Source organism: Dysidea avara, chromosome 13 (genome assembly GCF_963678975.1).
Source record: "Dysidea avara chromosome 13, odDysAvar1.4, whole genome shotgun sequence".
In the NCBI taxonomy this organism is placed as follows: domain Eukaryota; kingdom Metazoa; phylum Porifera; class Demospongiae; order Dictyoceratida; family Dysideidae; genus Dysidea; species Dysidea avara.
Window position 1 is genome coordinate 16,398,209 of NC_089284.1, and position 144,179 is coordinate 16,542,387.

A 144,179-nucleotide genomic window follows, 5' to 3' on the forward strand; every position below is an offset into this window, starting at 1 on the left:
CTATGAATATCAATACAAAAATATAATTCTGCATGGTTTTAATTTCTTGAGATGAAAATAAAAACAATTGATTATTAAAGGAAACTAGCTACAAGGCACAGAGTTGGAACCCTTAAAAGTGTTATTCAGGAAGTGGTATGCTGAGTCATTTGGTCTCTAACCTTTTGACTGTGGTCAAGCAGCAAGCAGACCAAAATTTCCTTATCAATTATTTTATTCAATTTCAGGGAAATTTTTCTTATTTTATAACATCTGGTACATTAATTAAGACTACGAAGGAATTTTTCTTTACCAACATAAAATCAGTGTGCAAAATATCTTTTCAGACATGAAAATTGAGTGGACATCAAGCAACTTGTCTGTGACAATTTAATTTCTTTTGTTTTCTCTTACCTTTCTGCCATGTCAGATTCTCATCTGTTTTGTTTCAAGTATCAAGACACACGGTAGTGTGTCGTGCGGCCAAGAAAGCCGGCGACCACACTGTGAGTATATTTACAGGAAGAAAGAAAACAGCTTTTTCATGCGTGCATAGCTCCATGGCCCCTTCTCCAAAGCACACCAGTTTTGCATTATAGCTGTCCCCCAAGTAGGGTATGCCACACAGCTAATTTGATTAAATTCGTAATAGCCATTTGCAAGATATGGGTGTTCAAACTTTCGTTTTAATTTCTTCGTTTTTTTCTTCTTATGCCGTACGGGGGCTTCGATTTATTTTCACACACTTTGCAAAAATTGCTATAAAATGCAAACGTATAATTTGATTGCCTCAATCTTTGGCACAAATGAAGAGCGTGTAACGGTGGATTCACATACCAAGCTTGTTGTGAATCTGAGTAATATTCAAGGAGTTATCAGCGTTTATTCATGTAAAAAAGATCAAACTTCTGTCACAGCTACAGGGTAAACTAAGTGTAGAAATAACTTGAAAATTGGTGTGTAGATAGGTTGATCATCATAGCAGTGCCGTTTGATAGTTTCAATAGCAATAGAGTTACAGTGATAAAGTTATAAAGCAAAATCTAACAAGTATAAAATTGTGGGATCAACATACTCTAATAGAGCAGTCACCGTGGGGTAAAAAATGTGTGCAAAAATGTTGACAAAAAAAACCTACCAGCGTTCGAACCAGGAACCTCCATACCTAACAACTGCATCCTTAACCACTGGACCACTGCTACCTTGGCTGATCACCTCACTTAATTTCTGCTTTATAAATGAAATTTCTAGTTGAAATTTGCTTATAATCAAACATTTGTAATTTCATAGATCTACCAATAGAAGTACCAGATTGTTCTAGAACATTCTATGTATGTTCTATTAGAAGTCCTCAAAATGTGCACTCTATTAGAGTATTACAATAATATTATCAAATATTGAATTATATCATGCAATGAAATACATTTATAAGTCTGTCTTCAATAATCATCATTGTATCTACATCAGGCTTGTTGTAATTGTAATCGTAATTGTAATTAATTACTAATCATTAGCAATTTTCAAGTAATTGTTATTGTAATTGTAATTGCTCACTGAACATAAAAGTAATGGTAATTGTAATTAGCTGTTCAGTCAATAATCATTATGTAATTAAATGTAAGGAATCAAAGTTATGCTATATAAAAGTACTACTCCATAACTTGACTAGTGACTATGTACACAATCCCATGTGTATAATGTGTGGCCCATGTAGCTGCAGTAAATTATTGAAATTATAGGCATAATTATATTTGTTGACCACATAGTTTAAATTTTATATACAGTATGGGATACCCATGGGGTACATAATGTTCAATAGCAGAGAAAGAATTTAAACGTATCTAGATGACACAAAGTTTACAAAGGATGAAAGCCCTTTAAATTTTTGGAAGATAAAAGCAAATAAATATCCCATTTTAAGTACAATAGCAAAGAATAGCTGGGAGTTCCAGCAACATTAATTTTGTACCATTTGAATATGTATTCAGCCATAGTGGCAATGTTCTCAGACCAAATAGATGTAGACCATTACCAAAAAAGTTTGAACAGTTAACATACCTTAAGATTAATGCTAGAGAATTGTAAGTTATTGTTGTACCCCGATGTACAGCAGTAATTGAAAAGTAATTGTAATTATTAATCATTATTTTACAAACTGAAGTAATTGTAATTGTAACCATTAGATTGGCTTCAAAAAGTAATTGTAATTGTACTGATTACTTTCGGTGGGTAATTACAACAAGCCTGATCTACATAGAAAAGAAGAAATGTGAGTAAAAAACTAACCTCAAAGTTAGCCATAGGCTGGTTTTGGGGCCTTATAAAATACCACAAAAACAGCCAAGCTGTGAAAAAATGGTGCGGCCTTAAAAATTAAGCCTGGGTGAAAAAAGTGAAATCAAAGGTGGCGGCCAAGAAATGGCTGCAATGATGTTAATGGTAAAAAATTTTAAATAATGGCTGTGTGCATTGTTAAAATTTATTAGCATTAACATCATTGCAGCCATTTCTTGGCCACCGCCTTTGATTTCACAACTTTTTTCACCCAGGATTTTTAAGGCTGCACCATTTTTTCATCGCTTGGCTGTTTTTGTGTGGATTTCACATCTTTTTGTACTTTATAAGGCCCCAAAACCAGCCTATGGCTGACTTTGAGGTTTGTTTTTTACTCACATTTCTTCTTTTCTATGTAGATATAATGATGATTATTGAAGACAGACTTATAAATGTATTTCATTGCATGATTTAATTCAATATTTGATAATATTATTGTAATACTCTAATAGAGTGCACATTTTTTGAGGACTTCTAATAGAACATACATACAATGTTCTAGAACAATCTAGTACTTCTATTGGTAGATCTATGAAATTACAAACGTTTGGGGTTACTAATGTACACTGCAGAACTAAATATTACTCAACCACAAACCAGCAGTCACAGAACTACAGCATTTAAGTACATCATTTCTACAGATACAAAAGTAACTCAGTCTGGTCACATGTGAGGGATTGTTGAATCCGGTTAATGAGATTTTGCAGAAAGGGCTGGAGTCATAAGGGCTTGGATACTGTAACTGTTCCAATGTCCAAGTGTTATTTTGCATACTGTAAAATATATGGTGATGTATGATTGTAGCATTATGGGTGGGGCATTAGTTTAAGTGCTGTTATCCTTGATAGATAATCAAAACAGTAAAATGATGCACGCTGCCTAAAATGCCACTTTTAAAAAATCAACCTAGAAACATCTTAAAATCACCTTTACAAAGTAATATTAGTCCACCTATCATTAAATACAGCATTAAAAACAAGAAAACACAGGTGGCCGGATACAGGATTTTAAAATATCAAATTTTTATCTACCTGCCTACCTGCCTGACCATGGTCACAAGGCTGGAGGCCAAACGAAGCAGCGTAACGGCCACCATTTTATGTCACAATAACAAACTTACCAGTGGGATGTGCCTTTTGGGGTTCCAATGACTCTGCACCCTTTATTTCCTTTTATCCAGGTTGTCATCTTCTTCATGCAACGAAACCATATCAAGGTGTTAATTTTATGTATGAGCACTTTCCTTGAACAGCATATTTAGACACCACAAAACTATTTAAAGTGCTTACACTACTGTAAAAGATACTGGACAACCAGTAGATGCCTGTCAGTAACTTCAGGATAGGTTCAAAACCACGCCCATTAATGATCAATAACAAATGAGCATGGAGACCACACCCCTTATTGGTTTCACTGTTTTTATAATAATAATCCAACAACTGAATGTGTTACTGTATAATACTCTCAATAGCAGCTTGATGTATTATATTGATATACGTCAAGCGATTAGCCAATAGAATTAGTATTACACTTGTTTGTCAAGGTCCCTTGACAAAAATCTATAATACTAATTTGATTGGCTAGAATAGTGTGGTGTGTTTCTATTAGAAGTAAATGTCCGACTTGACAACTATTGTTACCATAGTGATAGATGCCCCAAGGTATAACACAATATGATTGCTTAGCAATGGTTGCTAGGTAACCGTTGCTAAGGCAAAACTCATTTTGAGACCATAGCAATGGTTGCTAAGTGTGATTGGTCTTTTGCAGTGGTTATTTTTGAATTTCTGTTGCCTAGTAACAGTTGCTATGGTTATCGGATTAATTTGCAATAGGACAGATGGCTGTGGTATTCGGGATTAATAGTTCTCGCATTGTAAACAGGAAGGAAATAGTGCTCGGCTTCGCCTCGCACTATTTTACTCCTTCCTGTTTACAATGCTCGCACTATTAATCCCAAATACCACAGCCATCCGTCCTATTACATATACTAATACAGTGAAAATAAGAATAGTGACCATGTTGGTAGGCTAAAGGGTGACTTGAGATACTCTTTTCTTGATATTTAAAATGCCTTCATACTTCAGTACGTACAAGTACAAGAGCCCTCAAGGATGGAATTACACAAGTTCTTGAAATTTGGCTCATTTGCGGTACTGCTTGACCTGATAAAATATTTCAAACAAATGTCTGACACAATACTTATGACCAATCAAAATTTTCAAATACATTTTCTAAGGGAAGGGAAGCCATAAAAGTGCACTGTCTGTTACATCCCTTTCCCAAACTTGCAATGGGGTCAAACCACATGTCTGCTCTTGACATCTTTATTGTCACCAATAATCATATGGTTGGCTGAAATGTTATTTCTATTGAGAAAAAAATCCACTTTTCTTGTTTAGCTGTTTTCTCAAATCAGCTCAACTTGTACTTACTATTGTAATGTAAGCACAAGTGAATACAGGGTAAAGCTGTCAATTTTCTAATTCATGGTGAACATTTATGCCAAATATACACCAACTCTGTAGTCCAACACAAACAAAGTTATAGCTGTGAATGTAGTGCCTGTAGTTTATTTTCAGTATAATCACTGTACAAATTAGTATCTTTATTCTTCCTACTGTCGAGAGTTATAATTCCAAAACTACTTACCACTATAGGCTAAAACTTTGGTAACCCATTCTTTGGACACTGCATGTAGATAATGCTGAGAAAATGAAAATAAGTTCAGAAATTGTGCAAACTAGGTGGGTTTTTGCTGAGATGGTCACCTCTTGGAAAAGTACATCAGAGTGCAGCGATCCAGGAAATCCACCACCATTGCCTAATAGTTTCATTGCAAAGCCAAGTTGTTTCCTGTAGCATAGCTAGTTGATACATGAAGACAAACTTACCGCTACTATGAAGACTTCTTTAGCTGATGCAAGTGCATTGGTATAAGCACTAGCAGACTGTGCTCCACTCCCAACATGGAAACTAAACATAGGAGAAGTAGGCCTAATAACTACTAAAAAGACAATGCTTGTGTATGCACATGCCAACATAAATCAGATGGCTGCAGGATCGAGGTTTCCCAGGTCAAGTCATGGATTTTTTTTTCTCACTTTTCATACTTTATACAACATCTTGAAACAGGCTGTAAGACCAGGTATCCTACAGGCCTTCAGCACTTGTGCTGTAAAGCCTTTATAAATAAGTTTTATATTAAATTTGAAATGCTATCAGTAACCTTACTCCAACAACATCCATCCCAATTTTCTGTGCAACGGACAACAAACGAGGAGCTATCCCAACTTCAACACCAAATTTATCACCAAGCTATTGAATAACATATCAATAATTCTGCTAATCTCTCATTGCAAATAGCTGTGGGGTCATCAGCTAAGATCCTTAGTACCAGTTTAGCTAAGGATCATAAGATTTGATCTTGTACAATTCATCTTCATTATCAAATGTCATCAGGTGGACACCTGCATGAACTTGCTGCAAATCTACAATGAAGAATTATAACTGATATCAAGACACATGGCAATACCACATGTAGCTGTTTGACTCACTTGATAATAATTATGGGAAGCTTGTTTGCATAGATTAGCATAAATGATCTGAGGGGGGTCTACACCAAGTTTTGATATGGAATGAATTTCACTTCTGCTGACACAGTCATAACCTGTACCCATCACAGCAAGTGTTTGGAGCAGCATCGGATCATCGTTACATTTTACAGCTACACAATGAACAAACAAAATTGCTTGTAAAGTTAGTATACACCTGCAATATTAAAATGAATTATCTATATCTAACAGTGTGCCAGTTGTTGTTAAAGCCAATAATCTATTGACACCAGCTGATTAGAACATATCAAACACATATATATGAAGGTAAGTTTTTGGTGAGTTCGAGGAGTGAGCTAGAATTGGCCCATTCATTGCACCCTCCAATCTTAGCTTGCCAAAAGCTTATCTTCATACAGAATCATGTACTTATACTGGCCAAACCTCAGTTAATATTAAGATTCTTCTTTCCCTCTTTACTGCATATAAATTTCATCAGAATGGCAGAATCCAAAGGAAGTTGGTTAGGATGGTAGGTAGGTACCTGAACTAGAGGTGTGGATATCGATGTCCCAGATTCAAACCTGTTCATTTGTTTTCTGTTTTGGTTAGTGTCAATAGTCATTTGGTGGCTTCTTGTTGTTACTGATCACCAGCTAAGTGCCACTGACCCAAAGGTGGATATAATGCCAGCCAAGTTAAATTTCTCACTATAAAATGGTTTCACAGATGGAAGTAGGTCACACCACTACATAAAAGAAATAAAAAGAAAAAAATACAATGTTAATAAACCAAGTTAATAGGCCATTGGCCTTCATGCCACTACACTGATGCCCTTGACAAACCACTGGGAATCATATAACTACTGTCATTATACCTGCAGATACCAGTGGACATTTAATTCCTAATTCAGTCATGGTTATAGACTGAAGTATAGAGATTAAATGCCCACTAGAATATCTGCAGGTATAGGCATCCTCTCTTGTTTCACTACTTTTTAGCTATTCTTTTGCTCCACTACTTTTTTTCTTTGATCCCTAATCCAAATTCCTAATTTTTCCTTCTATTTTACTTTTATATAACATAATTATGACTAATGAACCAGTGCATACCACATCAAAAAAGAGAAATGCCATAAAAATTAATTTGCATTTGAAGTTTGAACATGCATCCTGCAATTACTGAGAAGGCAAAGTGGCATTGTTTTCAGCAATGTTCTGCCCATTACACAGTATTGAACAGCATGAAAAGTGTTTCTGCAATCAATCCAGTTGCTCTGGAAATATGGGTGATAGGCAGCCACAGGAAAGCCATGTTGCACTACCATGTATTGATATTTTTTGCATTGTCAGCACAAAGAACTGGGGATAGGGACCCGCCGATTATGCTCATAATTTTACCTATTATGCTATGCTGCACTGCTCAAAAATTTACCTATTATGCTTAAATTTATGCTCAAAACTTACCTATTATGCTCAAATTATGCCCAATTATTTATGCCTCAGTTTCCATGCACTGCTAATAATTTCCAGTTTATGGATAAATAATAAGTGGCTGAAGCACAAACCTATACTTGTCAAAATGCATATCACAGAAAAGATCGATATACTCTAATAGAACAGTCAGTTATGTGATTGTTCTATTAAAGTTACTGACTGTTCTATTAGAGTATATCGATCTTTCTGTGATAGCTATGTTTATAAGCAAGAATTCATACTGTTACAAAATATTCTACCTATTATGCTAGCATTATGCTCAATGCTTTCAGGCACATATCATGCTCATAATAATGCCAGCATAATCGGCGGGTCCCTAACTGGGGACAAAGGTAAGTACATGATGCATGCATTGTAGCTGCTGCAGTTGAAAAGGCTTGTCTCAGGCTAAAGCAAAGTCAAATAAAATAAAGCCCACGACCTTTTCCAAAGTTGAGTTATGATCCCTAATGTACAGTACGGTAATATCGTACAGTATGGTAGTATTGTATATCAGGGATCATGGAGGTTTGGGCTTTTTAGCACTACAATATCACCAGCCTCACTCTTCCTTCTTGACAGCTTGGCAGCATTGGTTAGGTATAACAAGCCCAAAAATGTCTTCAGACCAATGCCTGCCTGACTGATGCCTCCAGCCAAGCATTACCCGACAATGGATAAAGCTATGGGCTTGATTTCTTCACTGCTTCATCCCAACACATGCTTTTTTGCCAACCACAGCATGTACAATACACTCACCATGGACTTCCCTTTGTCTCCTTTGTGTCCCAGTTCTCTGCTGACAATGCAAGATGTTGATTTGCGATAGCACAATATGGCTTCCCTGTGGCTGTGTTAAATAGCTGCATTTAGATTTGGGGTTTATAAATCTATGGATTGCAGAGACACTTCTTGTACTATTCTTCATTGCTGAGCTGCATTTTTAAGTTGATTCACTGACCCTCTGATCCATTATATTATACATTCAACAATCATTATTATAGCTATGGGTATTGTCAAGAGTCCATAATAAGAGGTCATTTGCAATAAATATAAGTAGCTATAATACAGAGTTTCTTAATTGAGTGCTAAGTCTGGTAGCTAGGTGTAAGCCATAAAGTATAAATTATACCCGGCACTCATATCTCAAATTGTCTGCATATGAGCTATACATGCACAGGTTAGAGTAATAAGTATCTTTATTTGCTCACACATTCATTAAGAATGCAATAGCTAATTTAATTGTCTTACAATGACTCAATTGTGCCCAGCTGCTCTTTAGACTTATTAGAGCATCTCGAATTCTCGATTCTACAAAAAAGAGAATTAGCTGAGATTGAAACTTTTGTTTGCCATTTTAATAACAAGTTTAGCAAGTGTATATATGCAGTGCAGTTATCACTCATAATTTTAGGGGGTCTGAGATTTTAGGGAGGCCAGAAGTCCCATCCCCCCAACAGCTAGATTACTAATCCTATGAAATTCAGTTTTAGATAGCAAAGAAAACAACTACTCAAGTGACTATATATTTGCAAAAAGGTACTTTTCCACACATTTTACAGCAAACAAAAAAATTAATTTTGTAACAGTTGACTCCGTGTACTGATTAAGTTTCTCACTTTCTCTTCATATCAAAATGTAGCCAGCTTGACTGACAATTACCAATAATAAAAAGTTTTATGAAGTTTCAAAGTTGAACAGGCTGTAGGACCAGGTGTCCTACAGACCTTCAGCACTTGTGCTGTAAAGCCTTAATAAATAAAAAAATAAATAAAAGCTGAGAAAGAAACAGGTAGAATTTTGTGTGTGAGAAAAGGTACCTTTTTGCAAATCCACTCACGTATTATTTATTTAAATGAGTGATCTTAATTATTTTTACCATTTTACATGCAATAATGCATATACAAGCAAATTTAATTTAGCTACTATCACATTCTTGTCATATGCAACAATGGCGGATCCAGGATGGGGCATTTGGGGAAAATGCCCCCCCCCCCTTCAAGAAATTGCATACAAGATCGAGATACTCTAATAGAGCAGTCAATTACTCTAATAAAGCAGCCACAATGTTCATGAGGCAGTGTAGCTTACCTATGAAGCTATAAATAGGATTTTATTTTACATAACAGACGTAATATAGTCGGTAAGGATAACTAGCTATTATTGTTGAGACCTTTTTTTTTTTTTTTTTTTTTGGTCTTCAACTGGTTTTCAGCAAGTTTTTTTTGGTCTTCAACTGTTTTTCAGAAAGGTGCCCCCCCTCTTTCCAAACTCTGGATCCGCCCCTGTGCAATATGTATACCACATACATGATCAAGTTCCAGGGATTTATAGCTAACATTATTCTTTGATGCAGGACCGCCCACAGGGGGGGGGCAACTGGGGCATTTTTACATGGGCCCCAGCCTGAAAGGGGCCCCTTGAATACCTGTTTAAAAATCGATATACTCTAATAGAGCAGTCAAGATCTAGATACTCTAATACAGTAGTCATAGTATTCTTCAGAGGAGCAGTGTAGCAAGCTATGTGCACTGTAGTTATAAATAAGGAGATATAGTTGGTGAGGGGCAGCTTTTGTCATTGTTGGCACATTATGACCTTTTTTTGTCTTTGACTTACAGCTAGGCTGAAGTTGTGATTCAGAGTGGAGCCTGGGGCCCTGCTTTAACTCTTTGCTCTAGGCCCCTTAATTTCGCTGGGCGGCCCTGCTTTGACATCCACCGAATAAAGTGACTCCTATGGCAACTGAGTATGACACTCAAGTTGCCACAGGAGTCATTCCTTTGGTATGAAGTTCATATTTCTGAATTTGGCATCAATTAATAATCTACCATAGAAATAAAGATCCTACTCTAAAGATTTTACAGATCTTAAAGGTGGGTGGGTAGATTATAACTTTATGGTATGTAAAAACATGTACAGCTGTAACTTAGCTATTAACTTCAAATTAAAACCAAGTTGCTTCTTAGAGTGAGATCTTTAATTCTATGATGTTGACAGTTTAATTGAAGTCTAAGGAGATAAAGATAAACCAATTTTCAGTAGAAAAGTGGCCATAAAGGTCAAATCTGGGATAGCCCTATATCCAAAAGATTTTTGATGGCCTATCCTAAAACTGTGCTGAACTTGCATATATATATACAACATCCCCCTTCTACTTTTTGCCTTACCACCACCAATTTCAGAGACTCCAACTTGAGACTTGCTTCAATGTGATGTCCTTTAGCTGCAAGCATGTAATTCACTAATGAAATTAGTACTTCAGTATTATTATTATTATATATAGTACAGCAGATTTTTTTGCATGGCAATTCTTGTCAAAATTGTGCTTTTGATGAAGCATGCAAAAGACGTGGGTGTCATTCTCAGCCATGGAGAATTCCTCCAACAAAATTTCAGATTTTGTACAAAAAGCATATCATGTGACTATTTCCATTGTGTGACTGAGTAGCTATAGCAACTTACAAAAGCATGTCAATAGTCTATTAGAGTACACGACTGCTCTATTAGAGTATCTCTTGTTACAAGCATTGACTAATAAAACACTACCCCTTGTCTGTTACATAGGTGACAGTTCTAAAGTAAACTAATGCACAAATTTTATATCAATGTATCACAGCTCAAAGCACTTCAACCTAACACTTGTGTGGCTTTCCCAGTACTAAGCATGAAATTTCTATTACGTATACTTCTTGTGAACGTGACGAAAGGGCACCACACTTATCACACATGGCAATATGTCATAAAGGTATGACACTTTAAGTCTACTTGACACAGGTTCCATTGTTAGCAAGGTCAGTTCATATAAAAACAAAAACAACAGGGTATGCAACAGAAAAAAATAATGTACATTTTCCACATCAGTTACATGTGTCTGAGGATGTATGTTTTTGAACATGATGGTCTCAACTTCCTCACTTAGTATGGATACAGGAATTGATTGCCAAGTTGCATGTCTATAATCCGAGCTATAATATGAGGTGTTAACATGCAATAGTAAAAATCACTTATATAATTATGATGCAAGTCAATCAGTGAACTACACACTATATACAAAAGTTTTTACATGTTTAGATATAACTTCCCTTGTATGGTAGTATACACCCTATACCTAATTATAGTAAAAACGATTATACTTGTCATGCTACCAAGAAAGCATGTCAGTGGGCCACCACTGTTATTTGCTTGTAGTAATGGTTTCACAATCTCCTACAATGACTGTTCTATTAGAATGTGTATTTATTAATTGGTTTTTGTATATTAGCTCTGTGGCTGAGGAAGATAGAGACATGTATCCTGTCCACACTCTAAACTAGTCTATAGCTACATGAGATATAAATTACATACGGGATAACAAATTATTATGTAACGTGATCCTTACGAAATATCCGAGAGATGCTATACAATTCAACTTCACTGATGAGGTATAAAAATATACAAATTACATAGTGTGTCATGCGGCCAAGAAACCTATCGTGCCACACCATGGGTATATTGACATGAAGAACTGAAACATAATTTTCGCACATACACATAGCTCCATATTCCCTTCCCCAATTTAAACTGCAAATGCCCTCCACCTTCAGCACCCCACATACCAAATTTAAGCAAGATTGTTCTGTCTCTCAAAGTTTGGCTTAATTGCTTTCTTTGTACACTTCACAACAGCCATTTTAAAATACAAGAGAACAACTTTATAATTATATCACCTTCAAATTTGGGACATACTAAAGAATTCAAATACTAAATTCAGTGCTAATCTGATTAATATTCACAGAGTTATATTATGGAGAATTATTATTTGCATAACTATATTATAGGATGCTCTCTTTTGATGGTCTATTGCAGTGGAATAAGGTAATATGCAGTATTGCGATATACATGAATATTATGGGCATCTCAGGACCAACCAATAGTGTGAGAGGGATTCTTTAAGGACCATTACCAAGTGTCCAGTTAAATTTTCATTGATGACAAGAGGAAAATGGTTTTCGTTTTTTAAGATAACTTTTAGTACACAATACGTTATGAGACTAGAGTGTATAAAAATTGCCCTGACACCACTGCCTCATCTCATGTACTACAAACAGCATATCAGTGTATACTGACTACCACAATAATATACAGTTTGTGTTTAGTGCACTAGACAATTATCAATGTACAACTAATATTCAAATTTAAAGTCAAAATATGATTGGTCAAAGTTGTGCACTCGCACGTATCCATCCTCTCCTCCACTGCTGTAACTATAAGACACACAATGTGATAATCCACACCACAAAGAGTGACTTGGGTTACCTCTTCCCATCAGGGTGGAAGGCCAGACTATTGATGGGACCAAAGTGACCCTTCACTCTACCTATCTCTTCCTCAAAGATCATGTGATAGAAACGGGCATCAAATTTTCCTGCCCTAGAGGTTGTCGTGGTTACTTCCATGGCTTCCTGTCCACCTCCCAACACAACCTAACACAACAGTATACACCTTGTGTGTAGTGTAGCAATAAACAGAGCATTTGATATCCTTTTTGAGATGTTTTAACTTTTCTTTTGTCTTGTTCTCTGGTATTGAGTAGTGTTTGTGCTGCTGTTCGCATAATACCATGGTGATAATGTAACATGCTTGTTAGACAATCAGTATGAATTGTTAAATTAAAGTTCATTTGCAAAAAAATATTATCTTTTTTAGAATGATAGTTTTTGGTTTATGACGAAAACGGTAAGTTGGTAACACGCACAAACAGTATATATAATCACCACATTCATCGAGAGGATATATTTGCCATGTATACCTCTTTGTAGGGAGACAACTAAATGTACATTGAGATGTATCCCAGGAAAGAGGTTGCACTTTAAAAGAGCAGCCACTTTCACCAAAGCAAGCATAGCCGTTAATTGGACGAGGTACGCCATAGTCGGAAAGTTTGGTGGGAGGATACTTTGGTGATTTGCCATTATGGTGAGGAAAAAGCTTGGCAAATTTAGTAGAGTTAATACAGATTTGTATTGGACAAATATTTTGGTGGATTTGAAACACTGCTCATTCACCAAATTTGCCAAATTTTCCGGCTATACAGTATAGTGATACTGCCCTGTTTGTTTTATAAAGGCTCAGACTGAAATCGATTATGGAAATAAATTAATGCTCATGTGACTATTATCATGGATTGGTGTCTTGCCACAAGAAGCACTCATTTCAGTATCCTTGCCATTCTACGAGTTGGGAAATGCTAGTTAAAGGTGAGATTCGCCCAACTCAACTTTTCCATGATATCTGCAGGACTCGTCCGTTCATTATAACAAACGTAGCTACAATGTTACATGCTGTCTAGCCATAATCAAATCTTCAGGCATGCATGTAAAACAAATCCACTCCTATTGGCATAGAAACGTTATTATCATAGTTTGGTGCTGCATAGCTGCACATTACAGAATACTCGTAACAGTTGCAACATGGGCATGAGGGATTTGCCTAATATGTATGCCCAAAGCCCAAGGGCTGTGGGTATACATATTAGGAAAATCCCTCATGCCCATGTTACAGCTAATATGTGATCGAATTTGACAAAACCAGGCTTCCACGCACACATCCAATTCCTGACTTTTACCAACTGTAACATGACCTACCAGCATTCCATTAACCTGAAATTTTCACACAATGCTTCTACAACATTACACAACTACAGGTGAAAATGTTAAGCTGATGGCATATTCCTACATTGAATTATGATCTCTCAAAGTCATAAAACTGGATGTGTGTGGGAGCCTGGTTTTGTCAAATTCGGTCACATATGTATACATGTTGCACTAGCTATCAATACAAAAGTATTGCATGTTGTCAACTTAGTTCTCATTTCCTCTCACAAAGAAACACCGGCTCACACAAAATGTAACTGATCATTAACACTGGATGCCATTTGCCCACAACAATGTGACCAGATCCGCAAAAATTTGACATAATAGTGCATTTTTCGGATTCCCGTTCATTAAATATTTATAATCTACTTAGCCAAGTATACCCTCTGGCAAAGTTTCAACCTCATATGCCAATAACTTTCGGAGTTACAGCCCTACAAAGTAGCAACAACAGAAAAACTGATTTGTACAGCAAGTATAGGGAAAATAAATTACAGGTGCTACTAAAACAGTTGTACAGTGAAACTTACAAACGGATTGACGTACTGGGCTGAAATTTTCACCATCATGTTCGCCACAGATAAGGGAATCATTTACTGGGTAAGTTTGTCCTTTTATCGCCTTTCTTCACTGCATACAAAGGCAAAATTTGTGAAGAAAAATCGATCGCTTCAATGTGACGTAAACAAATGCACATAACTTGCGTATCCTTGGGTCTACTGCAACAGGATTTTCCGACTCCTCTTGAGTAGGCAAATAAGATGATATCCAGGTTTTTATTGCTAGTCCCTCCCTTCACTAAGAAAGAGTCGTTCAAAAAAATTTCGGAATTTTTTAAATATTCACCCATTGTATTCAATGCTGTATACTGTAAATTTTGGCTTGCACTATTGTGTCGGGTTTTCGCAGATCCGGTCACATATTCTCTTGTCTAAGAGACTGTATGATGTGACATCTATTTACACATCATTTCATTGACACTCACATGATCCAGCAGAGGTGAGATGGCAGCTGAGTTGACAGGTCGTTCAGTCTTGTAAGTCTTCAATAGATCCAAATTGTCCGCATCAAACAACTGTTACAATCAACAACCACAATCATCATTAGTTGTCAATTCATTTTAAGTCAACACCAACAGCAAATAAAATATGAGGTCATGGTGTTTAGCATTGGTTCAAAATTTCTCTATCAGTACCTCAAGTAAACTTCACTTAAGTACAATATAAACAAATCTATATTAGAGATCATGGAGGTTTGGGTTTTTCTGGCCCAAAAAATCAGCTTCACAGTACCATCCCGGTGCCTTGACAGTATTGGTCAGGTATAACCAAGCCCAAAAGTGCCTTCAGTACGACCCTAAATACTTCCAATAGGTAGCTACAAATTTGTAAAAAATTTATTCAATGGGATTTTCTACTGACTGACTGACTGACTAACTGTCTGCCTGCCAGATGCCTTCAGACAAGCATGACTTGATAATGGCTAAGGCTACGGGGTTGATTTTTTTCACGGTTTGACATCACTTTGTCCCAAGATGTACCTTCTGGCATACCACAGTACTTAAAATCCATGCATCATGGACTTACCTTTGCAAAAAAGTAAATAAACAAGTGTAAGGAATTTTTAGGGATCATAGAAAAAAGTAGGAAACAAGGGAGGTCGCCTATAGTGTTGCCACAATATATCGATACATCGATAGTATCGATATAACAAGGTGGTGATATGATGATATATAGCCAATCAAGTTATATTGATGGTTGCGCAATAGTGGTGCCGCTTAGTATAATGATGTGGAGGAGGCCAGACATATGGTAATTGGTATTTAATTAAGTTATGTGTTGATGGTGTAGTGTGGTAAACAAGCCAACCCCAAAGTAAACTGGAGGTTTTAAGGTTTCTATGTAGTGCCAGCCACTGTTAAGCTTTTGCTTGAGGTACAACACAGAATGTATTAGCTTTTGCAAGAGTAGCTGTGATATACATCCAACTTAAATTTAAACTTACAATGAAGAGTATGTATATGTTTGACTTGCAAATGTTACAGTTAGTTCTATATCATGATATATGTTCATATCGTGACATAAACCTTGGTGATATATGATATAGAGCTTTTCTATATCGTGGCAGCACTAGTCGCCTACACCTGCAGATATACTAGAGAACATTTAATCCTTATTCCTTATACTTGTATTATATACATTTTACAGGCTCATCATACTTTAAGTACATACAAAAAATAATTGTAAATTAAATTAATACAAGATGCTTCATGTCATCACTCATACCACATACCTTAGCACTGGTGTCCTTACTGGAGGTGATAAACATGGTAGAATCCTTGGACAATTGTAAGTCAGTGATCTGAGTTTGGTGAGGCTTGATTGATTTGACACACTTTCCATTCTGATTAAACAGAGATACAAAGTCAAACATCAAGGGTTCAAACAGTTTGTTTCTAACACTCATATGTGACCATCTCAGTGAAAACCTGTCTAGTTCGCACAACTTCCGAATTTATTTTTATTTTCTCAGCATTATCTGCATTGTTCAAGGAATAAAGTTTCAGTCGATTATGGTGAGTAGTTTTGGAATTGATAGTAGGAAGAGCAAGGAAATCGATTTATACAGTGACCATACTAAAAATAAACTACAGGTGCTTACATTCGCAGCCATAACCTCCGTTTGGATTCGTTTACAGAGTTGGGATTTGGCTTACAATGTTCACCATGAGTTAGCAGATCAACCAAGGTTTAGTTTTCGCCCAGCAGTTACTTACGCATAGGCGTGTAAAGGCAGTTTTATTGAATAAACGGCAACAATTTTGTTTACACTTACTGCACTGTAAACAAACACATGTGACATGCAAACCATTGGGGCTACAGAAATTAAACAAATATTTTTGAACTCCCCATGAGTAGGCAAATAAGATGGTGTATAGGTTTAATTGATTTGAGTCTTCCTTCTCTGAGTAATGGCTCGATTAAAACTTGCATAAAATTTTCTCTATAACATGCGTAATTTCACCATTTTTTTAAAATTTCGTTTTTCTCAAAATGCATGCTTGTGCGGACTAGATGGGTTTTCACTGACTTGGTCACAATATATGCATCTATACATTCTGCAGAAAAAGTACTGTCTATACTCTACAATGTAGGTAGGCTAAAAATCAAATAAATCCATTCTCTGAGTTTGTGATTAACAAAATCTATAGTAACCATGGTTATGAATGTTTGCTGAAAGACATTTGTCAAAAAGTGTAGTTAACTGCTGACAAATGTTCAAACCTTTGTCCCATCACTGTAAGTTAAACCATACATAGAGGTACTATATAGTACAAAATTGTCTATTATAACCACTAGTAACTCACTCTGAGATCATACTGTCCAACCATTCCATTCTCATGACCCGTCAACAAATAATTATCAAAAGGTCCCCAACTGGCAGCAGTCACTTTTGACTTCTCCGCCATTACTACACTGATCATTTCAAGTGACACAACATCATACAAGTATATCGAACACTTCATCCCCATTTGTTCATCTGTGCTATAGTAGAACACCTTCCTTGGACTGGAGAAGCCGCACGTACGCACAGCAGTCTCTGTTTTTAAATGGTGCAGCTCAGAACCTGTCTCACACTCCCACAACTTGACTGAGTTATCTGCACTACCTGTGAGCACTGTTGTGGAGTCATCTGTATCACAATGAATTAAGAACAGACAACCTTAAGGTGTTTACTATGTAGACATGCTCTTGAAAACTATACAGGCATTATGCACTGCCCCACCCACCTCCAGGGGTCCCCATACACCAAATAGAGATTTGGCCTACTATATCCCTGAGGCTTTTGACAATGGATAGCTTGGTAAGGCAAAAAAAAAAAAAAATCTATAGAAACTCTTATTAGGAAGGTAGGGATATAGTGGGGATTTGACAAGCTTCTTAGTCCCAGTACAGTACTGGGAAAATTGGCATTAGAATTTCTCAAGTTTACCTGTATTCCCCTTACCCCCAGGGGTGGGAGATAACAATGATAGGAGTGTTATAATGGCTACATAGAATAGCAGTTGGGAATAGCTCTAACTCATGCTATATGGTAGTCTGGGGCTACCTGCTTCTTTGCAAAAGTAAGGGTCTCGTTCATTTAGACGGCGTATGCAACTGCTGGGTTACGTCAGATAATTTCCCTTCAAGTCAAACAAAAGCATTGTGTTGCTAAGTAGCAATTTGTGTGTGAACGTTATAGTTGGCTACTGCAGAATTTCTGTGCTAGAATAGACCCTTACATTTTGCACAAGGCGTGCAGCACCACACTAGCTAAACAGATGAGCAATCTTCATAGGATACGGTTAACATCAATACACCAGACGGCACCGTTGTGCCCATTGTACGTTCCCAGTCGTTCACCGTTCACACTGTACCACACGGTCGGCTTTGTATCTTTCGATACGGAAAATAACAAGTCTCCATCCTTGTTGTATTTAATCTGAGTAATAGCTCTCTCATGACCATGAAGCATTAAAGGCCGCTACAGAGACGTAAGGGATACAACACTACTTTACAAAAACACGTGTAACGTACCATGCTGAGTGATTCTTATTAATGCGCTTCTCTGGTATCATGCGGTGCTCTTTAAATAAGATTTGTTCTATGTAAAGAGCACTGTAGTGTCACGTGATACTTGGCAACTGTGTGTTACGTTACGATTGTGAAATCCGTCTGGCGTGTGGCCAATCGAGTGTTTTTCTTTACAAGACTGAGATTTTCTACTCAGATAGTGAAGTATTTACTGTTCGTGAACTTTAGAGTAGACAGGAGAATCTCATTACCCTTGTGAAGTTTTCTTGAAACAAACCGCCAAAATTTCCCGTAAAGTACACAAGCCGTCTCGAATAGGCCTTTCCTTTTTGGTAAGGATTTGTAATAGCGATGTTAAGCAGTTTGACACGTGTGTTTTGACAGGTTGGTCATTCCTCGGCTGCCAAGACTCCACGAACTCACTCTCTGTACCGTCAGCACTTAGAAGTGAACTTTGAGCCGTCACTGGAAATAAGCTAGCGTTTGCTAAGGGATTTAAGCAGCGTTGTAAGGTATGTGAGTAGCTCTTTTACTTAAAAACGTTAGAGGTGGAATAATTAGCCATTATGCATGTGATCAACTATGTTCCAAATCTTGCCATGTTTGCTCATCTATAAGTTTCTACCTCGAACTGTACGTTGTGGTATATTGCTGTATTCTTTTTACTGTTAATTTGTTAACCACTAGGAAGATGGAGCAGTTCACGGCAGAGAATGGCACAGTTGTAGAAGTGTTCCCGTGTCATCTTACAGTCAAGGATATCCTTCAGAGGAAGACTAATGTAACAAGCAGTAAAGATGATAGAGAGGACCCATTCTACATAGTGGATCTTGGCAAGCTAGTTCACCTGTACAAACATGTATGTTCAGTAGTGTACATTTTTTAGCCAATGACTGTATTTGTTTTTATCTAGTGGTATGACCTACTTCCATCTGTGAAACCATTTTATGGTGAGAAATTCACTTATGTACACTAAACGAACAAGTAGCAATGTTCATTGTGTAGCTGTAAAATGTAACGATGATCTGATGATACTCCAAACACTTGCTGTGATGGGTACAGGTTTTGACTGTGCCAGCAAAAGTGAAATCCGTGCCGTATTAAAACTTGGTGTGGACCCCTCTCGGATCATTTATGCTAATCCATGCAAACAAGCTTCTCACATTAAGTGAGTGAAACAGCTACATGTAGTACTGCCATTTGTCTTGATATCAGTTATAATCTTCATTGTTCTACACGTAGATTTGCAGCAAGTTCAGGTGTCCACCTGATGACATTTGATAATGAGGATGAATTGTATAAGACCAAATCTTATGATCCTTCTGCCAAAATGGTACTAAGGATCTTAGCTGATGATCCCATGGCTATTTGCAATGTGAGGTTTAAAAAATAGTTAGTGTGTTATTTTTATTTTTCTCTTTAATAGCTTGGTGTTAAATTTGGAGCTGAAGTTGAGGCAGCTCCTCGTTTGCTGTCAGTTGCAAAGAGGATTGGAATGGATGTAGTAGGAGTGAGGTTAGTGGTAGTGTTTTCAATGTTTGGCTGTGATGAATAGTAACTTGCCCTCTCTGAGACAAGCTGGTGCTGAGCATTGTTTACTTTGCTGTTCACATTCTGAGCCAAATTGTTGCTGGACAAACACAAACATGCCTACTCTAATGCAAAACATGTGGGATGTGTGGTTTTTGTTTTATAGTTTTCATGTTGGGAGTGGAGCACAGTCTGCTAGTGCTTATGCCAACGCACTTGCATCAGCTAAAGAAGTCTTCTTAGTAGCGGTAAGTTTGTTTAGTAGTCAATTAACTATGGTACATTCTTTCACCAGGAACAACTTGGCTATACATTGAAGCTATTAGACATTGGTGGTGGATTTCCTGGATCACTGCACTCTGATGCACTTTTCCAGGAGGTGAATATATTCCATTTGTTATAGTCACACTATACAATGATGTTAGGTCACTTCTACTATAAACTCATCACTGGCTAGTCTGTTTAGCCAGTACAAAGATCTCAAGATTATCGGAGAACCTGGACGTTACTTTGCCTGTTCCACACATGTGTTAGCTGTGAATATCACCAGTAAGAGATGTAAAGTGGACAATTATGAGAAGGTAATGTGATTACTGTGAATGATATGGTCAACTATGTTGTTGTTATTACAGCACTTCATGTATTACATCAATGATGGTATATATGGGTCATTCAATTGTATCTTCTATGACCACACCATACCAACTCCTCAAGTATTGAAGGTATGCATGTCAAAGGGTTTTCACATAGCAATTTAACATTTTGGTTGAGCAAAAGGGAGGCAGCGAAACCCGGAATAATCGAAAATTAGATTCTAACTTATTTGTGCTCTCTAGTGTTTTTGCATTCTTCACTTTATGGCAACTCTGTCAACAACACATTGCGATAGCAGAATAATGCTAGATGGCGATCGTTAAATAGAATACATTTAAATACACAATCGCAGAAAGTTCTTACTGCTATACCAGCTGTCACACAAGTAACTGTCCAAATTTATTAGTGACAAAACACTCCATCCCATCCTTGAGTATCTACTTTAGTTAACCTCTCTTAACTCTGCTAGTCAAATGTGTTCTAAAGTAAACACTATAAACTCTCATTGCTTTGTACAGCATTACTCTAATATAAATTCAGGTAGTCACTGGTGTGAACAGCTGGTATAAGCAAGTATAGCAGAAAGAACTTGTAGTTTTGTGGCAATTGTGTATTGAAGCATCTCAGAAAGTAGTTTAGTTTGTTCTAAAGTGAATAGTTTTGTTTTGCATTCTATTTAATGAATTCCCTGAGGATCTTCTATCGCAATAAGTGTATGTGATGGCAAATTCACTCCTCAACTTTGACAAATGAATCTTGTACTATTTAAGCCCTTTCAGACAGACAGACTTGGGGCCTCAACCAAGCAGTACAAGAGTTGAAGATTTTAGTAGCAAAAGTAGATTGGTTTGAGTAGTAAAAGGTCACTTGAATTTATGCAGTATGTATTCTATTTAGTTGTTTAATGATAAACTAAAGTTTCAAATGCTTCAGCCAAAAGTACTTTCCCAAAAAGGTGGTTACCCTATGGATCCATCCCTGGTGATGGTTTAAGTGTCTCATGTTTGTGAGTAATTGTTTTACAGAACAATAGGAATTTTGTTCACACAAATTTGATATTATGTTTAATTCTAATACTTTAGGGCAGTTCTGATGTAGTCAGTGATAGCAGTATTTGGGGTCCAACATGTGATGGGTTGGATAAAATCAACGACAGTTGTCTTCTACCAGAGCTCAATATCGGTGACTGGTTATATTACGAAGACATGGGTGCCTACACCATATCAGCACACTCAGCATTTAATGGATTCTCAAAACCTGTTGTTTGTTACTACTGCACTGATAGAGAATAGTAAGTATATAGTTAAGTGTTGTCCACTGTAATATTTACTTGTGTTTCAGTGTTGAGCTGGAAAGCTTGTTAGTGGGTACACAGCCTAAGGAGCCACTTTCCTGTCAGCTCATGAACAATCAGTTTGATAGCACAAGTGTAGCACAAGAAATAGACTGTTGTTGAACATGTTTGTTTGTGTAATTGGTTTTTTTAACAGTGTATTTACTATCAGTGTTTGTCTCAAACCAAAATATCTTGATGCAACGTAACCAGTTGTCTGTGATGTACTAGCTCTACCAGTTGCAGTACAGTTTTGCATGCTGGTTGGGTGTATGTCGGTAACCACAAATACGGACAAGTACAAAATCTACTTTTGCCGTAGTGAGAACTGTTTGACTAGGTGGTGAATTTGACTTCAAGAGCATCTCTTCAACAAGCGTGTTGTGGAGCCAGGCTTTGCTATGACTACCCATCACAACAGCATCAGAATGGATAGGAAGATGCCTTCTACATTGCCAACCTCGGGGTACGTAGCTATGAGTGATGAACTAGCTGTATTATGGCTGCTGACTGTAACTTGACTTTTCAATAAGCTATTGACCTAACAATCCTTCCATACATAACTCAGTGCCAGGTCAAAATTTGAAACTAATGGCATGCTCCTACATTGAGTGGTGGTGCTTCAAAGTCATAAAAAGTGGATGTGTGTGGAAGCCTTAAGTTTGTTTTATCAAATTTAGTCGTATTTATTCATAATGCAGTGCCTGTAGGCAAGGTTCATATTCTTGCTGTGGCATTTTGTTTAATAATGATTATACTTTCAACCATGGGTATATACAAACACCAACTAAGATTATCAGCTAGTTAGAGCAGCTAAACAAATTCAAGTTTTGTGAGTAACAAGTTAAGCTAGGCCATGCACACCAATGGGGCTACTAGCATATCATAGCTAGGTGCATGCAGCAACTTATAGTTTGTGTTGTTTTATTTGCAGTCATTGGAAAGGATTTCAGTACTCATAATATAGTTGTTTATAGACATAATGCCTATATACAGTACAATAGGGACCACAAAGGTTTGGGCGTGGCCCATGAAAAATCACCACCCAAAAACTCAGTTTTCCCTGACAGCCAGCTATGAGGCAGTATTGGTTAAGTAAAACAAACCTTCAGATCGACCCAAAATGCTTTCAACAAGTTGCTATGGAATTTTAAAAGAAAAATGATTAAGTAGAATTTTCTAGTGACTGAGTAAAGCCTTCAGACAACCATAACTCGATAACAGCTAAGACTACGGGCTTACTGTTCGACGTCGCTTCAGTCGGACACATGCCTTTTGGCATACCACAGCATTCTTCATGGACTTACCAGTGTCCTCCTTTGTGTCCCATTCATCTTTGCTGACGGTGAAAGGTGCCAATTTGGTGGTAGTGTGTAATGGTTTCCCTTTGTAACAGAAATCGTCTGTATTTTTCATAGTGGCTACTTTTTCATTTGATTGCAGAAGTGCTTTTTGAACAGTTCTTGATTCGTAATGTACAAATGAGCCAAATTTCAAGATTTTGCACATTTCCATCCACAAGTTCAGGAATCACCAGCTCAACATGAACATACTATACATGTTTAATGCAATACACTTTGTAAGCTGGTTACATCATAAGTTATCTTATTTATATCATATCATGGTGTGTATAGGCTGACAGATGGTTTATCATGACAAATCTATCATAAATGACAAAAGTTTGGCGCAACTTAAGTTTGGCGAAACAGCATGTAAAGTAGTTTGATGGATAAAGGGGAGGAATTCAGCAAATTTACTATGCAGCAAATATAAAATACCTAATTGGGGGCAAATTCTCCAAACTTTAGTCTCACAGAACTGTTATTTATGGTATCGGTATTTCCCAACTCTAATCTCACACTTACTACATTAACAAACACTTCCTTGGCAAGAGCTAATGCATTAGCATAAGCAGCAGATGATTGTTCTCCACTACCCATGTGAAAACTGCAACACACATACAAACTTGAAGCATGACACTATATGGAGAGCATCACAGAGAAGCAGTTGCCTGCACTAAGTCTTATAAACTCAGCATATTCAACAAATAGCACCTATGAAATTGTTACAGGGATACGGGAATTATGCCTGAATAATTTTGGGAATAATGACAGCATTTTGATGCAGTTTTAGAGCATAATTGGCATAAAAATAAACAAGATTGTGACACTCTAATAGAGCAGTCACTTACTCTAATAGAACGATCGGCGCGAAATAGTTCATTACTCATTGTACTAGTCACTAAACATCTTGTTAGCCAGTGTTGGGGCAATTACTTTTTAAAAGTAACTTGTTACATATTACACTTATTACTTGCAACTGAACTATTTAGTTACGGTTACATAATTATTACCCATAATTATAATAAAGTAACTTGTGTCCACAGCCTTAAACTGTCACATGTGAAACTACCACCTTATCACGAGACATGATTGTGTTGTTGGACAATGAGCAAATCTTGGTTATAAGTAAGAAGCTGGTGAATAAGCTTCATTCAGTAGGCTCTCGTTACAGTAACTTTATTCTTAGGTAACACATTACATTTGTAAGTAAAGCGACTTGAGTTATAATACCAGTTTTTAGAGTGTATTTTGTTACATTACTTTGTTTCCACAAGAGTAATAATTACATAGTAACACATTACCCCCTACACTAAAAATGAGAATAATTTTGTATCATGCAATTGATACAAAATTATTCTCATTTTGTATAAATTTTTCTTCACCTGTGTAATTAAATTATACAGCAAGATTATGAAGCAGTAAAAACTACTAAATCTGGCTGTGAGAATAATGAGTACATTTGGGGAATAATAAGAATAATGTTAACTTTTTAGAAGAAATTCGGAATAGAATAATGATGAAATTTTTTTGAACATAATTCCCACAAGCCTAGCAATGATTGAATGTGTTGTCTGTAACACATACAAGTCAGTTTGAGAACAATAACCTAGCAGTTAATTTGACCTCAGTTATTAGATAGTTTCTCAGTCATTTAGGGTAAAAAATGCACAAGAAAACACTATTTACTATCTCAGATGAAGTGTCAAATATCTCATGATATCAAAGTAAAACTCATGACACCTTGGTATTGATATAAAGTATTCCAATGCACAAAAAAGTCAATTGTGGTTCCCAGAAGCCTTCTTTCAGCCCCCCATTACCCCACTCTTTCAGCCACCACATTACTTTATGTGGATTTCCTAGCTAAGAAACAAACACTGACAAAAGGACATCACATTTCAAGCGACTTGCTTGGTTATACAATTACAAGTATAGTATACATCATAGTCGGTGCTATGATGTGTAACCACCCTCCTCTGATTTCACATATAATTTAGTTTCCTCATGCAGCTAGCACCGTATACCTAATAATGGTAAAGTATATTACTATCTTATGTGACTTAATCAACTGGATTCGGTTGCTGAAAATAAGGCCAAGTAATTAATTGGTCCCAAAGGCGGTCTTATAAATGAGGTTTCACTGTAACAGGGCAAATACAGTCGATTTCAGGTTACCTGCAAAATGTAAATGTACATTTCGCACACGTGAGTTGTGAAAATGATCATGATAATGTCACTCGCAATGTTTAAATGTGCTAAATAACTAGCTCAGTACACCACTGATATTGTCTAACAACCTAAGGTGGTGTGGTTGTGTTATTACAAGGAGCTTGGTTGTAAAGAAATAGCTGACGTGTGAAATCAACGTGTCCAAATTGCATCTGTAAGCAGTCTGAAATTGATTGTACTACTGAGTGGACTACTCTTGACTGGTCATGTAGACGACAAAATCATTTTGGCTGATAAAACTATTACTTATTCCACCTGCTTTTACTACAAACAATTGACAATAACTAAACACTCTAGAATTGTATAATATATATAGCCAGTAACCACATAGTCTGACTAACTTGATCTTATATTTTATAATAGACAAAGTTGGTCACTGCATATAGATCAATGTTCTCCATTTTTATGTCTTCTAAGAATACCTACAAGTACAATGTCGAATTATATCCTCTTTTACCTTACTCCCATTTCGTCCAAACAAAGTTCTTTAGCCACTGATAGCAATTGAAGAGCATGATCTGATTTCACAGTAACAGTAGGATCATTTGCCATAATCCTAGGCTAATCACCAACTTGGCTGTAGGGAAACAATTCTTTATCTTGTACAATTCAACTTCATCAACACCAACTTTAGCTGCAAACCTACACAGGAATAATTATATTACTAGAAACCGGCTGATACACACAAAAATGAAATTTTCAGCAGGGACCATAGGACATCGATAAAAAGTACTGAAACAAGCTGGAGTAGTGCATGATATTAAATCACAGTAAAACAATAAGAAGTGTTATATCTCTACTGTTCTCAAGATACCAACCATAATGGAAATGCACAGTAGGGAAATAACACTTTTTATTGTTTAGTATTGTGCACTAATCCAGATTGTTTCAGTACTTTTTATTGATGTGCTATGGTCCCTATACTCTAGTTGAAGATTTGACCCACCAAAAATTTTCAAAATCTTTTTATTCCAAAGTCTGACAAGCCATCAGTTTTCACCATGCGTTTCCTGTTGGGAAGCCAATAAATATACAATCTAGTTTATACAACGTGACAAATTTGTGATCATGCCAAATCTCATGTATCTGCTCTTCACACCAGTAGTGTGAGTGAGTGTCATTGCTATTTATCTAGTTAGCTAAAAATTAATGTTGCTGAATGCACTTGTCTTTTTCTCAGGAATCAACTCAATATGAACGTACTAGTAGTGACATATCGATAACTTAGGAAATGGAATATAAATATTATATGGTTGCATATATATAAATAGTATCATGATAATGTGATAAATATGATATATCGTGGTGCAATTTTCAGTATCGCTCCCTATTCAGTGAGACTAACAGTCAGTTATTTGTAGACCCAGCAGTGAGCTGTTGGTGATGTGATTACCTAGTTGTCACTTGCTAATTATTTTCACTATGTGTCCAGCACACTTGCCTTTTGTGGTAAAAGTATCTAGCCCAGGAAAAATCATAATACATTGCACCAAAAGTTCATAGATTGTAGGGGCCCTCTACAATATTAAGAACTCTTGATAGCTCTATATGTTATAGCTTTAGTGGGCATTTTCATTTTAAACAGAACACATTTTTAGCAATTTTTGTCTTGTGTCTTGTAGCATTAGGTTTACATGCCTCAAAGCACTTGTCACTGTCAATATTTGTGTGTTAGGAACAGCTGGGCCGGGATATATTGGAGGAGGATTTCCTGACTGATAAAACTGGCACTGAAACATTTTTCCAATAGGTATTTGTGACTATTGCCGGTGAATCAGGCTAGTACTGTTATATCATCCTTGGAGGTCACATTTGGTAGCCAGTACAAAGACCTCAAGGTTATTGGAGAACCTGGACGTTACTTTGCTTGCTCCACACATGTGCTAGCTGTGAATGTCACCATTAAGTGATGTATATCATCTCATCCTAACAAGGTAAAAGTTCAGTACATGGTGTAGTGAACTTCATTGTGATATAAATGATATGGGAGTTCATGTATTATATTAATGATGGGGTGTACGGGTCATTCAATTTGTCTACTACACGGCAACGTCACACTGTATTTTACAAGTAAACATTAAATTTTCTATCACTAATCAATGTTATTCACTGTAGCATTCTACAAACTCAGTCGACCAACATGTGACTCAATAAACAAAGTGAATAATCCATTTCTACTACCTGAACTCAATGTGGGAGACTGGCTGTACTATGAAGACATGGGAGCCTATACCATATGTGCTCAGTCTCCATTTAATGGCTTCTCCAGACCTATGGTTTATTACTATTGTACAGGCAAGGAAGGTGCCGGTGCATGGTGTTGTGGATGGAGTTGCAATTCACTATACTAACATGCATATAGTGGTCTATAATGTGCACCTCTCTAATAAAATTCATTCACTAGTTGCATGTACAAAGATCATAAGCTGTTAAGTATAAATAGCTAGTTAGCTATATGTGCTATATACTGAACTTCACTGATGAGTTAATAGACCAGTTTTCTAATAGAGCATTTATTCACTCATGTGGGGCTTGTGTGCTTCACCTGTTAATTTCTCTGACTACCTTACACTTATACACACAGGTATAGTTCACACAAACATACTAGCTAACATTACTTCAGAATTGTATGTCTCTGTAATCACTATAGCCTCTACTGTATGTAATTCCAATTCTGTAAAGCAATTATTAAAATTAAAAAATTTAAAAAAATTACATAGTTGATACCTCTATAGTAGGGGTGGACAATATTAATTTTCAACAAAATCGAGAAATTCAATGTTTGATATCGATGTGCAAAAATGATGTAATGTAACAAGTACAATGTGTTAAGTATGATACAACATCTTGTACAAAAAAACTTCATGGGTATATATAGCTCAAGCATACAATATACTAGGTGGTATTGACAACCAGGAACTATGCAATAAATTTGGCATGCAGCATTCTTGGAATAAACAAAATGGACAGGAAGGTCAGTTGATATGGACTCCGTGACTAGTTATGAGTTATTCAAGAGACACATTGCAATATTAGTAGTTATTGAGATAATGCACCGATATTTGTGTTTGAAGATATTGCCCACCCCCTTGTATTATAAGTGTGTTTTGTGATCATTTAGCAAAATTATTCAGTGAAGAGCCTGTTAGGGTCATCATCAACAAAAGAACTCATCACTCAATCATCATTATCATGTCAATAACTGGTACAAGAACTAGTGAACACAAATTGTACAAAGATGGAAGTTGACTGTTGCTAACTGGGAACAATAGCTATCTCATATTTTCAATCATTTTTGCAAATGCCATGCCACACTGCAGGTGGTCTTTATTTATCTCAAATTGCCAAGATGTTTTCCTTTCACAAGTATAGATATACTATAATCAAGAGTTCATAATATAAAAAAGAGAGGAAAGTGTCCTACTACAGTATAGCCTGTACAAACGCAAATCTCAAAGTTATGATGTAATACCTATAGTCACTTTCAATGTGCTAGTTGGTCAGGGATGCACTCGGCATTAAGTTTCAATGGTTGTTGTCGCGGTTGTTGTAGTTATGGCTTCAATAAGTAGCCCACTGATGACATTGTTGACGCTCCTTAACACTTTACTATGATGTGTTGACATGATATCCTAAAGTAATCTGAGAAGATACTATCATTAATCCGCCTGGCTAAGTATTATTAAGGCCAAGAAATTATGCATGGTAGCCTACCTAGACAGGTTCCACTGGATTTCTTTAGACATTGTTGAGTGCTGCTGATGCAAAATGATTAATATGGAAAACGACAAACATTAATTGTCATGTGCATGCTGCTGGCCAAATCATTTAATTACCTCTCAATGTATGTACACATTTAACTATAGCTATCGATCCTGCTCCAGTAGCTAGCTGCTCTTATAGGTTTTGTATACAGTATACATGGCATGCATGCATAGGATTCATTGATATAAATGAGGTCTCTAATGTCACCAACACCGAAATGTCCTTGAGCTGGTTATAGAAACCTGCTGATTAATAATTCAGACTTCATGCACATTCACAATGCAAAATGTAGTTGTTTTAGAATTGTCAATCGTGGGTTTCAAAAAAAAAAACCGGCAAAAAAAACATATAGCTAAATGCAGTTAAATCAAGTCATGTTCTAAGTTGGTTTAATAGGAACCACTCACCCTTGATTCTTCATAATTTTGTACCTCAGTTTCGAAGAACCTTGGGCTGGTTCCTAACCTGTGGCTTCGGGATGATATAGTTAAACATTCCACTGGCTAGCTCTCAAGTGATGTTTAGCTCATTACAAAACTGGATGTTGTGAATCTTGTTTTGATAAGATCAGTTGTAGTTCTGTATTCACACAGGCTTTCAAGCCTTCTCACAGGGAGTTCATAACATTATGAACTCTTGTTATAAAATTATGTAACTAATTGAAATTGTACATATGTAATTGCACATCAGCATTATACCCCTGGAGGGGTCCTGCTGATTAACAATAAATAAATATATATATATAACTGATTAGCATGTAACCATGGTCACAATGACGTCACGTGCCTTGGGACTGATCACGATTTGTATCGTGTTCGGAAACCACAAAAGTAGCGGGTAGTATAAATCTCGCGCATTCATTCGTTATCTTGCAAGCAGTCTTGTAGATTATCGACAGAGTGTAGTTAAGCCTTGAGTTAAGCACAAAGCAAGGCGCCAAACAGTGGTGATCTCGGTGGTGATATAGAATGGAATCAGGGTGTGTTTTGACAGACGGTACTGCCCTACACGTCTTCCCGTCACGAAACAGCATCGAGGATATACTTCACACCAAAGTTAACGCGACAGATAGAGGAGACCAGGAAGATCCCTTCTACATTGTCAACCTCGGAAGATTGGCTCACCTATACAACCAAGTACGGGTAGCTATTAAACTACGTGGTGTAGATCTACATTCAGTATTTTGATAGCTACGTAGCTAATATTGCATCAGCCACTTTTGATGCGGGCGTGGGGTAGTTTCTCAAAGGAAGCCGGCACTCAAAATCACACCAACACAGGCTATCTAGGATTATCAAAGGCCTTCTTAAAAGCTTATGCTTGGCTTTATACCACTGGAGAACCGCTTTCCGTAGCTGAAAATGATGGCTGGTTTGTCTAAGCATCGAAATGCTGAAGCACGTGATCAGTAATGAATTTTGAGTGATTTTTTTTTACCCGGACTGCCCTTGCCAGCACTAGGTGTTAAAGTGCTGGACAGCTGGAAAGACCAGCAATCAAACAAGAACGGGTGGGTGATGAGAAACTGTAAATCACCTTTGTCTAAACAGAGCTTTAGCTATAGTCAGGTCTTTCATACTCCTGCCTTATCATATTGTGATCTCATTTCAACTCACCAGCAGCCCGCTAGCTAGCTATAGGAGTGAGAAGTTTACAAAACACAACGTATCATACCAGCCTCAACATACCATACAATCTACTTGCTTGTTTGTCAACTTTGTAGGAAGTGGTTTGACTGGAAGCTTTTGTTATACTACCTGAATGCTGCATATGGTCATGTGCGTGGCAGTCACACTCATAACAAATAAACAAACTGGCCCAAAAGGTTGTCTGATGCAATATAGACAGGGTGTGTACAATCAGAAGTCCACTGGGCAAATGGGCTTCTAGTGCAATCACATTTACTGACATTCCTGTGGTTTGTGGAAACCGGCTATATTTATTATGCATAAAGTATATTAGTGATACCAAGATATTAACTCTTGGTGACACTGATAGCTATCCCATTATTTTACAATGATGCACAGGCTGTATTTTTTATATAGTGGAGTGACTTGCTTCCTTCTGTCATCCCATTTTATGGTAAGAATTAATTTTAGTGTACATGTCATGTGCTTTCAATCCATTACTGATATAGCTGTCAAGTGTAACTATGATCCAGTGATATTACAAACACTGGCTGCACTGGGAGCTGGTTTTGACTGTGCCAGTAAGCAAGAGATTACCACTATACTAAATCTTGGAGTGGATCCATCCAGAATCATCTACGCTAATCCCTGCAAGCAGAAGTCCCATATTAGGTAAATGAATGAAACATAAAACAATTTACAGGTAATTAGACGGTGTGAAGAACAGCTGTAACTGCATGCTGGCAAAAATTTGTTATGGTTAACAGTACCACATGTGTATTGCCAGCAATCAGCCTCTAGAAAAAGTTTGAAATGTAATAGATCACTAAGTACCTAAAGATAATGGAAATTTTACATATGAATCTGTTACTCATGATAAACTTTAGAGCGACTTGAAATCATAATCAGTTGCTGTTGTTAATTCATATACTATTGGGAACAAAGTGTGTGATGAAAGTACACAGCAATCAATTAGTAGGTGTGGCTCCACATAAGTCAGTGGACAACAAAACATATCTTATAGATGCATGGATATGGCATGCCTCCTACAGACAGCAGCACACATTCTTTTACGTAGTGGTTATTCGTCTGGTTCTGGACACCAACTTATACAGGCTACTCACCCATCATAACTCAAGTATCAAGCACACTAGTTGTATGAAGTTTTTGTTGAGCTAGGGTTGAAGCAAGTGTCCTGGAAAAGCCAGGCCAATTGCTCTGAACTCACCAAAAACTTACCTTCATACAGACAGTAAAGGACATCATTATGCTTAACAGGCAAACTTATTAAGGTTAATGTTAGGATTAGGGTCAGGTTCACTTGGTTTCTTCTTCACCAGCCCGGTCTTACTATATAGCTACAGGTTACTTATTGAATCACATTAATTTTATAAGATAGAAAAGTAGGAGAGCTGAGTATCTAACAGCGGCGGTAGCACAGCCAGTACCACCTTGGCCTTTCGCACCAGTGATCCAGATTCAAACCCTGGAAATTTAGTTAATCTTTTTGTCCTAAGTTTTTTTAAAATTACATACAGAACTGGATGAATAGCCCTTTCCTTCCTTTAAACCTGTACATTGTTCATAAGTTATGTTGGATTTTGTAGATTTGCAGCTGAAGTTGGTGTTGATGTGATGACGTTTGACAATGAAGTTGAATTATACAAGATAAAGAACTGTTTCCCTACAGCCAAGTTGGTGATCAGGATTATGGCAAATGATCCTACTGCTACAGTTAAAGTAATAAGCTCACATCAACTATTAGCTGTTTATGCTGTACGTTTTGTGTTACAGCTGGGGACAAAATTTGGGGTGGAATCAGGCCATGCTCCTCATTTGCTATCAGTAGCTAAAAGCTTTGGCTTGGATGTTGTGGGAGTGAGGTAAAGGAAGAATAAATAGCACTACTTGTAATGGTATACAGTGCATATAATATGGAGAACATGTTTGCTTTGGTTTCATGTGTGTCTGTTAGTTGTGTATACACCTACACAGGTATCAGCTTGGCCTAGCAGTGGATATTGTGTTTTATACGAACAAGCTGTTAATTAGATGTTATGACTATAAGTTTACCATAAACAGTGAAAGTTTGGCTGGACTACAGTTTTATTGTATCTATTGTTCAACAATGGCTTCATGGTACATACTTTTATCTATTGAATTACTTGACATGCTCACCTGCCAAACTCCAGTCTCGTTCTCGTGAAAATCACTGCATACCCAAATAAATTTTTGACTATAAAACTCTTCTGTCACTTGTAAGACCTTGAATATACTGTAATTGAATTTTCTGTTGAAAGACTAAATGAAAAATGAAAGAACAAAGTTCATACAAAAGCTACAAGCTACAAAATCAATCCTCAGTACAAGAATGCACAATATTTTTGTATTATAACTCTTTGTAGTTTCAGGGTGTTGTGATATATTAACCACTGTGAATAGCATGCATATGGCATGGTTATGGCCTGCTGTTATAATTTGTAAGGTAAATGATTATAAAAGGCTAATAGAAATGGATTTGCACTTCAACATAAAATATAGTTGCTCATGGGAACTAAAATATCCTTTAAATACAGTCCTGGAGCAGGTGTGCAGCTGCTGGTTGTGTTATGTCCATGTGTAGATAAATCTAATGATCCACTGGATGGTTGTCCAGTGTACACAATATCCCCTTTGATTGGACAGGGAACTAGAGAGGGTGCTCTAGTAGTAATAATTGTGTGTGTAATGGATTAACTGAATAGCTAGTGTGTTCATGTTGAAATGATACCTGAGAAAGCAGTTTAACAAGTCAACCGTGTTTTGCTAAAAATAATTGTTAGATAATTATAAGTGGTGATTACTGTATTGGTGTGAAGAGCATTGTTTTGCTTTGTTTGGTTCCAAATACCAATTTGGAAAGATGGCAAAGGCTTTCCTGTGTAAAATTTAAATGTATGACAGTGCTATGTAATATTTGCAGTACATGGCATGTTCTGTTCATGAGTTTTTGAGGTATCTAGTCAACGTGAATGTACTACATAGTTTGTGTTCCAGATGTACTATTATGCAGTGTTAGAAATAAAAGTCAGCCATTGGCCGTTTCTGACTGATTTTGGCATTTAATTGACCAAGGATTAATTGACTGTACATTTTCAACCATTAATACCCATATTCAATTTTGCAAACGTAATGGCTGAACACCTCTTGTTTCTAATATTGCAGTGTATTACAGACACACATGCAACCATTGCATTTATTTTAAAAGTAGTAGCTTGTTATATTACTGACTGTGACTATAAATAAAAGTATTGTTTCTCCGGCATCATGTTCTCCATATAGTGCATGCTTCAAGTTTGTGTGTGTGTTGCAGTTTTCACGTGGGTAGTGGAGCACAATCATCTTCTGCTTATGCTAATGCATTAGCTCTTGCCAAAGAAGTGTTTGTTAATGCAGTAAGTTTAGTTTATGATGGGATCGGCTGTCACATGCTGTAACAACTGTGGTGGTTGCCATTGTCAATTGACATGTTGACATTTGCATGTACTTGTCTATAGCTAGCTGCTCATACTAAAACTGACGTTGAATTTCTGTATTGTTTCAGTCTGTTTTGTTGTTAGTTGTATATAGCTAGTCTATAGGATTTCTAGTAGTGGCAGGGCAGCTACTTGTAGTCACTTGAAGCATAGTTTGTATGGAGGAATAGTAATAGTGATGAGATGTCTTAATTGTACAATGTTTGACAATCTATATTTATCATTAGGAGAAACTGGGATTTACTATGAAGTTGTTGGATATTGGAGGAGGGTTTCCTGGTGCAACTGGAACTGAAAGTTTCTTCCAAGAGGTACTAGTATATTAATTTTAACTGTAGTTATTGCACAATTTAGATTGCTAGTACTGTTATGTCGTCCTTGGAGGCCACATTTGGTAGCCAGTACAAAGACCTCAAGGTTATTGGAGAACCTGGACGTTACTTTGCCTGCTCCACACATGTGTTGGCTGTGAGCGTGATCAGCAAACGATGTATATCATCTCATCCTAACAAGGTAACAAATTAGTACAGTAGACCCTCAGTAACCCCAATAGTCTCAGGCAATGGTAGAAGTGTCCAGATAAGTGTATTTCTGAAGTCCATTTATAAACAGAGCAATGCTCTAATAGAACATACACCTGTATGCAATGTACTATAATAGAACAATTGTTTCTTATTTCAGATAAATGCTACTGTACATGATATGCGTGTATATAATATAGTGTTATGTATACTTTAGGAATTCATGTATTACATCAATGATGGGATATATGGATCATTCAATTGCCTACTACACGGTCATGTCAAACCAACTCCGAAGATACTACAGGTGAGAAAATGGCTCCAATAACTCACTGGTCAATGTTATCCATTGTAGTGTTCTACAAACTCAGTTGCTACCTCAAGTATTGTATGGGGACCAACATGTGACTCAATAGACAAAGTGAATACTGCATTTCTACTACCTGAACTCAACGTGGGAGACTGGCTGTACTATGAAGACATGGGAGCCTATACCATATGTGCTCAGTCTCCATTTAATGGCTTCTCCAGACCAATGGCTTATTACTATTGTACAGATAAGGAAAGGTGTGTGGAATGATGGTGTAGTGGAATGATGTGATGGAGTTGTATGTCCTTTCATTCTAACTAGTTTACTTTGGACTTAGAATACACTCTCCTTTTAGCTGACCTAAGTATTGTTTGTAGGAATTTTTCTATGGCGAATTGCTGTATATGACCATTTTAAAACCAGGATCAAGATACACACCGGATACTTCAACAAAAACTATACAATACACGTCTGGGTCCTTAGGCTGTAATTCTAAAAAACACCAGAGTTGATGCTATACAAGAGTCTATCATTAAAATCACTTGCTCTACCTCAAGTGCTATAGAACTTCATGTTCATTCACACATACTGTAGTTTGCATGCCAAAGTTAAGGAAAGCAACTGTCTCCACAACCATATTATGGGAAAATTCTGCAAAACAAACCATTCAAGAATTTCGATATTTTCTGTTTATTCACAATATGCAGTGGTGGATCTAGGATTTCTAAAAGGGGGTTTCTGAAAGTTGGTATGGCTGGAAAATAATTTTCTCTGGAAATCTTTGTGATCTTAGAAGCACTGAGATCGGATTCTGGGCTATGTACCTTTAGTTATTAACAACCAAGGATTTGAATGTGTTACTATAGTATAGGGCAAAAGTTGTGACTAAGCTGTAGCTTTGATTGCTCTATTAGAGTAGTTACCTGACTGCTCTATTAGAGTATCTCGATCATTTTGAATGCAGTGGGAGGTGAAAAGTGAAGTGTTGCTGAGGGTGTTATAGCTATAAATGGTGTCAGTTAAGTACAATTGCATGCATGCCACTGAAATACAGTTGTTTGCTGTGTCAAATTGCCAAAGAACAATAATGAAGACTGCTAAATTTAAAAGGGGGTTTCTGTCGAAACCACAGAAACCCATCTAGACCTGCCACTGATATGTTTCTAGCTAAACTGCTTTTATATCTTTGTGTATGAAAATAGGACAATAGCTGCATCATTGCTCAGATACTTCACATTAACTAAACAGTTGAGTGCAGGTCCTAGTACGTTGATTAACTCTCAAGTCAACAAATTAGCACTTTCGGAGTCATTCCTGTAGCAGCTGTACATGATGACCTCATGTGAAACTTGCAATTTCTATGTGATCCCATGCCACATCAGAGCACAAGGATCGCACAATTGACTTTCTTGTGAATTAATGCTCAACTCAAGAATACATAATTATTGCAAAATTCATTGATCACAAATAGTCGTTACTGGCAAGCACTGGACGTTATTTGTACTTTTGATTGTGTAGCAATATGTTGAGGAGCCTGTTGGGGTCATCATCAACAGAAGAACTCATCACTCAATCATCATTATCATGTCAACAACTGGTACAAGAACATGTGAACACAAATTGTTTGAAGATGGAAGTTGACTGTTGTTAACAACACTGAACCAATCATTCAATGCCACTGTCATAATATTTATCATTTGCACATTTTATCAATGATGTATAGCACTTAAGCACTGAATTTTATCACATGAAAGTCTGTTATATAATTCAATCTAGCTGGCTCCATAATGTGGTTTCAAGAGAAAACATTTATATGGCTTGGGATTGTTAAATTCTTATGAAACTTTTAGTAAACATGTTCTATGATTAAAATAACATCATACACTAGTATTCATACCTGTGTTTATACACAGATGTTATTACCCTCTATTGTATTAATATAACATGTGTACAACCATCATGAAACTACTATCTAGAGATTTGTGAAAATCTCTTCCAAGGAATTGCTCACTCAGAAAATTTGCACCAAATAAGTTTGCATAGTAGGGCCAAACCTTCAACAAGATGTTACCCAGTACCAATATAGCTGTACATTAGATAGATGTGTCGAGCACATAATATGGCACCCAGTGAAAATTAAAGCAATCCACGTCATGTTCTAGTGGATGATGGTAACCATGGGAACAGTCTACAGTGTATTATGGGTTGGCAGTCATGGTATACTGAAAATGGAGTCAGGGATTTCAACTTACAACAACCCAGTAACAAAAGTACCATTTGATATTCAGTATTAGCTGTACACACAAGGAGAATAACAACTGAGACTTTCAGTTTATAAATTGTTATGGTAGGTGCACAGATTGTCTGCAACAGATGTTAAAATATAAACGCGAAATGATGTGTAGAGTAACACAACATATAGTTGAATTCATTTGAAAAAAGTAATAATGTGTGTGCTGGCATAACTACAGAATTTAGTCAGTGTTTTCGATTCACTTTAGCCTTTTTATAAGAAGAACTCCATCTCAGATACTCTGTGTCTACCATTAAGATGGGGCGACGATATTGGGCACTTCTTAAGTGTTCCTCAACTGCCTTGGGGGTGATGCAGATGACATGTTGTCCCTTCCAATACTTTACCATATTAAGTGACTGTAGTGTACCAACAATATCTTCCTCTGCTATACTACTCATCTCACTACAAAAATCAAAATAAGCGATCAATTGATTAGAATGTGTGTTCTATTGTTGTGCAAGAACAACAATATAGGTGATTGTTCTATTAGAGTATTTTGTCAAGAGGTGTACGCTGTTAGAATAATAGATTGTGGGATACATGTTACCATCCATAAATGAATGGTCTTCATTTACCAAACAAAATTTACTTATCTGAGCAAATTGAGCTGGCCACAGGTGTTTGAAAAATAGAGGTCTCACTTAACCAATTAAGCAGTACTTGAAGAGTAAGTAGTATATTAGTCCTGATTGTTTCTCTAAAAATCCCAACCCACAATAGTAGATGGTACAAGGTAAACACCAAGTTACCAAGGGTATGTATGCAACACACGTGTCCACATTATGTAATGAGCAGTGTCAATATAAGACAAAACACTATTAATTTATAATTGTAAACAGAAATAAGAAGTTTCTTTATGCCAAAGATCAAAACTGGGTGATAGGTCAACAACTAAGAAACTGCATCACTGGGCTCACTGGCCACTAGAAATCCGAGGGGGCACAAAATGTTTGAGAATGTTTCACTAACAATACAAAAAAATTAAATAAACACAAAACAGTAACTCAAGTGCAAGTCTAACTACTAAACATCTTGTCTATAACACATAGAATGACAACATATCAACTTAAGAATTTCACAAAGCAGATATGAATGAAATGACCTTATTAAAGCACACCTTAGCTGTGTTTGGGAACTAGCTGATATAGTCACTATAATGAGGTGGTGAGACCATTAAATATACCTTAGCTATATATGTTTGGAACTACTCGACATGGTCACCATAATGATGTGGTCTCATTAATGAAATCACGAAGTACATCTTGACTATGTTTGGGACCTACTTGACATGCTCACTACATAGTCGAGATAGGTGGCCATACTGCTCTGAAGCTCTCACCTCAACTCTTTGATGGAAATAGACACTCTGGAGTCTTTCAAGATATCCAGCAGTACCCAAGACCAGTAACTACGGTAGCTTAGCTTGCCCAGATCTGATAACGGCTTCTCTGGTGATCCGATTGATTTCTCTAGCTTAGAGAGTTCATAGCTGAGGGCAATCAGGAACTTTCCATAACCTTTCCTCTGATAAGGTGGTAGGATTAATATACACGCTAAGTTGTTGTTCTCTGGACTCTCCTTCTCCTAAACAATGACATGAAACTAACATGTGCTATAAAGAGACATGATGTGCAATTTAAAATTGAGATTACTATTCACATATGCACACACACAAAAGTCTTCAACTACCATTAGTATACAGTCATACCTATGCATTACTCAGGTGCTGAAAGGCAAAGCCGCCACCTGAGCCCGACTAGAAACCATGCACAAGTGTCTGCCCATAAACTCACCACACAAACTAGGTAAAACATCTACAGCCAGATTGCTTGTACGCATCTACTTCCACATATTTGAGTAATGGGAAGAAGTTGTTATACTAGGACAATAAATGGCTAGAAAAAAAATTTTTTTTTTGCAGCCTTGGCATTACAGCAGGTACAACAAATTGCTTCTGGCAATTCAGTATAGTAGTGACTGTATATGTGTGTATTTGTGAATGTGAATTAAGACTGGCACAGGAAGATGGCTTCAGCCAAGTATGTGAGGCTAAAATACAAAATTGATTGAGCAGATCAAAGCTAAGTTTATTTTTGGGAAGGTATAAAAGCCGGAACGGAATGGAACCGGAACGGAACGCACCCCCTCCTTTAATTATTTTTTTATTGTCATAATTACATTTTGTGTTCATTTTCTACATGTAGCTACATGATTTCACCTCAGCTGAATCCTATCGTTGACTTCTACACCAACTGCATCAGCGATAATTTATCATCTCCAAATAGTGCACTGTTAATAGCACGTGACCGTAGCACGTTCTGCCCTGCTCAGTTGCATTTTGGTGACGACGGATAGAGAACAGTCGTGTGCGTATGGCAAAACCAATGGTGATAGACCTGACTCTTGATGACAGTGATGATAGCCCAAACGACCAGGAAAATGATGAAGGTGACGAATTTAACGGACAAGCACGACTTCGAGGAAAACGCCTACAAGCAAGTGAGACTAAAAACGATGCCGAGGGTCATGAAATAAATATATTGGGACCGGATGATGGAAGTGAAAGATGTAAAAGAAGAAAGCTTTTGTCTAAGCAATGCAGCGACGTTAACTACGACGACGGAGCGGAAGAAAATGATGTGCATGGAGATAGCAACCTCACATCGAATGACAGCCGGTGAGTTTCTACGTTAGTTTTAGCTAGATTTAAGTTGTCCTGCGATTATTACTCGAAGGAAAGATGATCAATTCATAAAGACTTGCGGCGTGCCTTAGAATTTTTGGCGCTTAAACCTGACTATCGTGAATTCAACACAAGAAAGGCAGCTAGGATATCTGAGCTAAGGATCCTGATTTGGGTTACTGTAATCTATCGCTCTGGAGAATCTTTGGTAGCTAGCTTTCTGCTAGTGGCACTTTCTGTGCATGCTTAAAATACTTTTATTCACAGTTTTGACATCGCATATTTATTAGTTAAAGTGTTAGCGCATATTCTTTATAAGTGTGGCAACACTATACAGTGGATTGTATGCTTGGTACAATTAATGCAAAACTAAAAGCTTTATATGATGTTGTAATTTTGTTATAGGTCGTATAGCCAAAAGGAAGATGAATACCCAACTTTTATTGGACAATTTCCAGTGTTTGGCACTTATGAAGGTCCAGTTCAACCTACTGAAGCCTTCAATGCAATTCTACACACATCTGAGACATCACCACTAGTATGTAATCAACGACCAACAGGAGTGACAGAAGCTGCAGTGTTCCTAGTAAATACCAACAAACTAAGGCACAAAGATGACTTGAAAGCAGATGATGTTGGGGGCTGGTGTCACAAAGGAAAGCCCAAGCGGTTTTATAGCATTGAATGGATAGCTCCTGGTGAAGTACATGCTGAGCTTTGTGGTGAAGATACTGATGGTGCTTTCAAGTTAACTCGAATTTATTATCATCATAAGGGAACTACAGAATTTCGAAAGACCATCTTTTACATTCATAGTAAGTTTGCATTGTTTGTTTATGTCTGTCTACTTTATTGTAATAAAGCTGTCAATGCTGCGCAATACTGCTCTATAGTAGTGTTTGTGCATTAATATATTATGGTGATAAATGCTTTGTAAATTTGTATGAGCTTGTAATTGATTGTTTCAAATTTTCCATTATACAATGTTCATATAATTTACATGAATATTTATGTTATATAGATCCAAAAGGTGAACAGTTACCCTTAGCCATAGTTCAGTACAGTTTTTTTTACACGGCAAAAGACTACCTCACTTCTCATGGAAATTCCAAGAAATCTGCTCGTCCATATATACGTACTGCACAAAGTACGCTTGAAGAAATAAAGGTCAATATGAAGCAAATGACACCTAAAGAAGCAGTTAATATGGTCTACGAGAAAGTAGGTGGGGTAGTCAGTGCTAACAGTCTCAGTGAACTCCCTAGAGATCGAAGGCAGGCGTATAATCTCAAAAATCACAATCAGTGTACATCCGGAATTGGTTCTAACCACCATAAAGATTTAATTTATGATCTGCTTCAACAGAGATTTGGATCTCTAAAAGATTTTGTACGAAATGTGTCATTTGATGATGCTGTATCATGTGTCCTTTTTACTGATCAGCAGTTATACGACATTGAGAGGTTCTGTACCAATAGAGGCTCAACTACTAATAGTGTGTTTGGTGTAGACCCAACATTCAACCTTGGCAATTTTTATGTTACTGTGACGACATGAAAATCTACTCCTTGTAAACCGAAAAACCGGAAAGCATGTCTTTATTGGTCCTATGCTAGTTCACCAAAAGCGCACTTATGAAACCTACTTTTATTTTGCTTCAGAACTAATGAAACATCGAAAATCCCTTACATCATTATGTGCGGTGGGTACAGATGGGGAAGAACAATTAAGCAATGCTTTTTCTACAGTTTTTCCTGAAGCAACAAAGTTGTTGTGTTCATTCCACAAACGTGATAATATTAAAATGAAGCTAAGGGATGTGTGTGCCAGAGAGGGAATCTAAAGAAATAATGAATTCAATTTTTGGTTACCAAATTGAAGATACATTGTATCTTGGCTTGATTGACTCGTCTGATGCAAATGATTTTCAAGTAAAGCTTGAAAAATTGAAAAGTAATTGGGACAAACTGTGTTCTGGATTTTATGAATGGTTTGTTGTTAATGAAGCTGGATTGTTTTGCTCATCACTGATACGGTCTGTACGCACAACTGCTGGTCTTGGACTCCCACCTCCATGGTATACAACCAACAACAATGAGTCTATTAATCGCCTATTAAAAGAAAAAGTGCATTACAAAAAACAAGAATGGCCCTCTTTCAATAGCAAAATGCAGCAACTGGTTGCAGAACAACAGCAAGAATATTCCAAGGCTGTTTGTTGTTGTGGTGAATACGAGCTTCATAGTGATTACAAACATTTAGAAGCATCCCAAAGTGACTGGTCACGAATGACTCCGGAGCAACGAAAAGCAAAAGTAGAGAAGTTGTTGAAGCAAAGTGCAAAAGATAGCAATTCTGTAACTTGCAGCAAAGATCATTCTTTTCATTCTGTTCCCACCACCTTGAGTATTGATTGGACCAAGGCCAATATTTCATACTTACAACCGAGTCGAGTAGAAGATTTGTGGACTAAAGCAGCAAAGTTGTTGGGCACTCCTGGGTTTGTCGTAAGTGCTGCTGGAAATACTTCTGCAAGGCAAGTGGCTAGTATGAGTGCTACTGATACCTCTACACCACCTCATTTTGTGTATGCAAAGAAGTCTCGAGGATGTGGTACAGAAGTACATTGTGATTGCCCTGTCTATTCCAGCACTCCTAAGGTGTGTCAGCACTCGTTGGCAGCTGCAGATGACATGGGTATTTTAAGTGATTATCTTGCATTTCTTCGAAAGACCAAAGCTGTAGCACTAAATCTGTCTACATTAATTTCAAATGAACTCCCTAAATCAGCTGGGCAAAAGGACAGTACATCTCGGAGGAAAGGTACACCGAAGGGCAAGAAGAAACCTGTTTTAACAGAAAAGGATGTATTATCCTTACCTAGTACTAGTGGCAATGAGTCTCATTCAATAAATGCTGAAAATGTACCACCAGAGTCACGTTTTGTTCCTCCAGTGTTGCCATCTACCATGCCTCCTTTTTCACCATCTCTTCCTTATGGATATAGTGGTAGCTTTCACTTTGACCAGCCTTTTCAACCATCATGTATGAACAGTTACTTTTCAGCATCACCAATGCCATATCATTCCTCACCTGTTTTTGATCAAGTACATACACCATCACAGATGCTCAACTAGTCTTATACACCTTCACTCCACCAATATAACCAATCTGGTTTGTCTAGCCAACTTATGTTTCTTGCAAAATTTATTGAAGGAAATCGGATTCGCACTTGCTATGGATGTGGTAATCCAATTCGTAAAGACACAACTCAAGTCCCTTCCCTTCCTCATGACATGATCATCAGCTACAGAGAACGTCGTTTATACAGAGACCCTAACACACACCAGATGCGTTTGACAGCTACTGAAGAAAACACCTATTATCATGCTATGCGTAGCTGTATTATGCAAAAGCATCCAGCTTTTCAGGTGGATATGTTAAAAGTAGAGGATTCTTCCTTACTCAGATTAAGCAATGTGCATCGTATTCACTTCAAAGAACAATTCAACATTACCCTATGACTAGTCTGGTATAGCTACTTGTTAAAACAGATTATGTAGCAATTGCAATGAATTACCTTTTTATATGTATTGTTATAGGCCTGTGATTACAAAGTGTTGTATAATACAAACAAGACTGAATTAACAGTGATGACAGCTACCTTATCGACGAGTATGATGATTCATCGTATCCTCCTTTTCCCGATTGTGGCCATAGACAACATATACCATACGTACCTTTAATATGGCTAGTCTATGGCGGTAGCAATACGACATCATTTCATAGCTATGAATGTACGAGACTCGATACATCATTGTATTTCGTTATTGCACTGTTCAAGCTAAATTAAATTAGATAAACTGCACAGCACTGCATACAAGTGTGTGATTTATACAATTAATAACATTGGAGGTACAGTACTGAACTTGGGTTCGCTTGCACGAGGCTGGCGGCTACTTCTACAATCTCCACTTAAGTTGTAGCTATTCAGCAGACTTTGTTGCTTTAAGTTTGTATCTTCACTTAAGTACGTCAAAGTCTATCACCGCTGTTCTCTATCCGTCGTCACCAAAACGCAACTGAGCAGGGCAGAACGTGCTACGGTCACGTGCTATTAACAGTGCACTATTTGGAGATGATAAATTATCGCTGATGCAGTTGGTGTAGAAGCCAACGATAGGATTCAGCTGTGTAGCTACATGTAGAAAATGAACACAAAATGTAATTATGACAATAAAAAAATAATTAAAGGAGGGGGTGCGTTCCGTTCCGGTTCCATTCCGTTCCGGCTTTTATACCTTCCCTTTATTTTCCTTATATTCTTCAGTCCTGTCTATAATTTATTACCATACAAGCATAAATTTGGCAGGACAAACATTCAATAAATGTATTGGTGATATTTAATTTAGGTGAAATTCACAAATGTAACAGCAGTTGCCACAAGCGTATGCAATAAAAAAATTACGTCAAGTGCGATCATGTTAACAGAATGTTCACTGTCAAATTCAACATTCACTTATGTTTAAAAATACACAAACAGATGGAGTAAGCTTTATGACACATGGTGTACGACGTGGACTGTTCATTCTACCCCATTCATCCTGTTCATCTTATTTTCTGTAACCTAAGGCCCATGATATAAACTTCATAGCATTGCTCCATCAGACCCTACTATGACCCAGCTGGTGCAGCACACAGCCATGTGGTTAAACAATGTAGATGGTTATACAACTGGTGGTCTGTGGAGTAATTCTACGACAAAACTAAGAAGCAAATCAAATTCCTTTTAGAGTTAGGCACACCAATAACAGCACCATTTCTGAAGGAGCTGCTGAAACTTGTACTCATAACAGTGTCCAAATTCTGTGTTCCCAAACATTCACTACCTTTGGTCACACCTTACTACTGTATGTGTTATGTACCAGGAAACATGTTACAGTAAGAAATGATAATATTTGTATGAGGAGATTGTTTAGCTGGAGGGCAGTCAGCAAAACATATTATATAACACTTGAGCACTTTCTCAGAAAAAAGGTTGACTGTATCAACAGTTCTCCATCACCAGTAGAGGGCATCAAAGGTGAACTGGACAAAGTGTGTTTGTGTACAGGACATACACACAGCAGTTCAAAATTCTCCCCCATAGAGATATTACCAAGCCTTGCTATGCTATGTGGATTCCGTTACTAATTGACACATTAGTTAGGGACTGGTTGTTAATCACTTGGCAATTCCTTTGAAGTTGTTCACCCATAACTGAAGACCACGGAGTTCAGTCACCCAGTGAGCTGCCAAATGTCAATAAACATTAGTGCTTGCTAAGCCTGGATAACAACAAGGATATCTGTCAGTGGGGTGTTATAAGTTATAGTTATATCCCGGTACGAGGGTGATATCATTGTTATTACACGAGTCTGAGGCGGAGCCGAGGACGAGTGTAATAACAATGATATCATCTGAGTATACGGGATATAACTGTTTTATATCCCAGTGCGCGGGAGTGCGCAGAAGTTAACGGATAGTAAATTAAGTTCCGGTTTGAGTTCCTGTCACTGTGCTCAAGATTTCGTCCGAATTGTGTGGAGATTCTACTTCGTAGCTACAAGAGAGACCTTACATACTGCCTACAAACTGTAGCGAAGGGCGGTGTTATGAAGCAGTGGTTCCAGGTACGATTCGCCTTCGTCAGAAATTGGTATGGTGGTGTCACGTGGTGTGCAAGAGAAAAATAAAGACCAACAAGTGGCTACCATAGTCCAAGATAGAACGATGAAGCTAGAGGAAGTTAGTTCTTCACCATAGTGACCGTTGGGAGTGATTGCTGGAGCGAAAATCGTCACGGACTATTCTTGACATTTGTTAAACTAGCTATCACGGTATTGGTAACTTGTAGTGTTATTGTGTAAAGGATTAACAGTTTTCTTGTAAGATTTAGGTAGTTTTAAGTGCTGTATTGGTGTGTTTTGTATCAATATTTCCTTATTTGGCTCTTTGTTCCATTGGTAAACAATGCCATTCGCGGTTATTATGATGTCATGAAAGAGACTGAGTGGCTCCGCAACAGGGTGATAAGTTAGTTATCACTGGGTAATAACTAATATATCGTACAGTAGCAGCGCCGCTCTGTCTAGCTGTATGGTAGTTATAACCCAGCGCGGCGCTTTGATACTCCCACGCACTGGGGTTTAAATCATGATAGCAAAGTAATAGTTATCACAAACACTTTCATCCAGTATAATGTAAAGTGTATAACAAGTAAAAATGGATGTTGTAGTAGTCTAGCAATACATTCATGTGGGGAAAGAGTACTCTTTTAGTAACTCCTATTGCTACCTACTCCCTTAACACACCAACAAGAAAGGGGTAATAAGAATCAACCATGCACTTCTATGGATGTATCTGTAAAGGGCCTTGTAATTTCCCTGCATGCTTCATAGTACGCAACAGCCCACCCAGCTGTAACATCATTGGGTACCTGGTGTTTACTGGGGAAGCAAATGCCCCTTATCTCGCTTAGTAGTGTTGGGGTCGTTGTAGAACTTTTGGTTCTGTGACCTCTTTCCATGAGACCTGGACAGTCCTCCTGTGGGGCCCCAGAAGGATTTGCCTGCACAAGGTTCAAACACTTGAGTGGTGCACAGGCATCCCAGTGCTGGTTCGCTGGGCAGCAATAGCTGTGTTTTGCATGGCTGCCGTAGGCTTTGCAAGTGTGTGCGTGCATGTGTATGTGTATACACATACTTGTTGTAGTGGGATGTCTGAATGGACTTACGTAGGTACAACAATATCTGAGTATCTATGGTACACTAGTACACACTAAGAACAGATGGTACAGTATTTAATGGGATACCATCTCTTAAGTTAAGTGACATATATTATTTATAACACAAACTTTTACATTATAACATTGCTTCATCACTTTATAGGATCATTTTAATGGATCTATTATTGGTACATGCTATCGGCATATCACTCAAAATTCTAACTAAGACAACACCTTATATCAGTTCATCAACAGTAACTAAGGATATTAACTGACTCAATATCCTGTTACTATATTTAGTGTTGATGAATTACAAGAAATTGTCTTTTGATAGAAGTTTTATTATAACACTAACAAAAATCAACACACACACACATGAGAAATTTGATGGCTATTACATGAATACTACTATATGGCCAATAAGGATAACAAGTCATGAATAACATTTACAAATGTTACTAAAAAGTTTTTAATAGGTTGAAGAATCTCCCTTTCCATCCAATAACAATTAAAGCTTTCGGCCTGTGTCTTGTGTAAACCCTGTCCACACTTACTCTCAGATCAGATATGCAGAAGCCTGGCATAGTAGCGTAAACCAAATTGAATTTTACAGGTATTCAGTATTCACTACAAAGAATACTATACTGAAAACATTCCAGAAGCTTTTAAATACCTGGTTCTTGACAAAGGAGATACCAGTATTTTACAGTTTGTTGTAGTACACCAAAGAAAACATGAGATAAAAATGTTAGTTTGTCACATGGAGTGTCATCATTATATAGTCCAAGATTGGTAGAAGGAGGCACTACAGGGAAAATCTTTATTACTTAAGCAACTATAATTTGTTTTCCCATTATCACCATACAAGTTTCTATTTATGTGACTGCAAAAGTTGGTCATCACATAAGTGTAGCTCAGGGATATGGATTAAAATTATAGTAAAAAGCTTTACCTAGTTGGCTGACAGTGCTATAACTTGACCATAAATACTATTTTTAACCACTGACCACTGTTGTATAAAATTGATAGTCCTTACGATATCATTTCATTGCCAAGATATTATTATAGCAACAGACAATAATTGATATAGCTAGGGTGCATGGTGCCATTTCAGGTGTGGTATGCGTGGGTTCACCAGTCATAATAATTATTTACAAAATAAAGTTAACAAACAAGTACACAAAAATTTTGGAATTTTCAACAAGAGTAGGGACCATAGCACATCGATAAAAAGTACTGAAACAAGCTGGAGTATTGCACGATATTAAATCACAGTAAAACAATAAGAAGTGTTGTGTCCCTACTGTGCTGCATCAATGTGCTATGATCCCTACTCTATTTGAAAATTCCAATTTTTTTGTGTTAAAATTATTATGACTATAGTGAACCCACGCATACCACATCTGAAATGGCACCATATGCCCTAGCTATATCAATTATCGTCTGAAAAGTGAAATATCCATTACGCTTTGCTGTCAGCTATGTTCACCGTTACACAGCATTACGAATCAAGAACTGTTTGAAAAGCACCTCTGCAATCCATGCATACCAAAAGAAAGAAATGATGTCGTGCCCCCCAGTTATATCAATTATCGTCTGAAAAGTGAAATATCCATTACGTTTCATTGTTGGTTATGTTCAACTCATTACATAGCATTACGAATCAAGAACTGTTCAAAAAGCATCTCTGCAATCAAAATAGCCACTATGAAAAATATGTTTCATCACGTGCTTGCCAAATTGACACTTTTCGCTGTTAGCAAAGATGAATGGGACACAAAGGAGGGCACTGATAAATCCATGAAGAATGCATTGTATGTACTGTGGTGTGCCAAAAGGCACCTCTCGAGCTGAACTGTGAAAAAATCAAGCCCATAGCCTTAGCCATTATCGAGTTACGCTTGTCTGAAGGCATCAGTCAGTTACTCAGTCAGTCAGTAGAAAATTCCATTTAATAATTTTAAAATTCCATAGCAACTTGTTACCTTTGTGGTCCCTACTATACAGTACTATCATACTGTATGATAAAAATTCCATATTAAGTAGCTATCAATCTCTTTTAAGGGAACCGAGTCTCTGAGGTAATGTAATTTATTGCTGACAGCCACCTGTGATTGTGTGTTGGCATGTGATATAGCAAAGAAGAAGATACCTCAGACACACCAAGATTTTAGCCTGCTAGAATAAATTGACTAAACCAATCCTTATGTAGCATGAAACCATTGTTCTATTTAAAGCACATGAGTGGAAATTAGTTTAACAGAGATACATGGTGATTTACTGATTCCATCCAGATATACTCTTCTTACAAAATAAAGTATATACAGTGAAACAAGGAGACCAAAGAAACTATGACCCCAATAACAACATAGTCACTATAATGAGGGGCCGCATTGTACACCATCTAATGTCTGGTAATCCCAATGACACCCATTATTTGCTCAAAATTTAATGTAATTAAAATAACAGTTTGGTGGTGTCATGTACAAGGCAATACATCCTACCAGCACACAATACTCCCTACCAGCACACATTACTCCCTACCAGCACACATTACTCCCTACCAGCACACATTACTCATCACAGTGATCACAGAGCCCACAATCAAATATACTCTATTGTATGTATTATAATACTAATCCCTTGAGACAGTGAAGCCCCACACCAGAAACCCCACACCTTCAAATAATTGTGACATCTAATATATTGTAATGTTTGTCTAATTAGGCAATATATGTACCATGGACCCTGTGAGGTTTCTGTAGCAGCAATTTTTACCATATTAATATATAAGGCACATGTACCTTTGAGAAGTAGCCAACCATGTGACATCCAAACTTGTCCACCTCAGTGAGAACATAAAATATGAATGGCTCCACATCAAAGTAAAGTGTCTTGTGGTCAAGAAACAGTTTAGCTAACAGACACAAGTTCTGGCAGTGTATTTTGTGCACACTGCCGTCCACTTCAAAGACAGACATGTTTGCCTTCCGGTATATCTCCTTTCCAGGTGGCTGGTCCCACCGGCACTCATTGAGATGATGTACATATGTTGTCTCCAATCTCATGTACTTCAGACAGTACTGACAAATCCAGAGTTTGGTCTGCTTGCCGTATTCTTCAGGGTATGGAGAAAAGTACCAAGTGTCAATCTCGTATTTTCCTAGCTGCACTTTGTTAATGTATTTAACTTTTGTCAAAGCTTCGTGTTCTTTTTCTAAGGCTGCAGTCGTGGGATCCATTTCTTCGAACGTCTATCATTTATATAGTGTAACCATAGATATGAATACATAGATGGTAATTACCTTTTGTACGTGATTGATTTCGTCGTGTCTCCGCTTCATGTTCCGTGTCATCTTACGTTCTGAGCCTTCATGCACGTGATCCCCAATTACGGCGGCCGTCTCTTGAGCTGGGGACGCCTCTGGTTCTATCCAATCGGCGGGAACCCACTCATCCATTCGTCTGTTCACTAAACAAAAAGCAAACACCTAAACAAGCCAACTTGTACCATATAGCTTACAGCCGTCATAATGTACATAATATTCTGTATCGTGAGTTTCTGGGTTTTCTCTCTTCTGTATCAGCTTCGCCATGTGCCATGAGCCATCGTCACGATGCACTAACTGCTGGACTCCTAAAAGAGAAGACGACTTATCTTCCATCTTCAGAGACACCGTTATAATATTAATTTCAATGCACGCTTAGTTTTAGAAGTGTTGAAACGGACGAAAACAACATAAAATGGCCGCCGCATCTGATGGGAGAGTGGAGGAGGTTAGAGGAATTCGCCAAAGGTCGGCAAGTGACTCGCAAATATTGATCCAGGCTAATGGTAGACCTAACCAATATCAGCAACAGCAAAGCGTGGACGATATGGCCTCGACTCGAAAGAGACTAACCTTTTTCCAAAGATTACTACGTCCATGGAAGTGGCGAAGAAAGAAGAAAAGTAAAAAGTTTGTGGAGACCTCACAAAGTGAGTTAAACAACTGGGTAACTGGCTAGTTCATTGGAGTACACGGACAACTATTAAACTAGTGCATTTTTACTATAACTAGATCTCGAACGTCAGTTGTCAATAAGATCGCGTCGAGAGGACTTGATAAAGCGAGGTGTATTACAGCCATCTGCTAATGGTGAGCGTTTGTTGATTATAGTACAATGTAAAGACCCACCTAGTCCCCACAGTGGCTTCACTGTAATGAGAATTCGCTTAATTGTAATGAGAATTCGCTTAATTGTTAACAAAAACGCACCACAAATTCTCCCTACCCGCTACCATTAGTTGGTATACTAGTCCTACTACTACTGTTAGTTTACACTGTCATTGTCAGTAGCTGCTGTGTGGTGAACGGTTCTAATTTGGTAGCTACTTACATTGGTGCTAGGTGTATTTTAATGCTCACTTTATTAGCTGGTAGCATGATAATAGTTAGCCTGGTGGTTGGGTGAATATATTTGGTGTAGTTGATATCAAGGGTGTAGGTCCTGTGTATTCCATGTTTGTGTAGGATATTTTGCCCATATACTGTGTAATATAAATTACCACATGTCCATGTTTGGTATGTACAATTAAAAGTGAGAATCTCTGAAAATTTGTGTTACAGATGATGTTTTCCCTCGATCCTCCGACGCTATTCAAAATACCAACAATGTGGTTCATAATAACCTCCATGATATTCCTCCTGCAAATAGAGGTCGGTCGGCCACAACTGGAGGTCTTGTTAATTCGCCTCCTACTGCTTCTACTACTGTGGAAAATAGCGGCAGTCCACGGTTGTACAATAATTTTTCTAACCCACAACCATCCCCAAGAACTGTACAAAGTCCCAAGCTGAAAAGTCCACCAATTGTACCTGAGAAACCTCCCAATTCCCCAGCTAAACTGAAGCGGATATCAGGTAATAATACAAACTCTCCGGACAGTCCGAAGGTCATGCCTCACAGTCCGAGCACATCGTCCGGTGGAGCATCTCGAGGAGTACAGTTTGGAGCAGTAGAGACTATTCCTGATGAAGTGAGATCATTTCCTTCAGAACCACCAGCAGTACCCAAAAAGCCAGCACGTAATTCATTGTCACCTGTGACTACTGGTGGAGGTGGTACTCCTACAGCGACAAAGAATGTCACTACATCGACCAGTGACCCTGCTTATTATGTATTCTCACCAGATGATGATGAAAGTAGCTCAGAAGGTGATTATGATGAAGATGAGCCAAACTCTGCAGGTGAAACAGCCACCGTTAAAATAGCAGCATTATCACTATATGACAGCTATAGATGGTGGATTAGCAGCTAAAGTTATTAGAAGGGATAGTGTAGCCATTTTGGCAGAGAGACGGCGCAAAGAACAAATAGCAAGCAAGTTTCTCTTGTATAACTTCAACTACTATTATATGTTGGTTGTGTATAGCATTGTCTAAGGAGACCCGTTCAGTAGTTGAGGGTACTCTTAGTAGAAGATTAAGCATGAGACCAACAAAAGAAGAACTACAGCAACGAAACATTCTAAGAAGTGAGACCCCACATTGAGATGTTGTAGACATTATTAATATTGTTCTTTGTAATAGATGACAATATTAGTGAACAAGAGGCTAGAGATGAATTTGAAAGGAAAAAAGGAATCTTGACACGGAAGGTATCATAATTTGTAACTAATCTGTTATGATATAATTTGGGTGATGTGTGTAGTTAAGCAGACGACCTACAGTCAAAGAATTGAGAGAGAAAAGAATTCTAATGTGAGTTTAATTTGCAATAGAATTACTTAAATACTCAAATTAGCTTTGTATTGATTTGTTGTCACTCATTGCTTTTGTAGAAGATTCGCAGACTATGCAGAAGTGATAGATGCTCTGGAATACGACAGAAAGTAATCTTTTCCAGAGTTTTGCACAGTTTCATTATGTGTTTTCCTCTTATAGAGCTGACAAACCATGGACTAGACTAAAGCCTGAAGACAAGGTATAATATATGGATCGATGTATGGATGTGATTGTGTAATGCATTGTAATTAATATAGGCTGAAATAAGAAAGGAATTAAATGAATTTAAAAGATTCGAGATGGAGGTACATCCAGAGAGTGAATACATGACAAGGTTAGCTCATTGTGTTGCTTAAACTCGTTCTACTGCTGTCCCTTTAGATTCCACAAACCCTAATTAACATTACTATTACGACCTTGCCATTCAGACAAGCTACTAACAACTTTGCTCACCTTGTGTGTGTGGCTTGCCCATTATTTGTAGATAAACGTTTACCGTAATTATAAGTAGTTAAGATGTCTTGTATCAAATATATTTGTTATTTTACTAAATGCATAACTGTCACGTGATCCACTTCTAATACGCGGTGAACTGTTCTTTAATTCGAGACGAGAGACATGAACTTTGCTGGTAAGCCGTTGTGTTGTTTATATTATCCAAAGATATAACTTGAATTTGTGATAGGCGGCGGTTATCAGGTAAGCTAAAGGATATCGTGTTCTTGTGCGTGAGAATTTCGCGGGAAATTACGCGCGTCATATCTAGTCCTCTTATGGCGGTGGCGGCGGGATGGCGTCGTCTGGAGGTGGCTACTTACAGAACTATGGAATAACATCGCCCAATATACTATCTCCGGAGAAGAAGGTGTAAGCAGGTGGAAATTAAGCAATGACATTATTAGTGTAATGAACAGGGCCGCAGTGCTGGCCAGAGCCAGTCAATATTACCAGTAACTTCAGCTATGATCCAGGCAGCTACACCATCAGCAGAAACATTTATGTTGGATGATATTGAGATTAACCAGGTGTGTGTAGTGTACGCTGGAGCTATGTGGCTATATCATGTGATGCCAGGTGACCTTTGTTGGAGAGATAATGGAAGTGGTGGAGGCACAGACCAATGTCATATATAAGGTGAGCTGTGTGTGGTACTCTCACTTGGCCAGCCCACTGCCTTCTTTTGTGTGAAGTTTACATGAGACCACTGAGACTACAAAGTTATTATGAACAACATTCTTTAACTGCTTAGCTGTCATTGCCTGCCAGCGTGTGTAATGACTAGGGCTACTCACTACAGTCAAGAGTTCATAATATCAAACAGTACAGTAGTAGTGTTTAGTAGGGTCCCCCCTAAAGTGATGCATGCTGATAAAAATGCTGCATCTAAAGCCATCGTAGAAATACCATAGGCCTGCCATACAGGATGAAAATCACCTTTCCGGAATAGTCTTACTCTGTTCAACCTCAAATACAGCATTAAAACAAGAAAACACGTACAGGCAGCTGGATATACTATTACAAAAAAAATTGTATTTTCATCAGCCTGCCAGGCTTCACTTGACCACAGTCGCAAGGAACTAGAAGCACATGCCACCGTTTTATGCCACAGCAACAGACTCACTAGTGGGATGTACCTTTTGGGGTTCCGACAAAAGTCTGCCATCTGTACTTTTATCTTTAATTAGATGGTTGTCTTCCAGGGAACGTATTCAGATGCCATGAAACTATTTGAGGCACTTAACAGATTGTGTCCTTGGTAGTATTGGGTAGCAGCTAAACTGGGCTTATAAAACATTGCCACGCCCCCTTAAATGATCAAAACATGCTACCATACCTCTAATAATTGGTATTGAGACCATGCCCCTCAACAATCTACTTCTGTAGACAGCAAAGTATTGTACCACGCTCCCTAACTTTATACTGCATAGTACTGTAGCAAGATCAAGATACTCTAATACAGCAGTCACAACCATGCATGTTTTTTATAGCTGTGCTCTAACAATACAGTTAATAAACTAGTGTAATAAAAAAAATTAATTTTAGGGTTCCAGTGATAAATAAAGTAGTAAAACAAGAGCTATGATGAAAATTCCTACTTGGCATTGTAGCAGTGTGGGAAATCCCTACTTTGGCATTGAAAAGATGGTGAGAACATGCCAATTTGGGGATTTCCTCACATTGCCAAGTAGAATTTTTCACTCATGGCAGTTCATCATCTCTTGTTTCACTATTTTATTGCTGGAACCCTACTTCAATTATTGTATTTTTAGGGGGAGTATCCAACGCTTGTATTGCCCATTCAAACACTGCATTATAGTATAGCATCATTTTAGTATAATTTTTAGTAAACTTTAGCATGAGGCTTTGCTGCAGTGATAGTCATTGGTGAAACTTGTTGTAGCAGGAAGCCAGGCACCATCACAAAAGGTGGAAGAATCAAAGGGGGCTATTTCTCTTAACTTATCAACAAACACTACCAGTGACCCAGCTGGTGAAGAACACAGTAATGACACTAATCCTGAGAGTAATTCAGGGCCAGCCACTCATACTGAGGATTTCCAAATCTTTGCAACATCAAAGTGTAATGTGTTCATGTGCACGCCTATCACGTGAAATTTAACACGCCATGAGACCAGTGAAACACTGACCTCGACACTGACACACGAGTATAAAATCTATTAACAAACGACTCGATTGAATCATAACCGTTGGTCCAGTCTACATGATCTAAACCGTCGAATGGGTAAAAGGCAGGAAGTGACGTGGTGGATCATGTTTTTCCGCTTTGTGTTTCAGACGTGTTGCAAAGATTTGGAAATCCTCAGTATGTGGTGGGAAGCCTCCATCCAGAAGGCAATCTTTATCACATGAAATGGGCTGATTGTCTCCACTTTTAAATTCTTGTCTCTACCTCTACTGCCATTGACTTATAATAGGCACTATAAATGAGCAAATAGGGCAATACCAAACACTTGAAATGATTGAGGTCTTCTCTCTTCACACGTTATGTTATTCTTCATCAACAATAAGCTGAGAGAATAGTATCATCTTCCATTATCCTCTGCTTAGGTAAGTATAAACAGTGGAGCTGAGGACCCAGGAACAGGGGATCCTGAAATTTTATATACTTCACACTGTGTATACATTCTATACTTGTACTGCAAGTCAAAGCACTTAGTGTTGCATGGCTAATCTATTTCTCCATCATGTTGTCTTACACAATGTTTAGAGTGCCTCTGAAAAAGGGTCTGCAGCTGACTACATTGAGCTAATGATTTTATTTTACACAAAAAAAAAGTTAACAAACAAGTACACAAAAAAATTTTTTTTGGAATTTTCAACTAAAGTAGGATCCATAACACATCGATAAAAAGTACTGGATTCCTACTCTAGTTGAAAATTCCAAAAAAAAGAGTGTACTTGTTGCATCATACAACTGTACAAGCCTACAGCTGTACAAGGTACTGTGACCTTGACAGTGACGGAAAAAGTGACAAGCGATGACTATTGCGTGATATTATGTTTTGAAGGAACAAGAGAGCATCCCCAAAAAAAAAATTATTTTGAACTCTTGCTACACTTAAAATGAAATTTGTACCTGACAGCTGAAATGAGTTTCAACAAGCAGATATTTTCACCCCATCCCTGACTAGACATAGGCTAACAACAATTTTTATGTGCCAAGATTTGTCATGCAAATATCAATCTTCAGTCATGCTCATAACTTTAAAGCTTACTTTAGACACCATGTCAAGTAGTGTATTCAAGAATGAACAACCAGCTGCAGCTTCATGTGTGATTGTAACGTGTCTTGATCTTGTGGTGTGCTACTGCAGGTTGATGATCGTACAGGACCATGGATTACTGTACAGAAGTGGTTAGAGGAGCAGGTAATGGAATATCGTATGTTGACAGGCGCTGCCATAATGTAAACCAATAGGAAAATGAAGCAGAGATTGAAAGAAGGGCTGAGTGCAGGTGGCTAAGTCTTACATAGACCAGTGCATAACTAGTTGTGTATTAGGGAAGGAATATATGTTAGAGTTGCTGGTCACTTGCGTTCCTTTAAGCAGCAAAAAAGTGTCGTAGTATTCAGCATACGTCCCATCGTTCATTTCAATGAAGTAACCAGTCATTTAATGGAGACCCTGCAGAGTTACTTGTGCCTAAAGAAGGGACCCATTGTGGTAAGTATTTAAGTTATAATTTCACCATTGTAATTTTTGTGTTCATTGTAGCCAGCAGCATTTGCAGCTGGTCAGACGTCAAATAGCTGGAGTGCACCAGGTACCTCATCATCCTCAATGGCAACACCATCGTACATGGGTGCAAGGATGGAATCTGGATTAAGTGGTGTTCAACAGAAGGTGATGTATGTGTATTGTGTACACACTACACTCATCACACTCCCACAGGTATTAAACTGCATATCAGGTTCTATGGTGGCCCAAGGCATGCATATACAAGATGTTATCCAAACTGTTAGCCGACAAGGCTGCTCAGAGGCACAGATTAGGTTAGTTGTTATTGTGACATGTGCACAATTGATACAATGTACATCAGGGAAGCAGTGGAATTCTTGTGCAATGAGGGACATGTATACTCAACAATTGACTACGATCATTACAAGTCTACAGACACATGAGATAATATGGTGGTGTATTAGGTGGTACAAAAAAGTAACTGTTATTGTGTTGCGGTTAGATTTAGTTTTTTTGGTCGTGGGGGTGTTTCAAGGGCAGAAATACTGTTGACTGTTTGTAGTGTCGGGGGTTCATTTTCTGTTATACAGTTCAACTCTGGTGAAAATGACGGAGACTTGATATCACCTTGTAGCACAATTGCTTTGTGGGTGTCATGACGCTTGAAATATTCCTTAGGTAAACTGCCTCTCATGCCAACCTCCAGGTCTGGCTCTAACTGGAACTGTTCTGATGTTGGTCTGCCTGGCATTGAATCAATTTGATCCATGTTGGTATCTGTGCTCCTTCTCATTACATTGCTCATTGAGGTTGAGCTGCCAAGTGGGGCATCTTCACCAGTATTCTTCATAGACTTGCGGACTAGAACAATAAAGATTTAAATGGTTAATAAAGACACCACCAACTCACATTGATCTCGTAATCCTTTGCCGTAGTTCTTGTATACCACAAGTAAGGTTAGAAATGTTAATATGCAAAGCGTAAGATTGATGGCAGCTATAAAGTTAGTTTACAACATCGATTCATGACACTGAAACAAGCAACTCACCCAACATGATTAGGTGTTCAAAAGTCTGCTCCCTGTCTGAAAAGGGCAAGGAGGTGCGAAGCTCACACAGTGGACAACTTTTAGTAGCAAACCTGGTGTGTACAGTCAGGTATAGTAGTAGTATTAAGTAGAGTGCACACAAGCATACCTGACAATTTTGAAGATTAAGTAAGCTGCTTGGAGTATCAGGACAAACCCAAGTACCCAAGTAACGTATGTATATTCATTTCTGATCTGAGGGGTACACATGAATTTTTAATACAATACACACATGGTTTATACCAATGGCCACAATTTGTTTAGTTAGGTGCACATGGCTGTATTAGGGGAAATATAAAAAGTTGGTACCAACTGACCATGGTATACCCTCACTTATAAGCCACTTGCAGCCAGTAACTCTCAGAGGTAATATACAGCTCTAAGTAACATGACTCACAAAGTACTTGCTGAGTGGTACTAGGAAGACAATAGCTACTATCAATATAATACTGAGGTAGAACTCGTAATTGCAATAGTCCAGTAGTAGAATACACTGGCCGAGCAGGAAGATGACCTGAGGAGGATATGGTGATCACAGTGAACCATTACAGCATTTTCTTACCATGAACAGACCATCAAGTTTTGCTAAACTCATCAGTGACTCATACCAGCGATAATAAACTAGACAAAACACATGACACAGCTAAATGTACTAAATCATGTACAGTAGCAGTAAATATTGAAAAAGCTTGATACCAAACTTGAGAGTGACAAACACCTATTACCATTATACAAGACATCTTTGTCAACCCTATGTTAGGAACAATATTGTTTAACCATAAGCTTTCTTAAATTTGTCAAGCTCACAAAAACCAAAAAAAAAACTTTGTAAACACAAGTCTTTACATACTGTACTTAGGCCACTAGCACTGGTTGCTAGTGGACCCTCAGCATGGACTGATTTTTCTTGTTGCAATTGTACTACTTTTTAAATTGTATTGTACCCATGCTGTAAAGCCTAATAAATAAATGCACCTGTGTTATCCAGCCACACACGTCACCAATATAATTCCTCTATTAAATAACTGAAGCTATTTGTCAGCAACAACAACAACATGCTCTGCAGAAAAGTGTCAAAAGTACAGTGATTAGCAAGTTGGTTGTCAGTCGTACAAAAATTCTGCATGGGACTTGCATGAAAACTAGCCAATAATAGGTGGCCACACTTTTTAAAAATTCTTACGAAATATTTGATTGGCTGTTCTTCACATGATATCTACCAACAAAAGGAATTGTAACAGACAACTGTCTTGTAAAATGCTGCATTAAAACTTGTTCGGATACTGTACATGTGTCATGTTAGCAGGGGGCTGTGATATTAACAGATTGCAAACTTTGGCCCTTGATGGTCACAAAACTTTTCTGGTGTGTGTGGGCCCACTCACAAGAAAAGAAAGCATGGTTTGATTACTGGTCTCATCCCAGATAAGAATACTATCTAGAACTGTAACTTACCATACAGAGGAAAACTTTGGTGTAGGGAAAATTTGCGTATCAACCAAAATATCACAGTAGGCGAAATAAAATTGTCAGCAAAGCGCATGCCCTTGTTTAACAACTACCAATCGCTATACCTGGTGTAGAACCATGTTTCACTTTGGCATCTAATCGAGCATCTAATATAAAACTATGCAGCAATCAAATACAAGGTCAGACTTTAGTCCACCCTCTGGAATAGTGGATATGCCACGTCATGTCTGTACTCCAAGGTTCAAGGATACCACGCTTTCCTCATAAACAAAATATTCAGATGGGAAAAACTTGGCTTATTCGCTGAATTTTGCCACCATCAAAAGTTTCCCTCCACACAGCAGTAATCAAATAGTAACAGCAAGCAAATATCTAGTGGACTGCAACACTATCATAAACCAAATACTAGTAGAATCCAGAGGAGGTACAGTAGGACATGCATTACACACTTCTTGACTTAACTGATTATTACTATCATGTGAGTCTCCAGCCAACAATGAGGTTCAGTAGGGCTTAGTAATAGCACTTCACATAAACATCAAGGTTGTTTTATAATAGCCCCGAATTTCTTGGCAAAACAAGGAAAGATCACTGTTTTGCACACTTAAATCTTTCAAAACAAAATACATTTTATTGAAGCATACATGGAACACTATCTAAAAATCTGCTAGCCCCAGTGAACTTCAATGTTTGCTGGTTTAGCATTATGACCATTGAGACTCATGTGAAATTCCATCAACTAATTATGCAATTAAAGTAAGTAATATTTCCTCCACTGAAAAGAATCAATGATGAGTCAAATTAACACTACTTCTGAAGGCTTTCAAATACCATGGCTATTGGATGAATTATTAGCCTCATTGATGACTGTGCAAAATCATGTGGCTTGAAATTTTTATGGCAATGCTTAAAAAATTTGGTAAAGACACATTCTCAAGTACTGTTTCATGACTTGGTTGTCTATAAGCTACAGCTATCACAAGCTAGCTACACTCTTGACACAATGTCTAGTAGAATCACCTACATACCAACAAAGGTCCCCTCAATATATCTAGTGTACATAGAAGGTAACAAAATTAGTAAGGGGTATATACCACTCTAAACATCTTCCTTAGCCATTCCTTAGCAACAGACACGATCTCAATTTCTCGAAAAAAAACTGTTGCCTGAGGAAAACAGGTCAAGGAGGGAAACTACCTCATTATAGCACTGGACACATAACACAGTTGCTTAAAAAAAAGAAGTGGTTGAAAATGAAACCTGCCCCTTTGGTAAGGTGGGTTGTTCTTCAAAAGGGGTGTGTTACATTAGTCAAACACCATGGCCATCTCACTCACATCTCCATTCACTGCGACGAATCTTCTTGTACATTTTCCACCCAAACTCATAGTAAGTATTTTTAAACAGAATCATAAACAAAATGGTCATTACTAACAACACGACTGCCTAAAATGGTGAATATTACCATGGTAACAAAACAAGACACTCACTAACCATGGCGAGTGCAAAATATCCAACATCAGTCAGCCCTTCATCATTGCTTGTTGCATTACTTGATGTATCACTAGTTTCACGAAACTGATAAACTAAAAGGGAAGAAAAATATAACTCTTCACTATACACACACATGTATTACTAACCTTGAACAATAGCATAAATTGTCACTAAGACGTTGAGAAGGACAAAAGCGCACACCTCCAAAATACTTTGCACTTTCAACTACAAACATGAGATCTATTTATGTGTATTTAGATACACATAGTCCAACACTTACAGCATAGCAAAGTAGACCAAAGTTATATAACACAACACAGAAGAATAGAATGACATAGATCACTTTGTCTTCTCCTAACCCATCCGGTTCCTTATCCTACACATGCAACATATTTAAGTGAAATACGTCTAGTAATTCCCTCTTACGTACCTCATCCACTTCTGGTATATATCCACGGCTTAGATTATCCCTCAACTCACGTCTATCACTACAGCTTAGGTCATCATACACAGTTCCATTGTTGTCTATGATAAGGTCGCTGTTGAACTCGCCAACAATGAGACTGGGAATGATCAGGCCAGTTATCAGTACAGCTAATGGGTTACAATATTACAACCTACAACACACGTAGATAAAATACCTTGTAATAGAGCAGCACCAAGGAAAACAAGAGAGTGTCTTGAAAAGGATTCTTTGATGTAATACTTCGTCTTTCTCTTATTTCCCTGTAATTTGTTAGCTCTTCCCTTGTTTCGCGGTAAGCCAAATTGATGCCTCTTAGCCGCGGGCTGATAGTTACTACTAGGGTAGCCATTCTCGCCTGTAATCGACGCCATCTGAACGATCTAAATGATGACTCTCCGAGAAGTTCCTTGGCAGATATACTCAGAATACTCGGGAATACCCACCGTATTTTAAAGTTTTCAGTTCCGGAAATACCGGATTTTCTTTATTGAACTATTGGCCTCAGGTCACCATCAGAAGCCAAATTATTATCTGTCATTCAGATTTTCCTCGCAAACCACTAACAATTCAAAAACATATCAATATTCCAATGCTTTCATTCAAACAAGTGCGTAAACAACAAAAATATCTCATACAATTTTCAGTGTTTGTTAAAAAAGCACATCACATCCGCTTGTACACACCTAGACGACTGTTGCAAACTGGGCAAGTGTGGGATACATCTTTACATCCATCCACACAGAATGGGATCAGACAGCACCTAATAACACATAACCATATACACCAACACAATGTACTGATCACACTTACGGCCACAAGCCTAGCAAACACAACACCAGTACTAATATCCACATTAGGGTCCCAGACTCGTACTCCACCTTCGTGGAGACCTGGTTACGACAATTAGGGCACATGATATTGACTGGATACTCGCCATAACTCGTTGGTACGACTACCGTGGCAGGTTGAGTGACCACAGTGACCTGTGGAGGCTGAAGTAGACGATATAAGCAGGGCATAAGATGGCGTAGTTAGCCATTTTGCGTACCTGTTCGCTGGATGGCGGGTAGGGAGGCGCCTGTCCGCTGGATGGCGGGTAGGGAGGTGCCGTGGTTGTTTCTGGATTGTATGGAGGCGGCTGGTTACCAACAAGAGGAGTTTTCTCTGTTTCACTCATCCTAGCTCTGTCTCGCTACAAATCAAAGACTGCTTGCCTCGCTCCTTGTTCAAAGTATCACGTGCCTATACTCAGTCACGTGTTTATTGGTCTCTAATATTTTCATTCGTTTGCTGTTTATGGAATCTGAAGTGACTTACTGTTATTATTATTATTGTCAGTGTTGGGCAAGTTACTTTGTAAAAGTAACTAGTTACATATTACATATTACTTGCAACTGAACTATTTAGTTACAGTTACATATTACCCATAAAATAAAGTAACTGTAATAATATTACATATTATATTACTTTGTGTCCACAGCCTTAAGCTGTCAAGTGTGAAACTACCACCTTATCACATGACACGATTGCGTTGTTGGACAATGTGCAAATCTTGGTTATAAGTAAGAAGCTAGTGCATTCATTAGGCCTCGTTATGGTTAGGTGTTACTCAGAGGATTACTAACGAGATTAGTAACGAAAAAAAGTAATATTACGTAATATATATTTTTTATTTTTTTGTTCTTTTATAGTACAGTTACAATACAAATTACTCTACAACTAAACTACAAACACAATTAATTACAACAGGGGTTTGGGGAAAGGAAAATCAGAGTCCTCACACTGCAAAGCCCAGTACCATAAAATCATACGGGCATTGTTTGTCCATAAAGAAACTGAAAGTTGTTGTAACAAATGTTTACGAGCCTGTTTGGTTGATGCACCACTTCTGACTGTGGTGCGTTCAGCGATGGTACGAAAGGTCTGGAGTGCAAATGGTGACCAAAAACCAAAAGTTTCTACAACAAGTGGGACAAAGTCACACCCTGCCTCCTCTACAGCATCTTGATGTCTCTGGTCCTTGGCTAACTCACCTGCAGCAGCAGCTACCCCAGCACAAGAAGAAAAAGAAATGTGAGAAGGCTGGGTAGTGCTACAAACAGACACATCAAAATAAGCTGGACGACCATGCTGAAAGTCAGGGTGGTACACATCACCTGGGCGAGAATTATCTTCATAAGAAACACGTTGTTCCTTCAAAACTCCTGAGTGACTCTGGCACAAAGCATGACAAACAATGTCAACTAGAGCATCATGGCGACGAATTCTCATAGGACCATGAGAACATTCTAGAAGATGATCACCAAATTGGTCAATGGAAGTAAGACACACACATAATGGGGAAAGTGGAAATAGAGGGATTCCGAGCCACAAACGAAGGCCAACAACAAACTCAGGACCAGGAATAGCCAGAGCAAGGGAGACTTAAGGAATAGCTTTGAGCCATCCACTGCTAGTACCAGATGAGTGAGAGAGAGCAGTAAGTCGAGCACGGTTTCGGATGTTGAAAGAAGCAATTAGTTGGTCATACTGATTTTGATCTAACAGAGCCTGTAAGTCCTGCTGGGTAGCAGAGGGAATAAAGATATCAGATGTAAACCTTTCAAAGGTAGCAACAGTATGTTCTTCATTTGAAAACACTAGATCATGAAAGTCCTGGGATAGAAGATGAGAAGCCAGGAGACGAGCACTATTACATGAACCCAAAAAGGCTGCAGCAGCGGAAGAAAAGGATGAGCGCAAGCCCAGACCCCCCAAGCGAAATGGTAAAGTGGCTTGGCACCAAGAATCATTAGGAAGACTACATTGTATTATGTGACTTAGGCAAGATTTAAGATTAGAATCAAACTGTTCTAAAAAGGAGTGCAATATACAGAATGGCACTGTGCGCAAAAGATGAATGATCTTGCAGCTTCCAAGGCAGCTGCATAGTAAATGAAGCTCGACTTGAGTGTCTTCTAAAATTGCAATGCTGTCTTGAGCAGCTGTTTAGACTCGTTACAGTAATTATATTACTTAGGTAACGCGTTACATTTGTAAGTAAAGTATCTTGCGTTATATTACCTGTTGTCATAGCGTATTTCGTTATATTACTTTGTTACCACAAAAGTAATAATATTACGTAACGCGTTACATAAGTAACGCGTTACTCCCAACACTGATTATTGTTGCTGTTTGCAAGAAATTTCTCACTCAAATTGCTCCAGGTCTACTCAGCTGTGTATTGGGGACCTGGTGTCAACTGGGGAAGCAGCCCACCCAGCTGTAACATCAGTGGGTACCTGGTGTTTACTGGGGAAGTGAATGCCCAACTGTCCTTGTCTCGTTTAGCAGTGTTGGGGTCATTGTGGAACTTCAGGTTCCGTGACCTCTCTCCATGAGACCTGGACAGTCCTGCAGGTTACTACTGCCCCAGGAGGATTTTCCTGCACTGGCAAGGCTCTAGTACCTGGCTGAGTGGTGTATAAACATCCCAGTGCTGGTTTGCTGGGCAGCCATAGTAGTGTTTCCATGGCTGCTGTAGGCTTTGCTTGCTTAGGCTTTGTGTGTGTGGCCATGCTGCCAGCCCCCTTGTTGTGGACACAGTAACACATCACCTAGTAACAGTAACATAGAAGTTTACACTACAGCATGAATAGAATACAATTACAAAAGATTAACTGATTGTATATGCTGCACTGAAGGTTTGCTAGTAGCTTGTAGGTGATGTGGCTAATGGCAGCACCCCTGACTTTGCCGTGTGGTGAATGGTGAAGAGACTCCCTAGTGTTGGCCTAGCAAGCCAACAAGAGGGCTTTACATTATGCATACACCATGGTTTGTGCAAGGCAGACCAATCTATGCAATTCTATGGCCTATCCCCCTCCTTGGGGTCCTCTCCGAGGGTGGGGGGGTCAGTGCCTCCCCTCCCCTCTTCAGAAAATTTTCACAATGTTGCTCATTGCTTAGACATAATTCAAATTGCAGCTTGTGTAATATAATCAAGACACACGGTAGTGTGTCGTGCGGGCCAAGAAGCCGGCGCGTAATACCCGTGAGTATATTGACAGGAAGAAAGAAAACGCAATTTTCGCACCTCCGTAGCTCTGTGCTTCCTTGATGAAACAAGACGATTTTTGCTGTGGACATGCCCTCCAACTGCAGCACTCCACATTCCAAATTTGAGCGAAATCGCTTCGCGCGTTCCCGAGATATGCGACTTCAAAAATTGGCTCAGTTTCTTCGTTTTCTTCTTCTTCTTCTTATTTTTCTTTTTCTTGTCGCACACTTACAAAAACTGCTATAAAACTCGAACGCCATATCCGATTGCCTTGAAATTTGGCACACAGAAGGGGGATATAAAGGTGCATCTCGGTACCAACTTTGGCTGGAATACGATAAACAGGTAAAGAGTTATGAGCGATTATTCACGAAAAATAACACCAATATGTTGTCACGCCTACAGGGTAAACCGCGTATGGGAAGAAGCTGAAAATCGGTGGGTGAATAGGATAACTATTGAACCTCAAACCTTTTGTGGTTTGAAAGAAATCGAGCTACAAAACAGGAAGATACAACGAAAAAACCAACAGTATGTAACAATTACGCAATCGAGGTTAGCTAATAAAAAAAAATGACTGCTTGCCACGCCTACCAGATAAACCGCTTGGGGTAATGCTTTGAAAATCGTTGTACAGATGGAGTAATCAGCTCATCAATGGTGTAGAAGAACCAGACTTAAAGCCACGGAGTTATAACACGAAATCCAACTTGGTGCAGCAAGTGCGAGATCGAGATACTCTAATAGAGCAGTCATCCTAATAGAGCAGTCACCCTGAAGAGAATTCAAGAGATCAGCTAGAAATAAGAAAACTGTATAGAGATCAGCTAGAAACAAGTCACCCTGTAGAGAGATCAGCTAGAAGAAGTTACCTTGTAGGGAGTTCATGCAACTATGGAAAGAGATAGTTCAACTAGAAAAAATCACCTTGTAGAGTTCAGCTACAAAGAAACCACCATGTAGAGAGTTCAGCTGCAAACAAATCTCCCTGTAGAGAGTTCAGTTAGAAGAAGTTACCTTGTAGAGAGTTCAGCTACAAAGAAACCATTCTGTAAAGAGCTCAGCTGCAAACAAATCACCTGTACAGAATTCAGCTACAAATAAATCACCCTGTAGAGAGATCAGCTAGAAGAAATTACTTTGTAGAGAGTTCAGCTACAAAGAAACCACCATGTAGAGAGTTCAGCTGCAAAGAAATCACCTTGTATAGAATTCTGCCACAAACAAATTGCCCTGTAGAAAGATCAGTTAGAAGAAGTTACCTTGTAGATAGTTCAGCTACAAACAGATCTCCCTGTAGAGAGATCAGCTAGAAGAAATTACCTTGTAGAGAGTTCAGCTACAAAGAAACCACCATGTAGAGAGTTCAGCTGCAAAGAAATCACCCTGTAGAAAATACAGCCACAAACAAATTTCCCTTAGAAAGATCAGTTAGAAGAAGTTACCTTTTAGAGAGTTCAGCTACAAAGAAACCATCATGAAGAGAGTTCAGCTGCAAACAAATCTCCCTGTAGAGAGTTCAGTTAGAAGAAGTTACCTTGTAGAGAGTTCAGCTATATACAAAGAAACCATTCTGTAAAGAGCTCAGCTGCAAACAAATCACCTGTACAGAATTCAGCTGCAAACAAATCACCCTGTAGAGAGATCAGCTAGAAGAAGTTACCTTGTAGATAGTTCAGCTACAAACAAATCTCCCTGTAGAGAGATCAGCTAGAAGAAATTACCTTGTAGAGAGTTCAGCTGCAAAGAAATCACCACTGCCCAAATTTCAAGGCAATAGCTCTCTCCAATCTGAAGTTATCAATTGTCAAAGTTGGCAAATTGGATGTGTGTGGAGGGCCCCTTTTCGCAAATCCGATCACATATGTATTATATATATAATTTGTACATTTACTGATAAAATATTTAAAGTACATGTACTTCATCTATTCTTCTTCCTGTAGTAAAGAAAAAAAACATAGGTTAAAAAAGTCCCAAAGCTGGCCATAGGCCGGCTTTGGGGTATACAAATACAAAAAGAAATGAAATCTAATCCAAAACAGCCAAGCTGTAAAAAAAGTGTGCGGCCCTCAGAAAGGCTATGGTGAAAAAAGATGTGAAATCCAAGGTGGCGGCCAAGAAATGGCTGTGATGGTAGGTTAATGGTAAAAATTTTAATAACGACAATTCAGGTGAATTTTTGTGCCGCTTCACAAAATTTACCTGAATTGTCATTATTAAAATTTTTACCATTAACCTACCATCACAGCCATTTCTTGGCCGCCACCTTGGATTTCACATCTTTTTTCACCATAGCCTTTCTGAGGGCCGCACACTTTTTTTACAGCTTGGCTGTTTTGGATTAGATAAACTTGTCTATAGCAATTAAAATTAGGCATAGTATATGGAGAACTAGTCATATACTCTAATAAAACAGTCAACAGCTTAATTATAAAACACTGTTTATCAGTTCACACTACTACAATACCTGTTCTCCCTAAATATTCAATTCTATGTACATCCTAGATAATGTGACTAGAAATTCTCTGGAAATGAAAAATCATGCACAAGCCAGCAGTATCTATGCTTAAATATTCATGCAATGCTTGTGCTATTAATTCTGTTTTCTAACTCAGAACTTTCAAATAAAAATTCACAATAATTTCAGCCAGAATTATCACTATATTTATTTTCAAAAGATTAATTTGAGCTACTATATTATAGCCTATATATAGGCCATATACTATATTGTTTCAGCTCAGCAGCATTCATGTTTACTGCATTGAACTTTCAGCCACCAAATTCAATCTCTGAAAGTTGTAGACCTTATACTATACTAATTCTTTTTTCTCATGCTTTGCACAGTGTGGTTCAGCACATTGTGCAGTCACTTCTACCACTGTTCCCCTACAGGATCCACTCCTGCTCTTATCTAGCCTAAATTTCAATAGCTTGTAAGATAGGTTATTCAGCATCCTATGACTAGTTGAGTTCTCTCTCCTAGCCAATGGCTTATAAATGGCCAGCATTTTGGCTGTGTGAGTGTGTGCTTTCATGAGGGTTGGGGTGGAGATGATGATCTCAAGAGAGATGATGGTCTTTCAGATAAGCAGAAGTGTGTTTGTGTGTATCAGTCCAGTTCTCGCAGTCTGACACTCTCCTATCCAAGCTGATTCATATCCTAATTATAAACCATGTTTTGGTATTCAAACATGGCACATATGGTGCAGTGCTCACATGGTACAGTGTGCTGTAATGTGTAATCACATCTGAACACACACACACAATTTATATTCCGTATAAATGGTCCTGTTTACCCACCTGTGCACTAACTCAGGTACCACGAGTTAGTGCTGGCTAATCTTCCTGCATCTTAATTGGCCATCATTTTCAGTGAATTGTACTGCGCATCGATTTATTGAGTGGGGCCATCAGGGAACCTGTAGTCAACTACTACCAAGGACAGTCACAAACACATTGTGTAATGACTTTGTATAGGAATTTAGCTAATAAGATAGATTGTTCAAAGACGAATAGCTCATGTCTTGAGTTCTATGGCATCTGGGCCTAAAGCTTGTTCCAAGGATATCGTTGACAAGTTGATCATTGGTTAACCACCGCTATCACATTCTCTGCAACATTACTATACACAGTGTGAGTACTGTAGAGCATTATAAGTAGTAATGAAATCCCTAGAAGACACTATCCTGCATATTCCATTGCCTGTATTCAGCATTCACTAACTATAAGGTTCTTTGAAGGCCCGGCTTTATAAATAGCTAGTGAGACTTAATTATGATGCAGCCTTCATTGGTTCATAAACAGTTGCGGCACTTACGGCTCCTGGAAAAAAATTCCACAAACAAGATTGCTTGTGATTATACACAAATTCCTATTTTGACTCGTGTTCTAGTAGCAGAGTCACTTTAGGATTTGTGGATTTATTTGATAAAACTGTGTTCCTTGCCAGTGGTCCATGAATTTTTTCAGTGATCCCTTTCCCCTTATTTTGATCTCTGTTATGAAACTCTTCTGTGTTACGTTGGTACTGGGTTCTGTTGTGTTGGTTGGAGACATTGGTCAAGGGGAATAACAACCACTTGCTGTGAATACAATGATATTTGAATTTGTAGGGTTGCTTATTTATAGTTTTAGAAATACACCATTATATATTGTGTTAATTAGGTGTATTCTGACATATTAAAATCCCTCCAATTCCATAACATTCACCAAAACTAACAGTCCCACAAAATAATTTCTTATTGGAACCACCAAAATAATTCAAATCATTAGATAGCACATACATAGAATCTAATAGTTAATGTGTTGTTCAACGTTGATGTATTTTCTTGTAGTAGGGCAAAGGGAATTATCCCAAAGCCAAGTGGATATTAAGTGTCAAAAATAATGGAAAAGATATCTACCAGCTATTGGACAATTTCTGGATATACTGAGAAATTACAAATGGAATTGACTATGTTTACATGTTGAGGGATAAAACTCTGATCAATCATTAGACACCATTAATGTATTTGTAATTGATAAGACATAATTCTGCCAATAACACACCAGTCCTGTAAGGCGGCCACCTCTCTAGCAAACTAATATTAAAATCCCCAAGTAAGATGTTTATACACTGTCTGTGCCTATCAAGGGCAAAACTGAAATCTTCACTCAAAAGTGACCATGTTATGTAGGCTTCACCATTATAGGTTTAATTTGCCGAGTTGATTATATCCCAGTGTCCGATTTGACAATGTTGCTGGGTACAAAAAATTAACAGAGATGGTTATTAATGCAGCAAATGGGATATATCAATTCAACTGGCCGCCTGCCCTGGTAGAGGCAACACTTGTACACATGGATTTGGTAAAAATGTTAGTGACCGCTTTGATGGTGATTCAGTAACAATTCATTATATTGGCTGTACTGCCTACCATCACCTTGAAATATCAGGTAATGTTCTTGTAATGAAAATATTCAACTTTTACTACATCCCAAGTAATCAAGAATTGTCACCAAATTGAATGGATATGATTGTCTGTTATATGCAATGTGTTTAGAGTGCTAGTTTATAAGATAAACTGTTTGCTAGCGTTTTTCATGATGTAGCTAAAGTATTTCTACAATGCTACCAATTGATAGCTATTAAAAAAAATCAAGTCAGGATTTGCATGTGTTTAATATCGTGCAAATAAATTTAGTAATGTTTGTGATTTATTATATGCATGCATGCAATATGTAATTGATCGATTGCATAATTAGTTTACTACACTAGTCAGAAAGATTTTGGTTAACAGTTAGTTAGAACAAAAAAAAGGTCCACCATACATTGTATGTGCAGTACACAATCTCCACATGTGTGTACATAGACTGTGTAGTTAGTTAACTCATTTAAATATCTATATAGCTGTTTTAATAAGTATACGCAAATCCTTAACATTCTCAATCTTGCAACTGTTATCTGAGTCATCGATCTTCTCCAGAATAACATACATGTATATGAATTTCCAGTGCAGATTGCTTGTGTGGCAAAAACTACAAAATCATGCCATTCATATTACTAAGTTGTTACATAAGTTTGATCATGTGATTTCACACAGTATGGACTCTATGGAGTTAATCTCACTTAGACCCCCCTTTTGTCTTTGGTCACCAGCATTCATATGTTACACATTGTAGTGATCACTGTGAACACCAACAATGAGTGTGGGCATTGCTGGTACTGTAGGAGAAAAGGATAAGTTTGAGTTAACATCATTCCACCTAGAAAATCATAGGTGACAATTAGAACGGTCTTGTTAATTGTGTTAAATCTGTGTAGCTGTTCATGTATGATGAGTGCTAGTAGTAGTATGTGTGCTGAGGGAGGGCAAGAAGGTTTAAGGTAAAACAGTGTTTATTCTGCTAAGAGAAGAATGGAACTGTAGTACACAAGTTATATTCATTTGCATAACTTTGTCTGGTATATATATAGCCGAAGGGAATACACTTTCTAAGACTCTGGTTGGATATCTTTTCAGAAAATTAGACCTCCAAGTATTTGAAGTTGGGAGAATTTTTGATAACTAGCCAACAAAGTGTATGCTTTGCAAAGGATTTAATAGTAAATCCAAATTGTCATCATTTGCAAACTTTAAAACAATTGTGACTGTTCTATTAGAGTAGTGACTGCTCTATCAGAGTATCTCAATCTTTGCATAAAAATTTAAACTTATTTGCCTTACTTTCTTCAGTGTATACCAGTTTATAACTGTAAAGTAGCTACATTTATAGCTGTTGTCTTCTATTTGCCTATTGGCTTTATAGTACTGAATGCAGTGTGAATGCATGATTCCTGTTTCCTGGTGTCTATATAGTCCTGTATAGGTCCAAGGGGGCAAGGCTCCCCTTGGCCCTCCCCTCAGATCCACTTATGGTAGTGTGTAATTACAAATGAGTCATGGTATGATTTGCGTTGACTAACTTTTGTTGTTTATGGTATTAGAGTAGCTATCTGGAGACGAGGTCTTGTCATGCATTGCATGAGTTACAGCACAAGGGTAATTGATTTTAATTGATTTGATTTTTAAACTTTATTCTCAAAGTAGTTGGCAGAGCCGCTCTTCCCTACAGGAAGACACATATGTACAACAAATAACAATACAATAAATACTAATCACGCAATAACACAAAGAGGGGTAATTACAATAAGTTACATTGATTCCAAACCAGGAAGTATGATAGATGGCAGTTTATCGGGTTGGAAAAACTGTCTTTACAGCATGTGTTATAGCTGTGATGGCATGTCATGAAGGATGGATTAAAAAGCAAACAAGGTTTGCTGTTGTAATAATAGTGGCGGTACACATGGCACATGATTCAGTTGTGATTTGCCAATTTACTTGATGATGTGAAGACATTGTCACATTTCCTCACACGTGATACAAATAGCTCTATTTTTCTAAATGCTAGACATGCCACTTGTCCCCATACAGGTAGTGCATAGCCAATGACTCACTTAGCATCTGAGTCAGGCCGGATTTCAGATGCAGCAGATGTAATGGAATAACAATGTTTCACATGTTTCCAAAAAAGCTACTAGAGTACTAAATCTCCTACGCCGTCATATGTTTACCTGCAAAGCTTCTTCAAAACAAAAGGTCTTTAGGGCACTTGTGATTCCTATTCTGGATTATGCAAGTACTGTGTGGAATCCACACACTCATAAGAACTCCAGTGCCCTTGAACGAGTACAAAACCGTGGTGCTCGCTGGATTTGTGGCAGCAGATTTTGTCCTAGGACCTATAAATGGTCTAAATCATCTGAGGAATGCTGTGCAGAGCTATCATGGCCATCTCTTTCCACCCGATGAAAATATCTGTCATTGACTATTATCTATGATATTCTTCACCATCATATATCTCTAAAGTTTAATCACTTTTTCTTCTGCTGCCTCTACCAGATCACACTCACTGTCTATTCTATGTAAGCAGTCATCCATAAACTCTTACCGTTACTCCTTTTTTGTGAACAGTGTTTTCTGGTGGAACTCCATCCCATTTGACATTCTGTCTACTACACGCCGCACTACTTTTAGGCGAATGCTTTACAATTTTGTTTCTGGTTAAGTCATGTATGTTTTTAATGTAAACTTTTTATTTCACTGTACTGTAATTGTCTTTGTAATGTATCCTTAGTTCTTTGGTTTTGTATTGTATCGTTTTTGTAGGTGGTACTCATATAGGCATATTTGCCTTTTGTATTCACCTTACCTTTTGGTTAAACAAATAAAAATAAATTAAATTAATTTGTGCTGAATGCCAAACATGTATAAATAGTATCTTTTTACCAACATTATTTAGGCCCCTATTTGGTGATTATTAGTTTCTCATCCACCGCCCGCATCCTTCTTAAGCTACCGCATGGTAAGCCATTATTTGCTCTGCGCATGCTCAGAAGAACACGTGATACTAAACTGTTATAATTTTTGTTGATGAACGCTACAATTCGCTATGTATCACCAGGAGAACTGTTGTTTTCCTTAGCAAATTGCTGCAGTGCCAGTTGCAATCGTGCTCTATCGACTTCATCAAAGCAGGCTTTCAGTTGACTGTCGAAAAACAGTTGGCGATCACGAAAAGTAGAATCAGCTGGTGAAGGAAATGTTTGTAGTAAGAAAGAAAGACAATTTGGACAAGGTCTGTACATCAGTGTGTTAATATTATAAAATAATGGCATAATGGTAATACCCTCCCGCCCGCATCATAATAATTAGAAAGGCTGGATGAGAAACTAATAATCACCGAATAGGGGCCTTATGTGAGCTCTCCATTGCAATTAGTTGATTCCTAAGTATTTCTATTTCAACTTCTTAATGTGGACTACCACTATTTGATGCTTTCGCTTCACTGAGAGCAAACCACATGACACAAAATTTTTGAACATTTGAGTCTAGATATCCAGGTTTGTAATCATTTTTTTGCAAATCCTAGACTGAATGTCTGAGCTAGACTAGTCTCGCGTAGCCAGACCCTGGTTCTCCGTACGGCACCTCGCACGACTTATTGATTGGAAATTATAAGCGCCTGCTCTACGCGAAGACTAGGTCTGAGCAGCTGTAGTTACTATTAAAGTGCTAGGTCATCCCTAGATCCTGACTTACCGGTATAAACAGGCGGTGACATCATGGTGACACGAGTGGTGACATTACTTCCTTGAATTACTTTGCTTCCGTGGTCACGTGCTTACGCAGATACTAATAGTTTGGGTCCCAGGGAGACAGAGACTGGATTACCGATGGAATTCCATATCACCTTTGTTTATATCGCCATACTAATTCCGTTGTCGTGTAAGTATTGTAGCAAGACGTGTATGGTGTGATTTCGCAAAACAATTAGTCTCTTGTAATGTATTAAATCGTAAAACAAAACTGCCTGTGTATTGTTGTCTAATTTATCGGTTGTGTACTGTATGCAATATTGTTCAGGTGTGATACAGACTACAGCACACTGTTCCGCGTAGCTACGATTTCCATAAAGAACCTTGAGGATTAAACGTGCAGGGATCAGGCAGTGGTGGGCATCTGCAAAAACTATATGACATCCTGTGGAGTACTTTCTGTTACATATCTCTTACTATTAGGCCAGGCAAAGTTGATTGCTAGTTTCCAATTTCTGCCTGCGTGCCTTACTGGAAGTGCCACAAAATTTCATTATATGGATATTTCCACCGCATGGATTTTCAAATATTCACAACAATTTCAATATTGTAATAGTGGATTTATTTTAGTATTTTCTTCAAAGTTTTAGCCTTAATGAATAATGGCCTTCCGCCTGCATGATATTTTGAAAATCTTGAAACGGGAAACTAACTATCAACTCTGCCTGGCCTTACCTTGTGAATTGCTAAAGGCTAGTCCTCCATTTGGTATATGACCTGAGTTAGGTAAAAAATCTCTTTGTAGTTGCATTATCATTGAGTCTTACTGAGTTTGAGTCTTACTAAGTTTTACCCTTCACTGGTTATGTTGGTTCGTTCAATTATTTGGGGAGGATATGAGTTAATAACCACATGGTGTGAATACAATCATTTTGTGTCTACCACATGATTAATATTAATTGTAAACTTGTAGGTCTGCTTTCCTTATGGTTCCATTTGCAATTATTATAGTCCCATTGACAAATATTCCTGCATAGCCACCACAATTAAAATCCTTTCAACATCTCAATGACTCCAGTCTCAGTAATGATCAACTGATTCACCATATTAATTCTCACCATTTGACTTATTGTAATGCTATGCTATCTCATACTTTGTGATGTGGATATATGTATAACATTTTCTTGTAGTAGGAGAAACTGATTTGGCCCCAAAGCCATATGGGTCATCATTTGATATTCCATGTCAAAATAGTGGAGAAGATATTGACCGTTGGGTACTAAATGGTGCCAGAATCACAGGAGCTACTAATGGAATCGACGCTGGTTCTATTACTTCACCTAGATTACGTGTAGAGTTCATGACGCTGTTGTTAGAGGGACGATATCAATGCTTTGGAAACTCTGGTCTATTAAGCACCACTAATGTCTTTGTAATTGGTAAGAGATATAGTATGATAATTGGTTAGTTTGTAACTGTACCCATCATGCAGGGAGAGCATTGTACCCATTGGAGGACTGTAAAATCAGTATTGGAATTTGTACCAACAACGTAACTTATAGTCAAGGTAATCGGATCCCACTGAATGCCAGTATCGGATTTGACAACATTGGCTCTAAGAGATCAACAGCAGAAGTCATTGACACAGTTTGGACGGTTATTTTTCCAAATGAAACATCAAGCTCATTGGCCTGTGTTGCAAACAGCACTTGTACATATGTGTTCTCAGGATTTACTATAACTGTTTCGATCAGTAGTAACCACCTTAATGATTCAGCAATAATTACCATTGACTCTGCTGAGTACAACTTCACCATCACTCATACATTTCACACTGAAGGCACTAGTCCCCCTGTGATGAAGATATTCAACTTTCATCACATCCCAAGTAAGTAGAACATTGAGAATTATGATGAAAGTGCAGTGGCACTGGCATAGCCAGCCTTTCAGGAATAATACCAGGGTTTTCAACTGTCATTATCAGGGCTAACTATAGTGTCTGAGCTTCAGTTAAATGACTTAGGTTCTGCCTGATTTGGCTGTGCCACCGCAAATTGTATATCACAGTTATAAGTGTTTATTGTCGAGTGAATGCCTAGTACATTCTGAATTGGAGTATTATATATATATATGTCTGAGTTTTTGTTCCAGAAGATTAATATGCTTTTTTTTGTCATCTACTTTATAGCATAAGGCTTCCATTGCCATATAATAATTAAATTAGATCCTCATCACTGCATTTCCATTCTATTGATTCTAAACTGAGCACACCATACAATGTACTATAAAACGAGAGTATTGGTACAGTTGTTCTCTCCACAGCTAATGACACTCCATCATCCTCAATACCTACCATCATGTCAACGTCGACAATGAGCATGTCCTCTTCTGAAATTATTAACAGCAGCAATGTTGTCATGACTACTGCTGTTACCATGACTACAGGTAACATAAAGGATTTGAATAATGTCATGTGAATAAGAGTGTGTCCTATTTCTTTGTGTCTCTTTAGTTTTTAATTCTTGCTGGTAGCACAGTCTTTGTAAGAATAAACACAGAATGTCTGTAATTTTTGCACCACGCCTCCAACGGTTTTAGTAGGTGGATAGATTGCAGGTGCTTTATATGTATTGTTCTCCATATGTGATGGGCAGGCTATAGTGATTGCTACTTTGCTTGTCAGTTAGGAGCACATATTTGTGGCCTCATTGAAGAATTGATAGGAGTTTACCAATGATAAATTAAGCTACTAAAAAGTTAACAAAAGAGAAATTTAGATACGTCTTACCTGATGTGCAAATTTATTCCCGACATTAATCCAGAGGAAGGCTGACATGAAGCAAAAAGATAACTGCATAACTTACAGTTGCTGAAATAATTTCTAACCAGTGTTGTAGATTTTAAAGACATTTAAAATCTGTTTGGCCATGTTTATTTTCCCAGGTGGATGTCTGTCGTTTATTCATATAGTGAGCTCTTAATCACATGAGTAAGTCATTCAATAGATCTTGTATATTGAAATCAAGTCATTGGGGTTGACTAGGACTATCAGCTCCTGCTGGGGTTGATCACACCAAGAGTTCATAATATTTGTACAAATATTATGAACTCTTGATTACACCATCAGATTTAGCATTTAATTGGCACATATTTTTAGTAATACTTTCCTGAAATAGGTTCTCAGTACAAACACATGGGTAACATGAATGCATTGGACGTCTAGCCTAGTGCTATTTATTGTTGAAATGAGATTTGTATTTAAAGTGATGATCTCACTTGTTAAAAGTATTTTTTGATCCTTACTAGCTTGTGAAATTGCTAAGCTTTATATAATCTGTACTACCGTGTGACAGGAAATTTTTTGCAATCATTAAATTTGTCGAACGTTTATAATCAGTATTAATAGTATGCGTTTAAATCTATATGTTACAAGAAGAACTTTAGTCCAGATGATTTTGGTAATTTTCATGATGGTCTGCTCCAGCACCTAAATGAATTGTTCTGATAGTGTAGTTGTAATACCGTATTTACTCGATTTGTGCCCCAGGGATACTGTTATTTTTTTTACCAAGAATAAACCCTTCAAATAGTGCCGCACTGTGGTATTATTCGAGGGTGCACTACTAATATTTTAAACCTGCCACTACTATAGCTATTCTACGGTACAGCTTTAATCAAATGTCGCTCGAGCAAGCTGCTCGCCATTAAATAACTCGCTAATCCAGGGGCGTGGCAGCCATTTTGCTCACATATCTTCATCTTATAACTCGAGGAATGAAGACTCGCGAGGAAAATGGTAGCCATGCCCCTTAATTAGCAAGTTATTTAATCTCGAGCAATTTGCTCGAGCGACGTTGGATTAAAGTTGTACTGTACATTATAGCTTTATAAAACAATCACAACACGTTGCTACTTACTTCTTCTATACAAGACCTTTGGTTCCCTCAAGTCCTTTAGTTTACTCAAGTCCTTGTAGTACAATCATGTCATGCCTCATGCTACATGTTCAATTTACTAACTAATATTCGGAATTTCGATTATGTGACAGCCGTTTAAGTTTTGCCAGGACATTGCCTTTCTTAAATTGAGATGGAGATTAATACTAAAGGTATGAGAGCTCTAGTAAAGAGTAATTACAAAAGTATAGTGTGGTACTATTCGAGGGTGTGGTACAATTAAAATTATTTTCAGTAACAAGGATAAAGACCTTTGAATAGTACCACAATGTGGTACTATTTGAAGGTGCGGGCACAAATCGAGTAAATACGGTAGTTCTTAGTGTTGTTTGTAGTTTTGTATATATGTGGTGTTGCTATGTATGTATGTATGTATGTGTTGTGTCATGTATATTCCAGTACGGAGGACCAAAGAGATTGATTTCATGATTTTCATCAACATTTAATTTGTCAATGCTGACAAAGTCAACTTTCCTTTCGTCAAAATTTCCTGTTGTACAACATTGTGTATGTGAGCATAGTGTATGCATGAAGAGGTGGTACAACATATTCACATGAGCCATACTGTAGGGTTTGCACATAGCTTTTCTTACATGTACACTTAATTTTGCGGTGTAACTCAACACTTACCTCCCCCCCCCATTCAACCCTGATGAACATGATCATTAGAGATTTCATCATGTGACAAATACCTGTCCTCTAACACCAGCTTAGACATTTAGCAGTTAAAAATTCAAAGTATGCAATCACCTTGCTAATAGTACCAAAAGTAAATTTTTATTTTATTATTATTTACTCTTGAAAGCACTTATACCATGCTGCTCCTTCTCTGGTGGTATGCACATATAACTCAACCCACTAGTGTTACATAAATATCATTATCCCATAGATGGTTCTAGTGATAATACGGTTAAACCAACGAACACTACACAGGGCAGTTCAAGAGAAGATGATGACAATACCATTGCCATTGTTATCAGTGTGGTGGTTGGCATAATGGTAGCATTTGTGATTGTGGTGATCGTTGTACTGGTTATCTACTGGTACCGACATAGCAGACAAAACAGCAACAACAACAATAACAAATCGAGGCCCACATTGTTAGGCCTAGTTGCACAAGGTCCAGCATCACCATCACAGGAAGGTAGAGCTTTGATGGACAATACGGCAACTGCTACCCCTTCAGATAGGCATCTTGAATATGGAGTACCTCGGCAGCAGACGCCTAACCATGTTTATGACAAGAGAAATGGTAGTAATTCTGCACCAATTGTTGAAAACTTAAACTCGTTTCATCATGAAGACGAAGATGGTCCTGCAGTTGATGCTAATGATTTTGCAGACATTCATAGTGACAACTCTTTGGATGTGTGAAGTAATAAAATTAATGCCGAATAATTATAATTCAATCTTTTCAGTAATTGCACAATATTTCATTTACTTTCGTATTTCAGTTAAGATTTCATGTTGTAGCTGTGTATGTAATTTGAAATAATTGTTATGAATGGCGTCGGAGGGGACAGCACAGTCTATTGGTAACGTCTACCTACTGGTTTGCTTTGCGATGAGTAATTTGGTTACTTAGCTAGCGATGTGCCCGTGGCCAAGGCTACGAATGAAACGGACGAGGGAGATGATCCTGAGGACGATGAAGACGAGGTGGTAGAAACGAAAGGACAATGGCGAAAGATGGCTGAACCAGTAAGGTTTCAATTAAAGAGAGAAAAACAACTCGTATTGTGTTGAAATAAAAATGTAGTTGCCATTTTGTGTATCACGTGACTAGGTCAGCCAAAGAGATGTACCTGGTATTGACGCTGCCTTCCTAGCGGTGGATGTTGAAGAGGGAACTGAAGTGGTGTGGAATGAAGTGTCTGTGTCAAAATCTAAGGCCAAACGAGATAAAGTATGGAACTCACTACTGTGTTATAACAACACAGCTACAGTATGCATGTACAGGAGCAACTATTGAAGACTTTAGAACAGCTTACTGGAGTGAAGGTTATTAGACAGAACACCACAGCTAATTTAGTGTGTTATGTGCTTCTTTTAGCATGCTAATATTGTAAAATTTTATGAGTTCTGGTATGAACCCAGAGAATCAGCTAATACGGCTCCTGACAGGGTAAGTTGATATAGGAACATAGTTATCTTAATTAGAGTATATTTCCAGTTGGTGTTTATTACGGAGTACATGACATCTGGTACTTTGCTACAATTCTTGAAGAAGAGTAAGAAAAACAACAAACAGATTTCAGACAAGGTACAGTATATGGTCATTGTTGAGCTAGCTGTGTGGTGCTGATTTGATAAATCAGACTTGGAGAAGATGGTGTCAGCAGATTTTAGCAGCACTTTGTTATCTCCATGAGCTAGACATAATCCATGGTAACCTCACCCTGGATACCATATTCATCCAGCATAATGGCTTAGTGAAGATCGGGTCTAGTAAGTACATTATATGTGACCAGATATGTCTTTTGCACACACAAAATTTGACCAATTTTTTGAACTTGGGAGCTTCATAACTTTTTGATCAAGGCATATTGCCTGACATTTTCCATGAATGTAACTACAGTGTCTGGATGCATTTTGATACTTAGAGCAAGTTAATCAGTACAAAGAATCAAGTGTTATGTCATTTTGTTTGCTGGCATGTAAAATGTGTGGAAAGGTACCTTTTTGCAAGTCTGTGCACTTCAGAGAGTGGAACACTTTGCAATGAACACTTGAGGGTGACTAGCTCTTTTGGTGTTAACACTCCAAGCTATGAAGTTTGAAAGCAAATAATGGTATGGTGATTAAGCCTATCTTATTTTATTATAATGAGGTAGTCTAAATATCTGTTTCTGTTGTTAACTTAAGAAATAGCCTCGTTTATTTCCTTTCTGTAGTCTCCCCCCAGAATATCAACAAACATGTGAAGACCAGTGTGGACAGCATGTCGGGTCGGATACATTATATTGCACCTGAGTCTGGTGAGCTTGTGGCAACCATCACCATGGTGATGAGATTGTTTGCTAGGTGAGGAGAAACTGACCAGAGCAACTGATGTTTATGCTTTTGGAATTTGTGCACTGGAGGTGTGTCCATAGTAACCATGTTTGTCACTTAGTTACCATATTGTTGTCAAGATGTTATGTCTTGAACTACTGGGTAATGGAGAACACCGTACTAAGGTACAAGTGGATGAGATAGACAAGGCTCTTACCAACTTGAATGGACCTCAGAAGGTGAATTAATTTTGTTTGTGGCAAAAAGTTCATAAATGTCCTGCAGAGCGAAAACCTGTTTGTATGATTGTTTTTGCCATTGAAATACAATACATTGGGTAAAAACATGTGCTACATAAATAATTTTATGCATGCTTTAATTGCTGTCAGTAAACAGTGAAGATAAAATATCTAATATACCAATGGATTTGCCTATTCATGGAGAGTAAGTGTCTTTCTGTACCGTAAAACAAACATGAATTGCGAGTGTTTGGCTATGTTGCGGTAAAACGTAACTGTATCGTTGCTGTTTCTAAGCTAAAACAACCTCTTCCATAATAGCATAGGTGTATTGAGACTAAAACTATCCCTTGATGAATGCCCCAGTTCATGATGACACAAGTACCAACTGTGTAGTCCATTGCACTCAAGGCATAATTATGATCAATAAAGCAAGCATCTAATTTTTTCCCCATATAGATACTGTACAAACCAATTGTTTTGCTCTTCTTGTTGTCTATCACTATAGCTCCAAAAGCACTTACCAGGTAATGCTAAAATTTCAACAACCCATTTGTTTTTCCCTCTAGCCAACAAAAAAAGTCATAAAATGAAGTTTGAGGGAAAACTAACAAGTCAGTTTTAAAGGCCATTTCTGTAGTAATAATAAAGACCATTTATAAAAATATTTGTGAGAAATTTTGGATGCCCTTGAGTGGGAAAATTTTTAGTGTAAGTGTATATGAGTTAGTATACAGCTGCTTGTAAATTGATGGAATCCCTATATGTGTGTTAAGTGAGAATTATTAGTGGTAAGTTAATAACCCTTTAAGGACCAGCGTCGTACATGTACATCCAAATATAGCCTGACGTGAAAGCCCAGCGTCGTACATGTACGTCCAAGATACTAAGCAGTAAACAAAGAGCTATATCTTTACAGTATTAGAAGCTATGAGCTTTAAACAAAGACAATTTTGTTTTCCATTAGTAGGCGATTCTTTTGATATACAATGCCAATATATTACGTGAAACTACGCTAGAAAGAACTAGCCTTCTAATTTTAAGTATATTATATTTACACAAAACAAAACTAAGCTTGTACAAATCCGTCCATAACTTTTGCTTTGTAGCTCGTATTGAGCTACAATAAATTTCACGGTGCTCTTCATTTAGAGATGCATCTAATGATATACAAGATCACATGATGGCGCTCTTTAAAAGGAGTAAAGCAATGGCTTGTAACAGATTGTATTGCAAAGAAGACAGATCATCACTAGTGTTAACAAATCGCTTTGCTAGTTGAAAATAGTAAGTTCTACACACTTATAACTTAGATAGTTCTGCTTATTATTGATTGGCGAATCTGTACTACAGTTTGTATTAGCCTTTACTACTTCCTGCGGTTTTGGTGACGCTACAAGCTTGCTAAGTAATAGAATGCGCAAATTTCATAAAACACACTTTTGGGTTAACTGTGTAACGAACACCATGGAGGTATTGTGAGGCTGGTTTATGGTTTTTGGTCAATTTTTTTGTGGAATAGTAGAAACTTTCACGATACCTATCTACTAGGAGGTCTCTTAACCATTTTGGAAAACCTCTCCAGATGTTCTTAGTATATGTTTAAGACCTCGTTATCTCTCAAAGATCAAAGATTACATTTTCTAATAATATATAGTACTACTATTATCAAAGGTACATAATATATATATATGTTGAGGAGAGTATGCTACTCTCATATACCCTTGCACAAGGTCGTATTGTGAAGTTATGAAAAATACTGTGGTTTGTGATGTGCAAGCAGCCATAAAGTGCACACACATTGTTAGCATTTTGTCATACTTGCAAGAATCAGGAAAGCCGTTCTCATCAAGATGATTAGGAAAGCAAATGACCTGGCAAGAAATGCCTACACAGTTGTCTAAACCCATGAAGGATGCTTTTAGTTCAGTGAGAAATGCTGAGAGCTTGAGTTAGTTCAGTTGCTAGCAACATCATTTGGCACGCATTCAATTAATTATACAAAGAGAAATGAGCAAACTTGGAAATGTTACGTCATGACTTGATGATACACCCTGCTACAGGGGTATATGAGAGTAGGATACTCACCTACTGTATATATAGTAAACTCTTGCTGTTATGTACTGTATGATGGAGTACTTTTTCTTAATGTAGATAGTAGCACCTAACACTAAGAATATGCCAATGACACTCTCTTAACAAACTTCCCAAATTAAGGAAACAACAGGAAAAAGATTTGGTCCTAACGAATCTACATTTTTACTTACAGCAAATATAGGCATGAAATTCTGGGTGAATCCAAAGTGTCCATTGTAGAGAGGTTCCAAGAGGTTCCACTGTACAGTAGGACCTCCACCTGTGTGCCAGTTCAATCACAAAAGTGTTCAGCTAAGTGAATTTGTTTAGCCCATTCATTAATATACTGTACATTTTGTTCAACTACTCTAATAGAACATACGCTTACTCTAATGGAATAATAACAAAACGACATACTCTATTAGAACAATAAATTAATAATCAAGGTCCTACTGTACTGCTATATGATATCAAGTGGTAATACATAGTTTTACAATCTATGAAATATCAGCACTTGTTCATCAAATCTTTCACATCAGGATTTCATCAGTATGTGTCTCACTCAAGAGGCTAGTGAACGTCCTACTGCTAAACAACTCTTGAAGAGTCCAATACTACAAGAGGTGATGGTTGATCTTCTGAATATTTTGTTATAGTCATGGTAACCCTGTAGGTATACTCACTCATGTTGTATGCTGCCCAAGTGTGGAGAAACCATAACAATAAGACCTTAGAGTCTCTACCAGGTGTGTGTGTGTGTGTGTGTGTGTGTGTGTGTGTGTGTGTGTGTGTGTGTGTGTGTGTGTGTGTGTGTGTGTGTGTGTGTGTGTGTGTGTGTGTGTGTGTGTGTGTGTGTGTGTGTGTGTGTGTGTGTGTGTGTGTGTGTGTGTGTGTGTGTGTGTGTGTGTGTGTGTGTGTGTGTGTGTGTGTGTGTGTGTGTGTGTGTGTGTGTGTGTGTGTAAGAGAGAGAGTCCGAATAGAGAGGGAGGTCAGTCTTTATCAAGACTATGTTAATTGAATCATCTTAGACGTGGTGACCCCTGGGCAGTGTTTGTTGTTTATTGGAGCTTCAAACACTAATGAAAGCAACTAGCTACATTTGGTGTCTTGTGGAATTGTGTTACAGATATTAATTGTGGTTCTATCTTCCTTGGACTTGCAATCCAAAGGAAGTCCACGTTTTGCATGAGAGAGTGACAAGTTTTGCTAGCTTTACTAAGTGCTTTTTTAGCTATGGTTTAGAAACACTTTAGAAATGATTGTAACTTGCGAATTTTGTTCCTGGAACATTCGATCGTTGTTAGAACTGTGCTTGTGGTTGATGTTTCAGGAGAAAGGGTGACTTAACAAGACATCATAACTTTTGTGGGGCTAACAACTTGATAATGGTCCAGGAGGGATCCTAGAACTCTGCCTTCATGGTTCACTGTACTGTGGGCAGCTACCAAGTGACCAAGTGTGTGAGAGAGAGTGTAGAGTAGTGTGGTGTAGTATGCAATACACATACACAATAGTATACAATATAGTTTCCACATTTGTTGGGAGGTGAGTTTGTGCCACCTAATTGTTATCCTCTCTAACAGGTTCATCAGATGATGCTGTTAATCGTCATAGTTACCCATCTAGTAACGAGCTAGGTGACCCTCAGAAAGTGGTAGCAGAATCATATGACCTCAAGGGTGAAAAGTTGAATGTTATAAGGTGAAGTCATCGTACTATCAATGCTGTTGTGACTGCTGATATATGTCATTCAGGGCTGGGGAAGTACAACAGGTGGATCTTGAGAAGTATATTGAGGAACACCAGTAAGTGGTGTTGTCCTGTTGCCATGTGAGAATGTATTGAACCAAACATAATTTTATCAACGTGATGCCCCGGGCACCTAGATTGTTAGTACATGCATGGTCCCAATTTATTACATTAAAAATTTTCCTATAATAAAATTTCGTCTATAGTCAAGCTGTTCTTGATGCCCATAGTACTGAGGTCCCTCAGTAGTAAAGTATTCAAGTAGTGGTCATGCACTGCAACATCCTTTACATCCTGTTCACACTATCCTGGGTTAGCCAAAGTGTTTTCAACTTGGATTGTTGAACTCTGGTTGTCACTTGTTCACACTACTGCACCTGACATAAGCTTGATAGTGTGAGCACCGAATAATAATTAGCTAAGACAAGTGCACGAGCTTTTGATTATTTAGTTGCTTAATAAAAAGGCACTAAAATTGTAATGAAGAAGTGTAGAACCAGCTGAAATAAGTCGTACAATGTTATAGATGCCATGTTTAAGCTGTTGGGTGCTCCTTTTGCCAGAAATATTAACATGTCCTTCGAGCATTACTGTCACTAAGTCTACCAGAACTACAGTACATCATAGCCATTTTGAAGAATGGTTTTAGAGCATAGAATATAGGGTTAGAAGGTAGTGTGACCAGGGTGTTAGCTTACTGTCCATTGGTTGTAGTGTATGTCTCTGATGTACCGATGAATGTAAACTATTGCCTGTTCTATCATGCAGGCTGAATTTATTTAGTACATGGTATAATATGTGTATGTCAACGAGTATCACTACTTTAGTCCGACTGTTCTATTAGAGTATCTTAATCAATCAACAAGCTTTACGCCTGTAGTGCTTCATCAAAAATAACTACATACACTGTATAAGCGAAACGATTTACTCATAGTACAGGGTATTCTTCTACTAGCGTCATTTTTGATTCAGACACCGCCTATTATTACTATTCCAGACACATGCCCACTGAATTTGACTGTTTAAATTAATAGCTTAGTTATCAAGTAAAGATAAAACAGCGAAACTTGTCCTCATATGTTTTTATTGCAGTTAATAACTACTTATTTGGTGTTTATCTCACCACCAGTGTTACATCTTGTGTATTGTTACAGAGTGGATATTCTCTACCAAGATATAATCAGTACTTTGGACAAAAAGCATGATAATGACTCTAGTCAGCAGTAAGTGTGGTTTATGATGTCATATTACATCACAATGTGTCATCCACAGACCAGTACAACAACTAGATGACACACAACAACCACAATTTGATCCAGAGATACGACCAGAGATACGACGGGTGCTTCATAATAATTATTGACTATGTTGTGTATGATGGTTGTTAGGTTACTGGTGGTGAATGTGAGATAAAAGTGGAGGGAAATAGAAAGCAGGTGAGTAGGTTATTTAGAGAAGGTAGTTTGTTTGCTCTAAATACCCCTGCAGTAGCACTGATACTTTATATGCCCCTAAACCTGTGTATACTGTTTTATTAGTAGTTATACAACAAACACAATTGATCTGCTTGATATAAGTGCATGAGCCTGAGGGTTGTTAGGCCCGAGATGAGTACATTTATATAGGCAGAGCACAGGTGCATGTCACGGAGAGTCTCACAGAACAGCTGCACCTCTTATAATAATCAGGTTTCTAACATTGATTGTGGGTGACTGAGCCAAATGTTGTGGTGACATTCCCTCTACAGTACCTCAGACACCTGAGATGTTGCATTTGACCAAAGCTAATGTGCTATGGACTATAGCACTAACCTGCGTTTGCTGTTATGCTCTCATCATGTAGTGCTTAGCATGCATGATCACTTGATCTCCTGTGATTCCCTCGAGCAAAAAAAAAAGCAGTTTAAAAAAAACAAGACCTTACTACCGAACACTGACTCCAGAGAGGATTGTAACTAGTCTTCATTGATATTGTCAGATCAAAGTCAAAGTTGATCTGACATTGTATGACAATGCTTAGCAGCATGCATAAGCATGCCAAGCTGGAGCATGCCCCTTGAAAAATAATTGGATTTTACAAGTTTTGGATGTGAGTTTTTTCACACCTAAAACTCCTTCAGCAGCCATGCACTGCATCATTATTAAGCCACATACATAACAAACCTGTAATAATAACATTATGATGATTTGATATGAAATTATCCAATGTAATGTTTTGTGACATGTATCTACTGCAGTACATTTAAAACCCCTTTAGAAGCCACTTCAACAGTGTGTGAACATGTGGTAGAATGGTGCAGATTGCACTTCATCGAAAGGTACAGGTGCAGTTCCCCAAGCTAGACAATTCTCTTTTTTTCCCACTTTTTTGGACCTTTTTTAGTTGCACCTTTTAGAAGCATTTTGACTGCATTATTAGAGTCGCTGACTGTTCTATTAGAGTATATCGATCTTTTTTATGGAAAGTGGTCAGCCATCCTTGACTGGTTCAATAGGTAATTGAGCAGTCTTTGAGCTAATTGGTTGGTAAATGTCTGATGGCCGGCCATTATAATTCACTCTGCTACTAGTCTAATTCTTACTATCTACGCTAGCTAAACTTGAACCCTAGTGGCAAGACAAAAATTGGCTGCCACAATTGAATGTAATGGTAAGTATTATTTGTAATAGTTTTATTGGCTTTTTTGACTGCCATTGGCTGCTTGGTAAATGTCGTATTGGTGACGTTCGGTGACATTGCCCCACAATTGCCTTTTACATGTTTGGTTGTAAAGTGAATTGTGAAGTGTCGTAACAGTCTCGGTTTCGGCACTTGTGCATTGCTGCACAAAACCACACCCAGTGTTAATTATATAGTTATACAATGGCCACGAGTGTTCTGCCTGATATAAATGCACGAGCCTGAGGGCCGTTAGGCCCGAAGGCAAGTGCGTTTATACAGGCAGAGCACGAGTGCACGTTGTATAACTGTTATGTACCACTCACCTAATAGGTGGGGAGAGTCTCACAAAACAGCTGTAACACTTATAAAGGCCAGGTTTCTAACATCGATTGTGGGTAACCAAGCCAGACGTTGCGATGACGTTCCCCCTGCAGTACTGCAGCCACCTGAGATATTGAAAGCTAGTACGCTATGGATTATATCACTAACCTGCATTTGCTGTTCGACTCTCATCATGTAGTGCTCAGCATGCCAGCATGCCATATAGACTAAGCACCAGACTAACCACCATAGTGATTCTCTCGAGCGAAAAAAAGCAGCTAAATAGATGGTTTAAGTAAACAAAACCTAACTACTAAACGATACTAGTCTAATTCTTACTATTTACACTGGCTAAACTCGAATCTGGTGGCATGACAAAACTGGTTCCCACAATCGAACGTAAAGGTTAGAATATATTTGTTTTATTGAGTCATTGTCGAAGTGGACTACAGTTTAATCTGGGCCAAGATGGCACCAGACTAGTAAGGTGTATAAGTACGTTTATATATGTAGACTAGAGTTGTGGCCACCCGCGTTGGCTTTTTCAATCGCCATTGGCTGCTTGAAAACATTATACGTATTGGTGACGTTAAGGCCCACAATCGACCTTTACATGTCAGGCCATAAAAGAATTCGAGTGATCCGTGAAGTGTCTTTCCACTTATTAGGTGAGGTGTTGTAGTGCTCTTCGCCACCGGCACTTGTGCTATGCTGCACAAAACCGCAGCCAGTGAAATATCTGTATATTGCACTGCGGTCGGTGCATTATAACTTATAATGCACTTGTTGTGGTCTACAAAACCGCAACCAGCGCATTATAAGTTATAATGCACTCGCTGCGGTCTGCAGCAGTGCAATATACAAATTATGGCACTGGCGGTGCCTTTGAACTGCCCACGCAGAGTGGTACATATCTGTATATTACACTGCGGTCAGTGCATTATAAGTTATAGTGTACTTGCTGTGGTCTGCAGCAGTGCCATATACACTGGCGGCGCCTTTGAATTTCCCACGCAGAGTGTTACATATTGTAAAGTATTACACATCACTATAAGCAAGATAATTGTAGAAGATCATACCATAGCAAATTAAAAATTTATTACAAATTTTAGTTCAGTGTACATCATACAAAAATAGTTTTACACAAAGAATTTTTGCACCAAAATGAAGCAAATTACAGTATTGCTTCAAAACATTGGATTTCATGTTGTTGGATTGTAGCTACCATGTTGGCTTTAACTGACACAATGTTGTTACTACAGATTATGATCAAGTTACACTTTGACAAGCTAGAACGAAGTGTCACCAGTCCTCTTGAAAACAGTGAGCATACTTTAATCACTGGTAAAGTGTATAAGATGGTGTCTTCTTACAGATGATACAGCTGCTGTGTTAACAGAAAGCCTGGTCAGCTGTGGACTACTCAACCTGGTGTGTGACTTGTATTATGGTCCAGTTGATATAATTCTTATTGTATAGGGTGATCATGAGAAAGTGGTAAACTGGATAGAGCAAAAACTGAGGAAAGATGGCTACAAAGAAATTTTAACATAATGTAATCATTTACATCTTCACCATTTAGAATTACAACATTATCATAATGAACAGTAATTTAGTGTACATGTAGTTAACAATACAGTCATGTTAAAATACGAGGTATACTACTCAACAGGTTTTGTCTTGTTTCAAGTGTGTAGTCAACTTCTGCATTTAAATTGACATTTGGTGCAGCTCGTGCAACATTGCATCTTCATTGAATGTGTAGACAACTTTTCATGGTAAAGGTACCTCATGGTGTATACCTCATTAAAGAGTTCAATCTTCTTAAGTTGTGATCTTCATTATTTAGTTAAGTGGTAGATGAATTATAGTAAATGTGTAGGTCTATATAGTTGCTATCCATCAATGCCATGAGGGTTGACCAATACCATTAATTTTGATGGACTCATGCTTAATTGACCAACAAATTAAAGTGAAAGCTCTTTAGGTGCTGTGCCTCATATAGATCAATGCTCTTTAATAGAGCAAAGAGACAGGTGTATATTGTAGACAAGATAACAATGCAGTGAAATACTCTAATAGAGCATTCATTTACTTTAAATAAATGGTGAAATATACTCTAATAGAGCATTCACTTAGTTTAAAATAAATGAGTTCATCATACAATTATAATGAAGACACTGGCATAATCAACAGGTGAAAATTCTATAAATGTACATGGGTAAAACTTTGAGCATGAATATAATTATTAGTTGCATGAGGAAAACATAATCTCAGTTATCACATTTACAGGGCTCACAATCATAAAATTGCATTCCAAGGTGTACAAACTTTTATTTTTATTCACATGAACAACATGATCATTCTACAGCTAGTTACTAAATCAACAGTGACTGATGTTGCAGATTCAAGACTTTATATACTGAACTTAAGAATTACTATCATAGCCAGGATCAAGGCATAATATGAGCTAATAGTGTGTGTGCGCGTGCGTGCGTGTGTGTGTTTCCAATACCTAAAGATTCATTCACATATAAGGATTTTACCTGTCTGTACAGTTTGTAGATGAAACTATATGCTATGAAAAACTTGCTGTACTGTATGTAAATGTTATCAATTCCCACGTTTGCATGGTTGTAGCTATAGTATCCAATGATTAAGTCCATTTTAATCACTTCCAGAATTTATGCCAGAGGTATTTTATAGGGCTAATAGCCTATACAAATAGGTGACCATACAACTATACAGTTATGATGACAGACTTCAGAAATGTTGACTGCTTTATTAGAGTAAGTGACTGCTCTATTAGAGTATACATCTACAGTCTATTGCAAAGCCAACTTGTTTATGCCTGTTTACAGTGGAAAGCTTGCTGACTTCAGCATCCAGCAAAATAAGATATGCCTACATTAAAGAGAGACTCTACAGTGACGTTATGCTGCTTGTATTACTATTATATTTACAGTTTGGCAAACATGTTCCATTTTAGCTATTAGTTATTTGTAGTGTGGATGAGTGTGAAACTTGACAATCATTCAGCATTCCAACTGATATAATTTGGTATGATGTAGGTTCACTTAAAGAGATGTGTTACATTGATTAGTTACCTACTGTGTGCAAATTCCTGTACAACATTAAACTGATTTAGGTTCCCTGGCTCATGGTAAACACCTCATACAGGCTTTGCCTCCAGTGCTCACCTTCCAGTGCCTAACTGGTAAAGCAGATAAAAACAAACAACTGACAATGACCATTGGCCATTGATGACTGTAACTGAGACATTATTTTATTGACCTTCACATAATTTAGTTTCATTACAGATAAAACAAACAGAATTCTGAATGTTACAGTTAAACATTGTCATATCATATGGACGACTTTTAATTGTTGTATTGACAGTTAAACTTGCTATTAATCAACAAGAGATGTATTGTCATAGTGAATTGACAATATTTTGGATGTGGTAGATATAAATAATCAGATCAAAATAACTTATTTTTGACGGTTGTAGTTGCAAGTACAGTCAAGTCAAACTGGTAAGTTATTTTGACAGATAGCAAACACATTTAATACTATCAAATCACTTAACAATGTTCTGACTGTTATTGTTACCAACATAATAAGATATCATTGTCATTTTGACAATTCTTATAAGGTTGGTAGGTTGGTATAATGACAACACTTTTTCGCTGCTTTAACAAATACAAAGTTTGTCAGACTGACTGCATGACAGTAAATTAAATCAAATCAGTGTACATGCTATTGAAAAGACAAATTGTTTACTCAATTTCCACTGACCATTAATCCAGTGTTCATAGGTACTGTATATTAGGGATCATGAAGAACTGGGCCTTTTCAACCAAAAATGTTATCGACTTAAAATCAGCCTCAATTTCCCTTCATGACAGCTTGGCAGCATTGGTCAGGCCGGGGGTCTGCAACTTCTCTTTGAAATCTCGTAGAGCCTCTTTGAATCTTGTTGAAATCTCAAATCTTAGCTGATTTTGAAATCTGAAATCTTGAAAAATTGTTGCAAACTTCCATATATTTAATGTATACTTCCATATATTTAATGTATACTTCCATATATTCATGTGTTATGCCTTACATTGGTTCAGAGCTTTTGTATGGCTTCTAGAGTTTGAAATCTTCACTCCCAAAAGTTTCTGCACATTTCTGGATACTAGGGTCTTGTGATCTAATTATTCCGGATACCACGAAATATTATTTTTGCTCTGAAATCTTGAAGATTTGAAATCTCGTACAGGATTTTTACGAGTTGTGGACCCCTCGGGTTAGGCACAGCTAAGCCCAAAAAATGTTTTCAGATCGACCTCAAACCCTTCCAGAAAGTTTTTATGGAATTTTAAAAATTTTCTATTTAACAGAATTTATGTTGTTTGCCTAATTGACTGACTAATTGATGCCTTCAGCCAAGCCATGACAATGGATAAGGCTATGGGCTTAATTTCTTCACTGCCACTTGTTTCAGACATGATACATGTTTGACACAGGTGGTACTGACTCCCAGTGTTGACTCCCCTTGATACATGTTTCTGACTCCCTGTATTCATGATCATAGGCCTAGCCTTCTCACAGGTCCCTAGTGGGATAGCACTTATTATAGACTGTTGAGGTGAACCAATGAGGTAGCTAGCTACCACCAAGAGATCAAACAAGTATTTATTCCTACAACGATGATACAGATTGTATTGTATTATTGTATTAATGCTTTACAGTGACCAGCACTGCAGATGATAATTCTGACAATATTAAATCAATCAATGGACAAAGAGTCTCAAGGTAGCTATGGTAGATCAGTCAGAGTACTAACGTACATACATTGAATCAGATACTTGACTTGTAACTTTTGCGGTGATTCAGTATAGCTTTCATGGGTAGCTATAATGCTAGCTTGTATGATGGTGTAGTTGTGTGCTTTGATAATTAGTCTCGTGAATATCACTAAAAAAGGGAAGTGGACATCTAGAAGTCCCAATAAAATGGAGAAAAGGTGTTGTTAAAGCGATGTGTTTTTGTTATAAGCGCCTCTACATAATAATTGATCACGTGTCCACACATGGCAGCAGGAAGGACAACTAGATCATCAGGGAGGTCACCTACTGAAGTGAGCACCTATATGTTAGTTAAAGACAGTCTCGCGTGTGTACAGAAATGCAGCGCGAGATTGATTGATTTATATATTTAACCCCCGAGCGATCGGTCTTCCTTGCCCGGAGACACTAGGTGGTGTGTCTAGAGGCACGAAGCGAAGCCGAGTAGCTAGTGCCTCGAGACACCCCTGTGTTTTTCGTACACACAAGCATGTACCTTCTGGTCGTCTTGCTCGGGAGTGCTCATCTCGAATCTTTTTTTTCCTCTATTAACTTTTTTAAAAATAATACAGTTACAATACAAATTACTCTACAACTAAACTACAAACACAATTAATTACAACAGGGGTTTGGGGAAAGGAAAATTAGAGTCCTCACACTGCAAAGCCCAGTACCGTAAAATCATACGGGCATTGTTCGTCCATAAAGAAACTGGAAGTTGTTGTAACAAATGTTTACAAGCCTGTTTGGTTGATCTCGAATATCTGAACCGTTTCAATTTTCGGGGATCAGACTATCATATTAAAATACGTTCTCTACCAGGTTGTTTATGTTTATATGTCATTTTGCTGTTACATCAAGTATGTATGCGTAAATTTTTCAGGAGATGTGATGCTTCAGCCCCCTGGAATAACATTAACTTAAGGTGTCATGTCGGAACACGCTGCAGGTAGATCTGTGACCGCGATCAAAGTCTTGACCTATGAAAATTTCACCTTGATCCTTGACTTGCATCTTTGATCTGTGACTTGAGCGTTTCTTGTCGAACTTTTGACCTCTGCTTATTTCTCTATTTTCCAATATGCACCTGCGTTAGTATAATATTTTCTAACAACAGCTGGGAAATAAAAATCATTACAATCATGGCGAAATGCCTGTTGGAACTTTGAAACATCTTTTTAGAGATACTTCTCGTAAGTTACATATAAATTCTGTAAACTTGATAATAGATAGCTACGTATAGATTTCGATTGTGGGTTTTGAACTTTCCGTCTCATCTTGACCCTTGACCCACTGTAAGAGTTATTTTGTGGCCTTGACCGTTGAGTTTGACCGCGGTCGCAGATCGACCTACAGCAAAAGCCTGAGTGACATCCCCTTAAGCTGCCTATCCCAGTACACAATCAATCTATCAGTAGCATAACTCAAGGGGGCGACACTGACACAGGCACTAACTGTAGGTAGACCTACAACCACTGTCTAAGGCAAAGGTCAAGGCCACCAAATTTGTGCCAAGTCAATGGTCAAGGATAAAAATTTCCAGCCCACAATCGAAAGGTACTGAAATATTGTTGCTAAGGCCACTTTAACTAAATTTCTTGTTTCTTGGATCCGACCGACCCATAAAATTTGTAAATGAAATGTTTTTTGTTCATTTTTAAAGATCACATGTTCAATCACGTGAGTTAGTGGCATCGATGTATTGTTGGCCATCCATATCTGCTATGTGTGGGGTGAGCTTGGTTATTACAGGAAGAGTTGTAAAAGCAGACTATGGATGGATGTTTGGTGTACTAACTATAACTAATAGTTTGTTATCGAACACCATAGTTACAATGCGTTGCCATAACTCCAGTTTAAAAAAATTATTACCACCTATTATTATTATTTTATTTATACCTACCTACCGACCCACTTTTCAACTAGTTCCAGTCCGAGAAACAAAAGATTTAGTTGAAGTGGCCTAAGTCACTGGTCAAAGATTGAAAAAGGCTCTTAGTCACAGGCCAAAGCGAAATTTCGGCAGGTCAAGACTTTGTCTGTGGTTGCAGATCTACCTACAGCGTGTATCTACGTGCCACACCCTTGTAACTGTACTGTATGATTCATACAGTACCGAGGAGTAGTAACCTAGGAAAGATGAAGTTAATTGACATAATCTACCAGAAATTTTGATGATCTAAATTGGATTTTCCACTTTTGGAATTACTGAATTTTAGAGGGGTGTGTATCATGTTGAAAGATGAATATGGGTAGTCATCTTTCGTAGATGACTTTTGTTCATTTGCTTACTCCTTGTATAGTGGATAATTAGAAAATACAGTACGCATCAGCATTTTGATCCTCCCACGCAAAGTACAATATGTACTAGTTAAAGGCCAAGCTTCTAACTGTGGTTGTTCGTCATTTACAATGCGATTAGTGTAAGGGTATAGAAAAAATTCACTTGAAAACCATATGCAAAGTGCAAGTAAACACCTATACCAGTCAACCTATACATGCCTTCATAATACGATTTTAAATGCATTTCCATTAATGGTAGAGGTTTAATCAGGTGGTGAAGGCACATGCGCTATATGCCTTATTATCCCATTGTCTGAGTTCAATTCCACGTGATAACTTGATTTTGCTTTAGCAACCTTTTTAGTGCCATCTTTTTTTGTAGAACTTTTCATGTAACATTTTTCTGTGTGAATGCATGATGCTGATATCTCATGCTTATGACTTTAGTTAGTGTGGACGTGGTCCTGCATGTAGTGCAGATAGCAATCTCTTTTTCTATAATTAAAAACTTTTCATGTAACATTTTTCTCTGAACCTTATTTGTGCAACATTTTTTTCTGGATGTGTACCATTTTATTTTCACTCTCAGTATAAATACTTTGTTATGTATGGAAATAAGGATAATATTGGTGAGCTATAGCTACATGAGACTATACTGTATCTAAGAGTAGATACTGTTTCATTGTTTAGAATGAGTATCTTTACCATTGTCAGTCATTGAAATCCTGCACGTATAGGGCAGGCTTAATATGATAGGTGCAGGATGTAGTACTGCTGGAGTGTAGGTGTGCTTACAGTAAATTACACAACTTTGTACAGGTGGGAGTCACAATTTTACTTGAAAGACCATTACTGTAGGGTAGGTATATATATATACTGATGCTATGTTATATTTCTTTTTGCTGTCAGCCTAATGCCACGTAGAATCCGAAATGCTATTATTACATGTATGACATACTACTATTATCAATTACATCATCACCCGTGTAGTAATACTACTACTAAGCTTACCTGCGTGCATCATTGTGCTTACATCATTTCAGTGTACAGGGCCAGAGAAAGCGGTCCGGCCAGTTAGGCCATAGCCTGACCACTTTTTCAGCATTAATTTTATATATCCGAGTTGCTGGCCGATTATGCTGGCGTGTTTTTGGGAACGATATAGATGCCTAAAGCTTTGTGATATAATGCCAGTAGAACATTTACATCAATGCTGTTAAATACAATCAGTCAGGAAAGATTGAAACACTCTAATAGAACAGTCACCCTAATAGAACACTCAGGTACTTACTGATTATCAGCATACATAATTGGATGAATATTTGAGCACTGCAGCATAGCATGATAGGGTAATATTAGTATAATATAGTTTAGTACCTAGCTAGCTATTCACTGAGTTGTGACTTCACATTAAAATTAGTTATACAGCTATCAGTTTCAAATATTAGGCTCATGCACATGCAATTTTGAAAAATTTCCTGGGGGAGCATGCCCCCAGACCCCCTAGCATTCACACAACAAGTGCTCAGCATTTCATAGTGCCTATACCACTTGACCTGATCACTTTAGAGTTGCTTCCTCTGGCCCTGGTGTACTTGCAGGATGCAGCCTCATGTTTATTGTGACATCACCATGCATGCTACATAGCTACACACATAAATGGTACTGAAGTTTAATGCTTGGTTCCCATTACATTAAATTTATACAGTTATGTGGAGATGGTACACAAAGGGTAATTTTAAACTTAATGTGTAACATAATATGGCAAGTTCTGCACTGTAGGGCAGGTACCAATGTTATTGTGAAATGATGTTACAGGTAGGGCTTAGCGATACTGACATTTTAGTATCACGATCGATACTAAAGCCACTATTCACGATACTGAATAGTTTACGATACTTACAAATAAGTCAATCATAGCTGGTGCTACATAGTGTATTGCTCAGTATTCCTGCAGGATGTCTTTAATTAAAAGGTAGCATCAAACTAGCCGCTGTCATCCTTGTATACAGTAACAATTATTATAACACATGCTTTGAGGTTATGTCATGGTGTTCACACCTATCTGCAGGGGTAACCAAGTTATGACTTATAAAGATTCTTAGTCTAGTGCTGCATAACAAATGGATTTTTAATGACAATAATGTATAGGCATGGTATCACGATAGTTAATAACAAAATATCACGATATCGATACTTTCAAAATATCGCTAAAACGATAATATCGCTCAGCCCTAGTTACAGGTATTGCCTGCATATTAAGACAGTTACATGTACACACCTGTGTGGTAAATATACATGTATACACATTACTATAGTTGTCTTTGCTTAGATATAGTGCTGCTCTGGTCACAGCATTTCATATTGCTTTCAGGCTTAAAAGTGATATATATATATATATATATATATATATATATATATATATATATCACCATACATGCTGTGTGAATACATGGTATGACTTTTAGTTGGTGTGGACATGGTCCTGCATGTAGAGCAGGTACCAATGCTTATGGAATATAAAACACACTTTCCCCTTTGAACTTAGATGGTATCATATTATTCAAATTTGCAGTAGTGATACTGATACCATGTAATCAGGTGAGCTCATCAAAATTTAGCATCAATTAACAAGGTACTAGTAGAGATCAGTACAAGTGTTATTCTGTTATAAATCATTGCCCTCAAACTCAATGCCAATCTTGCAATGGTGCACTTTTCACTTATTGTAGGAAGAGAAGAAGAAGTTAAAAACAGCGGCTAGTATTGGTGACCTCACCACCATTACACAACTGTACACCAGTGGAGTGGATGTTACTGGTGATCTTGAGGTGAGTACGTGTGAAGTATAGTTGATGAAGTACACTTTGTGCGATTTTTCTGTCAGTAACACACCATAACACTATGGCTATAGTGGGGAATTCCCTATTCTAGTTCAGACAACTAACAATTTTATTTACTCTTCATGTTAATGTTACCAAACACAATTTGTTGCTATAGTTACATGAAATGTGTATGACATGTGAGTAGTACTGATATTCTTATCATGGTGTACTTAGTTTAATCAACTACGTACATCTCCTTATATGGTATACTACAAATAATGAGAAAGTGTTGGTTGTGACTGAATACATTAGCTAAAATGTTGCTCCTTCCCAGAGACATTTTTGGGTAGTCATACACAGTTAATTACTATGACAACCTGTCACTAAGGGATAGATGGTATAGTGTTTTGCTGTTATTAATTCCAGCCACTAGAATGTTGTTAAGTGAGCAGTATCAGTGTAGTTGTGTCTTCCTACAGTGTGGGTGGACTGGACTACATGTAGCAGCCAGGGATGGTCACTGCAATGTGGCCTCAGCTCTCCTCAAATGGGGAGCTGAGGTGGATGCTGTTACTACGGTAAGTAGTCGTTATGTTTTATGGCTTCCCTGTTATACCATACTGTTACTGTCACTAGTATCACATAAATTTCCCTTGTTTGGCATTAGAAAAAAGTGTTCCAATCCATCATTGCTGTCTGGTGCACATGAAACTCAGAATAGCCATATCCACTAATGGGCTGGACTTTACCAAACTCATGAAACCATGTTTGTAGTTTAGAGATCTGGTTGCCAGGCATGCATATGAACAATTCTTAATGATATTGTGGTCACTTATTGTCATCACTAAGAGAAACAGACTAACCAATACACCCTTCTACATGAGTTATATCAAGACACACGGTATGTCGTGCAGCCAAGAAAGCTGGCACACCACACCTGCATATATTGGTAGGAAAACAATTTTCATGCATGCATTGCTCCTCCATTTTTGCATTATAGCTGTCCACCAGGTAGGGTAGGCCACACAGCAAATTTGCTCCAGCCATTCAAAGAGAAATGTACCGATAATCGAATTGGTGATCGGATCAGATGCCGATATGGCAATTTCTACCATATCAGTAATCGGCACAAATGCCCTGAGAACTGATATTGCTACTGATAGTTTGCATGGAAAAATAATATGAGTACCAGCAAAGAAATGAAAAGCCTTTTGCTCACTACAAGCAAATAGAAAGTCTCTCTATACTGTTTCATAAAAACGCTAAGTTACGAGAAGCCATATGACTACCTGTGTAAGTACTAGTATTTGTGTTAGAATATTCTTACCCAGATCTTCTGAAAATGGTAGCCATTACACTTTAAGAATAAAGAACTGCATCACAAGAAAGCATAATCTGTGTATACGTAGTAGCCATCTTGAAAACTAATCAAAACACGGAGTAATCCGGACAAGGGAGCATGTATTTAAATACTTGTGGTGCCTAATTGTCTGGGTTGTGTATTAGAGGCAACACCACCATAGGTAACCAGGTATTGCTGTACCTTATAATTACATCACTCTGTTTTCTAGAATAATATGCATCATGCAGTAGCTACACCTGTAGTTCTATTTGATTTAAATTTTACAGAATGTACAATAATCGGGTCGGTATAATTGGTATTGGCTCTTTTAGGTACAGATTAATTGGATATCGGTACATCGGTACACCTCTACATTCAAATATGGGCAGCCAAAATTTTTGGTTTTTCCTATGGGGCTAAGATTTTCTTTTTAAACACTTTGCAAAAAAATGTTATAAAATGCCAACATGTAACTCAATTACCTTGAACTTTAGTACAGATAAAGTGTAGGCGAATTAATGTACTGAGTTTGCTATGAATTTGATAAGTATCCACAGTGCTATGAACATTTATTCATGTAAAAATATTGAACTTTTGTCATGGCTACAGGGTGAATCATGTATGCGAATATCCTGAAAATTGGTGTGCACATAGACCAATAATCAAAGCAGTGCCTTTTGATGGTTTGAAAAACAAAGGAGTAATAGCTACAGAGTTGTACAATACTGCTAAATGGGTCAAGGTACTGTAATAGAACAGGTAACAAGAATATTGGAAAAACTTAGCTACCAGGGTTCACTTAACCACTGAGCCCCTGTTGTCGTGGATGTTTACCTCACTTAATTTCTGCTTTACTGGATAGATGCTAACAGCATCGGAACGAGCCTAAGGAGTGACTATATTAAATCATCAAGTAACAGATGTAGCACCATCAGCCTATTTATAAGGCTTTTTATTTTAAGGGTCAGGTGAATATCTTTATTTTATTTTTATTGTACTGGACAGCCAGTAATTACTGATGTGTCCAGGGGGACCAGCCCCAATCAAATATACATGTACATTATGATTAGCTAACTACTTCAATTACATGCATGCAATTACATTAACTACAAATATATCAACTGATTCTAACTCAATTAAATAATGATCTTCAATGGTTCTAAGGAAGTAGCTAAATTTACATGAATTGGTGTTTATAAAATGGTGTTGAGAAATGTAAGGGATGATAAGATCTGGTTGATTGTACTAAAGTTTCTTGATTATAATAATCCGGAATTTTTAATTCTGATGTATGATGAAATGCCTTATAAAATATTTTTCAGCCTTGATGTCCGTCTCCTTTGTAAAAGTGATTGCCACTGAAGATTTTCCAAAGTAGATGAAATGCTTATTCCACTTCACCAGTCATAATTCGATGTGACCCATCATACTTCCCTTCTTTGCAGACATCGATGTCTTTGACAAGATAAGGGTCCCACATATCAAGACACATGGTAGTATGTTGTGCAGCCAAGAATTCCAGCACGCCACACTGTGAGTATGTTGACAGGAAGAAAGAAAACAGCATTTTCACGCGTGCATAGCTCCAGGCCCCTTCTCCAAAGCACACCATTTTTGCATTTTAGCTGTCCACCAGGTAGGGTAGGCCACACAGTAAATTTGATTAAATTCGTACCAGCCATTTGTGAGATATGGGCGTTCAAAGCTTCAATTTAATTACTTCATTTTTTCTTAAGCCATAGGGGGGTTACAAGGACTTTGGTTTATTTTTGCACACTTTGCTAAAATGCAAGTGTATAACTTGATTGCCTCGATCTTTGGCACAAATGAAGAGCATATAAAGGTGAATTCACCTACCAAGTTTGCAATGAATCTGATGAATGCCCAAGAAGTTATGAGCACTTATTCATGTTATGAACCATATGTGTATTTTTCCCTCCATACGCATATGGGCAGATCACTTGTCTCATATCCCATACGCATGTGAGACCCCATACGCGTATGGGCAGCCCACATGCGTATGGGACAGCTTTCCCCTCTATTTTACCTGGGCTTGATGGGCTGCATCCCCAGCCGCATATGATTTAAAGATGGCACATGCATACAGTATTAGCTAAAGTAGCTACTGACCTGGCTCTGGGAAAGTTCTGAGGTTTCCAGAAACTGGTCAAGCATTATATTGATTTGCAGTAGTCAATTGAGACACTCTAATAGAGCGGTCAACTACCCTAATAGAACAGTCAAATTGTGAATCTTTTAAGATTTTAAGTAGCTATTTAAAATGCCTTTACCAATGCAGTAAGAGTACTCTAAAATCTTACCTCAAAACCTGAAAATTTTCTTGGGGGCCTTCCCTCTAGACCTGCCCTTTATGTCTGAAACTTCACATTGCTCCACTCCTTTATTTTTGGCCCGCTCCTACTTTTTCTAATCCCTGGGGATAGATCAACAACATTATATAAATTTAGTTAGAAATAAACTAACTGTAGGGTGAGAGTTGTACTAAGCTGTAGCCTGACTGCTTTATTAGTGTGACTGTTGTATTAGAAAATCTCGATCATTTTTTATAAAATCAAAAGTAAAGTGTTGTTGGGGGTTTAGTAGCTATAATGGATGCTAGTTAAATGTACATATAGCTTTGAAATACTGTATAGTATAGTAGTTTTTTCGTGATAAACTGTGAACATAGTTCTCTACTAGAATTGCTATAGCTACTCAGCTAAGTTTGAAATCTGTCGAAACCAAAGAAACCCATCTAGATCCACCACTGAAACTGTCAGCTCTGTAGCTAGCTAGATAGCTGGTTAACTACAAGATTCAAAATTTTTTTTTATCATCTTGGATGAAGATTTAACTAATGGATTGATTTAAGCTAGTGACCAATACGTGTATGGGATATATGGGATAAATACGCATATGGGTTACAACATTCACATAAAAAAAGGTCAAACTTCTGTCATGACTACAGGGTAAACCGAGACTTGAAAATTTGTGTACACATAGGCTGATCATCTTAGCAGTGCCTTTTGATGGTTTGAAAAGCAGTAGAGTTACTACAAAGTTATAAAACAAAAGCCAAACAAGTGTAAAATTACAGGATCAAAATACTCTAACACCTGCATCTTTAACCACTCTTGGCTGATCACCTCACTTAATTTCTGCTTTATAAATGAAAATTCAGTTTAAATCTGCTTATAAATAATTTCATAGATCTACCAGTAGAAATACTAGACTGTTCTAGAACAAGCAATAGATCTACTGTGGAAGTTCTTTGTATGTTCTATTAGAAATCCTCAAAAATGTGCACTCTATTAGAGTATTATGAAGTAAAGCTCTACCAATGGAAGTTCTAGATTGCTCTAGAACATTCTATGTATGTTCTATTAGAGGTCCTCAAATTGTGCTCTCTATTAGAGTATTACCAATAATATTACCAAATAAAGCATGCAATACATTTATAAGTCTATCTTCATTAATCATCATTGTCAGTGGTGTAGGTTCCCCATCGGAAATTCACCAATTAGCCATTGCTTACAATAATGGCTATAGCCAGGCACCTCGCGTGGAACTTTCTACACATTTTTCTTCAATGATAGTGGTTAAAGAAAGAATCGTCCATGCGTGAAGATTGATGATTTGCAATAGTCCAATAGACAACACATAATGAAAATATTAGGTACACACACTAATTATTGTTCTATATTTAGACCAGTTTACTCATGAGATAGTGCATTTCAAAGTTTTAAACAAAGGCAGGTGACCTGCAATTGAGGCTTGAGATGACACTGATGACTGCACTACTAGATGATGAATTGTTGAAAGTTTAATGTAACAGCTTTCGTTGATCATGCTTTATGTTTACATACTCTGTGGAAGTGAGTTTCGTTGTCACATGCCATAACACCAAAGCAACCCTGAGATTTATTTACCCCTACTTTGACATACAGCCAACTCCTGTAAGATTGAAACAAGGTCTGCTATAATATCTAGAGGAGATAATATAAACTTGAGACTAGAGTGAAGGAGTTAACTGACAATCTGGAGTGGTCAGAAATCAGTGTGGTTAGGAGTGCTGTGTCTAACATAAGTTCTACTTGCGTGGTGGACGAATGTGTTGGAGTACAGTTGAGGCACGTGAGATTAGGATCGATCTACAGTGGTGACATAGATAGTACTTTATAATGAAGTAGCTACGTATATAGTTATGATTAGAGTTAATGCAACACCGTATGTTGGTGTGTTTTTTGGGAGTGGGGGGGTGGTGCATGGTAGCTATGCCTGCCACCCCATCACCTTCCAGCTGGCTATACCACTGATCATTGTGTCTGTAAGAAAAGAAGAAATGAAATGTGAGCAAAAACAGATTGTAATGTCAGTTTTAGGCTGGTTTTGGGGCCTAATGAAGTAGTTCAATGAAATACAAGAAGTAAAACCCACACAAAAGCAGCCAAGCTATGAAAAAATGGTGCAGCCTTAAAAAGCCTGGATATACATATACACTTTAGCCACAGATCAGCAAACAAAATGATTGGGAGATTTGTGTCATGTTATCATTTCCCAGTTATGAAATCTGCTGCATGACATTATCGTAGCTAAAGCTATATATCTGGCATTGTCTTAATGACACAATAATCAAATGTATGTACAGTGTGACCTGTTTTTAGCTGATCTCTCTACTGGGTGATTTGTTTGTAGCTGAACTCTCTGCAGGGTGACTTGTTTTTAGCTGAACTGTCTACAGGGTGACTTGTTTTTAGATGAACTCTAACTTGTTCTAGTTGTTCTTTCTACAGGGTGATTTGTTTCTAGCTAAACTCTCTACAGGATGACTTGTTTGTAGCTGACCTATCTACAGGGTGACTTGTTTCTAGCTGAACTCTCTTACAGGGTGTTTTGTTTCTAGCTTGTCTCTACAGGGCGATTTGTTTTTAGCTGAACTCTCTACAGGATGACTTGTTTCTAGCTGATCTCTCCGCAGGGTGACTTGTTTCTAGTTGAACTCTACAGAGTGACTTGTTTATAATTGATCTTTCTACAGGGTGACTTGTTTCTATCTGATCTCTCTACAGGGTGAGACTTCTATTGTAACTGAACTCTCTACATGGTGGCTGTATTGTGATTATTTGCAGTTAAAGAATATACATGGTAACTTATAACAGAGTAAATTCTCTACAAGTCATAGTTGAATGTTTTAGTAGAGTACGTAATTTACTTCTTAGCTGACTGCTCTATTAGAGTATATCAATCTCGCACTTGCTACATGGAGTTGGATTTCGTGTTATAACTTTGTGGTTTTAAATCTGATCCTTCTAAACCATTGAAAGGCCATTCTAAGATGATTAATCCATCTAAACACCGATTTTCAAATCATTCCCCTGAGCAGTTTGTCTAGTAGGCATGGCAAGTAATAGTTTTTTATTAGCGAATCTCAGTCACGTAATTGTTACATGCTGTTGGTTTTTTCGCTGTGTCTTCATGGTCTTTACCTCGATTTCTTTCAAACCACAAAAGGTTTGAGGTTCAATAGTCATAGATAATCTATGCAACAGTTAACCTGTCTACGTATAAATTTTCAGCTTCTTCCCATACACGGTTTACCCTGAAGGCATGACAACATATTAATTAATGTTATTTTTTGTGAATAATTGCCAATAACTCCTTGATTGCTTATTATATTCCAGCCAAACTTGATACCAAGATACGCCTGTATACCGTCCTACTGTGTGCCAAAGTTCAAGGCAATTGGGTGTCACATTCGTGTTTTGCAGCAGCTTTTGTAAGTGTGTGAAAAGAAGAAAAAAAGAAAAAACCCTAGAAACTAAGGTAATTTTTGAAGTCTCATATCTCGGGAATGCTTGAAGCGATTTTGCTGAAATTGGGTATGTGAAGTACTGACGTTAGCAGGTATGTCCACTGCAAAAATTGTTTTGTTTTGTAAAGGCAGCACAGAGCTATGAATATGTGAAAATCGCATTTTCTTTCTTCCTGTCATACTAACAGTGTGGGCGTGCAGGCTTCTTGGGTCGCATAACACATTACTGTGTGTCTCTTGATCAACTCTTGGTAACAGTTGATATATGGGGCATGATACATTGTGGTGGCTTTAAATTGATTTCTGCAGAGATCTAGTGGTGGACATTATGTAAAATGTTTTGAGTAATTTTTTGCATATAAATTTCACTTTACAATGCAAAGAAATGATAAAAATATGTTTATATCTTATTGGCTTTTTGACTGTTAGCTAACATAACATGACACATGTTTATGATGTCATTAATTAATTACTAAATTAAGCTGTCAATGGGATAATTATTAATAATATCCCATTGACAGCTGAATTCCTGGCAACTACTGGCCAATAGTGCTGTACACCTACAAATTTTTTGTCACTGGTTAATTGCCTACCAATAATTGGCAATAACTGGTTAATTGGTTTGTTTGTATATTGGCAGACATAATGTGAGTCAACAAGCCTGCTGGAAGGTTTAGGGTGGTACCAAAGTGACCATCAACATCTTGTCTAGCAGTAACAGTTATTACAATCACATTCTTTGAGGTTATGTTATGATGTTAACACTTGTCAGCAAGGGTAATTTATGGTTTACCAAGTGGGTGGGCAATAACCAGTTTAAAGGTTTCTTCACTGGTTATTGGCTGACCTAGACAACACTGGTTAAACCCCAGTGCGTGGGAGTATCAAAGCGCCGCGCTGGGTTATAACTACCATACAGCTAGACAGAGCGGCGCTGCTACTGTACGATATATTAGTTATCACCCAGTGATAACTAACTTATCACCCTGTTGCGGAGCCACTCAGTCTCTTTCGTGACATCATAATAACTGCGAATGGCATTGTTTACCGATGGAACAAAGAGCCAAATAAGGAAATATTGATACAAAATACACCAATACAGCACTTAAAACTACCTAAATCTTACAAGAAAACTGTTAATCCTTTACACAATAACACTACAAGTTACCAATACGATAGTTTAACAAATGTCAAGAATAGTACGTGACGATTTTCGCTCCAACAATCACTCCCAACGGTCACTATGATGAAGAACTAACTTCCTCTAGCTTCATCGTTCTATCTTGGACTATGGTAGCCACTTGTTGGTCTTTATTTTTCTCTTGCACACCACACGACAACACTATACCAATTTCTGACGAAGGCGAATCGTACCTGGAACCGCTGCTTCATAACACCACCCTTCGCTACAGTTTGTAGGCAGTATGTAAGGTCTCTCTTGTGGCTACGAAGTAGAATCTCCACACAATTCGGACGAAATCTTGAGCACAGTGACAGGAACTCAAACCGGAACTTAATTTACTATCCGTAAACTTCTGTGCACTCCCGCGCACTGGGATATAAAACAGTTATATCCCGTATACTCGGATGATATCATTGTTATTACACTCGTCCTCGGCTCCGCCTCGGACTCGTGTAATAACAATGATATCACCCTCGTACCGGGATATAACTATAACTTATTGGCTGACCTAGACAACACTGGTTAATAACTGGTTAATTGGACACCGGTGTACAGCACTACTGGCCAAGTTGCATCACATTAACCATGCTATACAGTAACTGTACATCTAAATACTCGCTATAAAATAAAGAACTCGACTGTGTGCGTAATATTAATCACAACGAATGAAGTTATTACATGGCAAAGTGTAAATTTCATTTAAAAAATCTGAACAAACAATGGAATCCCAACTAACTGTTTACAAAGATGCCTTACACTCCATAGTAGTGCTAAGTGGTTTTGATATTTCAGAGGCATCGTTACTTGATGTATTTGTGGTATAACTGTATTCTCGGTGTGCCTTAGTTAGATGCCATTTGAGACCTCTACTACTAGATCCAGATACAAAAGTACAATTTCTAGCTGAAGACAGAAAGCATATTGCAGTATACTATTGTACACCAGTCCATATCCTTTTGTATGAACACTTTCCATATATAATACAAAAGTCAAATAGTGAAGCTTTGAAGGACTGTTTTATAAAATTCATGATATTGCAGTGTAAAGAAATTAGGAAAACGGATACTGTTGTTTACTAAATAATGCTGATTTGATTTTTTGTTTAAACTCATGACATTCAGCATAGCTGTTCTTCCACGTCAGAGTACAAGCGCAGCACTACTCCATAGAGCTAGTTTACTTATGGTGCAATCTGTTTTATCCTGGACGTGGCATGGTGCACACGAAAACATGTAATAAGTGTAACATGGGCATGAGGGCTTTGCCTGATATGTATGCCCAAGTGCCCAAGGGCATACATATCAGGCAAGGGGTCCCCCAAAGTAGCACAGATAGTGCACAATTATGTCTTCATTATTTTTTTCCTCACACAATAAGTCTGTGGTCATGTGGTATTGATCAAATAAATGTTCACAGCCCAGCTGGCCTGACCATCTCCATAACAACAGCAACAAAATATTAGACTGTACATTGACAATTACACCAATATGAGTTCAGTAGACTTTCAGTTATAAAGGTTGTTTACTATGTGTCACTAGGTCAAGATGTCATGATGATCACCTTCGTGTCAGTGTACATTCAATTGGTCTCCTCTTAATATCTATTGAAGTCATGTAACTGACTTGTGTGTTAGTGATAAGTATATCAAAAATCACAATCCCACCAGTGATTATGTGTTGTTTGTGTATGTATTGGTAAAACCATGTAATATCACTTGTATCACACAGGGGGGCAAGTACACACCACTACACATGGCTGTTGGTAATAACCACACTGATGTGACAGTTCTACTAGTGGATCATGGAGCTAGTGTGAATATAAAGGATTATGTGAGTTAGTATATATAATTGATGCACCGATACCAATACTAGTATCGGTATTGGCCCTATTTTGGCGGTATCGGGCTTGTATCGGTAAAGCTATAAATGCCTGATACCAACCGATACTTAAATGACGTCATTTAATTACTTATCAAGATGGCGGCATACATAGCGCATTGAACGGAGTTGAGCAAAAGCTGATATAAGCCATGAATTCCTTAAAAGAAGCCAGCTACTAGCATTATTACAGTGGAAACTGATCATGAAGTAAGCCACGAAATAAGATTGATTGAAACCATAAACTATTATCTTCGCGTAATAGACTCTTTCCAAAACCACGCCCACTTTTCGGCCGCCATTTTGAATGGGGCTACTATGCCATGCGCATGGCGTATTCTCCGGCGTATTCAGTCTTTGCAGTGAAGTTGTTTCGTGTATTTTAAAGAAAAGAAGTAGGAAAAGGAAACCACAGATGCTTCTGACGAAATTTAAGACGATGGCCATGATTCTCGGATCCTTGCAAGTATAATTTCAGTCAAATTTCCACTCTCCATGGCTTTGTTGTGAGCATAAATTGTTACTCGTGACAATCATTGTGAGTAAGGACAAGGAGTGGAATGTACAGACCGTAGATACTACATTTTGTGAAGTTTCAATCTGGCAGATCAATTCAGTGCAACCCATCTGATCTTACTATTAAAGGATAGGGACGGAGACCGGGAGCTCACAAAGTCTGGAGCTCCTGATAAGACAGATGCTGAGTTGTGCTGTAAACTGAATTTCTGAGACAAAGACAATGAGGTGAAACTGCTGCCTCAGAAAACAGTATAGTGGGTACATCATTTCAGATAATATGGCTTGTTAAGTAACTAAGGCATTGTAACTAGTGTGCAGTGGTTAACTGTGCATTTGTAAGAACACATACAGAACTGGTAATCACTTTTCCATGTACGTAGCTTATATAATGTGGCATGATCACCTTATGTGACATCGTTATACATACAGTAATGTATGTTTGTGAAAGTTTCATACGTTAGTATGTATCTTCCAGTACAGTGGTGGCTGACTAACTAGACTCAGTTACTAGTGCTACAGACATAAAGTCCGATTAGACTGAACAGTTTAGATATCTTTTCTCTCTCAGAATGGATACCTGCATTGCACAAATTCTAACCATATAATTATCTTACTCGGTGTTAAGTTTAATCCAAAGAGATATCCAGTGATGTCATCCTTGATACAGTACCATATAGACCTTAAAAACATTTTGATGAGAAAACACTCCACTGGTATTATATTCTTTGATAATATGACTTACTGTTGATAATCAGGGAGCTTGCATGAGTCAGTATGACCAGCATTATATACTTATAGCAGATTTGTAAAGTGTAGTATTTGATAGTTGTATAGCACACATTTTAATCGGACATGTATCTAGCAGTCACATGTGAATGTTGTACTATACAGTGAAAATACTTGGATCTCATTGGCCGCAATTCTTTTCATATGAAGCACTAGGTGTGATCGCTCGAACACCTTGGGATGAACTGAATAGAATACAAATGGGACCATGGAAAGGTATCCTTAGTAGAGGGGTATCCTAATTTGTTGAGAGTTTAAATGTGTGTATATACAAATGGGAGTACTGGCAAACATTTTTTAGTTGATTGGTACCATTGTAATAGGTTGTACTTCCGCTTCAACAATTGTCCAGTGGAGTGTGGCGCTTGGCCAGTATCCGAGTGGCCTGCAGATCAAAGTCAGGCTAGGGATAGATTTTTTAAAACCCCTTCTATGTATTTGTCCCGTTTCACATTAGTCAACAATTTTCGTCTAGGTTCCCTGTCTCATGGTAAACACCTTGTACAGGCTTTGCCTCCAGTGCCTAACTGGTAAAGCAGATAAAAACAAACAATTGTTAAAAGTACTGTATAATAAGAAACCAAAGTTTGTTGATTCTGAAACTGTTGTTGTGCACCCCTTATAATACTTCTGAAATGAGTGTGAATTAAAATTTTGCATTTTGACTATATGTTCAATAGCCACATTACTATGGTCATAGATAGTATACCATAGACTATCTATGCTATGGTAGCTACTTGTATATCAATAACTAGCTGAAACAGTATAAGCTGAAGACCCAAGTGAATTATATTAACCATTTATACTCCTCACTGACTCTTGTACTGATAATAGTGACTGTAGTGGCAGCTGATCATGCAAACTTGATTGTATGGGCTGACAACACCTCTGACAAAGCAATTACTGTTGTTGACTGCTGTCGATGTCTCATGCCTTGTTCAGCCATGATAACCAGCTGCCTTTAACCAGAAACACTAATTCTGCCATCCCAAAGGTATTGATGGGTTGTTCCTCAACAATACGGCTCTGTTCAAGCTGCTGCTAACACCAGATTTCAATGGAGCGCAATCGAGATTATTTACCGTGGCCCCATTCAAAATGGTGGAAAGGTGTTGCCATAGCAATGACGTACTTTTGGAAAGAGTCTATTGATAGCCACAAAACCAGTAAATTGCAGTTAATGAGATTAGCAAATGAGTTTAGTAAGGTAAATCACTAGCTGTTGCTTCTGAGAAATGCCTGTGGGGCAAAGTATCGGTATCGGCCATTTCCGGCCTCAAATGTATCGGATCGGTAGTGAAAAAGTGGTATCGGTGCATCACTAATTAGTATGGCTTCCATAATAATAATAATAATGATTTCTTAGAGCACTTCAGTTATCCTAACCCTTGGGGGAACTACCCAGTTTTCAAATACACAGTTGAAGTTAAGTTCCATATTTTCCTCAAAATATTGCCACAACTTGAATTATAGCCATAGCAACAGCTGGACTGATGTGAGCGTAATTGACACTGCACCCTCCAATAGATGTTGCAGCTAATTGGAACTATTGGGCTTTAATTAGAGCCACCCAACCTTTGCACATGGATGGTAGAGTGGTGAAAAAATAGTATGTATGGTGCCAAGTATTAACTCCAGCCTCCAGTAAGTTTTAATCTCAATAATTATTTGTCAGCTAGCTAACTCGTGAAATATATAGCTACTGTAGACTCATGAAGTGCATTGTGGCTTATTAACATTATGCAATATATGTTAACAATTTTATTATCACAGCTGTGTAATGTATTTAATTGACACCGCAGTCAGCAAGGTCTGAGCACTGCCCTCAAATAGCTGCCTTTGAATAGTCACCATGGTTACCTGCATGGAGAAAGTGTGGTGTTATTTCAAGGAAATACGGTAGTGAGGTTGTGATTATTGTAGTAACTCACTGATTATTATGACAAGCTGACTTGATGTTGTCCTATTATAATTTTGTATTGTGTCAGTTTTCAGCACAGCATTTTGACACTTTCACGCACTAGGATTTAAGTAATAATAATTACTTTTGGGCTTCTAAATAATAATGCATTACTATATAATTTATAATGAGAAAAGTACATAATTTCTTATTTAGTGTAGGTTAGAGACCTAGCATGAGGATCTTCAAAACCGAGTGAAGCAAGGTTTTTAAAATCCATGAAAATCTGAGGGTGTGGTCTCTAACTGACTTAGAAAATGTATGTGTTTTATATGGGCATATAGGTGGAGTCATTGTGGGATTGGGTTATACGTTGTACTGAAATCGTCACATATTGTTAAAATAATCACGGAATACTAAACATACTTTTGTCGAAGTGTTGAAAAAATCGAAGCTCGCACCACTTCCTTTCACAAGTTAGACTCGGATGTAGCACAGCTGGGAAATGGCAGTGATCGATAATAATGTTGAGCCAGGTTAGCAGTAGCCAGTGCCTATGGTGTCACAGCAGTGTAAAGAACACGCGTGTCGAAGAAGCAGCTTGTGTGGATTTTTACAATGGGAACGAGTTGTCACAAGTTGTGCTTTCAGTGGTGCCACAGTAGCACGAAGAACAGGCACAGTTTTGAACGAGGTTTCGATAATGGACACGCCCACATTACATGCAGTGCAAAATAACAATTCTACAAGGAAGTTTACCCATCTATGTCTTAGTAAAGTCCATCCATAAGACGAAAACAGCCTTAAAACACTCTAGAGAATTTTCTGTGGTATTTGTACGTACAATGTTAGATTGTACCTCCCATAATCGAATTCCTTTAAGTATGCCTATAAAATGAATAGAGTGGTTAACTACATGTTGGCCTGGGTGACTGGTCGCCCACTGCAGTCTATCAGCCTGAATGTGCTTGGAGGGAGCATTGCAAATCAATGATCAAAAGTGAGATTTATGATGCTTGAGGTCTTTTCTGCTAGCAGGTTTCTAACCATTTTAAGAACCTGCTAGCAGGTCTCTTAGTGGATTTTAAAGACCTCATTATCCTCCAAAGATCAGGCATATTATGCATACCATTTTCTAATTAAGGTTTTACAGCACAAGTGATGAAGGTCTGTAGGACACCTGGTCCTACAGCCTGTTTAAAGCCTGCTTAAAGCCTGTTTAAAATTGTTATATAAGGTATGTTCAAAATATAATATTTATGTAGCACGCAGTAATATGCCCTATAACATGTTACAGCTAATAACTAAGGTGTGAATCCAGTCTAACCACATATATGACTGATCCATATAACATCATTGTATGTATTGTATCACTATAGTATGTAATCAACTCACACAGTTCCATGGTGTACTACCTCATCAGGGAGGTGGGAGTGGACCCTGTACAGCCTGAACAGGTATGGTGCTAGTAATTTATTAGCAAGTAAGCATTTATTTTACTCTAATATTGCTGCATTTTGACTATAGCTGAAAAAATACTTTAAGTAAGGATTGCCCAAAATGACATGTGCCGCCAAATATTCTGCATTTAAAAAGTCATCCTAGAAACATCTTATGTGACTAAAATCACCTTTATGGAATAATATTAGTCCATCTAACATCAAATACAGCGATAAACCGAGAAAACATGTATTAGGTGGCCGGATCCAGAATTTTTAAAAATTTGCCAAAACTCAAATTTTGGTTTCACAGCCTGACTACCTGCCTGTCTGCCTGATCACAGTTGCAAGGCTAGATACCAAATGAAGCAGCGCACAGCCACCATTTTATTCCTCAACAACAAACTCACTGGTGGGATGTGCCTTTTGGGATTCCGACTAGTGTGTGCCCTCTGTGCCTTGCCTTTCCTTTTATCTTCTTGTCCTTCGTCTTCTTTATGCAACAAAACCATATCGAGGCGTTAATTTTCCATATCACCACTTTCTTGAGAAGCATAATTGTTAGACACAAAATTATTTAAAGCACTTACGCTTCTGCAAGAGGTACTAGATACCCGATAGATACCTGTAACTCCACAATAGATTCGATGCCATGCCCTATTAGTGATCTAGGTTGGCTAATAACGATGGAAACCACACCTCTTAACAATCCAACATCAGGGCTCAACCCAGAATATAAACCTAGAGGGGGCGAAGTAAGTCGCTTCGGATTCTAGGGGGGTCTGGGGGCATGCTCCCCCAGGAAAATTTTGAAAATTTAGGTGTAAATATACTCAATTTTGGTGAAATTTTACTGTGATGCCATTGAATATTGACTATTGGATTATACAACTTTGGGATCAATTAAACCTTTCCATTTCTCAAGGCTTTAGGTATAAACCTAGGGGGGGCAATAGCTAACCCAGAGGGGGCCTGTGCCCCCCCGCCCGCCCCCTAGATTAACCCCTGAACATGACGATGGTGCCTCCTTATTGTATTTATATGACTATGCCCTTTTATAGGCTATAGAGGTTCAGCTCTAGATACTCTAATACAGCAGTCACCCTAATAGAACAGTCGTGTGTGTGTGTGTGTGTGTGTGTGTGTGTGTGTATAACAAAAAACTAAACAAACTAGTATATTAATTTTAAAATGAAGTAGGGATCCAAGCGATAAAAAGTACTGAAACAAGAGATGAATAATAGCATTACCTACAATAGCATTGTTCAAAATAATCGTTATAACATGCCAATGTAGGGATTTTCTCACTGAACTATGCTGTAATGCTATCATCCATTTCTTGTTTCAGTACTTATTGTCTCTTGGATCCCTACTTCGTTTTAAAATTAATAATTTTTAATATACCAGTAAGATTTACATAGCTGTGTACATTCAGTGGAGCATTGAGTTTGTAACAAGTAACATGCTGCTTAGTAGTACTGGATATACCTAGCTCTGTGCTACTGTAGGGGAGTATGAAGTAATCTTGGATTTGTCAAGTATAATCTACAGGGACCAGAGACAAGTATATTGGATGGTTACCACACCATTTGTCATCCAAATAGCCAGTTTGCTCAGACACAATGTCCTAGCTATCACAAAAGAACAAGGATGGAGCCTACGGGATATACCGTATTGCCTGAATATTTCAAGGGGCAAACTTTTTCAAGGTTGAGCTATGTTACCTACATGTAATTTAATTTTTTTTTGCGGATTTGCAAACACTCCCACAATGTATTAGACTATATGGAGGTCTAAGAATAATGTTTTTGCTGTTAACCCCAAAAACCTCTAAATCAGTGAAACTTTTCTCCCTCGAAATATTTAGGCTATACAGTATATAGTCTACCAGTTTAGTTTATAATTTAATTGTATTATTACCATGTGGTTGCTAGGAGAGACTACATTCTAACAATCCAAAGAATGTACTAGACAGTTGTTAGCTCACAACAATAGCAATGAATGATGTGTACACTTGATACAAGCATTATAAAATTAATAATGATTTAATATGTCCTACTTTGTCCTACCATGACTGATCAAGCCTGTCACATGATAGAGCATAATGGTCAGTCAACTGTAAATGTTACATTTGTCTCCGGGTGCAGTGGTATGAGGCTGCATTTTTGGTGCAGTAAGTAACTGAATCAATTTCAATAATGAAGCTTGTTTTGGCATAGTGTATATACACAATAACTGAAAAATTCTTATATGTTTAGGGCTGTCAACGTAGGGCAAGTGAGTTGTTGAAGAAGGAGGAGTCTTCCCGACCATCTAAGCATGCAAGATCACCTGATTTAAAGCAAGGTATGTTTAGTGCATGTGCACATGTAAAGCAGCTTGTCCAGCTAGTTAGAGTACTGGCCTGCTAATTACAAGCTTCCAGGTTATATGCTTGGTATTGTTGTTGAACTTTACTCAGTGTAAATGGGGCCTGGTGTTAACTGGGAAAGCAAATGTCCAACTGTGTTGTTGTCTCGCTTAATCATGTTGAGGTCATTGTGAGACTTTCGGTTCTACGACTTTTATTCTGTGACATATGGGTTGGTTTGTAGGGATGCCATGATAGTCGTGACATACGACATGTCGTGACATAAAGCTCCATGATATGATATGACATAGGCTTCTTTATGTCATGACTTAAATTTCTCTTAATAATGCACTTTTCCATTCATTTTGACCAAATTTGATGCAATAAATATGAGAAAAATTGACAAATAAGTATGCGCAATGTTGGTTGTTGATGTCATAGTGATGTGTAAGTAGATAGTTTTGCATGTTTGAATCAAAATATATAGCTATACAGTTTCATAAGTAACAGCTTTAGTTGTGAAACTTTAAGAATTGCTTATGTCGTGACATGACATGTCATGACATAAACCTCTATGACATGTAACATAGAAATTTCTATGTCGTGGCATCCCTATTGGTTTGCCTACACATACTCAAATACCTGAAAGTAGTACACGTTATAGAAGAAATGTTGGCTGCTTGTTCACTCAAAACGAGAGACCTGTTCACACCACTGGTGTTGCACTGATATCCAAATTAGCCAATTATTCCGATAACCAATATTAAGCAACAGAATTAGCCGATACCGATAACCGATCCGATATACACTAATAACACTAACACTAACACTCATCCTCATTATTATTAAATGTCCTCATTATTATTAAATGACTCATATTAGTGATATAAGTATTGATACTAGTATATTAAAAATTATAAATTTAAAATGAAGTAGGAATCCAAGCAATAAAAAGTAGTGAAACAAGAGATGAACAATGGTAGCTAATACAGCATAACTCAGTGGGAAATCCCTACTTTGACATTGAACACAAAAAAATTATTATACCATGCCAAAGTAGGGATTTTCCCACTGAGCTATACTGTAATAGCTACCATTGTTCATCTCTTGTTTCACTACTTTTTATTGCTTGGATTCCTACTTCATTTATAATTTTTAATATACTAGTTTGTTTAGTTTTTTGATAAAGCATACAGCTAGCTATAAACATGTGACTGTTCTGTTAGGGTGACTGCTGTATTAGAGTATCTCGGGTCAGCCTGCAAAAGATGTGTGCATGTCCCAAAAAGGGGTGTGGTCATCACGATTTCGATCGGTTCATAGTATTAGACTAGAGAATCTCGAATCCGAGCTTGAATCAGCCTACCAACTTGAAGGTGTGTAATCACAAATACAGCTAATGTAAAAGGGGTGTGGTCATCGTGGTCTCAATCGATAGATCGATAATACGCAGAATAAAGAATGGGCATGATGTGGTGACCTACGTATCGTGAAGTACCCGTACCTCCGTACAGTAGCGTAGTCTAAGCGCCTTAAATAATTTTGTGGCGTCTATTATGCTGCTTAAAGAAAGTGTTGATATGGAAAATTAACGCCTCAATGTGGTTTCGTTGGATGAAGAAGACAAGCAGCCTGATTGAAGATAAAAGAAAAGACAAGGTGCACAGGGTGTACACTCGTCGGAACCCAAAAGGCACATCCCACCGGTGAGTTTGTTGTTGTGGCGCAAAATGGTGACCGTGCACTGCTTTGTTTGGGCTCTAGGCTTGCGACTGTGGTCAGTGAGTGAGTGAGTGAGTGAGTGAGTGAGGGAGGCAGTGAGACAAAATTTCAAGTTTTGACGATTTAAAAAAAAATTCTATATCTGGCCTCCATTGAGCATTTTCTTGTTTTTAACGCTACATTTGATGCTAATATTATTCCGTAAAAGTGATTTTCGTCGTGTAAGAAGTTTCTAAGCTGGTTTTTAAAAGGCTATATTTTTGGCGGTGCGCCTCATTTTGGGGGATTCCTACTTAAACAATACTACCATACTGTTTGATACAGCTTATTCTAGGCTAAAATGTAAGTAATAGTTGTATCATGTACCCGAGTGATTTGCCTGATATGTACACCCAAGCTCGAGGGCCGTTAGGCCCGAGAGCGTGGGTGTACATATCAGGCAAATCACGAGGGCATGTGATACAACTGATATGTACCATGTAGGCTAATAGCCTACTGTGGTGGGCGACTAATCACCCAAGCCAATACGAGTCAACCCGCTGGATTTATTATATAGAGAGTCTTGTAAAATTCGATTATGGGTCAGCAGCAAGTAACGTTGCAGTTACGTTTGTTAACATAAACGGGTAAATCCTATGAATATCACGGAAACACTCAATTTTGCGATTTAACAAGTGTTTCAAAGTTGCTACATCGTTTAACCACTGTTTACAATGTTTTCTAAACATCCAGAGGGGTAAGCTTCGCTGTAGAGTGGTTACCTCGTGATATACGAAAAGTGGGCGTGGTACATAATCAAACACGCGGACACGCGATTGTAAATTAACCATGACACTAGTTCTCACCTTAAACTTCCGTTTATCAACTCATAGGGTGGTAAGGGTGTCGAATCGTCTTCGTATGAGTGCTGTAGAATGCAAAATCGAGTTCATAGTTTTCATCACGTGAGTAATAATAAATTCCCACAATCGAATACTGCCAGGATTCTTATAAAAACAAACAACATTACCTCATCAGATATCAAGGCCATGGTACATTTACATGTACCATGGCCAGCCATGGTTTATTTTAAATGTACCATAGCCAGCCATGGTTTAACTTAAATGTACCATGGCCAGCCAGGGTTTATAAGATATGTACCCTGGAATTTGCCTTTGAAGTTAGGTGGTTTCATGGTACATAGTTAGATGTATACCACAAGTAAAAGTTACTCATGGTAAACAGGTTTTAAGTGTATGTTAGATACCCACTGGAGGTTTTTTAGTAGGGTTGACAACCCGAGGGCGCGGTTTGGTCACTGAGGCGTGACATTAATTAGTGACCGAGGCACAGCCGAGGTTACTAATTAATGCCTGCCGAGGTGCCAAACCAAGTACGAGGGTTTCAACTCTACTAAAAAACGACAGTGGGTATCTAACCTATTTAGAAAGCAGCTCATTACCAGCACTGACAAAAGAAGCACAGAGTCACACTAGGTAAGGTCCTTTACAGCGTGTTTGCTTGTGCCGCCGGCTTAGTGGCCAGGTTAGTGTTGTTTTAGTAGCTGTTATTTAGGTCCAAGGCTTGTTTACTAGCTAATACAAGCTGGCCACGAAGCAACAAGCTTTATAACAACTGGACACGAAGCGCCAAGCTTTATTACAATGTGACAAGCTGTATTACAACTGGCCACGAAGCGACAAGCTTTATAACAACTGATGCCACGAAGCGACAAGCTTTATTACAACGCGACAAGCTTTATTACAACGTGACAAGCTGTATTACAACTGGCCACAAAGCGACAAGCTTTATAACAACTGGCCACGAAGCATAACAGCTGGTCACGGAGCGACAAGCTTTAAAACAGCCGGCCACGAAGCGACAAGCTTTATAACAGCTGGCCACAAAGCGACAAACTTTATAACAGCTGGCCACGAAGCTACAGGCTTTATAACTGGCCACAGAGTGACAAATGTTACAAACAGGTGCAATAGCATAGCTGAAGTGTGTTGATGGTATAATGGCGACAGTGCTGACAAGCAGACGAACGCAAATGTGCTTGCTGTAAACTCGCAACACCAGTAGTTTGATGGCTAGCTAGTTGTGAATGTGAACATTGTTGGGGTAACTGTGATATGCATCGAGCAGCTGGCTCTTTCGGTTGATGGCTAGATTGGTCAAGTGCTGGTATGGCTGATGAAGGTAAAAACCCAACTCTCACTAACCACACAACCACTAATTAAATCAGTGACATAGAAAACTCTTTGAAGTGTTGCTGAATTTACCATAACAGTCTCACATGACAAGAGGTCTCTAAATGAAACTTAGAGCCCTCACCTCAGGTCTCTATGTGGTATTAATAACCTCATTAACTGTGTCAACATCAAAGAGAATTATTCATGCTGCTTTCTAGGTACATTTTACTACTGCTATACACTTCAGACAAGTGGCTGGTACTACATAGAAACCTAAAACCTCAGTTTACTGTTGGACATGGCCTAAAACCTGTCAGTTTATTATGGGCATGGCTTGTAGTCACTGCTAAACCATCAACACATAACTTAATTAAAATGCCAAATAACTTATGTCTAGCCTCCCCCACATCATTATACTACATAGAACAGTGGAGATTAACATCAGCTTTGATTTCATCAAAACCAATTAATCAGCTAGTAGCCAATATCGGCCCAATACTGATTATTGAACCGATTATTGAACCGGTGCAACACTACACACCACTCTGCTCAACAATATGTTCACGTCACTATTCTTCTCTTGTCTTCAGTTATGTGATACGTATATTATATTATTAGCAGGTGATAAAAAATAGTGAAACAAGATTAATATGAACAATGACAACTAGTCTATGTTGGAAAATCCCTACATTGTCATGAACATGCCAATGTAGTGATTTTCTCACTTAGACTAGGCCACTTATTGTTAATTTTATGTTTTCAGATAAGGAAAGTTAGCTTAAACCAACGTGGACAGGCGGCTTGTTATTCATTACAATCTTACATGTACCTGACTTTTATTAGAGTTAGCTGAATACTCTATTAGAGTATTTTGATCTGTTACTGATTGCTATTCTGCTATCTTAAGAAGAGAAAGGGTTAAAGCACCCTCCCCTGACATGGAGGTGGGTCTTCAACTAGTGTTTCACCGATATCCAAATTAGCCGATTATTCCGATAACCGATATTAAGCAACAGAATTAGCCGATACTGATAACCGATCCGATATACACTAATAACACTAACACTCATCCTCATCATTATTAAATGGCTCATATTAGTGACATAACCATTGATATACAGCTCATTCTAGGCTAAAATGTAAAGTTAGATGTATACCACAAGTAAAAGTTACTCATGGTAAACAGGTTTTAAGTACATTTTACTACTGCTATACAGTTGAGACAAGTGGCTGGTACTACATAGAAACCTAAAAACCTCAGTTTATTGTTGGGCATGGCCTAAACCCTGACAGTTTATTATGGGCATGGCTTGTAGTCACCGCTAAACCATTAACACATAACTTGATTAAAATGCCAAATAACTTATGTCTAGCCTCCCCCACATCATTATACTACAGAGCGCAGTGGAGATTAACATCGGCCTTGATTTAATCAAAACCGATTAATCAGCTAGTAGCCAATATCTGCCGATACCGATTATTGAACCGATTATCCGTGCAACACTATCTTCAACCCATCTATCCTGCATGCCATGCCCTATCCCTAGCAATGTAAGCAAGTTAGCTTACTGCTTCCATAGATTATGAATCAATAAACATAGAGTTGATGAAATATTGGTGAAAACTTGCGTGATGTCTTAAAATGACCAATTTAGGCAGTGATGCGAAGCAACACAAGCAAGGGGATCTGAAACATAAAATTAACACAATTAGTGTTCTAGTTTTGCTACTTTTGGAACTCTACTTTGTTTATTAATTATTAACTTGTCTGTTGTAGTGTAGCTATGATATACACATGGGGCAGTGACTGCTTTATTAGAGTATCTTGATCGTGTCGATGAGCTAGGGGGTATCTTGATTAGCTAAGGGTATCCTGATCGTGTTGATGAGCTAAGAGTATCTTGATCGTGTTGATGAGTCATATGCAACAGATTAAAAGGGCATGGCTCTTTCTACTGATTGCAGCTAGGTAAATAAGGGCGGTGGTCACTCTACTCTGATCATTTAAGGGTGTAGTCCTATGCAATCATTTTATGAGTGCAGCTACACGTATCTACTCCTCAAATAGTTTGTGGCATTAATTGTGCTCCTGTCCTTGCATGAAGAAGATGACCATGTATTTGAAGAAAAAGGAATGGATAAGTACAGCACTCGTCAGAACCAGATTTGTCAAATTTATACATATAGGAAGGAGGGTTTCCGGAAACATTCCCCCCTCCACCTTTCAAATTTATATCACTATTGACTAATATTTTTGTAATCATGTTTCTTCGTATAATTGTCAAGGTTGTAGACCTCTGAAGTATCAAACAGTACAGTAGTACTGTTTAAGTAGGGTTTGCATCAAAAGTGATGTGTGCTGCCAAAAATATCACCTTTAAAAACCAGCTTAGAAACTTCTTACGCAACGAAAATCACCTTTACGGAAAAATATTAGTCCATCTAACATCAAATGTAGCATTAAAAACAAGAAAATGCTTACTGGCGGCCGGATATAGAATTTTTTTAAATCGTCAAAACTCGAAATTTCGTCTCACTCACTCACTGACCACAGTCACAAGCCTAGAGCCCAAACGAAGCAGCACACAGTCACCATTTTACGCCACAACAACAAACTCACTGTTGGGATGTGCCTTTTGGGGTTCTGACGAGTGTACGCCCTGTGCGCCTTGTCTTTTCTTTTATCTTCAATCAGGCTACTTGTCTTCTTCTTCATTCAACGAAATCATATTGAGGCGTTAATTTTCCATATCAACACTTCCTTTGTTAAGCAGCATAATAGACACCACAAAATTATTTAAGGCGCTTAGACTACGCTACTGTACGGAGGTACCAGTACTCCACGATAGGCCACAAGATCACACCCATTATTTATTCTATGTATTATCAATCTGTCGATCGAGAACACGATGACCACGCCCCTTTTACGCTAGCTGTATTTGTGACCACACACCTTCAAGTTAGTAGGCTGATTTGAGATACTCTAGTCTAATAATCAATCGAAACCACGATGACCACACCCTTTTTGGGAAAGCACACATGACTCAAGATACTCTAATACAGCAGTCACCCTAATAGAACAGTCACATGTTTATAGCTAGCTGTATGCTTTAACAAAAAAACTAGTATATTAAAAATTATAAATTAAAAAATGAAGTAGGGATCCAAGCGATAAAAAGTAGTGAAACAAGAGATGAGCAATGGTAGTTATTACAGCATAGCTCAGTGGGAAATCCCTACTTTGGCATTGAGCACAAAATAATTGTTATACCATGCCAAAGGAGGGATTTCCCACTGAGCTATGCTGTAATAGCTACCTACTTCATTTTTAGATTTATAATTTTTAATATACTAGTAGCATGTCATTGTAATATTTTGTGATTACCATATAATGGGAATGATTCGTGGAAGAAAACATTCACGAATGATCTATCATTCACAAGAAAACGTTCGCGATTTATTGCTTAAAGTAATTTAGTAATTGGGTGTACGCCTACAATAGATTAATCATGGATAGGAATGCTCAACTATATGTGACATGTTGCGTACTATGCAGGGCTCAACCCAGAATATAAACCTAGAGGGGGCGAAGTAAGTCGCTTCGGATTCTAGGGGGGTCTGAGGGCATGCTCCCCCAGGAAAATTTTGAAAATTTAGGTGTAAATATACTCAATTTTGGTGAAATTTTACTGTGATGCCATTGAATATTGACTATTGGATTATACAACTTTGGGATCAATTAAACCTTTCCATTTCTCAAGGCTTTAGGTATAAACCTAGGGGGGGCAATAGCTAACCCAGAGGGGGCCTGTGCCCCCCCCCGCCCCCCCCCCCCCTAGATTAACCCCTGCTATGCATGCTAGTAGCCATGCATGATCGCTGCCTCACTGGAGAAGTAGGCATGATAATGAGCATGGACTATGGGTACACCTATCCTTGGGGGCGGCACTAAAACCGAGGCTAAGACATGGCATTCCAGCACAGTGAATCGCTGGGCTGCAATTATATTTGCACCATTTCTCTTGCATGAGTAGCACTGATTTTTTCACTGTCACTGAAGTTTGCATCTCTGTTCACATGGTCTTGCGCCTCACTGGCTATACCATCACACATATATATATATAGCAGTTTAGTGAGTAGCAAGGCAAATAGTTACCCGCTTATGCACTTGTTATATGAATGCTGCATCAACTGATCCATGAAAAAAAGTTTTTTAATTGTAGGAAAATTTTTGCAAGAAAATATTCGCGAATGCATCTAAAATCACGAAATTCGTGAATGTTTTCTTCTGCTAATTATTCCCGTTATACGGTATATAACATATCACCCAACTGTGATCATTAGATATGACAGTACTTATTGCACCAAACAGTACTATTTTTATTAGTGTAATGATTTGTTATAGCTGATATTTGATTGGACACGTCCAAGCACAGTCAAAGGGTAATAACACTTCTTGGTTGGCAAAGCTGAGGGCACAGCAGTATATAAACTTATTAAACAATTTGTATTCATAAATGCATATATAGAAGTCTAATAATGTTCTATTGATGATGCAATAGTAAAATAAAAATAAAAATGCGGACATAGTTTTAGGAGGTTTCATGAAACCAGTATACTTCATCAAGACTCTACTAGAGCATTTGGAACAACGTGTACACAGCGAATACAATTTTCTAGTTTTAAGTATCTTTTTCTCTTATATTTAGCGTAAATTGAGGTTTACTGGAGTGAGAATGACCAGCCCTAATTTTAAGTAGTGTATCTTGAATTTAGAATAAATTTTCTTAAATTTAGAAGTAATTTTTCTTAGAATGCAATTAACTATACAATATTTGTCATCATTATAATTAATGTAATTGCTTTAGACCATCAAACACTTATGTATAACCACCTAACCTGTTGTAGTTCTTCACTATAATAGTGTTAGCAAAATGTATTTAAAACCTGATCAACATGCAAGTGTAACAATACATTGTGGGATCAGTTTCACTCAACTTTTACTAAATAAGAGTATTTATTTTTATAAATAGATGCTAGCTAGTTAACTTAAAATGCCTGGTAATGGTCATCATGTCAATTGTTTGCTGCTTTGATTTTATATTAATGGTTTTGCAGCATGAGAGATTGGATCCTTCCAGTAAATCATTTGAAACACTCTAATACAGCATACATTCCACTAAAATACTTGAATAAAGCAGACAACATTCTTGTTAATACAACTGTATTCCCAGGAACCTGCATTGAAAGCCTGTGAATTGATGAGCAAATAGCTGCAAACAGTACAGCCAACTTGAACCAAGTTGTGTCAGCTAGTTACTAGGATCCAGCAATGCTGCAAATAAACATTTCATTGACCTTTTATCATGCATGCTCCAATGGTTATTCCTGTTTGCGATTTCTGTTCTCCTAAAATGCTACTTACTCTTCCACTACATAAACATAACAACTTTTCTTGTATTAACCAAATGCTTTGAATTCAAAGCTTTTACTGGTTTTTGATGTAACATGGCCAGGTGAATAGAAAATACTACGAAGGCATGAATAATGCACAGCAATAATAGACGATGATTTGTGTGTTCATGACTCCAAGGATTTGCAAAACAATTGAAACACTATATAGAGCAATCACACTGTATTAACAATGTTTTGTTAATGACTATCATCCCCTTCCCCCTTCAGGACCCTGCAGTGAAAGCCTGTGAATTGATGATATATATATATATATTTTGAGTAGGTTTATAGATTAGTCTCAGTTGTCAACTATATAGCTACTTCCATTATATTATGCATAAAGAGCTAAAGAAAGAGGGATATCGTAGTTATCAACCCGAGGTTGAGGTGTTGATAAATACCATATAATTTGCTTTTTTTGTTGTTATAAAATAATTTTCGTATACAAAATTTGTACGAAAATTTCTTGCATGAAAATTTTTATACAAAATCGAAGGGATTAGATGTCCACTAGTATATCTGCAGGTATAGGCAACCTCCCTTGTTTTACAACTTCTTAGCTGTTTCCCTGCTTTTTTGTTCTTTGATCCCGCTTCTATACAAAGACCCCATTGTAATTACTGTAGATCTCAAAGATAGCTAAGGCATACTGACCTTATAAGACCACTTCACGGTCACCTTTTATATAGACCACCTTCTTTACAAAGACCACCTCTTCACATTGTAACAATAGCAAACTATTTTATGACTTTATCAAAACAGCCATAGGTCAGCTAAAACAGACTAGGTTCTTAATTCTTATGAGACCTCATTAATATTTTTCATTGATACAGTAGATTTACTAGCTAAATTTTCTGCACGGAGTATTTTTGTATGACACATTCTGGTACAAACTAAGTGATGATGGTAGATGACTTGAGTGAAGTGTGGACCAAAATGTGGGAGATGACATTGATCCTTTTCTGTGAGACATGAAATACATGTTTGAAGCTTATCAAATATTACCACGTATAAAGAGGTGGTCTTTATAAAAAGTGACAATGAAGCGGTCTAATTAATTTGATCATTAAGTATACCTTAGCTATCTTTAGAACCTAATTACAATGTGGTCTTTGTACAGAGGTGGTCTTACGAGGTGACCACTAAGTGAGGTTTTTTTTGATATATAACGATTTGACCATTTCCTGTTTCCATTTCCACTGTTTCCAATTGCCCTTTTTTTTAATACTTTACTTCCAAATATTCTGTATAAACTACAACATCATCATATATGGCTGTCTACATGGAGCACAGATTAAATATATACATTTAGGCCACATAAACTTAATCATTAGTTTCTCATCCCCACCTGCATCGTCGTTTTTCTTACCTCATCAAGGATTTTTTGCACCACTGGTGGCTAAGGGAGGCCAATTAGCATTTTTATAGTTGGTACTTTGCTAGAGCAGTTTAAGAAAATTACATTTTGAGTCATTTTAACTAGCTAATTTAGCTATCTACTGTCTAGTTAGTAAAAATTAATGTTAAAAAAATCCGTCCTCCCGCACTGAGTACAGGAGGATGAGAAACTAATAATTAAGTTTATGTGGCCTTCTGGTGGTGGTTTTGAAACCTATAGTATGTATGCTGCGTTGAATCAATAACTCAATGATGGAATAACACAAATTCTTGAAATTTGGGCCATTTGGCTCATTTGGCTCATTTGTAGTACTGACCAACTAAAAATGTTTTCATTAAAATTAGTGCATAAACAAATGTTCTAAATTCGAATGTTCATTCATTTGGGAGCATTCGAATACAAATTCATAACATTCGGATCCTGTACGCAGACACCCAATGTATATAATTAGGTCACATGCAATTGTACAGGACTCGACACGCGCCAGGTGTCAAGTTGTTAACACATATACTTCGCTATTGTTTACACTTAGTTAACAGCCTGTTGTCTACAGTCAGGTGTATGTGAAGCCAAAAATGCTACACGCGACGGCTAGCATGCCAGGTGTGAGGTTGATTACAGTGATAAACTACTTTGCTGCTGTTTATACTCACTTTACTGTCTATATATCAAAGAGTATTTCAACAAGTAAGTGCATAGAATCCTCACGACAATAGATCTTACTCTTTAGATTCAATAAATTAAAAAATTTGATTGTGGGTTTTAAATATTAAAATAATCCGCAGTTTTTCATTCAAGCATTCGAATACTCAATTCTAGCATTCGTTTACTGTATACTAATAAGTGCTCCTCACTCTCTGCTGCTTACAAAAAGCACAAAAATATCAAAGCCATGCTTATGGCCAACGTATCAGGGAGGTGGAACATGCTTCATTCACTCCGCTCATTTTGTCAGCCACTAGGGGGGTTGGATCATGAAGCCACTATCTTTTTCAAACGTCTGGCTTCTCTGTTATCTACTAAGGGGGGGATAGCTATTCTGTTACTCTGGGCTGGCTTTGTTGTTGTTTATCCTTTTCTCTGTTGTGCTCGGCAATTGCCTGTATTCATGGTGCCCAGTTGTCATCCGGTCACTTTGATAGAGTTCCTCCTCCAATGGACCTGGTAAGGGAGGAGTCCCGTTTATTGGGCTAATTAAATGATTTTAGGCTTTTAAAATTATGGTGGAATCACAAATGATGACTAATTGTTTATTATTCTCTAATTGTGTGATGTGATTTGGGCAAAAAAAAAAACTTTATAATCTATGAAATATCAGCACTTATTCATTAAATCTCACATCAAGATTTCATCAGTAAGTGTCTCACTCAAGAGGCTAGTGAACATCCTACTGCTAAACAACTCTTGAGGAGTCCAATACTACAAGAGGTGATGGCCGATCTTTTAAATGTTTTGTTGTAGTCATGGTAACTCTTTAGGTATACTCACTCATGTTGTATGCTGCCCAAGTGTGGAGAAACCATAACAACAAGACCTTAGAGTCTCTACCAGGTGTGTGATGTGTGTGTGTGTGTGTGTGTAGTAAGTTGTTCGTATTATGTGTGCAGTGGCATGTGTGTATATATGTGTAGTGTTGTTTAGTGTGTGCATGCATGTGCACGCGTGTGTGTATGAGTGTAGAGTAGTGTGGTGTGATATAGTTTCCACATTTGTTGGGAGGTTATGCCATCTAATTGTTATCCTCTAACAGGTTCATCAGATGACACTGTTAATCGTCATAGTTACCCATTCAGTAATGAGCTAGGTGACCCTCAGAAAGTGGTAGCAGAATCATATGACCTCAAGGGTGAACAGTTGAATGCTATAAGGTAAAGTCATCGCACTATCAATGCTGTTGTGACTGCTGATATGTGTCATTCAGGGCTGGGGAAGTACAACAAGTGGATCTTGAGAAGTATATTGAGGAACACCAGTAAGTGGTGTTGTCCTGATGCTATGTGGAAATGTATATATTGAACCAAACAAATCTCGATCAAATGTGATGCCCCGAGCACCTGAATTGTTAGTACGTGCATGGTCCCAATTTATTTACATTACTAAAATTTCAAGTTTTCCTATAAGAAAAGTTTGCTTGTATATAGTCAAGTTGTTCATAGCACTGAGGTCCCTCAGTAGGAAAGTATTCAAGTAGTGGTCAACATCCTTTAGCTTACTGTCCATCGGTTGTAGTGTACATCTCTGATGTACTGATGAATGCTATCTAGTAAAACTCTAGCAGTATTTCCTGTTCTATCATGCATAATAATATATGCCACATTCACGGTTGTTAATGTCAATGAGTATCACCAATGAACCTACTTTAGTGCAACTGTTCTATCATCAATCAACTACTTTATACCTGTAATACTTCATCAAAGATAACTACATACGCAAAGTGTTAGTATTCTTCTGATTACTCCAGCATCATTCCTGATTCAGACACCACCCCTATTATTATTCCAGACACATGCCTTCCACTGGCCACTGGATTTGACTGTTCAATAAGTAGCTTTGTTATCAGTTGATGCTTAAATCTGCATGTAATTTTAAAGGGACAGTGCGTCAGTATTGAAGCTGCTCAATTCCGCATTATTTCACTTTCAGTGCATAACCGGAATTATACACACTTACAGCAAGTATACCAGAAATGGTAAGATCCATGTTTGTATCACTAGTATACTATAGTCTAGTATACTATAGTCTAGTCTAATATGTTTTTCCAGCTGCACAAACTGTAGTAGACAATAAACAGTGCCTGTGTAGCACTTTGATGGTAGCAGTCTGACCATTCACCTGGTTGTGATGCATGAACATAGGTTGTTGTGTAGTGTTAATTTCATACTGCTGTACCTCACTATGCTTTCACAGCAGTAGGTTTACAAGATTAAAGCACGCTTTACAAACTTCATTCTACGTCATGTAATTAAGTAATGTTGCATCATAAACCTAAATGGCTTCACCACATATTAGTCTAAAGCCATATACCAACAGAAAGGTTATTCATTGGGCTACTTGAGGAAGTCCAAATAACCACTGTAACAACAGAGGCTTATACTTGTTATGAAGTGATGAAAAACGGCGACTCAATTTTCCATTTTTTCTCAATACTTTCGATGGCAGCTATATTAATAATTAATTAAATCATGTGAGTAATATATGGCGTGACTCGCTATTTAATGAGGAATCACCTCGTGTTTATTTCACACGAATCCGATAAAGTAGGAAGAAGATATTAACCATTTTCTATTAGTATGTATGGGGTTTGTGTGCTTATTTTGCGTAACGATAGTTTCAGGGTGAGTTTTGGCCCCATGCTTTCATGCTAGGGTAAACCCCTAGGTACCATTTTAATCCTTGTTAATTGCAAATAAAATGGTGCTGATAGGAAGAACAGTTCATAAGTTACAGCACTTTTTTACAGCCATGCATACGTGCAGATTTATTGGCATATGCAGGTTTAAGGGTTAAAGATAAAGCAGTTAAACTTGTCCTCATATGTTTTTAATACAGGTAATAAACTACTTAATCTCACCACCAGTGTTACATCTTGTGTATTATTACAGCATAGATACCTGGGGTTTATAAATCTATGATTACAGAGTGGATATTCTCTACCAAGATATAATCAGTACTTTGGACAAAAAAAACATGATAATGACTCTAGTCAGCAGTAAGTGTGGTTGATGATGTCATATTACATCACAACCTGTCACCCACAGACCAGTACAACAACTAGATGACACACAACAACCACAATTTGATCCAGAGACACGATGGGTGCTTCATTGGGGCGAGCCCCAGTATAGTCGAGAAATGGTACGTACGTCACGTTCACGAAAATTTACCGAACGAAAACGGACTGCCCCACACTGTTAGTGAATGGTACCATAGATAGTAGTGTATATACTATCTATGGTATATACTATCTATGATGGTACGTACGTCGCGTTCACTGAACAAAAACGGATTGCCCCACACTGTTAGTGAATGGTACGTACGTCGCGTTCACGAAAATTTACCGAACGAAAACGGATTGCCCCACACTGTTAGTGAACGGTTTTTTTTTTGTTTTTAAAAAAAAAAATTTTTTTAACTCGGGCTTGATGGACTGCCCTTGCCTACCACCCCCAGCACAAAGGTAAGTGCTGGACAACTGTAAAAAACAAAAGAAAAAGCAGAGTAACACAGCCAGCATGTTACTCTGACAAGTGGGACTCCACTTGCACTAAATCCATTGGTGGTGGAGCCCTAGTGTAAGTACCAATGGATGAACGCGCACCTTGAATGCACTGAATAGCCGAGCGGAGCAGAGAAAAGCCAAGACAACACCGAAGCCAACCCAGGACTACAGAGTATTCATCACCCCACTTAGCCGATAGGAGGGAAGCCAGACGCTTATAGAAAACTGGGCTGCAGTTCTGGTTCAGTACACACCTGGGAGCACACCTCTGTCAAAAGGGTAGCAGTGAGGTCCCTTATCTCATTGTGGCGAAGGGAAGGTAGTCCCCCCTTCGGACAAGATCCACAGAGAATGAAGCCCCACAAGCACAAAGAGTTGGAGTACGGAGGGGAGGCCAACCGTAACGCAAAACCAGGGCATCCTGAAAGGCGGACTTATGTAGAGCAAAACCATGCTCATTCAAGGGGAGAGTTGTAAGCCAATTTGAAGCCCCCTTCACAGATGCTAGCTCCACTGCACGCTGCAGTGTGGGTTCCTACTGCTGACGCAATTCAGAAGTCTTAGAGTAAGTGTCTAACTTTGCTTTGCGCACAGAAAATTTTCTAGACTGTTGGAAAGAAATAGCCTCAATAAAGCTCTTAGAATGGTCACGAATGCACAAACAAAGGGGCTCAGCAATATGACGGGAAGCAGCCAACTCGTTAGTGAATGGTACGTACGTTGCGTTCACGAAAATATACTGAAAGAAAACGGGTTGCTCCACGCTGCTTCACGAAAATTTCATGGGCGGTGTACTTTTACTACTCATGGCTTAGCACGTGGTTTGGTGGCTGAACGAGAAGAAAGGTTGGCTAGAAGGAGAGAGCGCGACAGACTACGAAGAGCACAAGAAACGCCTGAAGAAAGAGAGACCAGGTACTGAGCTAACTAGCTGTACTTGTAGTACTATAAATAGAGCCTTATCACACTGGCAGGCGGGCTAGACGGAATGCATATGACAGAAATAGGCGTGCAAGCTTAACCACCGAAGACAGACATGTTGTGAATCAAACTCGTAGAGAAAGACAACAAGCTACATTTCTACTTAGAAGAAGGCAGGGAGAGAACGAGATAGTCTCGCGTGGCCAAACCCTTTCCGCACAGCCGCTTATCGATTGGAAATTATAAGCGCCGCGCTACAAGGGTCTGGAATAGTTCATGAACATGAAATTTTTCGACACGTTATTGGTGACAATTGATTGATTGAGTAACACCTAAGATACAAAGGTACAAAATGCAACGTGTGTTCCCTTGAATCTTTAGTCTGTTTTGTTCGGCAAATCCGCTTAAAACCTTTCGCCTACTTTCCTTGTAACTCGAGATGAACTGAGCTTGTTTGTCTTTATTCAGCCGTACTTGTTGAAAATTCAGTAATAGGTAGAAGGAAAAATCTACACGGGTCGATACTCGTCATCCCCAGAGGCCTTCTTGAGCTCATTCTTCAGTAATCAGATCACTTTGGCAATTAAGGGATCGCGTGAGCCAATTTACACTATCCATGTCCTCACAGGAGTTTGTATGTTCTCTTCAATACTGGCTTGGTGTCCCTCTCTTTTCTGCCACTTCTCCAGTTCGCTGCCCATGTGGTAGTGTTGTTGATCAATTTGGTGATCATCTGCTGGGCTGTGGACATGGACCCATGCGTATACGTAGGCACGATGCTTTATGCGATGGGATATATCATGCTTTACTTCAGGACAACACTGGTTGCCATAAAGAGCAATGGTGTGCTGGTTCCCGATTGGATCGCCCGGGTGATGTTTTTCACCCTGATTTTGTGCATGGGAAACCTGCGTACTTCGATGTTACTGTGCGTTGTCCATTACAAGAATCTCTGTTGGGTCGGTCTGCAGTTTCAGCAGGTGTGGCTGCTGCTAAGGGAGAAGAAGACAAGGATGCTCACCATGATGAGCTTGTACAGGCTGCTGGAGGTGTCTTTGTCCCCCTGGTGGTTGAGTCCTTGGGTTTGTGGTCTGCTGCTAGTTGTCCTGTCTTGCAGGATATTGCTTTGAGGACAACCACCAGGAGTGGCATTTCTCGTGGCCTAGCATACCACCATCTGCTAGAGCAACTCTCTGTTTGTCTGTGGCGCCACAATGCCCGGACATTTTTAAATCTATTTAGCCTGTTGCCTGGCAGTCCTTTGTGGGAGTTGAACTCTGTTTCATGCTCCCACTCCCTGCAGTTTGGTCAGTAGTCTGCTGGGCTTTCTTCTTAAGGCCCCTGTCCAGGGGTTTTGCTGTGTGTATGCTGGCGGTCCATGCGGTGTTTTTGTAGGTCTGTGTAGGCTCTGTAGGTTTAGCTGCTTTTTCTTTTTTCTGCTTTTTGTCATTTATAAATTAAATTAGGTTTAACTTCTAGCTAGAGATCGGGGAGGATGGGAGTGCCATTAGGGCCAGAATAAAAAAAAGAAATTCTTTAAAAATAAAAAAGTAAAATTTTACTCTCCCCAACCACTGGGGATTGTAGATTTTTTTAAATACGTGAACTATCCCAGATCCTTGTAGTGCGGCGCTTATAATTTCCAATCGATAAGCGACTGCGCGGAAAGGGTCTGGCCACGCGAGACTAAGAATGAGACAGGAAAGGACGGCAGCAGAAATGCCACATGAAGCACAAGCAAGTAGACACCTGATAGACGCCATGCACACTCGCAGAAGAGAGCATGCAGTTGGCCAATGAAACTGCAGAAGACAGGGAAATAAGTCCTAGCTGACTATGCTTCCACACAGTTATGTAGCTATATACTGGCAGGCCACTGAGCCTCCCAACTTGAACTTTTTCACCTTCCTCCAGCTACCTCTAGAGTAGCCTGAGCATTTCTGTATGTATAGCTACAAACACACACACAGATTAAATGCTATTCATGGAAATACAGTTAATGCCGCATCACTTTACACAACTCAGGCTCGCCCCATCATGCTTTTAGCATCTGTCTAGTTATAATTATTGATTAAGTTGTGTATGATGGTTGTTAGGTTACTGGTGGTGAATGTGAGATAAAACCAGAGGGAAATAGAAGGCAGGTGAGTAGGTTGTTCAGAGAAGGTAGTTTGCTCCAACTACCGCTGCAGTAGCACTGATACTTTGTATGCCCCTAAACCTATGTATACTGTTTTATTAGTAGTTATATAACAAGCACGATTGCTCCGCTTGATATAAGTGCATGAGCCTGAGGGTTGTTAGGCCCGAAGGCGAGTACATTTTGACGAAAACAATTTATTAGCCAGCCAAAATGGTACAATGATCAGCTTATATAATCAGCATGTGTATGTGTCAGCATGTGCTGATCTAAGTTAAGTGTATGTGTCAACTAATTTACAAAATTAAGTTAAGCGCTAGAATGCTCCTAAACAACAGTGACATCAAGTGTCTTCTATCTTCTACACTCCTTCTCAATTGATATCAGATGGTTGTTTCAGTTCTTTTACACCAGCCAAGTCTCTTAATCTCTCAAACCGTTCAGCAAGTAATGCTTTCGTTAGCATGTCAGCAATCATATCTTCTGTCCTGCAGTATTGTATATCTATAGTTCCTTTCCTTGCTTTATCTCTGACAAAGTGATATTTAATGTCCACATGTTTACTCTGTCCATGAAGTTGAGGATTTTTGGTCATGCAGATTGCTGATTGGTTGTTTTCATAAACAGTAACTGGTTTAAGTGGTTCTTTCTATAACTTCAACCGACGATTAACCCATATTGCTTCCTGGGTGGCTAGTGTATTCAGCCTCAGCTGTGGAGAGAGCAACACATGACTGTTTTTTGCTTCTCCAACTCACAGGTGCTCCTGCAACTTTAAACAAATACCCAGATGTTGATTTCCGATCGTCAGTATCACCTCCCCAGTCAGAATCACCTCCCCAGTACAGTCTGCTGGCTCTGTTCTTGAGTATTGTACCCCAAAATTAATAGTACCAGCAAGGTATCTAAAAATATGTTTTACGGCTTTCCAATGTTGTTCAGTTGGATTAGCAGTAAACTTAGCTACCGTACTCACTGCAAAAGCAATGTTTGGCCTAGTTCTGGTGGATAGGTAAAGTAACTTTCCGACTGCTGACTGGTACAATTCTTGGTTGAATTGAGTTTGATGTCTCATCTCCTTTGGTCAGCTTGATGCTTGCTTCAAGTAGGGTTCTTCAAGTCTTTGCATTTTCCAAGTTGAACTGTTAAATAGCACTTTGAGTATAAGTAGGTTGTCCCAACCAGACAGTACCAGTTTTCAAATCTTGAACAACTTTCACTGCTAAAAAGTAGTGCAATTCTCCTAAATCCTTCACTTCAAAATGATCAGCAATGGCTCTCTTTACCTCTTGAATTTTTTTCATCAGTTATACCTGTAATCATAATGTCATTGATGTACTTTGCAACAATGACCGCCCCATCACTAGAAACATAGAGAATGGATCCCCATTAGTTTGCACAAACTTCATGTTCTTCATGTGACTATCAAGAGCTGTATTCCAACAACGGGGTGACTGCTTCAATCCATAAATACTCCTTCTTAAACAGCAAACAAAACTTTCCTTTCCTTTTTCCACAAACCCCTTTGGTTGACTCATATAAACTTGTTCATTCAGTTCTCCATTTAAAAAAGCAGTCTTGACATCCATTTGATGAATCTTCATACCTTTACTGACAGCAATAACTATCTGAACTGATTCAAAATGTACCACCAGAGAAAAAGTTTCATCATAGTCAATTCCTGCCCTCTGCGAGCATCCCTGAGCAACTAATCGAGCCTTGTACTGATCTATTTGTCCGTATTCTCCAATCATACACTTAAATACCCACTTGCTGTTGATAACTCATTGATCTATTGTATTAGGTACTAAGTCCCACACTTTGTTTGATCAAAGTGATTGGTATTCAGCTGTCATTGCTTCCTTCCACTGTTCCTTCTCAGGACTGCTCAGTGCTTCTTCCACGGTGTTTGGCTCTGTAATGTCACTTGCCATGTTTATTTGTACTCCATAGTAATCCGGCTTTCCAGTTTACCTCTGGGATTGTCTGATGACTGGTTCAATCTCTTCAGTCAAGTCATCTTTAATATTAACATCAAGCTGTTCAGCTTCTGTATCTGTAAGAGAAGAACACTCATCATTTGAACCATCCAGTATTATTTGTGAATCCTCTTTATGTAGTGTACCAAGAGACTCCTTCTCAAATTCATCTGTAGTCTCATTAAATGTTACATCTCGGCTGTATATCACCTTCTCAGCACCCTGATCATACAGTCGGTATCCCTTTTTGTTGCTGGGATAACCTAGAAAATACATTTGCGTGTCTTTGAATCCAGTTTCTGTCTCTCATCCTTAGGAATATGTGAATAAACAGTGCACCCAAAAACTCTCATGTGTCCTACTTTTGGTTTCTCACCATAGAGAGCCTTTTCTTGTATAGGTGGCAGTTACAAGAGCGTCTGCCCAAAATGAATTTGGTAATCAAGAATCTGCTAACATGGAATGTATCATTTCCACTAGTGTCCTGTTCAATCTCTCAGCAACTCCATTTTGTTCGGGACACTTTGGAATCGTAAATTCATGTTTTATCCCTTCACTCTTAAGGTACTCTTCAAACTCATTTGAGGTAAATTCACCACCATTATCAGTTCGAAATGTTTTCACTTTTCTTCCCAAAGATTTTTCCACTTCATTTTTTTACTCACAAAATTGCCTGAACACATCACCTTTCCTTCTAATCACATACACCCAAACATACCTGGTTTTATTGTCTGTGAATGTAACAAAATATTCAGCTACACTCAATGACCTGGTACTGAGTTAACCACAGACATCACTATGGACCAACTCAAGAAGTGGTGTTTTCACTGGACAATGGAAACTTGCTTCTTGACTGTTTTCCTTTAACACACAGTTCACAGAATGACAGTTCTTTGGAAGAACAGAAATCAAATTCATCTACCAAGTTGCATCTAGCCAGTTTCTGTAGGCCTTTGACTCCAAGATGTCCATATCAACGATGCCACAGATCTTCTTTAGCCACACTGCCTTTCTGCTCTGTTGTAGACAACCCACATTCTTTCTTGTTGGTACCATGTGCATGATAGAGGCTTCCCACTTTGGTTGCAGCAATGACAAATCTCTGCTTGGTATCCCTTATTATGCATGCCTGATCATTAAATGTAAAACTGATCCATCTTTCCATAGTCTTCGACACACTCAGTAAGGTATAGGAAAACTCAGGAACATACAAGACGTCATGTAATTTGCATCACCTCTCCAATTGCCCAGACTTCAGAGTTAAAATCACTGCTCCATGACTAACAGCATTTAGTGCATGGCCATCACCAAGAATAATATCAACTGGCTTTTCAAGGTTTTCAAATACCACAAATAATCCACAGTTATTGCACACATGGCAGAATGCTCCTGAATCTACTATCCACTCTGATCTTTGTAACTCATTAGCTGCTTCAGCAGAGAACACATGCTGAAATGCTAGGCCTATTTCATCTTCACTGTCAGTCTCAACGTGTCGTCTCCTTAACTTTGCACTGTTAATGCTGTTGTCTGTCTTATTTACATATCGATCACCTTTCATTGTACCTTTACTAATTAGCTTCTCCCTCTCATGACAATTCCTTTGAATGTGCCCAATTTTATTACAGAAGTGACATCTTGGTCCTCTCTTCCTGTACTTCGCCATCAATGCTTCCTCTGCTGATGTGGCCAGGTCTTTATTTTTCAATTTATTTTCTTCGTGAAATAAATGTTCTGTGACGGTCTCCATGTTTGGTACTTGCGTGTTGACTTTTAAAGCAGTTACCAACATCTCATACGACTCTGGGAGAGTCGCTAGTAAGTATATAACTCTATTTTCGTCAGTGATATTGTCACCAATCACGGCCAGCTCATTAAAAATTTCTATCATCACTTTAATATGTTCCTTAATGCTCTGTCCTTCTTTTAACTGCATAGAGTGTAGGTGACGACGAAGAGCTAATTTTTTCGCCCATGTCTTCCTTTGAAATTGGGTGGACAGCTTTTGCCAGATGGTAACCGGCTCTGTAGGATCACTGACTATGTACAGAAGCAATGGATCGACTGACAAAACAATAGTTGCTAAGGCACGATCCCTTCGAGTGATAAACCTAGGATACCCATCGGCACCTTGTTCTGGAGCAATCTCAGTCCCATTGACAATTCCCCAGAGTCCTTCCTTCAATAAGGCCATCTCATTTGTCTTGCACTGACTTTTCCATGTAGGGTAATTTTCTCCTGTCAATGGAACTATCGCTGATTTAGCCTCTGCCACATGCCATCATGTATTCAAATCTAGACTAAGCATAACCTGATGAAAACAATTTATTAGCCAGCCAAAATGGTACAATGATCAGCTTATATAATCAGCATGTGTATGTGAACATGTGTATGTGTCAGCATGTGCTGATCTAAGTTAAGTGTATGTGTCAGCTAATTTACAAAATTAAATTAAGTTAAGCTAGAATCAGAGCTAGAATACTCCTAAACAACAGTCTGACATCAAGTATCTTCTATCTTCTACACATTTATACAGGAAAAGCACAGGTGCATGTCACCTAATGAGTGGGGAGAGTCTCACAGGACAGATGCACCTCTTATAAAAACCAGGTTTCTAACATTGATTGTGGGTGACCGAGCCAAATGTTGTGGTGAAATTCCCTCTACAGTACCTCAGCCACCTGAAATGTTGCAAAGCTTGTAGGCTATGAGCTGTAGCACTAACCTGCATTTGCTGTTTCACTCTCATCATGTAGTGCTCAGCATGCATGATCACTTGATCACCCGTGATTCTCTCGATCGAAAAAAAGCAGTTAAAGTAAACAAAGCCTTACTACTAAACACTGACTCTGGAGAGGATTATGACTAGTCTTCGTTGATCTGGCATTATGTCAGATCAAAGTCAAAGTTGATCTGACATTGTATGGCAATGCTTGGCAGCATGAGTAAGCATGCCAAGCTGGTGGAGCATGCCTCCTGATATAATTTTGGATTTTCAAAGCTTGGATGTGAGTATTTTGACACCTAAACTCCTTCAGCAGCCATGTACTGCATCATTGTTAAGCCACATACGTAATAAATCTGTAATAATAACAATATGATGATTTGATATGAAATTATCCAATATGATGTTTTGTCTATATCAAGTATAGTTATATATTGTAGTACATTTAGAAGCCGCTGAAACAGTGTGTGAACATGTGGTAAAATGGTGCAGATTGCACTTCATTGAAAGGTACAGGAATGATTCCCCAAGCTAGACAATTCTTCTTTTCGCTTTTTAAAGACCTTTTAGTTGCACCTTTTTAGAAGCTCTTTGACTGCTCTATTAGAGTCACTGACTGTTCTATTAGATTATATCAATCTTTTTTGACAGAAAGTGGTCAGCTATCCTTGACCGTAGGTAATTGGGCAGTCTTCAAGCTAATTGGTCAGTAAATGTCCGATGGCCAACCATTATAATCCACTCTGCTACTAGTCTAATTTTTACTATCTACACTGGCTAAACTTGAATCTAGTGGCAAGACAAAAATTGGCTGCCAGCCTGCCACAATGGTAAGAATTATTTGTAATAGTTTTATAGGCTTTTTTGACCGCCATTGGCTGCTTGGTAAATGTCGTATTGGTGACATTTGGTGACATTGCCCCCACAATTGCCTTTACATGTTTGGTTATAAAAGAATTCAAGTGAATTGTGAAGTGTTTTAGGTAAGGTGTCATAACGGTCTTGGTTGTCGGCACTTGTGCAATGCTGCACAAAACCACAACCAGTGTTAATATCTGTATATTGCACTGCAGTCAGTGCATTATAAGTTATAGTGCACTTGCTGTGGTCTGCAGCAGTGCCACATACACTGGCGGCGCCTTTGAACTTTCCACGCAGAGTGGTACATACTGTAAAGTATTACACATCACTACAAGCAAGATAATTGCAGAAGATCATACTGTAGCAAATTAAAATTTTATTGCAAATTTTAGTTCAGTGTACATCATACAAAAATAGTTTTACACAAAAAAATTGCACAAAAATGAAGCAAATCACAGTATTGCTTCAGAACACTGGATTTCATGTTGTTGGAGTGTAACTACAAACCATGCTGGCTATATATGACACAATGTTGTTACTACAGATTATGATCAAGTTGCACTTTGACAAGCTAGAACAAAATGTCACCAGTCCTCTTGAAAACAGTGAACATACTTTAATCACTGGTAAAGTGTATGAGATGGTGTCTTCTTATAGATGATGCAGTTGCTGTGTTAACAGAAAGTCTGGTCAGCTGTGGATTACTCAACCAGGTGTGTGACTTGTATTATGGTCCAGTTGATATACTCTTATTGCATAGGGTGATCATGAGAAAGTGGAAAACTGGATAGAGCAAAAACTGAGGAAAGATAACAGGGGCGGATCCAGAGTTTGGAAAGAGGGGGGCACCTTGCTGAAAAACAGTTGAAGACCAAAAAAAAAAAAAAAAAAAAGGTCACAACAATAATAGCTAGTGATCCTTTACCAAATATATCATGTCTGTTATGTAAAATAAAATCCTATTTATAGCTTCATAGGTAAGCTACACTGCCTCATGAACATTGTGACTGCTTTATTAGAGTAACTGACTGCTCTATTAGAGTATCTCGATCTTGTATGCAATTTCTTGAAGGGGGGGGGGGGGGCATTTGCCCCAAATGCCCCATCCTGGATCCGCCATTGGATAATTACAAAGAAATTTTCACATAATATAATATAATCATTTACATCTTATCTTCACCATATAATTTATAGTATTTAGAATTACAACATTATCATAATGAACAGTAACTCAGTTAACAATACAGTCATGTTAAGATAAAAGGTGTACTACTCGACTTATCTTGTTTCAAGTGTGTAGTCAACTTCTTCATTTAAATTGACAACATTTGGCACAGCTCAACATTGCACCTTCATTGAATGTAGTGACAACTTTTCATGGAAAAGTAGTGGCAACTTTTCATGGAAAAGGTACCTCATGGTGTATACCTCTTATTAAAGAGCTCAATCTTTTTGTTGTGATTTTCATAAATTTAGTAGCCAAGTGGTGGATCAATTAGTTAATATGTAGGTCTATATAGTTGCTGTCCATCAATGACATTTACAATGGAGGGTTGACCAATAACAAAACTTGAAATGGATTTAATCTATACCACATGAGTTCTCCATATATTTTTCACTACATTAATTTTGATGGACTCCTGCTTAATTGGCCAACAAATTAAAGTGAAAGCTCTTTAGGTGCTGTGCCTGATATAGATCAATGCTCTCTAATAGAGCAAATAGTACAGGTGTATTGTACTCTAGACAGACATTCTTCAACAGCTCTGTTAGAATGCAGTGAAATACTCTAATAGAGCACTCATTTATAGTTTAAAATAAATGGTGAAATACTCTAATAGAACAGTCATTTAGTTTAAAAAATAAATGTGTTATGATATGGCAATTATAATGAAGACACTGGCATAATCAACAGGTGACAATTCTATAAATGCATGGGGTAGAACTTTGAGCATGAATATTAGTTGCATGAGGAAAAACACAATTTGCCTCAGTTATCACATTTACAGGACTCACAATCATAAAATTGCATTCCAAGGTGTACAAACTTTTATTTTTATTCACATGAACAACATGATCATTCTATAGCTAGTCACTAAATCAACAGTGACTGATGTTGCAAAATTACTATCATAGCCAGGATCAAGGCATAATATATGAGCTAATAGCTATATGAGACTGGATTTCATATAACAAGGCTTCCACACACACAAAATCAAACTTACGTTTTTACCAGAAATAGACTGCTGGTCTAACACACTATCATATTCCACACTGTACTTCCTTCAGGACTGGCAAGTCTGGTTTCTGTAGCAGCTTTCTTCCGACCCTGTCAAAGCCACGAGTGGGAGATTGGCGCCATTAAATGGCCATGGCTTTGTGATAATGGTGTGTGGCGAGCTGGGACTTCACAGAGAGCTCGCCAATAGTGTTCCCAGTCAATTTGGAGAGATTGGAGGGCCCAAACTTGGCCTCTTGATTCCATTCGTCTTCTTACTTCATTTTATACCCCTATGTTCCCCCACCCTCCCACCCACCCTATTACTGCCACCCACCCTATTACTGCCACCTGTGATATTATAACCCGCTTGAAAAAAGCTGCCCAAAACAGGGCAAATTTTGGGTATCAGAAATTAATACACCCACTCATAGCTAGTAAATAGATGAATAAATGGTGCAAGTTTTGTTCGCACAGCTTGTAGGCACTGGGAAATTATTACACAATGATTACTTAAAATTGCCATATCTCCTAATGAAGTTTTGTGCATCGAAGCCTTGTTTTGTCAAATTCAGTCACATATATAGTGTGTGTGTGTATTTCCAATACCTAAAGATAATCATTCATTCACAGATAAGGATTTTACCTGTCTGTACAGTTTGTGGATGAAACTATATGCTATGAAAAACTTGCTGTACTGTATATAAATGTTATCAATTCCCACATTTGCATGGTTGTATGAGCTATAGTATCCAATGATTAAGTCCATTACAATCACTTCCAGAATTTATGCCAGAGGTAGTTTTATAGGGCTAATAGCCTATTATAAATAGGTGACCATACAACCATATAGTTAGGATGAGACTTGAGAATTGTTGACTGCTTTATTAGAGTAAGTGACTGCTCTATTAGAGTATACACCTACAGTCTACTGCAAAGCTAGCTTGTTTATGCCTGTTTACAGTGAAAAGCTTGCTGACTTCAGCATCCAGCAAAATAAGATATGCCTACATTAAAGAGGGACTCTACAGTGACGGTATGCTGTTTGTGTTACAGTGGATCCTCACTAATCCAAACAGCTCTGTTCTCAAGTTGACAAAAGTCTGTTCAGATTAGTGAATTTGTTCGAATTAGTGAACTCATTGATTTTATACAGGACCTAGTTCAATTACTCTAATAGAACATACACTTGTTTGCAAAACACTCTAATAGAACAGTAATTTGTACTGTTTGGATTAGCGAGTGTTCGGATTACTGGAGTTCGGATTAGTGAGGATCCACTGTAGTAGTATTATATTTACAGTTTGGCAAACATGTTCCATTTTAGCTATTTGATTTTAGCTATTTGTTGTGTGAGTGAATTTGAAACTTGACAATCATTCACCATTCAGACTGATATAATTTGGTACGATGTAGGTTCACTTGAGATGTGCTACATTGATTAGTTATCTACTGTGTTTCCTATACAATTAAACTGACAATGACCATTGGCCATTGATGACTGTAACTGAGACATTATTTTATTGACCTTCACATAATTTAGTTTCATTACAGATAAAATGAAGAGTTGACAGACTTTTGAGTGTTGCAGTTAAAAATTGTTATTGATTGTTAAGAGAGTTAACCTTGCTATTAATCAACGAGATGTGTTAAAGTGACAATATTTTTGGCTTGTAGTAGTAATAAAATAACTTGCAAGTAGTCAAGTCAAAATAGTTAGTTATATTGATGGATAGTATGTGTAATACTATCAAATGACTTAACAATTAATGTTCTGACTGTTATTGTTACCAACAGTTACTTCATAATAATATTTCATTGTCATTTTGACAATTCTTAAGGACAATGACACTTTTTTTCTTTTTTTGCTGCTTTAATAAACGCCACGTTAGTCAAACTGATTGCAAAATATGATGCTAAAATGACAATATCCTTTTTACAGTACAGTAGCACAATAGCAGTCAACATTCAGGATTGCAGCCATCGCCCATTGCATGGTAACTATAAGCTGGCTTATTTTGTACAAAGAACCATTAGACAGTGTATTTTTATTGATGTAACAAAGCACTATCAGTAGGCTAGCTATAAAGCAAAACATAAATTTACTAATCTAGGAAGTGTATACATCATCCAATTAGCTATCGTTATGCATATGTATGTGTTTATACTTGAAGTTGGTTATGTTGTTTACACACTGATTTTGTGCAGGGGGTTTGTTGCTCATGTAAAGTGTAAAAATAGTCATGTTTCCCGTAATTGCTTTGGTTCTTTCTGGAAGAGTGCTCTTTAATGATTTAGAAAGCATTAGCATTAGTCTTGTGTGGCCAGGCAATTTTTTACTCTTTTATTTGGTTGGGGGAACTTGGCCACTGAAAGAATAGGATTCCAACCATTCAGTGATGAATAGGCAAGCTACGTTTCGCAATGTTCACATGCATACTGAGTCGGTAATCACACGGAGTAAAACAGGGAGGTGTGTCAGTACAAGTGCGGGTATTTGAACCAGATCATGACAGAAGGCAGTCTGACCAGGAAAATGTTTTAGTTATTTTCTACTTGACAATTAGGAAAATCATCAGCCAAGGGAGGCCATTCTTCAGCTGTACCCTGCATGTGAAATAGAGCACAACACACAAGTACACAGAAGAAGGCACATTACACTACAGCTATGCTATAGGTATATTAAACTAGGTAATCACAAAGAACAAAATAATGATTTAAATTGTCTGACAGTTGTAGCATATAGTGTATCAGGCAGGCGATCCCATATTAAAGTTCCCCAATATCATATTGCTCTTTTGCCATAATTAATTTAGTCCTTATTCCAGAGTCTGTGTATAGGTTAGCTGGTAACATCACTAGTATAGGAAAACAGTCCCTGTAGATAGGTTGGGGCACACATTAGGCAGCATTAAAAAACCTTGTGTACCTAGCCGTATATGGTAGGTTTGACAGGGATAAAAATATAACTATGTTCAGATCTGGTGTGATAGAAGATGGCAAAATG

General features: G+C 37.9%; 12 protein-coding genes across 17 annotated transcripts; 8 read left to right on the forward strand and 4 right to left on the reverse strand.

The window, feature by feature from the left end:
• Positions 1-12,420: 12,420 nt before the first annotated feature.
• On the reverse strand, positions 12,421-18,637 carry LOC136243786 (eukaryotic translation initiation factor 3 subunit I-like). The gene is made up of 7 exons (XM_066035390.1): positions 18,558-18,637; positions 18,324-18,504; positions 17,345-17,670; positions 16,270-16,380; positions 14,963-15,052; positions 12,641-12,807; positions 12,421-12,588 (listed from the first exon to the last, which is right to left on the reverse strand). Exons 1-7 carry the CDS (start codon positions 18,558-18,560, stop codon positions 12,507-12,509), a joined length of 960 nt encoding a protein of 319 aa, XP_065891462.1. The 5' UTR covers positions 18,561-18,637; the 3' UTR covers positions 12,421-12,506.
• Positions 18,619-22,220, forward strand: LOC136243785 (ornithine decarboxylase-like). Of its 2 annotated transcripts, none has more exons than XM_066035389.1 (13): positions 18,619-18,886; positions 18,939-19,066; positions 19,246-19,413; positions 19,468-19,504; positions 19,560-19,722; positions 19,797-19,929; positions 19,981-20,069; positions 20,251-20,332; positions 20,380-20,463; positions 20,510-20,665; positions 20,717-20,806; positions 21,761-21,969; positions 22,020-22,220. In XM_066035389.1, exons 3-13 carry the CDS (start codon positions 19,246-19,248, stop codon positions 22,132-22,134), a joined length of 1,326 nt encoding a protein of 441 aa, XP_065891461.1. In that variant the 5' UTR covers positions 18,619-18,886; positions 18,939-19,066; the 3' UTR covers positions 22,135-22,220. The 2 variants fall into 2 exon arrangements, with proteins under 2 accessions (XP_065891461.1, XP_065891460.1); XM_066035388.1 differs by having other exon boundaries at positions 18,620-18,886; positions 19,242-19,413.
• A 7,952-nt stretch (positions 22,221-30,172) lies between these two features.
• Positions 30,173-37,097, forward strand: LOC136243783 (ornithine decarboxylase-like). The gene is made up of 11 exons (XM_066035387.1): positions 30,173-30,484; positions 31,394-31,430; positions 31,486-31,648; positions 32,584-32,716; positions 32,771-32,859; positions 34,329-34,410; positions 34,719-34,802; positions 34,846-35,004; positions 35,230-35,319; positions 35,368-35,579; positions 36,841-37,097. The coding sequence occupies exons 1-11, from the start codon at positions 30,317-30,319 to the stop codon at positions 36,971-36,973; spliced, it is 1,350 nt and encodes a 449-aa protein (XP_065891459.1). The 5' UTR covers positions 30,173-30,316; the 3' UTR covers positions 36,974-37,097.
• Positions 37,098-37,724: 627 nt separating this feature from the next.
• LOC136243672 (histone acetyltransferase KAT8-like) lies at positions 37,725-50,793 on the reverse strand. The gene is made up of 5 exons (XM_066035212.1): positions 50,591-50,793; positions 50,373-50,539; positions 49,872-50,321; positions 38,958-39,202; positions 37,725-38,020 (listed from the first exon to the last, which is right to left on the reverse strand). The coding sequence occupies exons 1-5, from the start codon at positions 50,730-50,732 to the stop codon at positions 37,801-37,803; spliced, it is 1,224 nt and encodes a 407-aa protein (XP_065891284.1). The 5' UTR covers positions 50,733-50,793; the 3' UTR covers positions 37,725-37,800.
• LOC136243354 (uncharacterized) lies at positions 39,735-41,858 on the forward strand. The gene is made up of 4 exons (XM_066034874.1): positions 39,735-40,295; positions 40,707-41,116; positions 41,323-41,522; positions 41,667-41,858. The coding sequence occupies exons 1-4, from the start codon at positions 39,991-39,993 to the stop codon at positions 41,856-41,858; spliced, it is 1,107 nt and encodes a 368-aa protein (XP_065890946.1). The 5' UTR covers positions 39,735-39,990.
• Positions 50,771-53,405, forward strand: LOC136243670 (phosphatase and actin regulator 1-like). 2 transcript variants are annotated; one of them, XM_066035211.1, is made up of 11 exons: positions 50,771-51,046; positions 51,129-51,206; positions 51,678-52,298; positions 52,351-52,431; positions 52,484-52,585; positions 52,641-52,708; positions 52,762-52,811; positions 52,892-52,942; positions 52,995-53,034; positions 53,093-53,169; positions 53,217-53,405. In XM_066035211.1, exons 1-11 carry the CDS (start codon positions 50,812-50,814, stop codon positions 53,230-53,232), a joined length of 1,419 nt encoding a protein of 472 aa, XP_065891283.1. In that variant the 5' UTR covers positions 50,771-50,811; the 3' UTR covers positions 53,233-53,405. The 2 variants fall into 2 exon arrangements, with proteins under 2 accessions (XP_065891283.1, XP_065891282.1); XM_066035210.1 differs by having other exon boundaries at positions 50,773-51,046; positions 52,345-52,431.
• Positions 53,343-57,538, forward strand: LOC136243673 (replication protein A 32 kDa subunit-like). The gene is made up of 11 exons (XM_066035213.1): positions 53,343-53,466; positions 53,521-53,534; positions 53,602-53,700; positions 53,750-53,860; positions 53,910-53,969; positions 56,672-56,725; positions 56,776-56,813; positions 56,860-57,022; positions 57,074-57,202; positions 57,251-57,351; positions 57,399-57,538. Exons 1-11 carry the CDS (start codon positions 53,454-53,456, stop codon positions 57,478-57,480), a joined length of 864 nt encoding a protein of 287 aa, XP_065891285.1. The 5' UTR covers positions 53,343-53,453; the 3' UTR covers positions 57,481-57,538.
• Positions 57,391-62,096, reverse strand: LOC136243669 (uncharacterized). The gene is made up of 12 exons (XM_066035209.1): positions 61,730-62,096; positions 61,519-61,682; positions 61,369-61,464; positions 61,235-61,313; positions 61,089-61,180; positions 60,932-61,040; positions 58,687-58,745; positions 58,522-58,638; positions 58,234-58,319; positions 58,086-58,177; positions 57,947-58,033; positions 57,391-57,898 (listed from the first exon to the last, which is right to left on the reverse strand). The coding sequence occupies exons 1-12, from the start codon at positions 61,923-61,925 to the stop codon at positions 57,522-57,524; spliced, it is 1,554 nt and encodes a 517-aa protein (XP_065891281.1). The 5' UTR covers positions 61,926-62,096; the 3' UTR covers positions 57,391-57,521.
• Positions 62,097-62,120: 24 nt separating this feature from the next.
• On the reverse strand, positions 62,121-62,834 carry LOC136243674 (LITAF domain-containing protein-like). The gene is made up of 3 exons (XM_066035214.1): positions 62,603-62,834; positions 62,365-62,546; positions 62,121-62,314 (listed from the first exon to the last, which is right to left on the reverse strand). The coding sequence occupies exons 1-3, from the start codon at positions 62,729-62,731 to the stop codon at positions 62,218-62,220; spliced, it is 408 nt and encodes a 135-aa protein (XP_065891286.1). The 5' UTR covers positions 62,732-62,834; the 3' UTR covers positions 62,121-62,217.
• Positions 62,835-74,147: 11,313 nt separating this feature from the next.
• Positions 74,148-79,678, forward strand: LOC136242198 (uncharacterized). The gene is made up of 5 exons (XM_066033624.1): positions 74,148-74,403; positions 75,404-75,652; positions 75,706-76,101; positions 76,536-76,658; positions 79,059-79,678. The coding sequence occupies exons 1-5, from the start codon at positions 74,352-74,354 to the stop codon at positions 79,541-79,543; spliced, it is 1,305 nt and encodes a 434-aa protein (XP_065889696.1). The 5' UTR covers positions 74,148-74,351; the 3' UTR covers positions 79,544-79,678.
• LOC136242197 (nuclear receptor-binding protein-like) lies at positions 79,623-89,820 on the forward strand. Of its 3 annotated transcripts, XM_066033623.1 has the most exons (20): positions 79,623-79,704; positions 79,755-79,870; positions 79,956-80,075; positions 80,129-80,170; positions 80,223-80,294; positions 80,343-80,432; positions 80,488-80,617; positions 81,064-81,147; positions 81,194-81,252; positions 81,304-81,402; positions 84,018-84,101; positions 84,152-84,224; positions 85,062-85,179; positions 85,233-85,283; positions 86,382-86,450; positions 86,500-86,569; positions 86,616-86,663; positions 89,472-89,532; positions 89,585-89,640; positions 89,689-89,820. In XM_066033623.1, exons 1-20 carry the CDS (start codon positions 79,674-79,676, stop codon positions 89,761-89,763), a joined length of 1,548 nt encoding a protein of 515 aa, XP_065889695.1. In that variant the 5' UTR covers positions 79,623-79,673; the 3' UTR covers positions 89,764-89,820. The 3 variants fall into 3 exon arrangements, with proteins under 3 accessions (XP_065889695.1, XP_065889693.1, XP_065889694.1); XM_066033621.1 differs by lacking the exon at positions 81,194-81,252 and having other exon boundaries at positions 81,064-81,193; positions 81,285-81,402; XM_066033622.1 differs by lacking the exon at positions 81,194-81,252 and having other exon boundaries at positions 79,629-79,704; positions 79,759-79,870; positions 81,064-81,193; positions 81,285-81,402.
• Positions 89,821-93,251: 3,431 nt separating this feature from the next.
• LOC136242200 (ankyrin repeat, SAM and basic leucine zipper domain-containing protein 1-like) lies at positions 93,252-140,019 on the forward strand. Of its 2 annotated transcripts, XM_066033625.1 has the most exons (13): positions 93,252-93,337; positions 98,060-98,158; positions 98,632-98,730; positions 108,217-108,318; positions 112,951-113,028; positions 115,269-115,356; positions 127,455-127,537; positions 127,588-127,660; positions 127,860-127,977; positions 128,031-128,081; positions 129,748-129,818; positions 129,868-129,925; positions 133,346-133,423. In XM_066033625.1, the coding sequence occupies exons 1-12, from the start codon at positions 93,290-93,292 to the stop codon at positions 129,882-129,884; spliced, it is 927 nt and encodes a 308-aa protein (XP_065889697.1). In that variant the 5' UTR covers positions 93,252-93,289; the 3' UTR covers positions 129,885-129,925; positions 133,346-133,423. The 2 variants fall into 2 exon arrangements, 1 of the variants encoding a protein (XP_065889697.1); XR_010694501.1 differs by lacking the exons at positions 129,748-129,818; positions 129,868-129,925; positions 133,346-133,423 and adding exons at positions 139,612-139,667; positions 139,715-140,019.
• Positions 140,020-144,179: the final 4,160 nt, after the last annotated feature.

Coding starts and splice junctions, on each gene's coding strand:
- LOC136242200 (XM_066033625.1), top strand. CDS start 93,290: ATGGCAGCAGGAAGGACAACTAGATCATCAGGGAGGTCACCTACTGAA. Junction 108,319..112,950: donor GTGTGAATATAAAGGATTAT/GTGAGTTAGTAT, acceptor GTATCACTATAG/TATGTAATCAACTCACACAG. Junction 127,661..127,859: donor GACCTTAGAGTCTCTACCAG/GTGTGTGATGTG, acceptor ATCCTCTAACAG/GTTCATCAGATGACACTGTT.
- LOC136242198 (XM_066033624.1), top strand. CDS start 74,352: ATGGAATTCCATATCACCTTTGTTTATATCGCCATACTAATTCCGTTG. Junction 74,404..75,403: donor CATACTAATTCCGTTGTCGT/GTAAGTATTGTA, acceptor ATTTTCTTGTAG/TAGGAGAAACTGATTTGGCC. Junction 75,653..75,705: donor CACTAATGTCTTTGTAATTG/GTAAGAGATATA, acceptor CCCATCATGCAG/GGAGAGCATTGTACCCATTG.
- LOC136243670 (XM_066035210.1), top strand. CDS start 50,812: ATGGCCGCCGCATCTGATGGGAGAGTGGAGGAGGTTAGAGGAATTCGC. Junction 52,432..52,483: donor GCGCAAAGAACAAATAGCAA/GCAAGTTTCTCT, acceptor GGTTGTGTATAG/CATTGTCTAAGGAGACCCGT. Junction 52,586..52,640: donor GCAACGAAACATTCTAAGAA/GTGAGACCCCAC, acceptor TCTTTGTAATAG/ATGACAATATTAGTGAACAA.
- LOC136243786 (XM_066035390.1), bottom strand. Junction 17,671..18,323: donor CTGGTGTATTGATGTTAACC/GTATCCTATGAA, acceptor ATTGTGATACAG/ATGACTCCACAACAGTGCTC. Junction 16,381..17,344: donor TTGGACAGTATGATCTCAGA/GTGAGTTACTAG, acceptor CTGTTTAATCAG/AATGGAAAGTGTGTCAAATC.
- LOC136243674 (XM_066035214.1), bottom strand. CDS start 62,731: ATGAGTGAAACAGAGAAAACTCCTCTTGTTGGTAACCAGCCGCCTCCA. Junction 62,547..62,602: donor ACCCGCCATCCAGCGAACAG/GTACGCAAAATG, acceptor CGTCTACTTCAG/CCTCCACAGGTCACTGTGGT. Junction 62,315..62,364: donor TGTTTGCTAGGCTTGTGGCC/GTAAGTGTGATC, acceptor ATGTGTTATTAG/GTGCTGTCTGATCCCATTCT.
- LOC136243785 (XM_066035389.1), top strand. CDS start 19,246: ATGGAGCAGTTCACGGCAGAGAATGGCACAGTTGTAGAAGTGTTCCCG. Junction 19,414..19,467: donor TAGTTCACCTGTACAAACAT/GTATGTTCAGTA, acceptor GTTTTTATCTAG/TGGTATGACCTACTTCCATC. Junction 20,807..21,760: donor CAACTCCTCAAGTATTGAAG/GTATGCATGTCA, acceptor CTAATACTTTAG/GGCAGTTCTGATGTAGTCAG.
- LOC136243669 (XM_066035209.1), bottom strand. CDS start 61,925: ATGGCGTCGATTACAGGCGAGAATGGCTACCCTAGTAGTAACTATCAG. Junction 61,041..61,088: donor GATATTTTGCACTCGCCATG/GTTAGTGAGTGT, acceptor TCACCATTTTAG/GCAGTCGTGTTGTTAGTAAT. Junction 58,034..58,085: donor TGAACACCTAATCATGTTGG/GTGAGTTGCTTG, acceptor CTAACTTTATAG/CTGCCATCAATCTTACGCTT.
- LOC136242197 (XM_066033621.1), top strand. CDS start 79,674: ATGGCGTCGGAGGGGACAGCACAGTCTATTG. Junction 85,180..85,232: donor GAAAAGTTGAATGTTATAAG/GTGAAGTCATCG, acceptor TATGTCATTCAG/GGCTGGGGAAGTACAACAGG. Junction 85,284..86,381: donor AAGTATATTGAGGAACACCA/GTAAGTGGTGTT, acceptor GTATTGTTACAG/AGTGGATATTCTCTACCAAG.
- LOC136243673 (XM_066035213.1), top strand. Junction 57,023..57,073: donor TAAAGAAGGGACCCATTGTG/GTAAGTATTTAA, acceptor TGTTCATTGTAG/CCAGCAGCATTTGCAGCTGG. Junction 57,203..57,250: donor TAAGTGGTGTTCAACAGAAG/GTGATGTATGTG, acceptor ACACTCCCACAG/GTATTAAACTGCATATCAGG.
- LOC136243672 (XM_066035212.1), bottom strand. CDS start 50,732: ATGGAAGATAAGTCGTCTTCTCTTTTAGGAGTCCAGCAGTTAGTGCAT. Junction 39,203..49,871: donor TGGTTGGCTACTTCTCAAAG/GTACATGTGCCT, acceptor GTCATTGTTTAG/GAGAAGGAGAGTCCAGAGAA. Junction 38,021..38,957: donor ATTTCCATCAAAGAGTTGAG/GTGAGAGCTTCA, acceptor TGATTTTTGTAG/TGAGATGAGTAGTATAGCAG.
- LOC136243354 (XM_066034874.1), top strand. CDS start 39,991: ATGGCAAAACCAATGGTGATAGACCTGACTCTTGATGACAGTGATGAT. Junction 41,117..41,322: donor GACCATCTTTTACATTCATA/GTAAGTTTGCAT, acceptor TATGTTATATAG/ATCCAAAAGGTGAACAGTTA. Junction 41,523..41,666: donor TTAATATGGTCTACGAGAAA/GTAGGTGGGGTA, acceptor CTGCTTCAACAG/AGATTTGGATCTCTAAAAGA.
- LOC136243783 (XM_066035387.1), top strand. CDS start 30,317: ATGGAATCAGGGTGTGTTTTGACAGACGGTACTGCCCTACACGTCTTC. Junction 32,717..32,770: donor ATCCTACTGCTACAGTTAAA/GTAATAAGCTCA, acceptor TTTGTGTTACAG/CTGGGGACAAAATTTGGGGT. Junction 34,803..34,845: donor CTGAAAGTTTCTTCCAAGAG/GTACTAGTATAT, acceptor TGCACAATTTAG/ATTGCTAGTACTGTTATGTC.